This window comes from Elaeis guineensis, chromosome 5, assembly GCF_000442705.2.
Source record: "Elaeis guineensis isolate ETL-2024a chromosome 5, EG11, whole genome shotgun sequence".
NCBI lineage: Eukaryota > Viridiplantae > Streptophyta > Magnoliopsida > Arecales > Arecaceae > Elaeis > Elaeis guineensis.
Window position 1 is genome coordinate 4,774,027 of NC_025997.2, and position 143,733 is coordinate 4,917,759.

General features: G+C 37.7%; 8 protein-coding genes, 1 non-coding gene and 1 pseudogene across 28 annotated transcripts in view; 4 read left to right on the forward strand and 6 right to left on the reverse strand.

Annotated features, from left to right (window-relative positions):
* Positions 1–6,353, reverse strand: part of LOC105044684 (thylakoid membrane protein TERC, chloroplastic) — an 8,523-nt gene extending 2,170 nt beyond the window's left edge. The window contains 14 exon segments of the mRNA XM_073257220.1: positions 597–675; positions 776–832; positions 1,047–1,096; positions 2,044–2,091; positions 2,094–2,124; positions 3,628–3,665; positions 3,668–3,683; positions 3,775–3,830; positions 3,833–3,854; positions 3,953–3,980; positions 4,337–4,413; positions 4,546–4,673; positions 5,916–5,996; positions 6,098–6,353. Of these exon segments, the coding sequence (XP_073113321.1) occupies positions 597–675; positions 776–832; positions 1,047–1,096; positions 2,044–2,091; positions 2,094–2,124; positions 3,628–3,665; positions 3,668–3,683; positions 3,775–3,830; positions 3,833–3,854; positions 3,953–3,980; positions 4,337–4,413; positions 4,546–4,673; positions 5,916–5,996; positions 6,098–6,251 (865 nt within the window). The 5' untranslated portion in view covers positions 6,252–6,353.
* A 22,775-nt stretch (positions 6,354–29,128) lies between these two features.
* LOC105044683 (uncharacterized) lies at positions 29,129–35,035 on the forward strand. Of its 2 annotated transcripts, XM_010922674.4 has the most exons (6): positions 29,130–29,712; positions 33,943–34,023; positions 34,145–34,270; positions 34,389–34,446; positions 34,549–34,607; positions 34,734–35,035. In XM_010922674.4, exons 1-5 carry the CDS (start codon positions 29,267–29,269, stop codon positions 34,573–34,575), a joined length of 738 nt encoding a protein of 245 aa, XP_010920976.1. In that variant the 5' UTR covers positions 29,130–29,266; the 3' UTR covers positions 34,576–34,607; positions 34,734–35,035. The 2 variants fall into 2 exon arrangements, 1 of the variants encoding a protein (XP_010920976.1); XR_012141328.1 differs by lacking the exons at positions 34,389–34,446; positions 34,734–35,035 and having other exon boundaries at positions 29,129–29,712; positions 34,145–34,359; positions 34,466–34,601.
* Positions 35,036–36,363: 1,328 nt separating this feature from the next.
* Positions 36,364–40,411, reverse strand: LOC105044682 (probable protein phosphatase 2C 38). The gene is made up of 4 exons (XM_010922672.4): positions 39,913–40,411; positions 39,058–39,425; positions 38,082–38,318; positions 36,364–37,246 (listed from the first exon to the last, which is right to left on the reverse strand). Exons 1-4 carry the CDS (start codon positions 40,244–40,246, stop codon positions 37,031–37,033), a joined length of 1,155 nt encoding a protein of 384 aa, XP_010920974.3. The 5' UTR covers positions 40,247–40,411; the 3' UTR covers positions 36,364–37,030.
* Positions 40,412–43,176: 2,765 nt separating this feature from the next.
* On the forward strand, positions 43,177–53,521 carry LOC105044681 (deaminated glutathione amidase, chloroplastic/cytosolic). 2 transcript variants are annotated; one of them, XM_010922670.4, is made up of 9 exons: positions 43,179–43,404; positions 44,815–44,951; positions 45,296–45,424; positions 47,395–47,453; positions 48,632–48,744; positions 48,876–48,968; positions 52,660–52,762; positions 53,040–53,122; positions 53,241–53,521. In XM_010922670.4, the coding sequence occupies exons 1-9, from the start codon at positions 43,225–43,227 to the stop codon at positions 53,280–53,282; spliced, it is 939 nt and encodes a 312-aa protein (XP_010920972.2). In that variant the 5' UTR covers positions 43,179–43,224; the 3' UTR covers positions 53,283–53,521. The 2 variants fall into 2 exon arrangements, with proteins under 2 accessions (XP_010920973.2, XP_010920972.2); XM_010922671.4 differs by lacking the exon at positions 45,296–45,424 and having other exon boundaries at positions 43,177–43,404.
* A 1,024-nt stretch (positions 53,522–54,545) lies between these two features.
* LOC105044679 (uncharacterized) lies at positions 54,546–60,076 on the reverse strand. The gene is made up of 4 exons (XR_012141329.1): positions 59,340–60,076; positions 58,796–59,216; positions 57,964–57,971; positions 54,546–55,387 (listed from the first exon to the last, which is right to left on the reverse strand). It is a non-coding gene; the product is annotated as an uncharacterized protein (transcript).
* Positions 60,077–61,684: 1,608 nt separating this feature from the next.
* Positions 61,685–69,761, reverse strand: LOC105044704 (CDP-diacylglycerol--glycerol-3-phosphate 3-phosphatidyltransferase 1, chloroplastic/mitochondrial-like; annotated as a pseudogene).
* Positions 69,762–72,193: 2,432 nt separating this feature from the next.
* On the forward strand, positions 72,194–91,144 carry LOC105044678 (uncharacterized). Of its 12 annotated transcripts, XR_012141330.1 has the most exons (20): positions 72,210–72,656; positions 73,220–73,289; positions 73,378–73,941; positions 74,033–74,212; positions 74,336–74,449; positions 77,754–77,812; positions 77,932–77,998; positions 78,160–78,211; positions 78,313–78,405; positions 78,603–78,686; positions 78,814–79,238; positions 80,652–80,713; positions 83,190–83,259; positions 86,050–86,130; positions 86,241–86,342; positions 86,784–86,914; positions 87,286–87,379; positions 88,192–90,305; positions 90,393–90,593; positions 90,717–91,144. XR_012141330.1 is itself a non-coding variant. In XM_019850937.2 (19 exons), exons 2-19 carry the CDS (start codon positions 73,050–73,052, stop codon positions 90,825–90,827), a joined length of 2,376 nt encoding a protein of 791 aa, XP_019706496.1. In that variant the 5' UTR covers positions 72,211–72,656; positions 72,848–73,049; the 3' UTR covers positions 90,828–91,143. The 12 variants fall into 12 exon arrangements, 7 of the variants coding, with proteins under 7 accessions (XP_073113325.1, XP_029120272.1, XP_029120271.1 ...); XR_012141331.1 differs by having other exon boundaries at positions 72,206–72,656; positions 87,296–87,379; positions 88,192–90,593; XR_003800825.2 differs by having other exon boundaries at positions 88,192–90,593.
* A 6,352-nt stretch (positions 91,145–97,496) lies between these two features.
* Positions 97,497–101,515, reverse strand: LOC105037035 (probable serine/threonine-protein kinase PBL7). Of its 2 annotated transcripts, none has more exons than XM_073257227.1 (5): positions 101,339–101,515; positions 100,108–100,322; positions 99,481–99,670; positions 98,953–99,344; positions 97,497–98,212 (listed from the first exon to the last, which is right to left on the reverse strand). In XM_073257227.1, the coding sequence occupies exons 1-5, from the start codon at positions 101,409–101,411 to the stop codon at positions 97,889–97,891; spliced, it is 1,194 nt and encodes a 397-aa protein (XP_073113328.1). In that variant the 5' UTR covers positions 101,412–101,515; the 3' UTR covers positions 97,497–97,888. The 2 variants fall into 2 exon arrangements, with proteins under 2 accessions (XP_073113328.1, XP_073113327.1); XM_073257226.1 differs by having other exon boundaries at positions 97,571–98,212; positions 100,108–100,319.
* A 4,219-nt stretch (positions 101,516–105,734) lies between these two features.
* On the forward strand, positions 105,735–117,486 carry LOC105044677 (elongator complex protein 6). 3 transcript variants are annotated; one of them, XR_012141333.1, is made up of 7 exons: positions 105,741–106,122; positions 107,578–107,650; positions 107,828–108,039; positions 108,123–108,269; positions 116,943–117,098; positions 117,263–117,378; positions 117,461–117,486. XR_012141333.1 is itself a non-coding variant. In XM_073257228.1 (6 exons), the coding sequence occupies exons 1-5, from the start codon at positions 105,886–105,888 to the stop codon at positions 117,063–117,065; spliced, it is 792 nt and encodes a 263-aa protein (XP_073113329.1). In that variant the 5' UTR covers positions 105,735–105,885; the 3' UTR covers positions 117,066–117,098; positions 117,215–117,486. The 3 variants fall into 3 exon arrangements, 2 of the variants coding, with proteins under 2 accessions (XP_073113329.1, XP_010920964.2); XM_073257228.1 differs by having other exon boundaries at positions 105,735–106,122; positions 117,215–117,486; XM_010922662.4 differs by having other exon boundaries at positions 117,263–117,486.
* Positions 117,487–121,698: 4,212 nt separating this feature from the next.
* Positions 121,699–140,989, reverse strand: LOC105044676 (two-component response regulator-like PRR37). 4 transcript variants are annotated; one of them, XM_019850776.3, is made up of 10 exons: positions 140,735–140,989; positions 140,385–140,468; positions 139,749–140,229; positions 130,683–130,844; positions 130,404–130,537; positions 129,976–130,137; positions 124,115–124,298; positions 123,608–124,046; positions 122,729–123,518; positions 121,699–122,099 (listed from the first exon to the last, which is right to left on the reverse strand). In XM_019850776.3, exons 3-10 carry the CDS (start codon positions 140,098–140,100, stop codon positions 121,992–121,994), a joined length of 2,331 nt encoding a protein of 776 aa, XP_019706335.1. In that variant the 5' UTR covers positions 140,101–140,229; positions 140,385–140,468; positions 140,735–140,989; the 3' UTR covers positions 121,699–121,991. The 4 variants fall into 4 exon arrangements, with proteins under 4 accessions (XP_019706335.1, XP_019706334.1, XP_019706332.1 ...); XM_019850775.3 differs by having other exon boundaries at positions 140,385–140,471; XM_019850773.3 differs by having other exon boundaries at positions 139,749–140,471.
* Positions 140,990–143,733: the final 2,744 nt, after the last annotated feature.

Here is a 143,733-nt window from a genome sequence, read left to right on the forward strand (position 1 = left end):
AGGGTGGATCCAGCAAGGTTAAAAAATGATGGACATTTGATGTAAAATGTGCTAGACAGATAATGATGGGTTGAATGTATCTAGCACTGTATTGGATGCCATATCACTTTTTATCATATTTTGGAAAGGTGGTGCCTGGTAACTTTGTGGCCAAGCCGAAGAAAATGGAGTTCCGATATGGAGCTCATCATGAGGTACACCTTGCCAGTTTAAATTCTACCTCCCCAAGATCCTAAGAATGCTCATTATGATGTTAAAGCTCAAAAGAAAAAGTGAGTAATATTATTAAGGATAAGTTCTATTAAGGACATGCTAAACTCAATCCATTCTTGGATGATCACTTGGATTCTTTTTTTTTCCCTTTCCGGTATTTATAAGCCAACACAAATAGTTGGGAGAAGGCTAGATGGTTATGGTTATGCTTTTCTGGTATTCATCGTAGTTTTCACCATGAAATACCCTTAGAAGGCAATAAAAACAAACTGATACAAGCACCATATCATAAGGGTGTATATATAAGCATGAACCTATAATGTCTAGATAAGCATTAAGATCAGGGTTTTATATATAAAGCCAGCAAAACAAATACAAACTACCTGAAATAGCAAAAAGATTTGAAGAGAAAACTATGAAAGGATCCCGTGTGACACCAAAAACTGCTGGTATTGAATCAACCTGTAAACATGAAAAAAAATTAAAAAAAAAAACAGTTCTCACATAAAGCAATTAAGCAAGAAAAGCTGGGAGATATGGGAGGGCAAACAGGAGAACCTACAGCAAATGCAATATCACTGAGTTCGATGACTGCAACAGTGAGAAGTAAAGGTGTAGCCTGAGTACATATTTTGAATCACCAATCAAGCTAACAGAATATCTAAAGTAAAATGATATCTCACAACATGTGACATTCAGTAGGAAATGAATTATCCATATCAATCTAGTCCATGAATAAGAGCAAGGTTCCATATATTGCCCATAAAATCAAAATGCCAAAAAATAAGATACACTGCAGTGAGATTCTTGGCATGACCCTGACAAATACTTGCCTTCCATACACCAGCTTCAAGCGTTAAAAATCGATCACCATCATAATAAGCTGCAAAATGAAAGAATACTGATATTAATATTTGAATAAAAGCAACACCAAGTAAGAATCAGAAAATACTGAAAAGTATATTCAACCTCTTTAGTTTTTACTCAATAAAGAAAATATATTGCACTTTAATATACTCATAGAAAATGATTTTGTAGCAGATTACATTGCTATTAAAAAGGTTTCATGGTCTGAGTATTTTGGCCAAGGTTGAAATCCAGATCCTCGATTAGTAAACTAACTTCTTGTTACTAGATAATGGACAAGTTACTTCAGTTATGATGCGCACTTCTCAACTAGTTGAGTTGCTGAAATGCAAGTTGGTATACCTCTATCTGCTTCTTTTTGGTTTTTCCATGGAAAATAGTGTGAAAATGATTTTTAATTTTCAACTGCTACTGAAACTAGTTAACAGTTTATCGCAACAATTTTACATTAGAACAAATTGAATCCTTGTTGTATGCCAGGAGCATTGTTTAGAAATGATATTTAAGAGTGTAATCAACAAATCAGATGGAAAGAACTTCAGGAGATACAAATGTTGGCAAAGAACTCAAGTTGAAAGTAATAGGAAAAGCTCATCCATGATCTAGCATGGCCAACAGCTGGATTTACATAGAGATACTAACCAAGATTTTGCGTAAGCATCAGAAATGTTAAACTGGAAGTTCCTCTAACCAAATGCTAATCCATGTGATCAGTGATTAGCAATTATGAAAGGACAGGAAGATCATCACAAACATGGACCATAAAAAAATTCAAGCCCCAAGTAATAAAATTGTAGGAATAAGATAGCATTTATATATAAAATAATATGTAAACTTTTAAAATTATCAAAGATGTAATCACCGAACTTTCCCAACAACCTGTTCAATTTTAAGCAAATATGAGAAAGTTCAAACATTATGTTGAAAGGAGATTTGTCACAAATATTGGGATCAGTAAGTTACCAGTAACAGGGATAAACTTCTGGCACGTTTTCACAATAAAATTATCGCCAGGTCAGTCTCTTCCTCTTCAGCAGAAAACAACTGTTACAAATCAACAAATGGAGATTATTGTGTGCTTTGAGATATCAAGTTTCATTCTATGTATTTTCACAAGCATCAATGATAAACAAATGAGAGTATTATACAGAAGAATGAGATGAAGATCTTCTAATATTTAGAAGAACATTACATGCATTTACCCAGAACCATGGAGCTTAAAAGGATGATTGATTAGAACAGGTCATATAAGTTTAAAAAACACTGAGAAAAGATTGAAGCAGTTCAATGACCTTACAAAAGATGAATAATATCAAGATTTTGAAGTAATAACACAACACTAGCCGCATAACCCAAGATTTGTGTCATAATCTAACATGAAGCCTCGCATAAGCCTCATGTGATATAGCACCAGAAGCATAAGCAAAAAGCTTATCCTGTAGAAATTGACAGATCATACTCAGAATTGCTTCATTTGTCTCCCTTCTATGAGGAAAAAAAATACTGGAATGCCTTTGTTTGGCCTTCCCCTTACTAATTTTATCCAGCAATTCTTTTGGCTCATTTTTCTTTTAAAACCCTTCAACTTGTATGCAAACCCTGCTCAAGTATTTTATGATTATGAATCTTAAATTTTTTTTTTTTTTTTTTATATCATTTTTCTTTTAATTTTTCAATATTTGAATATAGCATACAATGCCCTTCAACATTAGATTGCACTAGATGTCCTCATCTTTCGACCATTTTGTAATATAACTACTGATTTATTTAGTTGCATCATTAGACTTGCATTCCATACATGGACTAATTTTCAAACCTTTATGTGTCATTCCATCTAACGGTAAGCCTGGGCACAATGGTCAGGTTGCTCCATTGTGACTTGGAGATCACGGATTCGAAACATGTAGACAACCTCTCTGCACACCAGGGTAAGGTTGCATACATCTAACTCTCCCTAGATGCCATAACATTTGGAGCCTCATGCACTTGGCCACCCTTTTATCTGCCATAATTTCCTGCTGCAATTCCACTGACATCCACTCCATTTACATTTTACTAACCAGCTCTTTATCATCTCTACATGGCATGCACTAAGGCAACCTCTTAATAACATATATAATCCCGAAACAGCATATAACAAGCACCTCTCAGGCGCCCCCGCACACCGCGCCCCCCCGCGCCCAGCACCCCATCTATGATCCATATGGTAGCACTTGCTCCTATGCATTTTCATGTAGTTATGATTGAGTATTAAGTCTTGTTGTGTAAAGTTATAAACTAGTAAGAAATTAAAAATTCAAAGTAATCTGAGCATGCACAGGCCAAAAAAACTCCACAGGGAAGACCTAAAATATGGTGAAACAATGAATAACAAGATATAAGAAATTAAAAATTCAAAGTCTTATAGTTCCTCCTAAATCCTAATACATAAATTAACTGACAAACTAGAAGCTCGAAGATTGTCTTGACACATTCCTTTCATCTGAAAACTGAAAGCACTCATTAGTACAAAAATTAACTGACAATTAGATGGACTAGAAATTTCACCTGGTATGATGAGAAGAGAAGAATCAAGGCCAGCAACAGTTCACCACCTCAAACCTCTATAAATGCATAGCATCAGTATGACATATAATGGCAAAAAAAATGAGAGTGAAAACTACAGTAAAATGAAAGGTGGGTCTGTAAATTAACCTGAAGCGTCGCAGCCCCAAGCAGGATCATTGTAGCACGAAATATAATTGCACCGCAATACCATATGTAAGAACCCGCCTCTAGATTCCAGTGTAATAAAGATTCCATTAATACAAAAAGGTTAGCACAAGAACAATTCACAAGGAAAAAAAAAAATAGTTGAGTTGAGCAATCATACCTCATACATCTTCGGTACTTTAAAATATCTGAAAATCAAAACAAAAACAAAAAGATTGTCCACTGATAAACTCTGTTCCAATAGATAGCTGCAACACAGTGCATCCTCATTAAAATCACAAGGATTATCTGTTATAGCTAGTATCAGTAATGCTTAGTGAAAAAAAGCACAGACGAATATCTACTCAGTTAACAGTTTATGATGCTAGTCTAACATCGCAGACCTAAATGATAAAGTAGGAGGGAAATGGTGCCGATTAGTTAAGTAACATTTGATAATCCAGCACCTAATGCAGCAATAAGCCTACTCAGAACAAGATTTTCTCTAAATTAAGATAAATTTGGATAACAAGCACACAATCTAAGAATGACTCTTGCTACATACCCTGCAAAATATTCAGATGCCTTTTCAATGCCGTCCTTTATACCCAAAGCAATTCCAAAAGTCACAGCAGCAAAAACCTGTAATAGGAGAAAGTGTAGTCTCAGCAATAATGCGTGGTTATTGATCAAGTGAATAGAAGGGATCAGGAAACCATTGGTGCTATGCTTCAGCAAAACATCAATTTGGCAACCATAATACAAGGTCCTCACCCATAATGCAACAGTTCTAGCTGAAGATGTCACTGAATCTTGTTGACCACCTGAAGAGGGATCTGAAGCAGTCTTTGCATCAATATTTAATTCATCACGTGATTGAGAACTGGTCTTCGCCATTTCTTCTGCAGATCCATTTCACCATCTTATTATTTTCAAACAGACTAAGGCAGCAGAATTCTGATGATTGCTCTGACAAATATGAGGTAGCTAACATCAGAATAAATAAATATTTAGAAAAAAGCAGAATGCATAAATTTTGGTCATTACAGTGAAAGACAGTTTGCAAGTTCAATTCACATTGCAGAAAAACAAACATCGGTTCATAGGAGATAAAAACAAGCTGGGAATTGAAACATGAGTGATCTAATAATAGCAGTTGAAGTTTTGCTTAAATAGAAGCGACCAAATCTTTGAGCACGGTCAAATTTATGAAATAGCATTATATTCTCTGCCTTTTGTCATTGCCAGATTGCTCATGGGTCTGGATTGGACAAGAAAGGATTTTGTAGTTGTGCCATTCTACATATACATATAACTTTTCTATTTCAAATACAAAAGTAAATTGATGCCACATAATATCCAGGTTGACATGTAATTAACGCTATTTTATTTCAAATACAGGACTTTTTCTTGTTCCACCTCAAGTGAACATATCAGAATGCACTTTGGAAAGGCCACAAAACAGAGGCTTTTTTTTTTTTTTTATTTTTTTTTGTTTCTTAGGTACACGTTAGAAGCAAAATGACAATGCTATGACTAGGGAAACTAAGTTTCTTGGAAGTCTGTAACCCGTAGTGTGCCTCAATCTGAGTGTCTTCCCAGCATCATTGCAGAAATTTGTAATATTGTTACCTATAAATTTTGCCAAATCGGGCAACACCGGTGCTCTCTGATCAGTGGGGGCTGACCTGGCACACCATACGCAAGTTGGCAAAAGCAGCATGTCCTCGATGAGATTAGATACTATCACAATTCTATGGCATGTTCTGGACAAACAATCAACAATGATTCAAAAATCGTTCATAAAACAATGAAAACCAACATAAATCCCAGTTAACGTCGTGCACTCCCATCCTACTATGTCATCTGATCATGAGACACTACAAATTGAAAGGGTTTGAAAAAGAAAACCAATAAATCGTAAAAAAAATTTCTTTTCTTTTCCTTTTTTTTTTTTTGGAAGCAAAGCCAACAAAAAGACACTCTTGTCATCCAGGTTCTATACAGCTTCTTCTCAACATGTAAATGCATTGAATGGGTTAAAAATAACGGGAAAAAAATAAATTCAATAAATCCTAAAAGGGATTTTTTTTTTTCCGAATTAAAACGAAAATACAATAAAGGATGGTGTCGATTTAATTTACCACTGACTGAGAAGCCCTCTTGCTCGGTCCCTTTTGCATGCCGCATCCGAAGCGTACGCGTGCCACCGCGGCGGCTGCCGACTGAAATCCCCAATCGTGCATAGAGTGAGAGACTAACTGATCTGGAGCGAAACCATACGGGAAGAAGAAACCTTTATGTGGGAAATAGGCGATATACCTACCGGAAGAGATAGAACTGGAGAAGGCTGAGGCATGGCGAAGAGAGGAAGCGAAGGAGAGCGATGGGATGGAGAGAAACCGAGCCCTAAAGAACCCGGAACCGATGTAGGGAGCTATTTGAAGGCAGGAGTGGTGGATAGTCGGAGCGAACCTCATCTCAACAAGAGACAAGGGAAAACGGGGAGAGGGAACTGAGCTCGCGTTTATCCTTCGCCTCTCCCTTGTCGCCCTCTTTCGTTCAAGAAGAGAGGGATACACCAAAAAAAGAATAGGGCGATATAACTTAATAATAACCCTCCCTCCAAAAATAACGATAATTATTATTATTATTATTTTAAAAATTATAAAAATTATTTTAAAAAAATTATTTTTATATTAAATTCCGATCTGTCACGATCAAAATCTCAAATTTTTATAATTTTATGATCTCTCCCCTAAATACTATTTTTATTTGACGACTACGATAAAAATATCACGTACTGTCATTATACATGATGATTAATATAAAATTTTAAATATTTTTTTTTATTTTTTTAAATTTTAATTAAAATTTTTATTTTTAATTTTATTATTTTTTTTCATTGTTATTTTTTTTAAAACTCCAACCTCTTCTATACCATCGTTGGCACTTCTGTCTATACCACCACAATCTCTAAACCCTTTTCATTGAGACTATAATCATCATCAAGATTGCTTCCATTATTATTTTTTTATTAAATATTTTAAAATTTAAACTTTAAAATCATAGAGATCTTGATTATTTTTTTTATTATTTATATTTATTTAAAAAATTATATGATTGTTTCATCTTTGTTTTGAATTATTAATTTATTTTATCTATAATTAATCTTATAAACTCACAAAATTCATCTCAAAGAATCTAAATTTTTAAAAAAATCAAAAAAAAATGAGAACAATCAATCCTAATCCTCCATATTTTGTTCTCCTATCTTCTTCTTCTCAAGTAGATCATGTTCTAAAAAGATGAAAAAAATAATAAAATAAAAAATAAAAATTATAACTAGAAGAAAGAAATGAAGAAAAAGAAGTTTAAGATTTCACGTTAGTTAATTTGATGCTGTATCAATTTTCACTATATTATATGATAACACGTGATATTTTTATGTGATTATCAGATGAAAATAACAGTCAGAGAAAAATTATAATATTATAAAAGTTTGAAAATACGATTGTAACGTAGGTTGGAATAAAAAAATTTAAAAAAAATTAAAATTTTAAAATAATTAAGTAAAAAGAAGAAGAAGAAGAAGAATACAGGGTGGGCGACAAATGTAGGCAGCAACGAAAAATATCTGACCGAATCTAATGAAGCTCGATCGAATCCAACGGGCCATTTTGGTGGACTTCTTGTGTGGTCTCGCGGCTCACGCTGCTAAGAGTAGGAACCCACGGAGTGGCAAGTTGGGTAGACCTGAACGGAAATTAAGGATGCAGTGAAAATATCTGTGCTTCAATTTTTTGCTCTTTGTATTGTTACTGCTAATGAGCCAAGAGCTGATAATTTTTGACATCAAGAATTGGATAATACTATGGCGAGCCACCGTAGAAAGAAAAAAACAACTATGGAGAGCCAAGTATGTGCACCCAAAGTTCATTTTGCCACGTATCAGGAGGGAATTTGCATCTGTACCAAAAGAAAAAAAAAAGGAAAAAAAAAAAAAGAGTAGAATTTGCATCACAAGCAGGAATTAGAGTGCCACACTATTGTTATTAAGTTGCAAACTAGTATCCATTGGCCCGAGCAACTTCAAGTGTACACATAATTAGAGGTGCAATCAAGTTGAACTAAACCAAGTTAAGTAGATAAAAGCTCAAGCTCAATTCAAAATATTTGGATTCGAAACTCAACTTAAAATCGATCGAATCTTAATATTTCAAGTTCCAGCTCAGCTCGATGAAAAATAGGCAAAACGTGAGATTAACTCGAATATCAATCGAGCCATATTCGAACTCGAGTTCGAATTCAAAATCGAATTTTAACTTACTAATAATATATATATTAATATATATTATAAATAAAAATTATATATATATATATATATATATATATATATATATATATATATATATATATATATATATATATATATATATATATATATATGTTCGAATAGACTCGCAAGCTTTCGAATCGAATATTTTACCATTCGAGTTTGATTTGACTATTCAAGTTCGACTTGGCTACTTAAGCCCGACTCGAGCTTGATAATAATTGAGTCAAATCAAGCTCGAGTAGTTCGTGGGCAACACATTTGTATCTCTACACATAACTCATATTTCAAATCATTTATTTTTTTTCACATAAAATATAAATTATAGTATTTTTTTTTGGATTGTTAAGTCTCTTGAGTATGATCCTTCCATCATATACTGTCTATCCGGATGGTATATTTGCTTAAGCAAAAACTTGCATGAAAATGGGAGGAAGCAGTGAGCTGTTTGAAGAGGATATGTGCGATGGAGAGGATGCACCGAGGGGATGAGATTGCTGGTCTAATTCAACCGTTCAATTTCTTATATCAAGAAGATAGGCTAGAGGTGCGGTTGAAGGTAAGAGGAAAAAGATGGGGGCATTTGAAGAGGTGAGAGAGAATAGACAAGGTTTTGGGAGAGAGTGAGGTTGAGATATTGATTAGAAATGAAGAGATTGATTTATGGAAAGAGGAATGGAGAAGTGATGTCCATGTGGCATCCATATGGCAAAATATATTGTCCATTCATTGCATTACTTGATAAAAAATGAAAAATTGAAAACTACATGCAATAGAAAATAATGACAATCATTCTTCAATTGATAGGGTTGGAAGTGGGCTCAGGCTAGTTCGAGACCCATCGGGTCGAATCGGCTTCGGATCGAACTTCGGACTTGGCTTGAAACCATCCAGGTCAAGCTCGAGCCAATAAAATAGGGTCCATTTTAATTTCGGGCCAGGCTCGGACGGACCTTTAGTCTGGTCCGAGCCCAGCTCGGGCCTGAAATTGAGCCCGATTAGAGTCCGATTAGAGGCCCGAGAACTGGGAAGATGAAAAATCCTCAGGCCTCAGCAGCCCTTCCCCTTCTCTCCATTCGACCATTCCTTCGCAAAATCGGATCGGAAACCTAAGTAGCTGTCGGTGGAGCCCTGAGTGGCTGTCGGCTGAGCCCATCACTTCGATGGTGTCGACAGTTCTCGTCGCCCTCTTCCTCTTCTCTTCTCCAATTCTCCGTCTTCAGTTCTTCCCCATCGAAGTCATTCGTCAGCGTCGCTGTCGTCGATCGAAATCATCTTCCGTCGAATTTAGGGTAAGGATCATCCATCCCTGGTCCGTGTTTTGTCCACCGACTGCCATCATCGTCGATAAATCCTCTGAATTTTGGGTAAGGATCCTTCGAATTTAGGATTTTAAAGTTTATTACCGTACTGTCGTCACCATCGCCGTGCTGCTTCAACACCGTCCTGTCGTCGCTATGCTGCCGTCGCCCAAGATGAGACTATTGGGAATAGTGTCCCAAAGCCAATCGTCAACCTGTTGATGGTTGTGCTCCTTCTGTATTAGTACATGAATTATAAATAAATAAAAGTTATTTTGATATTTTTTCATCACAAATATTTCATCTTCTAATGAACTCCTGTGTTGTGGTGAAGTCCTTAGGACTATTTAGACTCGACAAAGGAGGATTTGTCGCTTAGTCCTTAAACATGTTCGCGACCAAATGATACATTGTTATCAAGGACGACAATGTTTATCGAGCATAGATCGTTATGTGCCATATGAGTTGGTTGTCCTCATAACCAAGGAGTGTGGAGACACTGGTATGGCATACAGGTGAGATGTAATGGTACATCTGCACTGAATGTGACCGACTCCGGAGCTATTTCTGCTGTCAAGATTTACTCCGATGGGATATGGATATAAATATCCCTCCGACCTGAGACCGCCACGGTGACTTGCAAGCAACTCACTGCACTTAGGCACTGGACTACCTGAATTTCTAATTCAGTGACGGAAGGCTGCTGGGTGTAGTCAAGTACTTGACTTGTCGGTGCGTGTGTCAAGATGGGATTGACCACTCCAGTTTAGGAGCTATGTACAGTCGTGTTTCAATTTAGCAAAATCTTGGCCAGGGTAGTCCTAGTGAGGAGTCACAGGACTAATTGAGTTGAGCACGATTCGGATGATCTCATCAGGGTTGACAGTTTAACCCTGAGTCATCCTAAACACAGGGATCAAAAGGGATGAATTATACAGTAACCATATTCACGTAGGTTCTGAATGTTGTGATTACGACTATTCGATCTATCCGATCGTTGGGTACCATTGCTAGATGGTCACTTCGATTAGTACAGGAATTGGTTCCTGTGCCACCGGCTTAGGTTTGAACTTGCGGGGTCACACACATTAGAGGTTCCTTTCTGATCTAATGGCTGATTATGAGTCTTATGTGTCTAGGACTCTATGATTGAGAATTAGGATTCTCTGATCATGAGTCCCATACATTTTGGGTACCGGGATCAAGAGTCCCACTGGTTTGGGACTCTTCGATCAAGGTTTCATATTGATGGACTTTGATATCCGTTTGTCCATCAGATTTGGACTCAATAATTATGAAAAATTTTATTAGTGATTTGATCGCTAATTAACTCAATTTGATTGAGTAATTATTTTTGGATCAAGTCCACTTGAATTGGATTCAGTTGGATTTGACCCGATTAGGTTAAGAGTTGACCTAATCGTCGAGATGGTTTGGTCCCTGATTTGATCAGGGATTGGGCTAAGTCAATTTTTGATTTGATTAAGATTTTATTGAGCCTAATTAAGTCTAATTAAGTTAGATTTAATTTAGTCTAATTGTGCTTAACCTATTTTGATTAGGTTGGTTCAATTAAGATCAAACCACCATTTGAATTTGAATCCCTGCACCACCTTAAATCTCTGCGCCCATTTGAATTCACGAGAAGAAACTTCTCGTGAATTTTTTCTCATGCAAAGCCCTTCTCACGCCCACTCTTGTGCACCAATATTTGGATAAAGATAATTAGTTAACCATTCAAATTAAAAGCGTGTTTGAATTTGAATAGATAACTTATCTCTTGTGCATACATGACATTATCCACTTTAGCGCCCCACATCTCACACGAGAAAGAGTTTCTCGTGAGACCTTTCCATGCACAAAGCAGACTCGCACCTTCTCTTCTCACGCCCAAGTGGATAGGGATGAGTTGGTTTTAGTTTGAATTCAAATTTGATTTGAATTCAAATGTGTAACCACTTGTCTTTATCATCTCACGCGGATAAGACATGTTTTGAACTACTTTAAAAGAGATAGGGAGCTGGGGCGTGCGTAGAAAAATTCTGAGAAAGAGAGTGGGGCATGAAAAAGTCTTATACGTGAGGTGAAGGTCCAAAACCTTCCGAGAGAAAAAGAAAAAAAATTGGGCACAGGGTTTTCAGTGTAATCCCTAGGGTTTCAGCCAGGGCTTCGGAAAGTGAGATTGGTGTGCCACGAGTGTCGTGAGTCCACCAAATTTTAGGAAGAGATCTATCAGCCTCTCAACCAACCATGCAGATGATCTAGAGCATCCAAGGAGTCGGCACACATCGATCGAAGGAGTTTGATCAACATCAGCCATCAAAAGGGTAAAATCACGAACTAGCATTCGTGAGGAACCGATCAGACGGGAGCTTCGTGTGGACGATCCGCAGAGGTCAAACACTAGTGTGGCTACGACGTGACGATCAGAGCTCTCCGACGATGATCAGATTATGGTGATCGACTATCCGCAAAAAGATGATGTGTTCTGAACACAGTACAGTAAAAAGTTTACCGTTTCAAATTTGAATTTCAAATTTAAATGCATACTGTTGTATCATATTTAGATCATAGTGTAGGATTAATTAGTATTAGTTAATGAGATTAATTAATAATTTCACTGTAAAATAGTAATTTTGAAAAAAATTTAAAATTACTATTTTCCCCCTGCACTGAATTTTCGCTACAGAAACCTCCATCCTTTTAGTCCCATTAAACCCTTAAACCCATCTTCTTCGGCTCTTCCTCTTCTCTTCACTTTTCTGTCTTCTGACTTTCTCAGTTCCGTTCATTGACCAGCGACTGTCATCATCATGCTGGGTTGCTGGGAGCCTGGGCTTCAACACCTTATCGGAGCCAAAGTTAGATCTCCATCCTCTATTTTGATTTGGCGAAGACTTTTGAAGAACACAAACAAAATGTTTACTCCATCCTCTGTTTAGACCTTCTATTGTCGGTGGTGTAATTATTGATTTGTTGTTTAGATATGATGTATTAGAGACATTGAAAATCTGGAAACCATACACAAACCATAGTAACTCCAAAGTATCTGTCAGACATATATTTTTCATCATCGATATAAGAGTTTGAAACATAGAAATCAACAGCATAATAGTAAACTCCGAAGCCATCAAAAAGCCCTGTCCCTCAAAATATGAAGTTGGTCCGGAAAACCACAGAATTGCAGCCATTTTGGATGATAGAATATAGCACATGAAATTCCATAACTTTACCTCCAGATTGTGAGCATTTAGAACATAAAGTGCAAACACCTGAAACAAGATATAGTCCTTGTTGTAGCTGGCTAGAGTAGTTTTGGTATATATTTTTATTTCTATATTCCTGTATCTGAAACAAATACAGATGAACTGAAGTTGTAAAATTATACTAACTCCTGATCATTGTATCCTTGAGTAAAATGGCAGTATGTTGGCATCTGTGGGTAACATATGCAAAACTTGAAGTATGATGTGGTGGGAACCAAACTCTGTACAATGTGCATCCCACAGAGAAAAAGATGTTTATTTATGTGTTACCTCTTATGGTTATTAACTGTGGACTAAATAACTGGGTAGACCCACTACTCATTATGGCCTTTTATTTATTTCGAACTATTAAGATATAGATCATTGTATTCCTTCAAAAAATTTTAATTTTTTAATCATTTATATTTTTATTTCGATAGATTATTTTATTTATGTCTCATTCTAAAATGGATGAAAATGAGACTGTTCAAAATATAAGGGATGGAGATGATAAAGATGAAGATACTGTTGAAGCTATTGAAAGTGACAAAGGTTCTAAAAAAAAATTATGGGTATGAAATCATTTTATCGAGGAAAAAAATTTGATGGACCAATAGCTACATGCAAATATTGCAAAAAGGTATTAAGTGACAATACTAAAGGAGGAACAAGTCATTTAAAATGACATCTTGAAAATATTTGCTAGAAATATCAAAAAAATCTGGTGAATCAAATGTTTATAGTAGCAAGTTCAAAAGATCCATTGAAGTCTTTTAAATTCAATCAAGAAGAGAGTAAAAAATTGCTTGTAAAATTTATAATATGCACCGAACTTCTATTTTGTACTTAATCGTCGAGATGGTTTGGTCCCTGATTTGATCAGGGGTTGGGCTAAGTCAATTTCTGATTTGATTAAGATTTTATTGAGCCTAATTAAGTTAGGTTTAATTTAGTCTAATTGTGCTTAACCTATTTTGATTAGGTTGGTTCAATTAAGATCAAACCACCATTTGAATTTGAATCCCTGTACCACCTTAAATCTTTGCGCCTATTTGAATTCACGAGAAGAAACTTCTCATGAATTTTTTCTCATGCAAAGCCCTTCTCATGCCCACTCTTGTGCGCCAATATTTGGATAAAGATGATTAGTTAGCCATTCAAATTCAAAGCGTATTTGAATTTGAATGGATAACTTATCTCTTGCGCATACATGACATTATTCACTTTAGCACCCCACATCTCACACGAGAAAGAGTTTCTCATGAGACCTTTCTATGCACAAAGCAGACTCGCACCTTCTCTTCTCACGCCCAAGTAGATAGGGATGAGTTGGTTTTAGTTTGAATTCAAATTTGATTTGAATTCAAATGTGTAACCACTTGTCTTTATCCTTTTACGCGGATAAGACACGTTTTGAACTACTTTAAAAGAGATAGGGAGTTGGGGCGTGCGTAGAAAAATTCTGAGAAAGAGAGTGGGGCATGAGAAAGTCTTATACATGAGGTGAAGGTCCAAAACTTTCTGAAAAAAAAAGAAAGAAAAGAAAAAAAATTGGGCGCAGGGTTTTCAGTGTAATCCCTAGGATTTCAGCTAGGGGTTCGAGAAGTGAGATTGGTGTGTCATGAGTATCGTGAGTCCATCAAATTTCAGGAAGAGATCCATCAGCCTCTCAACCAATCGTGCAGATAATCCAGAGCATCTGAAGAGTCGGCACACATCGATCAAAGGAGTTCGATCAACATCAGTCATCAAAAGGGTGAAATCACGAACTAGCATTCGTGAGGAACCGATCAGACGGAAGCTTCGTGTGGATGATTCGCAGAAGCCAGACACTAGTGTGACTGCGACATGATGATCAGAGCCTCCCGACGATGATCAGATTGCGGTGATCGACTACCCGCAAAAAGGTGATGTGTTCTGAACACAGTACAGTAAAAAGTTTACTGTTTCAAATTTGAATTTCAAATTTAAATACATACTGTTGTATCATATTTAGATCCTAGTGTAGGGTTAATTAATATTAATTAATGAGATTAATTAATAATTTTACTATAAAATAGAAATTTTGAAAAAATTTTAAAATTACCATTTTACCCCTGCACTAAATTTTCGCTACAAATGGTATCAGAGCATGGTTCTAGAATATAATATACATATGCATGCGTAGATTATGGTGTAATCTATAAGTTTAAATTTAAAATTCAAAATTTGAAATTTGAAATTTGTTAGAAGTTTCAAATTTGAAATTCAAAATTTGAATTTTGAAATTTGAAATTTGAAATTTAAAATTTGTTAGAAGTTTCAAATTTGAAATTCAAAATTTAAATTTTGAATTTTGAAATTTAAAATTTAAATTTTGAATTTTGAAATTTAAAATTTAAAATTTGAAATTTAAAATTTGAAATTTGTTTGAAATTTCAAATATGAAATTTGAAATTCAAAATTTGAAATTTAAAATTTAAAATTTAAAAATTTAAAATTTAAAGATTGAAAATTCAAAATTTGAAATTTGGTTGAAATCTCAAATTTGAAATTTGAAATTTAAAATTTAAAATTTAAAATTTAAAATTTAAAATTGATATATTTAGATATACTTGATCCAAATAGCAAGTAATCTAATTGGGTTGGTTGCCATGGCCGTCCGGTCATAGGAGAAAAGTAGGGTTTAAAGATCCTCTCTTCTCATTCGATGGGGTCTCCTATGGTGGTAGGGGCGCCGATGTAATTATATCCCATGCCGATGAAGCAGCGAAAGGACTTAATTATAAAATTTATCATGAATGTGTTAGTTTAGATCTAAAAAAAAATTCATGATTTATTTTGAGTTATTTTCTGTTATGAAATGAGCAATAGGATTGCTGTTTATGAAATGTGCTGATCCGTTTGTGAAATGAGTCAACACATTTGGTGAACAGAAAATAAAATCTTTTAAAATTTAAAAATTATTTTCGAAATGTCAAACCCTGACCCATCCACCCAAGTACTTAATTAAAAGAATTAAGTGTTGTCTAGTAGGTCTAGAATTATGAATTAAGACCTAAGATAATTGCATAAACTTATGGGTCAATGGGTTCGATGAATTAGGTCCATAATTGGGTTAGACCTAAGGTTAGCTTAAAAAATGGACTAAATGGAGTAATTGGTCAAATCTAATCAAAAGTTGAATTAGATTAGGTCAAGGATACTCTAGACTCAACTTCAATAGTTGTAGTTGAATGGGTCCATGTCTTTAACTAGACCAAGATGGACTTAATTCATGGCTACGCGGTGGAGTCCTATTTACTAAGTTGATCAAAATTAAAACTAATGAACCGATTGGTGTCTAAGGTAAGTTCGGTAGTTTTGACCAGTGGTTCTTAAGCGGAAGCTACTCGCATTGATTCGATCATTGACGAGTTAATGGCAAATCCCCACCACTGATCTCACTTACCTAGCCAATCTGGTAAGTTAGATTTTGATTAGATCACTTGGTAATTAGAGCTCACCCATGTCATTAGGTAAATAAGTGTGACTGATTTAGGTGCTCCTAATGCCAGCTTTAATTAAATCTTTTTTTTAATCTGACTTGGTGAAGTCAGTGGGAGGATTGAAATTGGCTGGATGATTTCTTCTCTACTATCTTTTAATAAAATCTTCAAAAATTATTAGATCCCTAAAATGATTAAGTTATAATGATAACTAAGTCAATGCCTCCCATTAAGTGAGTGATAATGAGTCCATTAGTTCAATGATTGTTGGAGGCCCAAAGGCCTGGTGCTCATTGGCTAATGGAATTATCATTCATAATATAATAATTTGGTTGAGTCTTTCTGATGGTAGTTAGGTTGGCCGGCCAAAGTCGGGCCTGATCATTTATTGGTCTGATTCACCAAATTAAGTCATATTAATGGTTGGACCTAACCAGATCTTTTCAGTGGAGGCCAAAGCCTACTGATTAGGTTCTGAGGCAAAATCAATTACTAGAAGTTGTTTAGAGAAACAACTGGTTAAGAACCTATCCATAGATGCATATGGGTTGACCAACCAATGTTGGGCTCGTGTGTAGTCTGTGTGGATTCTAGTACCCATTAAGGAATTAAAATAATTTCTCGAATTGGAGGTTGAGGCTACCAGTTCGTAAAAATATTAGAAAAAACTTTAGACTAAAGTCCAAGTCTTTAGTATTAATTTATGTACTAATAGAGGTCTGGTTTTTCTTTATACAGCTATGGCCACTACCCTGTCGCTCCGGTCATTATTAGATAATGACCTAATTTCGATAGCTAATATCGAAAATTGAAAATCGTCCTTGAGCATGAGCGGATCCTTTATGTAGTAACGGATCCAGCACCTGAGGAGCCAGCTCCGAATGCTAGTAAGGCGATCCGAGACACTTACCAGAAATGGCTCAATGACCGCACCACCGTCCGATGTATTATGCTGGCAGCAATGAATGACAAGTTCAGCCGCAGGTTTGAGAACGCCCAGCCACAGGAGATGCTTCAAATGTTGAATGACTCCTTTGGCACGCCTGACGATGTTGAAAGGCACAAAACTAGTTGTGCCATTTTCAATGCTCGGATGAGAGATGGGGTCTCAGTCACTAATCATGTACTATACATGATCGAGATGATTGAGCACCTGAGCAAATTGAGTTTTTCCTCTGCACGAGCAGCTCGATAAGGATGCGATCCTTAATTTCTTGCCCAAGTCCTTCCTCCCATTTCTTACTCATTTTCAAATGACAAAGCCTGCAGTAAACTACCACGGGTTGTTGGGGTTGCTGCAGAACTTTGAGAAGGATCACCAGCTCCATAAGGAGTCGGTGAATGTAGTGGGAGGGTCTTCTTCTCGTCGTCGATCCTTTGGGAAGGGGAAGAAGAACAAGAAGAAGAACAAGAAGGTGCAGCCTCATGCTGGGACGGTTGCACAGGGTCAAACCAAGAAGCGCAAGCCCAACCAGAGCCAGGCGGAGTGCTTCTTTTGCAAGAAGCAGGGGCATTGGAAGAGGAACTGTCCTCAATACATTGCCTCCTTGGACCTGAACAGGCCGAAGAAGAAGTAAGGTAATTATATGATAACTCCTTACAACTTTTTCATTTGTGATACTACTACCTGGGTATTGGATACCGGAAGCCCTTATCATATTTGTAATTCGATGCAGAGTCTGCAGGTCAATAGGAGATTTGATGAAGGCGAGAGGTTCCTGAACGTTGGAGATGGAAGCAAAGTTTCAGTTCTAGCTTTAGGAATCATGAGTCTTGTAATCAATTCTCGTAATGTAATTCTGAGTGAATGTCACTATTGTCCAAACTTTTTATTAAATATTATTTCTGTAGGCTTTTTGATCATGTACGATTATGATTTTTTAATAAAAAAAAATATTTACAATATCATTTTGAATGGTGTTATAATGTTTGTTGGACAATTAAATAATAGAATTTACTTACTATCACAGCCTGTTAATGTGGTTCAAAACTTCGGTAAACGCCCTAGAATAGATAATGTGTCAGAAGTCTACCTTTAGCACTGTATGCTAGGTCATATCAATAAGAACAGGATAAACAAGTTGGCTCAAGAAGGAATTCTTGAACTTGGTGATTATGAATCACTTCCAACCTGTGAGTCTTGTCTTCTTGAAAAGATGACCAAGTCACCTCTTACTGGAAAAGGTGAGCGAGCCAGTGAACTCTTGGGTCTGGTACATTCTGATGTACGTGGACCTATGAGCTCAAGTGCAAGAGGTGGATATTTCTACTTCATAATCTTTACAGACGACCTATCGAGATATGGGTATGTCTACTTAATGAAGCATAAGTCGGAGTCGTTTGAAATGTTCAAACTATTCCGAAATGAGGTAGAAAAACAAACTGGAAAGTGTATTAAAATTCTTCGATCTGATCGAGGAGGTGAATATCTTTCCAATGAGTTTCTGACATATCTAGGAGAGAATGGGATTCTCTCTCAGTGGACTCCTCCTGGAACACCACAGCATAATGGTGTGTCTGAAAGGAGGAATCGGACCTTATTGGACATGGTTCGATCCATGATGGGGTTTGCTGGTCTGTCGATCTCCCTCTAAAATATGGCTCGAATCGACTTGTTACCTTCTAAATAGAGTTCTGAGTAAGTCTGTAGTCAAAATGCCATATGAGATATGGATAGGACGTAAGCCAGTACTCTCGCACCTTAGGATTTGAAGGTGTCCGACTTATGTTAAACGTTTAATTACAGACAAGCTTGGACCTAGGTCTGACAAGTGTAATTTTATAGGGTACCCAAAAGAGACCAAAGGGTATTATTTCTACCTTGCTGATGAGCAAAAGGTGTTTGTAGCCTTAAGGCAATCTTTTTAGAAAAAGAGTTTCTTAGTGAAGGAACTGTTGCCTCTAAGGTCGAACTTGACAAAGTTCGACAGGTGGAAAATCCGACACATGTTACTGAACCTGAATCGGATTTGATTAGATCAGATCCAGAGCCCATTGATTATGCACCCTTAAGGCATCTGGTAGAGTACCACATCAACTGGACAGATACTATGGTTTCTTGGTCCGGGATGGCGATACTGTCGAACTTGATAAAAACGATGAGGATCAGATCACCTACATGGATGCAATGCAGAGATTGACTCTGAAAAATGGCTAGAGGCCATGAAATCCGAAATAGAGTCCATGAAGGTCAATGATGTGTGGACATTGGTTGACTCACCCGAAGGAGTGAAACCCATAGGGTGTAAGTGGGTCTTCAAGAGGAAGAGGGGCGCAGATGGAAAGGTGGAGACCTATAAAGCCCGTCTGGTTGCCAAGGGATATCGTCAACGTTATGGTATAGACTATGACGAGACGTTTTCTCCTGTGGCAATGCTCAAATCTATTCGGATTATGCTTGCGATAGCTGCCCATCTAGACTATGAAATCTGGCAGATGGATGTGAAGACAGCTTTCCTAAATGGAGAGCTGGACGAAGAGGTGTATATGATACAACCTGGAGGGTTCACATCCACATATGAGTCTAAGCTATGCAAGCTACAAAGGTCCATTTATGGACTTAAGCATGCATCTCAGAGTTGGAACATACATTTTGATAGGACGATCAAAACGTATGGCTTCGTTAAGAATGGAGAAGAGCCCTGCATTTATAAGTGGGCAATGGTCCAGTAGTAGTATTTCTTGTATTGTATGTGGATGACATTCTCTTAATCGGGAATGATGTCCCTGCATTACAGGGAATAAAGATTTGACTGTCGTCACAGTTCTCCATGAAGGATCTGGGAGAAGTTTCCGACATCTTAGGGATGAGGATCTATAGGGATAGATCTAAAAGGTTGCTTGACTTATCCCAGTCTATGTACATTGATACTATGCTGAAAAGGTTCAGCATGGAGAATTCCAAGAAAGGCTATCTACCGATAGCCATGGAATTTTCTCTCGAAAAGAGATTGTCCGACAACACCTCAAGAGAGAGAGCGTATGGGTAGGATTCCATATGCTTCGGTAGTGGGATCTATCATGTACGCCATAACATGTACACGGCCAGATGTGGCATACTCACTAGGGATAGTGAGTAGATACCAATCTGATCCAGGGAAGAATCACTGGAAGGTTGTTAAAATAATTCTGAAGTATTTAAGAAATACTAAGGACCAGTGGCTTGTATATGATGAATCGAATTGAGACTTATAGGGTTTACAACTCTAGTTTCCAGTCTGATCGCGATGACAGCAAGAGTGTGTCAGGATTTATTTTTACCCTTAATGGTGGGGCTGTCTGCTGGAAGAGTTCCAAGCAGCACACTGTGGCTGATTCAGTATGCAAGGCAGAGTATATTGCTACATCAGATGCTGCCAAAGAAGCGATGTGGCTGAAAAATTCATCACCGAGCTCGGAGTAGCACCCTCCCTTGTTGGTCCAGTTTTGCTCTACTGTGACAGCTCTGGAGCCATTGCTCAGGCGAAGGAACCGAAGGCACACCAGCGGACGAAGCATATTCTGCGCCGCTACCATCTCATCCGGAAGATCGTGGATCGAGGTGACATCGACCTTCAGAAGATCGACGGAAAGGAGAACCTGACTGACCCATTCACTAAAGCCATTGCGGTGAAGGAGTTTAATGACTACAAGTCGAAGATGGGTATTAGATACTGCACCGATTGACTTTAGGCCAAGTGAGAGATTGTTGGGAATAGTGTCCCAAAGCCAATCGTCAGCCTGTTGACGGTTGTGCTCCTTCTGTATTAGTACATGAATTATAAATAAATAAAAATTATTTTGATATTTTTTCATCACAAATATTTCATCTTCTAATGAACTCCTGTATTGTGGTGAAGTCCTTAGGACTATTTAGACTCGACAAAAGAGGATTTATCGCTTAGTCCTTAAACCTGTTCGTGATCAAATGATACGTTGTTACCAAAGACGACAACGTTTATCGAGCATAGGTCGTTGTGTACCATATGGGTTGGTTGTCCTCATAACCAAAGAGTGTGGAGACACTGGTATTGCATACAGGTGAGATGTAATGGTACATCTGCACTGAACGTGATCGACTCCGGAGTTATTTCTGCTATCAAGATTTGCTCCGATGGGATATGGGTATAAATATCCCTCTGACCTGAGACCGCCACGGTGACTTGCAAGCAACTCACTGTACTTAGGCACTGGACTACCTGAATTTCTAATTCAGTGATGGAAGGCTGCTGGGTGTAGTCAAGTACTTGACTTATCGGTGCGTGTGTCAAGATGGGATTGACCACTCCAGTTTAGGAGCTGTGTACAGTCGTGTTTCAATTTAGCAAAACTTTGGCTAGGGTAGTCCTAGTGAGGAGTCACAGGACTAATTGAGTTGAGCATGATTCGGATGATCTCATCAGGGTTGACAGTTTAACCCTGAGTTGTCCTAAACACAGGGTCAAAAGGGATGAATTATACGGTAACCATATTCACGTAGGTTCTGAATGTTGCGATTGCGACTATTTGATCTATCCGATCGTCGGGTACCATTGCTAGATGGTCACTTCGATTAGTATAGGAATTGGTTCCTGTGCTATCGGCTTAGGTTCGAACCTGCGGGGTCACACACATTAGAGGTTCCTTTCTGATCTGATGGCTGATTATGGGTCTTATATGTCTGAAACTCTATGATTGAGAATTAGATTCTCTGATCACGAGTCCCACATATTTTGGATACCGGGGTCAAGAGTCCCACTGGTTTGGGACTCTTCGATCAAGTTCATATTGATGGACTTTGATACCCGATTGCCCATCGGATTTGGACTCAATAATTATGAGAGATTTTATTAGTGATTTGATCGCTAATTAACTCAATTTGATTGAGTAATTATTTTTGGATCAAGTCCAATTGAATTAGATTCAGTTGGTTTGACCTGATTAGGTTAAGAGTTGACCTAATCGTCGAGATGGTTTGGTCCCTGATTTGATCAGGGGTTGGGCTTAGTCAATTTTGATTTGATTAGGATTTTATTGAGCCTAATTAAGCCTAATTAAGTTGGTTTTAATTTAGTCTAATTGTGTTTAACCTATTTTGATTAGGTTGGTTCAATTAAGATCAAACCACCATTTGAATTTGAATCCCTGCACCACCTTAAATCTCGCGCCCATTTGAATTCATGAGAAGAAACTTCTCGTGAATTTTTTCTCATGCAAATCCCTTCTCATGCCCACTCTTGTGCGCCAATATTTGGATAAAGATGATTAGTTAGCCATTCAAATTCAAAGCGTGTTTGAATTTGAATGGATAACTTATCTCTTGCGCATACATGACATTATCCACTTTAGCGCCCCACATCTCACATGAGAAAGAGTTTCTCGTGAGACCTTTCTACGCACAAAGCAGACTCGCACCTTCTCTTCTCACGCCCAAGTGGATAGGGATGAGTTGGTTTTAGTTTGAATTCAAATTTGATTTGAATTCAAATGTGTAACCACTTGTCTTTATCCTCTCACGCGGATAAGACACGTTTTGAACTACTTTAAAAGAGATAGGGAGCTGGGGCGTGCGTAGAAAAATTTGAGAAAGAGAGTGGGGTGTGAGGAAGTTTATACGTGAGGTGAAGGTCCAAAACCTTCCGAGAGAAAAAGAAAGAAAAGAAAGAAAATTGGGCGCAGGGTTTTCAGTGTAATCCCTAGGGTTTCAGCCAGGGGTTCGGGAAGTGAGATTGGTGTGCCACGAGTGTCGTGAGTCCATCAAATTTCAGGAGAGATCCATCAGCTTCTCAACCAACCATACAATAATCTGGAGCATCCGAAGAGTCGCACACATCGATCGAAGGAGTTCGATCAACATCAGCCATCAAAAGGGTGAAATCACGAACTAGCATTCGTGAGGAACCGATCAGACGGAGCTTCATGTGGATGATCCGCAGAGGTCAGACACTAGTGTGGCTGCGACGTGATGATCAGAGCCTCCGACGGTGATCAGATTGCGGTGATCGACTATCCGCAAAAAGATGACGTGTTCTGAACACAGTACAGTAAAAAGTTTACTGTTTCAAATTTGAATTTAAATTTAAATGCATACTGTTGTATCATATTTAGATCCTAGTGTAGAATTAATTAGTATTAATTAATAAATTAATTAATAATTTTACTGTAAAATAGTAATTTTGAAAAAATTTAAAATTACTATTTTGCCCTGCACTGAATTTTGCTACAGAGACCTCCATCCTTTTAGTCCCATTAAACCCTTAAACCCATCTTCTTCGGCTCTTCCTCTTCTCTTCACTTTTCTGTCTTCTGACTTTCTCAGTTCGTTCATTGACCGCGACTGCCATCATCATGTGGGTTGCTGGGAGCTTGGGGTTCAACACCTTATCGGAGCCAAAGTTAGATCTCCATCCTCTGTTTTGATTTGGCGAAGACTTTTGAAGAACACAAACAAAATGTTTACTCCATCCTCTGTTTAGACCTTCTGTTGTCGGTGGTGTAATTATTGATTTGTTGTTTAGATATGATGTATTAGAGACATTGAAAATCTGGAAACCATACACAAACCATAGTAACTCCAAAATATCTGTCAGACATATATTTTTCATCATCGATATAAGAGTTTGAAACATAGAAATCAACAGCATAATAGTAAACTCCGAAGCCATCAAAAAGCCCTGTCCCTCAAAATATGAAGTTGATCCGGAAAACCACAGAATTGCAGCCATTTTGGATGATAGAATATAGCACATGAAATTCCATAACTTTACCTCCAGATTGTGAGCATTTAGAACATAAAGTGCAAACACCTGAAACAAGATATAGTCCTTGTTGTAGCTGGCTAGAGTAGTTTTGGTATATATTTTTATTTCTATATTCCTGTATCTGAAACAAATACAGATGAACTGAAGTTGTAAAATTATACTAACTCCTGATCATTGTATCCTTGAGTAAAATGGCAGTATGTTGGCATCTGTGGGTAACATATGCAAAACTTGAAGTATGATGTGGTGGGAACCAAACTCTGTACAATGTGCATCCCACAGAGAAAAAGATGTTTATTTATGTGTTACCTCTTATGGTTATTAACTGTGGACTAAATAACTGGTAGACCCACTACTCATTATGGCCTTTTATTTATTTTCGAACTATTAAGATATAGATCATTGTATTCCTTCAAAAAATTTTAATTTTTTAATCATTTATATTTTTATTTCGATAGATTATTTTATTTATGTCTCATTCTAAAATGGATGAAAATGAGACTGTTCAAAATATAAGGGATGGAGATGATAAAGATGAAGATACTGTTGAAGCTATTGAAAGTGACAAAGGTTCTAAAAAAAAATTATGGGTATGAAATCATTTTATCGAGGAAAAAAATCTGATGGACCAATAGCTACATGCAAATATTGCAAAAAGGTATTAAGTGACAATACTAAAGAGGAACAAGTCATTTAAAACGACATCTTGAAAATGTTTGCTAGAAATATCAAAAAAATCTGATGAATCAAATGTTTATAGTAGCAAGTTCAAAAGATCCGTTGAAGTCTTTTAAATTCAATCAAGAAGAGAGTAAAAAATTGCTTGTAAAATTTATAATATGCACCGAACTTCTATTTTATACTATTGAGCATCCTATTTTTTTGATTTTATGAGATCTCTTCAATCGTTGTTTAATGTTATTGGTCGTAAGATAGTAAGAAGTGATTGTATGCTTTGTATCAAGCAGAAAGAAAAAAATTGCATGATGTATTTAAGAAATAAATTTTTGAATTAGTTTTACTACTAGTATTTGGACATCAAATCAAAAAATCGGTTATCTTTTTCTCACTGCACATTATATTGAATTCTGAATTTTTCTGTATAAGAGGATAATTAGTTTCAAGAAACTAGCATACCCTCATACAAGTTTTGCAATTGAAGATGCTATTGGAAAGTGCCTTGTTGAATAAAAATTAGATTCTAAAATATGTGCTTTTATTTAGATAATTGTTCCACGAATGATGCTGTAATTAGAAGGATTCAAGATCATTTTTGTCATGGAATGTTATTTGATGGAGAGTATAGTCATATTAGATGCTGTGCACACATATTAAACATCATGGTTCAAGATGGAATGAAAATAATTTACGAAGCCATTGAATGCATAAGGGAGCTTATTAGATATGTGACTGCATCTCCATCTCGAATGCAAAATTTAATAAAATTGTACAACATATGAGACTTCCTATTAAAAAAAGACTCACTTTGGATGTTGCTACAAGATGAATTCTATTTATGAAATATTGACTGATGTAATTACTTATAAAGATATTTTTAATAGATATGCAATCGAACATTCATGTATATGCCCCATCAATGATGAATGAAAACAAGCTGATGTAATTGTTAAATTCTTAGAAGACTTTCTAGATGCCACTAAAGTATTTTTTGTTACAAGTATCCCACATCTAATTTTTATATAAAATTTTTGAAAATTAGGCCTTATTGATGCATGGGAGTATTGATACTAATGATACACTAAAGCAATTGATAAATGAGATGTAAAAGAAGTTCAACAAATATTAGTCTCAGTGCAATATTTTATTGGTCATTACTTTATTTTGGATCCTAGATCAAAGTTGATATTTATAGAGTTTTGTTATCAAATGGTATTTGATTAGAAGAGAGCAAAAAGAAGATTGATGAGATTCGTACTTATCTTTATAAATTTTATAATGAGTATGCAGATGCAACAAGAGTGCAGCTTTCTGTAAGTTCAAATGATCTAACAGCTGATTTTGATGGACAAAGTCATATAACTTCAGTTTCTCCTTTAACTTGAGCAAAATAAAATTTGGTATGGATTTTGTTCAGTTTAGAAATCAAAGTTCTTCAAAAAGGTCAAAAAATCAGAGCTAGATAGTTATTTAGATGATGATTACTTTTCTGATACGAGGACAAGCAGTTTGATATCTTAGTATGGTAGAAGAGCAACGCAACAGTCTATCCTATATTATCGAGAATGGCTAGAGATATGCTTACTATTCTAGTCTTTACTATTTTATCAGAATCGGCATTCAGCACTGGTGGTAGAGTTGTAGATCAGTATCAAATTTATTGAGCCCATCTACAGTCGAGGCTTTAGTTTGTACCCAGATTGACTTCGTGAAGAATATGATGAAGGCATATAAATAATTTAAATTTATATTATATTTTTTATTTACTCATAGTATTTATATTTTGAAGACTTACGATTGATATGTGTGTTAACAGTTACAAATAGCTCAAATTTTTTGAAGTTGAATGCGGATGATGACACCCCAGAGCGAGCCGAATAATAAAGTTGGGATGTGGATATAATAATATGTAATCATCTATATAATATTTTTTTAATCCATATAAAATTATAAATTTATTTATTTAATAATTTTTGCTGAATTAATCAGAAAAATTTATTTGAAGGCTCAGAGGAAAACTTCTTTTGATGTTAGTTAACTGATAGATCATGTCAATTATTAGAATTTTGTGAGTATATTTTTTGTTGCATATTCTTTTGCGAGTTCTTTTAAATAACATGTCAATAAGTTAATACAAATATTGTAGGTTAAGTTTTTTTTTTCTCTTTTTATAAGTTAATGACTTTATTATAACTTAATGACTTTATTCCTTATTATCGTAGGATTAATGATACCTGGATGATGAATTTGGAAATGCATTTGGAGAATCAAGATCATCAGTGTTTTGTTGGATCTATGAATGGGGACTCGAAAAAAAATAGTGTAGCACCTTTTGGATCATTTGAATTTGTACTTTGGACGCACTTGGATCATTCGAAATGCATTTTGGAGACATCTGTGACTGTGATTTAAATATGATTTTGAATTATCAATTACAGCTCTTTGTTAAGAGAAAAAAAAAATCAATTACAGCTCTTTGTCAGGAGAGCCATTTTGGATTGTTTCACATTCTCAAAATTTTCAACTCTACGTCTTTCCTGTGAGCTTCACAGCCCATTTGCTGAAGAATCTTACAGTTTTCATGCAATGTTGTTCTGTAGGCAATAGACGATGCTGGTCATGACAAGGCGAGTATATTGAAAGTCCGAGCGTTGGAAGTCGCAGACCTGGCCGTTGGTCGGCTGGCAAGACTCCTCTGGGGGACAGAAAAATCTGGGAACTTCCAGTATTACCTCTGTGTCACTGGCGATCATTCCACTCCTGTGGAGTATGGTGATTATAGCTTCAAACCTGTCCCGTTTGCATTATGCCGGTAAAACGACTTTGTTAGCATTGTAGAGGAGGCAAATGTGCTGCGAACTCCTCTTGAAACTTTCCCACTTCCTTCAGTGAAGGCTGGTGAAGATTTAATGGAAGAAATAGATATGTTGGATAACAGGAGTGAGGGGCGCCAAGCCTTTAGTGGTGATTTAGTCTCTGAGTTTGGTGAGATTGCTGGTGCAAGGCCGCAAGGGGTTGCCTTGGAAGGTTTCTTGGGAGTGAAATGATGGGCGTGATGAAGGAATTCCTCAAGCTAAAGAATGGTTAGGTATGTGACAGATGCACGGATTTGAAAATCCAGCCGATTTCGGTTTGTCTCAATATTCACAGGCTATCTTAATACAAATGGTTGGATGAATTTTGTCATTTTTTGTACACTTAATACCCGAATAATGCAATAATTTCTGACATGGGTATGGAACCACATTCTAATGCATAAAAGAGATATGAATGAATTACTTTAATATTTAAAAATTGTGTGAGAAATACCTGCTCAGGAAATATAAATTCCCTGGCAATTGTTTTACCCCCAAACGAATGGGTTCTAAGTATTCGTTTGGCTCCAAAATGTGGACATATGGCCATTTAAAAAAAAAAAATCACCAATGGTCCAATACTAATTTTTACGGCAACAGAAGTTGTCACAACGTACAGGGGCATATTTTGTTTTGGTGCTATTTAAACGGATCAGATAATCGGCTTTGGAAGTGGGTCTGATTCGAATTCGAACAATGGGCTCATTCGGGTCTGGATGTGGATTGAGTCTGATTCAAACTTAGATGTGGGCCGATCTAATTGGATTCGAATCAGGTTCGGATCAGATTTTAAAAAAAAAGTCGGATTTAAACCTGGTCCGAAGTCCGACAAAAAAATTTGGATCAAACTTAGATAGGGGTGTGGTCCGGCCCAGTCTGATCCGATTCCAGTCCTATCAATTGATATTCTGTTATTGTTATTGTTATTGTTATATCATTGAAATATAATTGTTATGCCTTATTTTTTTTTCGTAAAAGTAAAATGATTGAATGTTAACTTTATTTCACTGTTCCCACGAGAAGTGAAAGAGTCAATCTAGGTAATATACTTTTCAAGAATTAGTTAAAAAAATAAACACCATCTTAAATATTTTAAAATATTTTAAAGCTTATATTTGATTATTTAAATTGATAATCACATCTTAATTGACAATATAACCAATATCCAAACCCAAAATCAGAGAATAGAGAATTAGTTTAACATACATTACCATGCTATTCTTATTTTCTCATTCCAAGGGCTAGAACTCATGCGCTGATTTTGGGATATGACTGAAATCAGATTAGATACGAATCAAATATCAGTATATCCATATCCATTTATTTTATTCGATGGTTATAAATATAGATATAGATATTATTCGGATATAAAAATTTATATCGATATATATTTTAAACGGATGTGGATATAATTCGGATATATGGATATAATTATACATATAAATTGAATAATTAAATTTTACGATTGTAAAATTAGATATATTATTAAATAGATAATAAATTATATTAATAATATATTATATGATTATATATTTTTTTAAAAATATAATAAATATGATATAAAATTATATAAAGTTATAATTAGATTCGAACATTTTGATATGGATCGAATAATTATTTATCTATATTTATATTTATTTTTTTATAAATAAATATAAATATAAATATAGATATTAACCTGATTTTTATATTTTTATTGATATCTGAATTAATTGGGAAATGAATCCGGATCAGGTATTACCCATACCACTTTCACCCCCATTTTTGGGTCAGAAAAGCGGAGAGCTGGAAACCAGGTCTAATCGGAAAAGGAGATTCGTGTGCTCGACTTTCTAAAACCTCCGAGATCAACCGGCCACCTCCTCACCTACCTATTTGCTCTTCCTCTCCCTTCCATGGAGCCTCAGATTCCGATGGGCAAGGAATCCCAGGAAGATACCCGCAAGAAAACCCCAGATACGCCTCTGCCTTCTCTGGCTGCGGCTACGGCGGCTTTCTCCAACATGCATCCTCTTCCTTCTCCCGCGGCGCGCGTCCAAAACCCTACTCCTCCCCCCAACTCGAGCTCCGTTGCGGAGCAGACCGCCGACCAGGGGAACGCCGGGGAGCCGCGCAAGGAAGGAGGGGAAGGGGCAGAGCAAAAGGGATCCAAGCCCCCGGCCACCGGGACGACCGCTGTGGGACCCTCCTCGGCGACGGCAGTTGCTGCGGCGGCCGCGGCGGCCGGCGCTGCAGCGGCCGGCTTGGTCACCGATCTCCAGAAGAAGCTTCTCCGAGCGGAACGCTTTCGGATGCCCGTGCTGCTGACCGAGGAGGAGAAGCGCAACTCTCGAGCCGAGCGGTAGGTTCTCGATGCTGTAGAATCGAAGTCAAAACATAAAATTTTCATTTTCCCCCTCTTTTTTTATGTTTTTTGTCGGTAATGCGAGGAGTCTAGGGTTTGCGCTGCTCTTTAATATGCTCCTCCACCTTTGATCGAACGGAGATCGAAGCGTTCGAATGGTTCCTGTATTCCGTGTTGTTTATCTGATCTCTCGAGTCAGTGCATATCGAGAACTTTAGGAAAAATCAGGTGCTGTTTGGATGTTAGGTGATGTATGCGAAAGGAAGGAGCATTGATGCTGCATTTTTGCGGTAAGATGAGGAATCTTTGGGTTTGATAGCATAATGGGGTCTAAGATGAACGGATTGTCCATCAAATTTATAGGTATGGGTGGTTTAAGGGACATTGGCAATTGAAATATGGATCATGTCAAGAGAATGTTTATGAGGGCTTTTAGATTGATTATGGTCCATCTTAGTTTGCAGCCTTGATCATATTAGGATTTAAAAGCATCAGACAATATTTTGGATGGTTTGGATGAAAGATTATGATGCTGCCGAATTGGAGATGCTAACACATCAAGGAAAATTTCAGATTTGATATGGTTTTTTTTTTACCCTTGTGTCTCCTCTGGGAAATTCAACTTACAGACCATACAATTTGTCAAAAGTCAAGTTGTAGCCATCAATTATGTTGTTTTGCATAAGTTTCTGTAAACCTTCTACCTAAGAGAATGCCATCAGTGTTTTTTCAGTAGGCTAGGCGAAGATTACACACATGCAAGGAAAAATATTAATTTCTCATCTGAAAGATACATGTCAAAGAAACAAGAGGTTTCTTGTTACTAGCAGATGAAAGGTCCAGAGGATCATGTTTGACAATCAGAAACTTGGAAATTGCTTGAATAAGAAATGGGCTTAATTTTATTGGGATGTGAAGCAGTTCGGCTGGTAGTGAAAAGTGAAAACATGTCCTAGAGTGTTCAAAGAGACCAAGGAGGATAAAATTTATGAGGGAAATACCAATTGAGTTTCAATGATTCAACCAAATAGATATGATTTAAGGTAAGAAGATGGATCCCTAATTCTTTGGCTATACATCTTCAGTCAAAGTTAGCAAAACTTTTGGGTGATTATACTTGGTGCTTGGCATTTTAGAGGTCATTGATATGGTGATATCATCATGTATGATTTTGTATGCTGTTGAGTACTTAAAATTAATAGATTGAGGGCAAACGTGCCACGTAGGGTTGGTTGTTTATGAGGAGATTATAAATGACCATATGAGACATAAATGAATGAGTGGTCTGAATTGTGAATGTCAAATATATGTCTCTTTCTCTAAATGTTGGCTGTGTGTTTTGAGTTTCAGTGTCGAATATGATTGTTGAGTTCTCCATGTAAAGGCTTCTTATTGTATTTGGATTTAAGCAAAATTTCCATCACTGCCTGTGACATAAAAGAACCTAGACCCTAAAATCAGTTACATCGAGATTATTTGATGCTAGGTCATAGCGATTTGGTTTTCAGTGTCAATATTTGTAGCTGGACAGTTTTGTTTCAGTAGCAATAAGGCAACAACAATTAGAGAGAAAAAAAAAGGATGTTGTTGTGACCAAAAGAATTTCCATATAATGTTTAGGATCTTGTTGATTTTCTTTCCGAACCAGTGAATTTGTTTGTACGGCTGGAAAAAAATAATCTCATGGTAATTGAACTACATTGGCCATACTATCTTTTTGTGGTGGTTAGCTATTACACAATGACTTTACTGTAGTTGGCATATGCAGTCTCAATCTTTGTATGCTCTGGCATTTGCTTTTGTTGTGTGATATTTTAGCTGAAATCGAATCTTTCATGGTTCTGGACAATCTAAATTCAATGGTTAATTACTAAAATAGAAGCGGGTGCATGAGTGGGTTTGGGGCAGTTTTTTGTGAGATTCAGAAGTGGATGCAGCACCCTAGACAAATGTTTCCAGCTAATAAGGTTTGATATAGGTGTAAATTCTCACTATGTCATAACAATGCATCAAATCATTTATAAAGCTCTTTTAGAGGATAGTTGTAGATCACACATCAATATTGTCGACTGTATTAGCTGGAAAGAATAATGAACCAGAAAGGAAAATGAAAGGATGGTGGATAATAAATGGATGAAATATATCGCCTGCATGCAGCTACATTTTGTTCAGCTAGGCTTCGAGAACAATTCTGTTATATCAACTATAGGCTGAAATAAGGAGAGGGGAATGGAAAAAAGGAGAAAAGTATTTATTCACTGGTAATCTAGGTTTTGATTTGCGACATTGGATTTTTGCTTCAGTTCTATCCACCAGGAAAATTTTTGAATGGAAATATCGTAATCTGGATAAATATCTATTCACCAGGAAAGGTGAAAGCAGCATGCCTAGGGAAACACAGAGAGAAGAAACATGAGTACATCCCTGCGGTTCTGTCCACAGGAAGACAAGGCAATGATTAGGATTAATCAGGTTTCTTGTGTCTGTCTTAATGTAAAAAAATATTTATTTTACATCCTAGCTGGTTTAACCAACATGGTCAGGAAATTTGTAGATTGTAGCGACACAACTCGACAACGAGTATCCAGAAATTTTTAACTTTCTGGGTTATGGGCTGTTATATGCAAATTCTCTTATTCTTTTTCACAAAGATGATTTTGGTGTTATATCCAAAGTCAAAAGCTGCATGGACAATTTTCATATGGAAATGCTTCACCTTTTAAATGGAGTGACATATTGAAGCTGAGGGGAGCACATGTTAATGGTGTCAGTGGCAACTTGTGGACAAAAATGGTGATATATGGGGAAGCATCTTGAAGGGAAAGGAAGGATTCTGATGATGGAACAGTGACTTCACTTTAAGCTATTTGGAAAGGGGTATTATTTGATTGGGGTCAGCATGTCATTAAATTCTATTTCTTGGGGCTATCATGTGAATATTTGGAACAGTATAAGGTGTGGAGAAAGGTAACTGCTGAATTTTTTCATGCTTCAGTCTCCATCATAGCGGTTTGGGTCATCTGTTGGAGGAAGGACATACAAGATTAACTAAGAGGAAGTGCTTATGTCTAGACTCACACTAGTTCTGAAATGTTTCATCTAGAGTTTTCGTTTCAGATTATGAGGGTTTGAGGAGATGTTGGTTCATTGGTTGGCTTCCCCAGTTGATCCCTGCACCTCGTGACTGTAGCTGCAGCCAAATTTTCACCGGTTTAGCTAAAGTGGTTCTTCAGTGTTCTTGTTTCAGAGAACTGTCATCAGTGCTAAGATTGTTATTTCCGGAGGTTTCTTTTAGATTTTAAGCAATGTTTCGAGAATAGGATGCTTTTTTGCATAATGATATCAGTTCTTCAGTTCACTATCCATTGGTCTCTTCATCTTGTGACTGAAGATGCAGCCACTCAGATTTATTTCCTGGAGGATCTCCTTCAGTTTAAAACAACCAACTCTGTTTGCTTCTTGTTTTCTGAATGTTGGTTTTGGCAGTGAAACTTGTGATTTGCTTTGTTTCGTGTTAGTCTGATTGCTTGTGCTTCATTTGACTGCCACATGTACTTGAGATAGCGGTCAGCAAAAGCTTTTGAAGGTGGCTTTTTTTCTCTCTCTTTTTTTTTTTTGGTTTGTGTCGGGGGGGGGGGGTGTGCTTTAATCAACTCATCATGAAACCTACATTGCCTACATTCAATATGGTTGTGGTTATGATGCAAGGCCTTGACATTGCTGTGATGTGGACCTACACCTCTTTATGACAGCTAGATTTCAATTCAAGCTGTCCACATGTGGTTATCATATTGGAACAAAAGCATTTTGTCATTGTCCTGCCCAGTGAGTCAGAAACCAAATGTCTTTAGTGCTTTGGTAATTGATTTACCTTGAGTTTGGAAGAGGGAGAAGAGCTCCACTGTCTAGCGCTACATTTCTAGGTAATTCTTGGTTTTTTAACCATTATATTATTATTTTGTAGTTTTTGCTGTTTCACCTAGTGGATGACACTTAAATATTTCTTGTACATTTTATATGTTTTAGACCTTGCTGCAAAAAAATGTCTTGTATTGTGTAGTGTCTAGGGTAGGTACAGTCCTTTAGACATATATATTTTTTTGGTGCTCATGGTTCTTTTCCTTTTTTCATTAAGCTCAAAATAACTTTTTGTTCAATGTCAAAGCCTAGATCCCTTTTTTTTAACCTTGTATTTTAATTGTTTTGAGTGAACTATGTTATTGACAGGTTTGGGACTGCGTCTACCGTGCATGGAACGAAGAATTTAGGACAACTGGAAGAGCAGAAAAGAAAGGCCCGGGCAGAGAGGTACCAACTTTCACTTTCTTACTGCAGCATGCATGTTTAACTGCATACTTCTGCTTGTTCTCAGATCATTGATAACATTCTAGATTTGCTTCGCAACCTCGTTTTAATGTTAATTTCTCAGGTTTGGGCTTAAAGCACACTCCTCGGTTGATGAGGAGGCAAAGAAGAAGGCTCGGTTAGAGAGATTTGCTCAAAACTCGAAAACTGGGACCACAGAAGAAGAAAAAAGAAAGGCAAGAGCAATCAGGTGAGCGACCGGTTTGTCTTTCTGCAGCCATCTTCTAGTAGTATGGTGCTATAAAGAATTGAGCTGCCATTTTCACGCTAGCAATTCAGGTGATTCTTTGTCATTGCATTATTTTAAGGTTTTCACAAGCATCTGGCGCCTCATCTCAAGCCAATGTCAAGGCCAACTCTGAACTGGTAGGTTTTTATCATTCAGGATTATGGAGAAAATGTGACGGTACTCTTCTTCAGTTTCAACCCTTTTTTTAAACATTCTTTTCCTATTGTGACTTCAACCAGAAGACAGCATCTGTAGCTAACACCTGATGAGGAGCTCGAGGATTGAGGGCTCTTTTGTGGTAAGACAACGTGGCACCCCCATCACACCCACTCACAGGGTCACACTTGCTATACCGCTGGAGTTGTTCTATCACCTTGCTTTTCTTACCGATCCTTTTTAAACACGTAATTCTCTTCTTTGGCAGGACTCTTTATGTGTTTCGTATGCTGGTGCCTTCCTAAGCTCCTGCTTGCTGTTTTCACCCATCAAGTGCATCATATGGAGGTACCATTGTAGAAAGTGGAAAACAGGACTTGTGGCAATGGAGATGACCTTTTTTTACTTCTGTATGCCACTGCGACTGTATTGATGTGGAAATGATGACTCGTAGGATTATAAAGAGCCATCGGTTGACATGGCTGCCAGATAGTTCTTAAACTAACTCTTATTTCAGAGAAGGCCGTTTTAACATATCTTTCATTCCAATGAAGTATTAACTTATCTTGATCTGGTGGACAATGTTATGCTTATTTTTGCTTTTGGTGGGTGGTTATCTGATAGATATCTGGACATGTTTTACATGATTTCTCTACTAAACCAATGGGCACGTAACAATTGATGCTACTATGAGCTCCTGTATTCCTGACTCCCTGGAGCGCTCCTGCTTTTAGAGTGGGATTGCAAATTTGGTTACTTTCTAATCTCAAAGATTAGCAAAATTCCTCGGTTGTTGGCTTTGGGAGTTCATATCATCTATCTCATTATGAAACAGTGGTCAACAACGGATCCTTAAAGCATGTTTCTCTTGTTAAGGCCTACATTTTTTTAGGGATGTAGAGCCACCTTTGGGAAGTTCCATAATTCCATTATTCAAATTCCTCTCTAGTCACATGTTTCAGATGGACTAAAATCTCTAGTCGAAACCGACCTGACAAGGAGTCAGTCTGCAACTTTGAACAAGAACTGACAACTGATTGGTTAGAGCTGGACACCAAGTCCAGATATTCACATACAGAAACTGTATTGGTTGGGACGCCAATGTAGATGAGCAAATCCTAATTATCACAAACTTGACTCTTCTCTACCGTCCATCCAAACAGGGCCTAAATGATGGCCTTGAACTCCCATTTGTTATAACTTCACAATTTTCTGATCACGTAAACGGAGGAGAAATCCACCCGATTTAATAAAAGAAAAAGATTAGTTACAAAGAAGGATGAAACACAAAAATTAGATGAAGAAAAGGAAGAAAATTAAGAACCATCCACAGACTCGTGACCCAACAAGGGCAACCATTTTCTACGTAGTTTTGCCTTTTCAAAGCAATCGTTCCAGGTTTACAGGGTCCGCCACTGTGTTTTGTTACTTATTTCCTCTTGTACCATGTTCGACACAAATCTGTTTGTTTCTACTCTCCAGATTGTATTTTCTTTGCTTTTGTGATACATATGTATGTGGTGTATGTATATTTGTCTCTGTACCTGTTACCATTTTTTACACTTATATTTTACCCTGAAAAAATAAAAAAAAGAGCTGTCCTTCCAGGTAATAACAAAAAAGATGATGATAGAAATCAGATTGGAAACGAATCCCCTCCTCTCACTCCTCAGCACGTGCCGGGGAGGGTTTCCAGGTTCCGACCTCAGAAAGCTGAATTTTTTGACTATATTTCTCGCCGGAGGAAGAGAGAGAGAAGGGGGGATGCGTCACGCGGGTGAGGAATAGAAGGAACCGAACGACATTGAACTGTGAACAGCTAAATTTATGAATAGGTGAACAAGCTCCGGGTTCTTGTTTCTGACAGGATGTTACAAGCAGAACGATTGAGAAAATAATATGAGAAGCTGGTGTTAATTTGGTTTATCTCAAAATTGGGAATTTCTCTACAAAGTTCTTGCTGAAATTACATGGATCCAGAGAAGAGGAGGCAAAAGAAACAAAAAAAATGTGTCAATGATACTGTTGTAGTTTTTACCCTCAGAATGCTAACTCACGTGTTATAAAAAGAAACTCATCAAAACAGCTGCATCCAGAATCGTGGTGTCACCTCCAGCCTAACATTTTCCAAGCTGAACATAGAACATAGCCACAAATCAAAGAGCACCACAAGACTAGTCAATTTTCCTGCAGCTGCACTCTTAAAGTACAAGGATGGTTGCTAATAAAATGAAACGCATTTATTGACTTCTTGGATCCTCGATACCTGCATCCAGAGGTCGCTACTTTCATTGTAAGAATTGAACCCAGGCCTCCACTATATGGTCAAGCAAATTTGTGACTGCTAGGTGTACATATTTTCAGTTCAAAAATGTGAATCTTCAGGCAACTGTAGTAAATTTTCTTCTGATAATGCTTAACTTCTCCATCTTAATCACCAGTCTGGTGATAGCCTGTGGAAAGAATGTCTGCTTCCAGGCTAGTAGACATCAGAAAATATTCAGCTTCATGTATGATCATAGATTTCAGAAGAGGCACCTAGAACCTTGTAATTGGGGGATCTTCTCAGACTGGATTCCCACCTCCTCTCAGGGAAAGAACGGGGCCATGATAGAAGTTCTTACTTATCAGAGTAGGGTCTAGAAATAGAACTATAACAGTGATATCATCATGAAAATGTCTTCTGACCCCACGATCAATTTTCTTCAGGTCTGAGTACCTCATTTCTCTTTTTTTTGCTGCCTCCTGCATGGCAGCTTTTATAAGTTTCCTGGCGATTCCCTGCATGGTAATGGATCTTTCAGTGATATCCCATCAGACACTAATTTAATGGGCATGGCAGAATATCAAGCATGAAATTGTGTAACCTTGGAATGATAGATGTGAATGTCACATGAGCAATTGTCGAGAATTAATGATTTAAATTCTGTAATAGTAATGAATTAAAAATGCTACTAGTAACAAAGAATATTACTTTAATAAATATCATTGATATGAAAACAAACACAATAGATTACAACCAGAATTCAACAATAGAGTATCCTAAACAGAACGAAAAGTAGTAGTAACCATAACCACAATCATCAACCCTTGCATCTATGTAGGTGATGCCCGAGCATACAGCTGGGGGCCAAAAATGCAACATAAAGCATGCAGGACCTTAAGCTCTGTGACAGGAATTGCAAACATGATTTGTTTTGAATAAATTTTATAACAAGCAGTTTTTCTATTACAGAAACATCATCTACTCACACAAACCCTTGCTACAAAGTACTGTAAACTTAACAAGGAAATTACACCTCGCATCTATGCTGTCTTATGACAAACCATCAGTCCTATGACTAAAACAACTTTGAATCTCCGATAAATCTACCCAATTAATTAACAAATTTCATATTAACAAGAAGAAAGAAAACAAAAGCAGATAATGCCTTCTTATTATCAATAGGGTTTTAAGATCTGGCAGGCGGGTACATTTGTTAGGGTATTTTGTAAATGAGTGCTCATCCTATATGAGTAGTTCGAACAATGGTCTGATAAATGGAAATGCTTTACGTACAGAAGCATAAAGGTATCATACAAAAGAGAGAATCTAGAACACAGAAAGAAAGCTTACATTACGAGGGGAATTGTGAACCAATTCAACAGCTTGTTGATTGCTCAAGTGCTCCCATAAACCATCTGATGCAAATATTAAAAATTGATCTTCTGGACTGAGTTTATGTGTTACTATTGTTGGCTCAGCACTGAGGATTGATTTGCGGAAGGGCACAGGCAACCGGAACCTTGATAGTAGAGGCTCACGGTTGAACTCCGCATCCTTCAAATAAGCATCCCCAATAGATCTTGAAACCTACAGAAAATGATGTAGAAAGAAAACAGATAATTAACACACATTTGCAGTGCAATATTTTCTACAACCTTTTTTCTTGAATAAAGTAATTGATGGAAAATGCTGAAAATGACATGAACGATTATATGAAGAATATTTTTAGCAGCCCATACTGCACATCAGGCACAGAATACGCTCAAGATGCAGGTGCCATAATCTGCAGTACTAAAACTGCTAATGCACACCAGGATCTCTGTTTTCAACACAACTGCTAAAAACTTTTGATGAAGGTATTGGAAACAACTAAACCTATGAGATGATAATGTTCAGCATTCATCATGCGTCGTGGTGAGTCAAGACAGTGAAAGATACATGGAACAGGAAGGTTGGTAGAACAAACTATAATGTGTAACAAAAGCTAGATCTGCACGTTCATGAAAATGAAAATGCATTTGCAGGTTTCAAGCAGCATGTATGTAAGAGGCTTAGTTCTTCTCTTTCTGTTTGGTAAGTACTAGCCATGGATATCATTTACTGTTTAAATCATAACGAATATTATAAGCATGTTTAACTGACAGTGTAGTATACCAGATATGTACTCTTTCTTTGTGGGTAAAGAAACAAGAATAACAACAACAACAATAGAGTAATGGGAAGATATGAGTTACTCCAGTCTTTTGTTATTCCAGACTGGAAATAGAACTCAGAAAGATTCACTTTGACAAGTCCGATAAGCTGCACAATGAGTGAAAAGAATTACCTGGATAAGGCCCTTCACACGCCAGACATTATGCTTTAAAACCACAATGTGTGAATCGTCTGGATGCATTGAACGTAGTTCCTCTCTGATAGATTCATAGCTTGCGTTGTGCTCTATTGACAGCTGCACAGCTTTCACCTCTCTAATACCACTCTCCAATTTCCCTAAAACTGCGCGAGAATCTCCAAGATTTGCCACATAAAGCACCCCACTACATATAACACCAACAAGACAGCACGAACCTACTGATGCAAGCTGGGGATTAGTGAGCCATTGCTTTCTTACGACAGAGATAAAGCCTTCTTCTGTAGCAGAAAATGCTTTTCGTATTACATCTGTTGACACGCCTTGCTGCTCCGAAGCATATTCTGCATAACATATGGCCTATAGTTATGACAAGCACTTGCTACACAGAAAATATAATTTAGAACAAAGTATACAAATAACCAAAAGAATCTGAAAAGGAAATTAAAGTTGAATGCAACATGTGCAATTATCCACATCTAAAATATAATCGATGCCCACGCAAGAATGTGATCATAGTTGTTTACATAAGAGATAAAGGTTCCATCACGAATAAATGCAAAGACAACAATTTTAAATAAAAATCACATTTTCCAGAGAATTCTGCGAATTTGTGATAGATACCTAAACTCTGACCAATCCGACAAGCCAAATCATGAATAAAAAGATTCAATTCCTTATTTTACTGGTAAAAAAGAGCCGATTCCTTCATAGATTTTAGCAATTCATATATCCTCGTAGAAGAAACTTGTCGAAACAAAATCCAAAGCAAAACACATGACAGCCGCAGAAGAGATTCATCGAATTATAGCAAAAATCAAAAAGACATACTCTTTAGGTTCCAAAATAGATTGTTAGTGATGTATTTCGAGGTTTCAGGGCCGCCATGCCCGTCATATACCCCGACGAACGTCCCGTGAGGCGGACTCGATTGGTGCAAGCTCAGTGGCCCCGACTCAATCTGGCTGCCATCCTCCAGCAAGTTATTGGCCTGCACCACCGCCATGGAGAACTCCCCGCCGGCATGGCGGCCGAGGTCCTTGTACCAGAGGAGCCCATCGGCGCGGCCGCCACCGAAGCGGCCGGAGCTGTCGTCGCCTCGGCTCTCCTGCGACGACTTCCAACAAGGGCTAACCATCTTCATCAGCGTAAAGGATCTGACCATCCCCTCATCCGAAACACCCGGCGATCGTAGCGGCCGCCACCAGGCCGGATCTCGCTTCCAGCTCTCTCCTGATCCCCGACGGATCGACGAAATCTATCGGATCTGGGAGGCCGACGAGGCGTTCAAAAGGCATAAAACAAGGGTTTTCTCCTGGCTTCAGCGAAGGGTTGAGGGGGTTTCCGCGAGCGCTCGTTGGATGCGGCCGTGGGAATTCGGCAAGCCCATGTGGAGAGTAAAAGAGGGGGGGAGAGAGAGAGAGAGAGAAAGGGGGGGAGAAATGGGTTCGACGAGGAAAGGATGGCTTTTTTATTTTTCCCCCTCCCTTTTTCACTTTTTATTAATTTTAACCAACTCTTCTGGTTACTTTCCTCCTGGTTTCCTTTTTCCTTTAATTATTTTAAAAATAAACGAGATGGTTTAATGGGCTGGTGGGTTTGGTCCGAACGGAAGGCTGGAGGTTTGACCGGGGATGGCGGGGTGAGCAACTAATCACCTACTTTTCAGCCTACTTTCGCTCCCCTCTCCTTGTTCCTCTCTATGAAGAGGGTGATAAGTGGACTCGGTTATAGATAAGACCAGAGGTCCTTGATTAAGAGGATTTGTTGCATTATATGGCCCAGTCAAATTTGAACTTGTATTGTCAGGATGCAGGCCACGTCATAGGATTTGGTCAAGAAGGAGGAGAAGAAGAAGTTTGATAAGTCTATGGAAGGAATTGATTTTGGCATAACGATTATGATCTAAGATTTGCTCCATTAGCTTAATTTCAGTGGATTTGATTGACTATTGCATGTTCGAAAGATACCTCCTGATTTTTTTTAATCATGTTATTTAATGTCAAGATGGAAGTTATTGGTTATTATATGTACAATAGAATTTATGTTGATGATAGAGAGAGAAAAGATTGTCCTTTCTATAGCTATCTAGAGCGATTTCAGTAGTTGATATTGTCTGCTAGATCATCTGAGGAGGACACATGTGCTTATTTAGACAATGCTTTGGAATAATGTCTGCTAAGATAATTTATGAGGTTTTGATGGTAATATTTGCATATTCATGTATGTGATAAAAATCCCGATAATAAATATTATATTGTTATGTTCCATATTATGATAGTTGTATTCTGTGATTTTCAATAGCAATTTTTGAGCAGCTCCTTTCGATCAGATATGCGCAATATATGAAACTTTACATCGAGTAAATTGTATTGGGATAGTTGGTTTGATTTTTCAAGTTCTGTGCATGTCAGCACAAATATGGGCAGGATAATTTCTTAAAGAAGAGGTTTTTTTAATATTCAAGATCTCGATAACTTTAATATACATCATGTTCTGATGGATAACAGTAGTACAGTTATGACCTTCTTCGAAGAAGAAATGAAGGATGTTTGCCCAGCTATGCAAGGAGTAGAACACTTTTACATTGACATGCATTAACTTTTTTTTAAAGAAAAACAACATAATCAGTATCTTATCTAAAACCTGGACACATCATAAATAGTTCAATTTAGTATCTAATGTAACTTAAAATATTACATGATAAAATCAAATGCCGAAACATCACAGGTACCAATTATTCTATAGCAAATAAAAAGAATAAAAATTTTACTATGATGATCTTCTATAATATTTTATTATAAAAATATAAAAATATTATATATTTATTTTTTAATATATTTTATTATTTTTTTTAAAAAATAATATTTTATTTTATTTTCTTCCTTCTTTTCTGTCGTAGCTTTACTGCATCTAATGTCCCTATCTCCCCAGCCCTTGACGCCACCCATGGCGCTATCGTGCTCCACCTCGTGCCTCTTCCATGCCACCACCTAACCCCGCATCCCTCCTCCACTCCTCTGGATGCGCCTGCGCCTCCTCTGTGCCACTAACCTCTTAGTGGTGCGTGTCTCTTTTGCTCTCCATTTCGTGCATGCCCCTCCTCCGTTGTCTGTCGCCGCTCTGAGCCCCCCAACCCCCCTCTCCCCATCACGATGCTCGTAGCTGCTCTGCACCTCCCCTCCAACACCGCGTGCCCCCTCCCCAGCGCGGCTTCTTTGTGCTACCATAGCCACCCCCTCTCTCCCGTCGTGGCCCGCGGCTTCTCCATGCCACCACACCCCCCTCCCCATCTTTCGGCATCCTCCACATCTGCAGCCTGTGATTTCTCCACACCTCCGTTGTCATTGCCGACCCCCATCCCTCTTCGGCCTGCAGTTTCTTCATGCTGCTGCTGCCGTCGTCACCCCCAACTCCCAGTACCTGCATGACTCTCCACGTTTACACCCTCCTCTTTCGATGGATCAGAGAAGAATAAATTTTTTGAAAAAAAATAATTTTAATTTTAAAAATATTTACTACATCAATTTAAATTTGAATCTTCCATAGTTAATCCAAAGATTCAAAATAAATAAAAAAATAAAAATATTCGTTTTGGAGCGCCGTGGCAAAACACGGGAAAATAAACGTACAAACGGAAGCATTTCCGGTCAAAAAGGGCGCATGCACTTGCCTTTTTTTGACCCTGGACAAATTTTGCTCAGAAGCACCCGCGGCTAGCGAAACGTGTTTGGATTTCTATTTCATAAAACAGTCGGACTAAAAAGATGGACTCAAGAATATAAAGCTAAAGATGGTAACTAAAGTGCCGAAGCCTGAAGGCGACCTGGTGGTGGAAGACAAAAGATGGTGACAAGAGGACGCTCAATTTCAAAGCACGCCGTGCACGGAAAGCTACTTCCGCTAAATCATAGACTATTGGAGTTCGGCGCACCGTCTGCCGAGTGTAGTTGAACAGCACTCTTGCATATTCTCTGTTTCTCGCTATGTAATGTAATGTAATGTCGGTGCTCACTGCCGACTTTAGTTTCGTGTCACGAATGGATTGGTTCTCGTTAAGAAAAGCGCACCACCGGAGCACGAGAACCGAACCCCGACCAAACCCTATCTCACATGTAGGAGACCTCTCCACTCCGACAGGCCATGTCGCTCTGCCTCGGCCCAAGAAATCTCGTCAGAGCTCCTTTCCTCCGCTACGCCTCGCGCCATCGTGCCGCCTTCTCCTGCTCCATGGCCACCACAACGGCGAGAGTCGGCGTCGTCCAGATGACGTCCACGAATGATCTCGATGCCAACTACAGCACCTGCTCTCGTCTCGTCAAGGCAGGCCCCCCTTTCTCTTTCTTGAACTCATTCTTTTACTCGATTTCTTTGTTCTATTACGATATCTCGAATTCCAGCGATCTTGAGTGATTTGATGCCTGGATGAGTGTACTGACGTTTTCTTGGAATAAATTTAGGCAAGAACAAATCACTGATCATGGAACTGTTAGCCATCGCTAGAAATCCAGAACAATAGTTTAATTTCACATTACAAACTTGTAGTGTATGAAGAGGGTTCGAGTTCTAGTTCCAAGAAAGGTTTTTTGTTGGTTGATATTGGGATTCTTCTTGACTGAATTTGGGTGAGCTGTTAACTGTCCATGGAATAGTAATCCATCTCTAGATCCCTAGAACTCGAGTTTTGTTTCATATTTAAGTGGTAGCGCATGAAGAATGTTTAAATTGTATTTCCAAGAAAATTGTTTGTTTGGCTAATATTGTATATCTTGTTCTCTTGTTTTATAATGAGCTGGCACAATGGAATTCTTTTTTTGGTTGCTCAATGAAGGAATTCAGGTTAGAAGTCTGTAAAAGATAGAGTTGCCTTCTCCTCTTGTGATGTTGTTTCGCATGCTAACAGATGGAGAGGATACTATCTGGAATGAGTTTTAATGTTTATCAGGAGTAAATTCTTGTATAAGGTTTACATACATTTTAGCACTAGTTGCTTTATGTGATATGGCATTACATTGCAGGCAATCAGATAAGTTGTAAGTTGTTATGGTGTCCTCTTGGATCCTGGATATTCCGATATAACTTAACATAAACTTGACAAGTGAAATGAAGTTAATCAATCAATACAGCTGTCTTGGCTTTTTATGTGTTATCAATTAATTTTGTTTGTTTTTTTGCACTCATATGTAGCCTTGCAATCTCTTGTGTAAGTCTACACATTTAATTTATTATTTATTTATTACCTTTTATTTTTCCTTTTGGGATCTACATAAGAATAATCTGCTTTTTTTTTTTTTTTTGCTTTTTGACATAAAGCTACATAAGCATAATCTATTTGAATGAACTGTTGTTATCTTAGAAATTGATTATTCTTTGATCGAACCTTGCTCTTAGGCATCAATGTGTTGTGGATTGTTCTGATCCATTATTGCATTCTGACTGGTTTTGAGCCGTAGGGAGCTAATAAACTGAATGGAAAGCGATGCTGGGCATATTCGAGTCTTGCTACCATGCAATATCTTTTAAATTGTTTTTCTTCAAAATAATTTATAAAATACAATAATTTCAATATATTTCATTCCTGGGTTTCTATCAGTTTGTTGCTATGCTTAAATCGCTTTGTGTATCCTGAAGTTAATACTTTCTTCCATTTTTTTTCATACTCCATTGGGAAAGATTGTTTGCATGATCCCTTTTAATGCTAACCCATGAATTTTTCACAATATGGTTTTCCAGGAGGCAGCTGCTGCTGGTGTGAAATTGCTTTGTTTTCCGGAGAACTTCTCCTTTGTAAGTGCCAAAGATGGAGATTCTCTTAAAATAGCTGAACCTTTGGATGGGCCAATAATGCAAAGATATTGTTCACTTGCAAGGTAAAGGAAATGCCAGTGCTCTGTCGTATTTGTTTCTTTACCATCATTTACTACCTTATGTGGCCATCCCATTTCTTATAAATATAATGATCAGAGCAGACAGCCACACTACAGTTTCTACAGATCTTTGCTACCACATTTTGTATCTCCTTTAATGTTGTTTCTGGTGCTTGTCAACTCTCTTATTGATGATTATATATCTCAGCACATATTTTGTTAATCTTGTTTTTGACTAGATACAGATCCTTTTTGGATCATGCTATATTTTCCTGTTTTCTTGAATTTTAGTGCGTGACAATAGCTTATGCTAGTCCCACTGAATTTTCTCCAGTTATGAATGACAGAGAATCAAATATGTGGTTGTCACTTGGAGGGTTTCAAGAGAAAGGACCTGATGATGTGCACTTGTGTAATACACATGTTTTGGTTGATGATTCTGGCAAGATCAGAAATAAATACCAAAAGATTCATTTGTAAGACATCCAGATTTTACATTTTACTTTGAGCAGTTTTAATCCATGTTGAAACTAGCATCAAAACTTGACTCTATTTTCAATTAATAGTACAAAATTATGAGCATGCTTGCAAGGTCTCAAAGTTTTTGTCGTTCTACATTGCAGTGCATTTTACCAAAAATCTACAGTTTGTTATTGTTATTATTTGGATGTGGGATGGTTCACCTAGCAGAGTACAATTCTGGAAATATCATCATACACCTTTTTGAGATTGCCTCCATGGATCAAAATATGATCCATCAATGCTGGAGAATATTCTTGATTACATTTATGAACTTGGTGTTGAGTATCAACCTTTTCGGGGGCAGTTTATTATAAACTTTTGGTGGATACATGTAAAAGTGTGCCTGCTTTTGGTTATAGGGCCTTGCTTGGTACGAAACTCTTGTAAGTTTGAAAATATGCAGAATAAATTTTGGGCAATGCATGATTGCCCGAGTAACTTTCTGTCCTTATATAGTCTGTACTGCATAATTTTCTTATTTGGCAGGCTCCTTTTTTATGTTAGATATGCTTGGATCAGTGTCGATCAAATAAAATCAGCATAGAGTAATCAATAAGCTGTTGCTGTAAGGAAATACTTTCTTATGGAATATATGTTTTTCTTTAATTTTTATAGCATGAATGAATCTAAAAGTTTGGAAAAATATACAATCAGTAAAGATGACCTACTGATCTCTTTATTAAGGGGTATTTCACCTTTGATGCTGCAATGAAGAGTGATTATTTTATTTCTTCTTTTTAAGAAATAAATGATTCCTCGTAACTCAAAGAAAGACCAAGTCCCCCATATCTCAATCAGAATGCTCTCTGACAAAATATTGAGAGTGACAGAACTGGAGGCTTGTTGACAAGTACATTTAATCTTTCTCGATTAATAGAGATAAATGTTGTCTATAAAGTTCTTTAAAGAACTGAATTTTGTTGCATCATGCAAGATCCACAGTAAGTGCTGCATTGGCTCGTTAAAATATACTGTTTTGGTAGCAGGCCTTCAGATTTCAGAGAAAAATTGTCCTCTAAACAAATTTTCTTTCCATTGCTCCTTTTGTTTTTAATTTACTGGAAGCCAAGGGTTGGAAGGAATTCTTACAATCCGGTGATATGCAACCACTATTTCTTTTGAATGAGAGTAAGCATCTATTGGATGTCACGTACCAGCAGTCCTATGTCCTGCAAAAGCTTCAAGTGTTGCTCTAAAAGAGAGCATTCTACATTCTTTTCTGCTGCAAAAGTATCTAGAATTCTAGATTCTTTAGTATTCCTACATGCTTGATGTGCATGTGCTCATGAGCGATGCTTTCTAATGCTCAACTTACCAGGATAAAGTCAGTCTGGCAATTCAATGACCTGCTGCACCTGCACTTTCCATATACATATATAAAACATGAAACTCAAGTTCTGTGAGATCTTCCATGCATGGATCTAAGGAATGACTTTTAGAGGCCCAAGTCAGTTCACAGATTACTAGATTGATCCAGGGCATTCTGGAAATCTAGGTTCCATGATCTGACAGATAACAAAATATAATTAGTGCGAGGACTTGGAGAATGTAGGATATCTAAAAAGAGTTGTGACTATAGGTGCCATCAACTATATGCTAAGGCAGCTATGTGACAAATCTTGTCTATTCATGTAATAAACAAGTTTATAAATGGGAAAGAACTTCTGGTTTACAATAGAGTTATGGTCTAATCCTTTCTCTTTTATATCCTTAAAATATTCTTTGTGGCTTGTGTGATTGTTAGCACGAAATATACATGCAAAGCACCAATGAAGGCCATTTTGAATAAATCCATTTAATGTTGTTTAGCATGAATATCTTTATGTCCAATTATTACATCTAGGCACCTTCACAGTGAGTTCTTATGTTTTCATATTTCAAGTATTTAGAGTCTAAATGGTGACTTGCTTTCTACTGCCTGAAGGTTTGATGTAGATGTTCCTGGGAACATGGTATACAAGGAAAGCAATTTTACAGCTGCAGGTATGGATACCTCATGTGTCTCTTATAATACTTATGCACCTTTAATGGACTTTGAACTATGAAATTGTAGCTTAATTGCTTTTCTTAGCCTTGATTCAGAAGACATTGGTTTATGCATGTAATTTTTCAGATTGCGTGTGTGTGTGTTGGGGGTGGGGGGTGGGTTTGTGTGGGTATGTGCACATTCAGATTGTGTTATCTCTTTGCATGACATGCAGCTTAATACATTTACTAAAACCAAAAATTTTTGAAGAAACTGCACAGGTTTCTCTCTCTTTTTTGCATTTATTGCTTAAGTTGCTTGCTCATGGGACTTTCCTTTCCATTATATATATTTTTTCCTCTGGGATTCATTTTGTTCCAGAACTTATTGGATCAGGATTCTTACTAAAATAATGGCTGATATGTAATTACCCACCAACCAAAGGTTTATTTTGCATTTTTCTTGTTTGAGCTTCAGTTAGACATTGACAGTGGTAAATGTGTTCCACTTTGTGTCATAAAATGTGTACACTTGTTCTTTTGAGTAAAGCTATTGAAGGGAAGTCATGAAGGGGGATGTGTTCTTAGAAGTCATGGAAGTTTTCAGGTCTTCTATGACTTTGCTATCAAGTTTCTATTGCAATGATTTAGAATTTCAAAGTATGAAAACATCTGTTGAAATACTGAAATGAATAAGTGATATTGGATCAATGTAATTCATCAACTAAACTAACATTTTGCTGCTACCTAAGAAAGCAAACAAGTATTTTTAACATTTTTTGTTGGTACTACACTAGTCTACATTTTTTGTCTCTCACTAATTTGTGTGGTTTAATCTTGATACCTCTTGAAAAACTTGGTGCTAGGCCTAGGATGCTCGTTTGCAGAACACTGTTTTTGACTGAGGGCAAGCACATCATGAGATAAGATTCAGATGAAAAATATATTGCCCAGTACTATGCAACTTGCAGTTATCATGCGAGAATCAGACAATGAAAACTTGCAGGATATTGGTCTAAACTCGTTATGTGCAATATATAGGACAGTTCAAATCAGCAAATCGTTTGAGATTTTTTCTATGAATCTTTTCTTATTGAAGTGCCTCAGCACAAAATAGGCAACTCTAAGCTTGATCTACCCGAGGGCGGTGTAATTTCAATTCTAGTGACAATACTAGAAGATGTTGTGATTTTCAGGTGATAAAATTGCTGTGGAGGACAGCCCTGTCGGAAGATTGGGTCTTACAGTCTGTTATGATTTGAGATTTCCAGAGCTTTATCAGCTGTTGCGGTTTCAACACCAAGCACAGGTGTTTATCAACATGCTATACTTGGATATAGATTCAGTTTTCTCTTTGTTTACAGATTTCTTTTTATGTCCATTTACCTGAAATTACCTATAATATCTTTCACTCTTATATTTGGAAATGTGTATGTGCAGGTTTTGCTGGTACCATCAGCTTTTACAAAAGTTACAGGGGAAGCACATTGGGAAATTCTTCTCCGTGCTCGCGCGATTGAGACTCAATGCTATGTATATGAATTTCACCCCTCTATTTCCTGGTGCAATTTTAATTATTTCTCTGTCTTATGGGGTCGACTTTTAAATGGAGACCCTTTACACTCAGTCTCATACAACAATTTGAAAATAGAAACATATTCGCAATAATTGGCTAGAACAAAGAACAGGATGATAATGATCCTATTTCATTTACTAACTAATATTTCCATTAAAAAAAAATCATATAGATACCTGGGTTGTATATTTTTTTGTTATAATTCTGGCTTACTCAAATTGAATCTGAATTCTTGTCATTATTTGGACTTTAGTTCAAACGATCAGCACTCATTCACTTGTCCAGTCTGATTTAAGATTGGCGTCTCTGCTGTTTTAGATTTGACTCAGAAGCTTCAGTAAGTTAACAGCCTAGAATAGGGTGAATACCGCATTAAATTAATACGAGTAATAAAATCAAATATGCTTCGAAGCCTCACAGAAAGCTAAGTATTCCTGTATGATAAGTAGGTTCCAATCTTACCAAATATGAATTTCCGGTATCAATGATGCAAAAGATAATATCATATAGAAGCTAACTTTCATGGATATGTATTAATGGTATTGGACAAAGAGTCATGATAATTTTTAGCTTATTTGATGCTATAGAGGGTTCGGGACCTCGGGTTAACATTTTCTGATGCTTGTGGGCATGCTTGGTCTTGCTTCTGCTTTTTACAAAATTCATTCTCAAGAATCATATGCATGTAAATTCTTAAATAGAGTGTACTTTTTGTTGTATTTGGTGTTTGGTAATAACATATTTACGTCTTTTTGTGGATGAGCTTGCATATTTGAAAGACAAGGAGCAATCTAACAAAAGAATCTAGAAGCTAGTTTTTCTAGCTCCTCCTAAAAGCACTTCTTTGCCTTCCTCTTGTAGAAGTACTTTACAAGTGATATTACCAAACACTTGATCTTCTTCGTAACTACTTTGTTTACTTTAAAAGTTAGAAAAGGATATTTTCTGAGAAACACCAGACATGCCTTTTTGTTTGCTAAACATTTTTCATCTGTAAAGTATCCTGTTCTTATAAGAAGCTTTTCACCACCCTTTCAATTCTCTTTAATTTTCACTTATTATCTTATGTTACTGATTATAGTGCAGCACCTTTTTCTTTTCTAGAAACGAATTAACATTATACAGTTGAAAGGATGTCATCAAAAATGACTTTTCCTAGTGCTGGATGGCTCAGGGCTTACACATCGACATATGCTTACATCATGTTTGCTGAATATGTGACTAGGTAGATAGATCGAAGTATTTATGACAGTTGATGAAAGGTTGAAGGTGTGGTAGTAGTGTATTAGAGGTGAGAATTCTAGTAGGTGGTGGGACTGAATTAACAAGGCATGAAATTTATACATGTAAGTAAACTTTATTGAGGTGTTGAAGCAGTTGTGAATTTTGTAGAATGATAGGAAGGTGATTTTAGTTAGGAGATAGCAAAGATGACTTTTGGTAGGAAACAGTAATGAATTGAGTGTCTGAAAAGAAGAGGGTCAGATAAGAAGCATTAGATAGATTGTAAGATGATTGAATTAGATCACATGTGAAATTGGATGGTAATTTGTAAAATTTATTGAAATTGCTATAAAGATAATAAGATAAATCAGTTAATCTGACAGAGTTTTCACTTAATCATTTAATTTCAAACATTTTTAGATCAGTTTTTAGTTGAGCTGTAACATTGATACCCATGTCTATATTATTGTAAAAGTCATATGCTGATAGTGATGTGACAGTCATAGATACCTTAAATTTTATAAGCTATATCTGACGTCTTTTTCCTTTGCATGGAACTAATATTGCTTGCAATGAACTTAGTAACCTTGGATGGCACATGCCATGCTGTGCCCTAAACTAAAAAGACTCTAGATTCCTTTTTTAATTAATAAACTTAGAAAAGTTTAAGAAATGCCATCCAACCGAATGCCGGGTTCCAGGTATGTCCTGGCATAATACAGCAGATGAGACCATTGTTCAGATCAGGTCTAAGTATTTTTTTTATTTATCTGTTAGATTTTTTTTGTTGTTGCTATAAAAACTGCTGTTTAGTTATTGATCTCTATGACTTTCAAGGAAAACATGCTGTCCTTTAGTCACTACAGTGATTTCTGTTTGGGGCACCACGCTAGCACAGCATCCCTATTCATGACACCCTATTGCCGAGCTTACCACGTACCTTCTTTTGAAACTGTTCTAGCTACTAGTCTTTTTGTGCTAGCTTCCAAGACATGACAATTGATAGATTGATATTTAAGAATTTTTGACATTGAATGTCAATCTAGCCAAAATTTACTCATTTTCAAAGATTTTGCCTGTTATTAGTGCCTTGATTAATCAAAATTCACAATTATGCAAACTTATAGAAGTCAACATTTACACCTCTATCGTCACACGGTAAGTAGATAGTGGAGGTCAACAATAATCTATGTTGCATGTGTGGCAATAACCCAAGGTTCCAAGCACTATTATATTCTTACGACGTTCCTCCATCATTATAGTGGGATAATGAGGTCAATTAATACTCTACCAGAAGTAGTACATGAGCTGAGCCATGTCATCAGTTATGTAAAGCATGCCTATGAATGGGAACAGTGTCAACACCACAAAATTCAACTTGGATAGACCATGAGATTGTATCCTAGATAGCTATTATTGTACTGTTGACCTAATAGTGCATGGTCTTAATGCAACCCAGGGTTGATATTGCATGACATTCAATTTTGGAGAGCATACAAGGAACAGAGAGGGGCAATGCAACAAAGTTTGGTCAAACAAATAAAAAGGAAAACAGAAAACTGGCCTAAATATGAAGTAATGCACTAGCAACAATTTGGACATTTAAAAAATTCATGCTGAGGAACAAAGAAAAAGACAAAGACAGAATAAAAAAAAACATCCATGAAATCTAACCTTGGAAGGCTCAACTGATAGTACGGAAGGAGGCATGTTCTGATATGGGCATGAGATGTCAGAGGCTGCTGGATGGAATCAAAGGAATAAAACCATAGAACAGCAAGGCTAAAAGTTTGTTAGGGAAAGAAAGTTGGTCGAGGTTTGGGCTGATAAGAAGACTGAAGAAAAGATTTTAAGGTAAAACAAGGGGATGAATGTGGGAAAGAAAGAGATTCGAAAGTAAACATGCAGATGAGAGAAATGAGAACAGTAGGCAAATCACTTACAATATGGAGAAAACAGGAAAGCTGTCACACTTTCTAGGAATCTTTTTTTATGCACCACTCAGTATGATATGGAGGGGGGATCGAATTAACATCATAGGCAAGAAAAAAAGAAAAAGCTGGAAAAATGAGAAGCAGCTGGCTCTGATGGGTGCTTTGTAATGTTGTAATCTTTAAGTTGATTTGGAGTGGTGGGGGCTGGTAAGAAAGGATACACTGATGGGGACCCTCATTTATGTGACAGTCATCCAACAATTAAGCAAATTTACCTCTCCAAAATTCCAATTAATTCTTGATTTGCAGGCTAATGAAATTAGCTACTAGATGCTGACAACACATTTTGTTTTTTATTTTTCTTATCTTTAATATAGTCTGATGATTTAAATACATCACATGCAAATTACTAGTGTCTAAATAGTTTTATAGTTTTAAAGTTAATGTGGATGTCAGCATAAGCGTTTGCATGTCTTTCATATCTTTTCAGGTTATAGCTGCAGCTCAAGCTGGAAGGCACAATGAGAAAAGAGAGAGCTATGGCGATTCTCTGATTATTGATCCATGGGGAACAATAATAGCTCGACTTCCACGTAAGTGCATCCACACACCCCACCCCACCTCCCCCCTCCCCCCACCGGTGCCCTCTCTCTCTCTCTCTCGCTCTCGCTCTCTCTCTCTCTCGCTCTCTCTCTATTGAGTTGTACAGATTTCATAGTTCAAAGCTTTTTGGGATTTTAATAAAGAAGTTCATTGCGAAAATGGCTATTGCCAAGAGCTTTGTAAAATAGAATATTTCTGGTCTATTTGTGCCCACCTACATGTAAAAGATTGTGTAGTTGTTGACACTAATTTGATTCCATGTTACAGATCGTTTATCAACTGGAATTGCTGTAGCTGACATTGATCTCTCGAGGATTGATTCTGTGAGAACTAGAATGCCGATCTCTGAGGTAATTTACACTTTAGGCTGTACAATTTGTTTGGATTATCTTCAAAGAATTCAAATGACACAAAGTTCAAACCATCTTTCTGAGCCTTAAATATGTCTATATACTTTTCCTTTTTCAGCACCGGAGGTTCAGCAGTTGCTGGAAATCCTCATGCATTTAAAATTTTGAGACCGTTGCTGCTTGGACTGATCCATTGTGAAATTCTATGGAATATGTGGAAAATATTGTTTGTTTTCATTGTTGAAGTAAAAGAAAGATGCTTATTTCAAGGTACAGATGCTACTCACAACATGAAACAGGTGAGACATCATAGCTTGTGGTTACTCTTACAAGGGGTCGTACATTATGGCACATTGTGAATATGATAAAACAAAGAAAAAGGATCATGCTGGTTTGCAATTCTCATGCTTCACTAAGCTGTAGCTGTAGCAAATTGCGGGGGAAATGACAGATTTCTTATGGCAGCTTGTTCGTGGTCGGTGGAGCCAACGCACCTTGGGGTGCATCGTGGTTTTGTTTCCCTATTGCTCATACTCTATATATCTATTAGTATTAATTAAATTTTCCAAGGTTTTAGAAAATAGAAAAGCTGAATTAATCTTGACAATATATCCACTCAATCCAAACCTGTTTGACTTCAGAGCTGTCGAGATGGTTCGTGTTCAAAGTCTGCAGACGCATTTGACTCTGATTTGTTGTGTACGTGGTTGCAAGTTCAGTGTTTGGTAATAATTTAGTTGGATGTAATGACTCGGAATTGGGGAAATCTAAAAAAATTATCAGTAGTTTAGAAAGAGTTCGGTTTTGGATAATAAAGAATTAGAAAAAAATAAAATTAAAAAATGTTGGTTATCTAAAATATTGAAAAATTTATTTGGTTAAGAATAAATATAGGAGATAAAAATGACAAATAATAGCAAAAAACATCACTGCTACGACATATGGCATCATTAACTTGTAATATATAAAAATATTTAGCCATGAAGAATTTGTGAATAATTCAAGAATAATCGAATGGTTCTAGGTCGATTAATTATTAGTGAATAATTTGGAGAATCATGTGGCCAAGGAAGATAGTTTAAGAATTTTGTCCAATGATTCAGAAAATATTTCATAACGAAGTTATCAATCTGCAATTCTGGTAATTAGACTTCATCTAGTTCGGTTGCTGGCTGGAGGCTTTGTTGACTCCTGACCCTACAACAATGATATTAATCTAGAAATTATGTAAATCCTAATCTAACTTGAACTCCCTTTCTCGGAAGTTTCTGTTTAGATTACTTGGCCTCTGGCAAGAATCAATGGCATGGAAATATTCATGGAGGAAACCAAGATAGATAAACAAAGGGAGCATCCAATCTGAGTATGGTTTGAAGGCGCATTTAACTTGAATTCACTTAATGAAGGGGGGCCAGTGATTATTGGGACCTAGATAGGTATAGGGCAGCAGGTCTCTCTATAGAAACTTGAATTCACACAAGAATTTAAGAAAAGATGGAATTGCAAATATACGTGAATGAACTATCCTGCTATGCTACTTAAGAGCAGATTGAGAACTACCAAAAGAGCAGCAAGTTTTGTTAGTAAAATGTCTTGATCTTGCCTCATTTTCCCTGCAAGGAAGGAATTGGCAACAATAACATAAAATGAACGGGGTACCATCTAACTTCTGATTGATGTGAAGACCAGACCACTTATAAAGCATGACAAATTGACAACTCGCCTGCCAATTGGTTCAGAAACCCTTTCTCCTTGTCTCTCCAATCCCCCCTCCCCTGCATAAAAAAGCATGATATCTGTAGAGCAATTGCAGAAGATAATGCTTTTGATCAAATCTTCTGTCATTTTTACGCATTGGAAAAACCACCAGCTGCACTTTACATGAAGGGTGAGTCTTGCAATTGATGCATTATTAGTAATATATGATATCATCTAGCCAAAACAAAAACCCAAAAAGAAGCTACTTCAGCTGACCTTCCATCTATTTTACCACAATATCTACCGGAAATATAATAGATCTGTGGGATGGAAAAGGCCCTCAAGACAATCTCCCTCACCGGCCATACAGCTCTTTGGGAGAGCAACCACCAGTTCTTCTCCCCATGGAATATTGCAACTGCTCTTTGACATGTCTTAGGGCAATAAGAACACTTTGCACGTTGTTGTTGACCTCTGGGTTGCAGCCCCCCAAATTGGGATGCAAGATTACTGGAACTAGAGCCAATGCATTGTCTATATCTTCAGTTTGATTCTCAACATCGTCCACTTGTAATCACTGACAGAAGTTTTCTGGTCCAAGATGTAAAAATGTAAGCTTATTGAATTTATGATAAGCAGCATGATAGAGAGAGAGAGAGAGAGAGAGAGAGTTTAACACCAGCTGGGAGAAAAAAGGGCACAATAAATCCTATATTTCAAGTTTGTCACTCCAACATCTTGGTCATGTTCATGAATCATTCTCAATTCTTGTGAATCTATAAAGATAAACTACTATGCTTTTTTAACAAAGAAAAAGGAGGTTTCCTGCACTCATTCCAACTTGCTTTCATTTATTTCATTTTGCTACTCTGCAAAGAGCGGATTTACATTGCTTAACAGTTTGACCCATAGTGCCGCTATACATTCACTGACAATTGGTTTTGCCACTTAACTAATATATCAGGATTTTTTTAATTGTTATGGAATATAGATCTAGACATAGACATGAAAGGTACACCTGACTGTGACATCAGTTTGGGTTGGCTATTGCACAGCAAATACTTATTCTTGAAAAGTGAACTCAGTGTCTTTGTCTACACAAGACAAACACAAATATTCATGACACACATGTGCATTGTGTTATAGATGTTTATGATTGAATGGACTTGGTTTATGGGAAGAGATTGTATATGTGAAGTGTAGGTTCTTCACCATGTTATGTGCATGACATAGATGTCATGTATAGTAAGAAATCCTATGGTAGCAATTTCCTGTTGATTCATAACCACTGCCATCGAAATCTGATTCTTTTGGGCATTGCTTATTGTGATAGTTAGGGTCTTCAGTTATATCTGCTTTTTCTCAATATATCAGTCATAGATATGCATTAACATGTCATCTGGATCACCTTAATGAGAGCAAAGGATGATAAACCCTGTGAGGGTTTGACAAGGCAAACATATTTTGAAGACAAAATAGTCATAAATTTTTCTAGGTTCTTTTCCATAGCAGAATGGTGTGGCTGAGAAGAGAAAAAAGAGGACCACGTACAAACAAGCAAAATGTGCAAGAGGAATAAAAGTAGACTTCTCTGGAGGTTGTTCTTGAACTAATGCGTAGCATGAGAAATCCTAATACATTTGGGACTAAGGCTGTATTTACTGCTTTTATTTTATAAAATGTCATTGCACATCAGTTTCAGTCTTAATTTATCAAATGCCATTGCCCCATTCCTAAAAAGTTATGAGATTCTGTCTGCTTTGTTCAAATTCTGGATCCAACAGGTTAATATTAGATTCCTTAGTTATGAAATGTGCTTTTCTTAGATACCCCTGATCAAAGAGAAGATACAGGATTTTGATTCTATGCTTGTAAATAGCTATTATCCATGGATGCTAAATATTTTCAGTCAGTTCTTTCTTTCAATATTGTTGGTCATATCTCTTTTGATCATCCAGTTCTAGGACAATGATCAAGAACATGGATGCAGATTTTTTTTCTCTTGATTGGTGCCCTTTTCCCTACAGCTAATCATATATTTCTCAGGAAAATTCATGAAGAAGAAAGTTCTAGTGTCTCTCCTATACACGTGAGTTTAATGATACTGTCCGAGATTTTCAAGGTTATGAATGAACGGAATTCGACTTTACATAATAAAGAAAAATACTACCAGCTAAATGTATATGATACATGATATGTTAGCATATTTAGATTCATTTAACTATTGTTTACATAGCAATGCATAGCAAAACCATGTATCATCTCCAAGTTGTGAGTGAGAGGCAAAGGACACTCATCTAATTAGTAGCCAGGAGATTCCGATGGCTGCATGGTTAGTAGGTAAATGCAGAATCAAATGGGTGACCCAAAGCCCTATTTTGAATTTTTATCCTTTTGGGAAACAAAGCTTCACTTGTAACACAGGCAACCACATAAATGCCAAGGCAGTCCCACCTGCATACCTGGCAACCATTGCATTGCATCCACCCCATGGTTGGATACGAGGTAATGTAACAGCACCTAAAGGCCCAATGATCATGTAGTGCTCTGGCTAGTGGCTTAACATAGATACCTATATCCTGTAGCTTGATTTGTAAGTAGTATTATAACTATGACTTCACTCTAAGTCATGCCATTATATGCTGTAATATTATTATATTCTTCTAATAAATCAAAAGAAACTATAGAAACTCTTCTACTCCAATGGATGGGCTCCCTATAGTTCTATTGCTTAAAAGATTCCATAACATATGGTATATGCTAATAGTTAAAAGTACTGAAAGTTTTTACCTTGATGTTTCTTTTTTCTTGATGGGAATAGTAGGAAGCAAATAGCTTTTCCCAACCTTCGTGTTTCTATCACAAGGTTTCTATAAACCACATCAGTATTTGTGTGTGTCAGATATAAGTTACAATATCTAAATAGAAAGGTAATGAAATAGTTAGGTCATCTCAATTCTAGATGCCTGCTAACCACCTGGGTGTCTCACTGAAGCTTTTATAACTATCACTGCCTCAGACTGCCCAAGGCAGTTTGCCGAAGTTCTGTACTATTAATAGACAAACATTTTAATTTGACCATGCATATAAGCTTTTACCAAATGATAAAACACTCCTAAATAATCATATGTAACTTTCAAAACATTTATTACTATATCCATGAGTTTGGTTTATCACAATTCTGGCATCAAAAATCACCAACCACAGAGCACAATCCTGGATGAGCATCTAGTTGTTCAAGGCATTTCCTTTCTTAGGTTTATAATATATAAATGTCCATTTTCTCAAAAATCACCAACTTGCCCTTTTCGGATTACAAAATGCTGCACTTATATTAATAAAGAAATTTGCCATTTTGCTGCTGCAAGGGAGGGTGGCTTGGCATAAACAACTTATCAACAAAAAGGGTAGAGAGAACAAGACTTATATGATAAAATCAAAGTCATCAAATGCAATCAAGTGAATATAGATGAAGGTTAACCCTGTCAACTCAAAAATAAATGCAGGAAAAAATACGGCAAGTGTAATACAAGACATAAAATTGTAGTTTTGGCAATAGTCGGACTAAGTTTTCAGAATCAGAGGAGCACTCGGGCAATTTTTATTTTTGCTCAAAAATAAAAGTAGAAGCACAATTGCTTCTACTAAGTGACTTTCAGCCTTTTGTTGCCTTTTCTCATCCTTTATATGGCAGACTTCAGCACCTTATAGACATTGATATGTTGAATACTCTTGCTTTTTTTCCTCCCTGAATACTCCTGCTTACAGTGATATACTTAAAACTCCCGGTTCCCCATCATTTCTAATGTAATCAACCAGTAGAGAGTTCTCAAAATTCTGTAATCTTGGCAAAGGCAATCTAAGTCGACTCCATGACCAAGCATTATACCATTAACATGTTCTTTTTAAACCTCCCCAATTATGTCCAATTTTAGAATCATGTCATCCTTGATAAAAACACTTGTAAAGAATTACAACCACGCATCAACATACCTTGCAGCATCAGCAATCGACACTTGGGAGCTGCCACCTCTGCTGCTCTCATCCCATGAGACTCTACTTTGTTAAGAGATGGTGAAGTCCCGACCGAACTCCAGCTGCCCTCCCGATCATGAGCCGAATCGACCAGCGAACTACCTGAGACATCATCACCAACAACACTCGGCGCCTCCTCCTCCGAACCACATTGTCCCGAATCCACGGTCGGTGAACAAGATCCCCAGCATTCCAGCTTCTGACGGCCCGAGAAGCAATGCGAGGACGAGGAACTCGCCGAACTTCGGGGGACATCCAAAATCTTCAAAGATTCCAGCTTTCTCAAAGCATGCTCCAGCCTCCTTTCAGCCCTGTTCCTGCACTCGATCTCTTCAGCCAGCTTCCTTTCCAGCTCTTCCAACTATAAAAAAAAACAAACATAAAAAAGAATTAAAAGAAAGAAACGATAAAATCCAAAAAAAGGAAACTGGACTAATAGAAGAGGAATATGAATGAAATTCCTGTTAAGAATGATGATGGGTACCCTTTTGGCCATGCTGTCTGCTTGCTCCCGGGCAGCCTTGGAGGCCACTCTCTCTGCTTGCAGCCTTCCCCTCAGGCGCTCCACAGTCCTCAGCCCATCATCCCCTCCTTTTCCCATCATACCTCCTCCTCCTCCTCTATTACCAACACGCCACCCTCATTTGAATCTTCTTTCGAAACGTATCACCCTCATTGGAATCACAACAATGACCGATAATAAAACACTGAAACTTTGAGGAAGGACCTCAATCTTAGACCCCATTCTCTACCCTCCTTGAGCTTGCATCTCAGACATTTGAACTGGTGGGAATCTCGCGAAATGCGTCTGTTTCGATACGTGCGAAGAGGGAGGCCAAAGGCCGGTGGAGCTCAGAATAAGTGGGTCCCCCCTCCGCTTCCCTTAGACCGGAAGCAGAGAAGGAACGGACCCGGCTCGTGGGCCTGAAAGGACGGGAAAGGATTATTCGTTGTGCCGGAGGAGCACCGGAACTTGATGGAACCGAATGGCTGGATCCTGGATTCGGGGATTTAAACGATATCTTCGAGCGGTTTGTGGTCGAGGGCGGTCATGGGGTGAATGCGGTGCGGTTGTTTGGTCTTTGGTGTCTCAATATGCATTCATGGCGTAATATGCATTCTAGTACATGGTATTAATGAATGCTTGGGACCAAAATCACACGTGCTGTACTTTCCTAGATGCGTGCGGTTGGTTTTTTTCGGTAAGGAAGCGTGCGATTGGTCTAAGCGACGCTGCTGTCATGCGATCATCTCGGCATCCATCTCAGCACCTGATGCATGGAATGTGAGAACTTTTAGCTTAATACGACGTGCCAGCGAGGTTCCGTGTATCAAATCAAGAGAGGTAAAAATACAATTTAGTCAATTAGGTTTCAATTGGCATCTTTTAAACTTCGGTTTGAGTTAGAGAAAGCCAGCTGCCATTCACCAGCTATCCATGACTTTTATGAAGGGTATTAAATGAGAGAAATATATACAGCAATTAAATTTTAAATATTCCATTAATTTGCATGATCAGTGGGATTTTTTGTGAGTTGGCTTCTAAAGGGATATAATTCCGACAAAATTTTTGATGTGATTTACAAAAAAAAAAAAAAAAAATCAGACAAAGCACGTTGCTCTTGTTCAGTCTCAGGTAATTCGACCGAGGAGAAGCTTATTGATATCAATGCAAAATAATAATAAAAAAAAAAAAATAAATGATGGATTTATATTTTAACGATTATTATTTTTTTTTTTTTTTTTTTTTTTTTTTTTTTTAGAGTTTTTTTTTTTTTTTTCGGTGCTCTTGTTTCACTAACGAGGATAATTTACCATCATTACCGGATTTTGAGATGGCCTTGAGGTCATATGAAGGCTCCATTTATCTTTTAGATTCCAGAGCATCCGTTTGCATCCTTGTATGGCTTGTTCACTTAGACATCCCTAGGGAAGATCTAAAAAGCTGATGTAGTTTGATTAGCCCTAGCAATTCAAAATAATCTGACATGATTCTCACTCAACAAAAATAAAGACGATCACTCTCATTCTTTTCTTCCCTTTACCATCCACGCTAAATGCCGCTCTTTTGCCTCATAGCCTGGATGGCTGACACGAGCAATGGATCATGACGAGAGAAATGTTGGATGAGGCGTTGATCTGGCTTGCACTCGAAGCCTAAGGCCACAATCGGAGAGTGATGTAAATATTCACTCATTATATACCCTCAGATCCTCGTTAAGATAAGATCTTTAAGTTGATGGTGGTCACCACAGAATTATAACATCAGTTGAGCCAAGCGATCATGTGAACTGAAATTGTGAGACAAGGAGGACGGATAGGACAAAGGAGTTTGGAATGACAGCAAGAAGTGGCCATTTAAGGCGTGGTTCTTCCCTTTTGTTCACGGACTAAGGAACGACGTAGGAGGAGCATGTGAACCTAGCCAAATATATTTACTGCACATTCATCAAAATTGTGGCAGGGGAGAAGTGGTACCAAGCTAGCCATATAAAACAAGTTAACCCGTGACTGTGAGTGTTGGTTGGTTCTTCCATATCCTAGACTGTCGCCTTGTGTTTCCTATGTGGCTGTTCAGTGCAGTTTTGCAGAGGCTTTTGGCTTTTTTTCAGATCAAATGTAGAAGTAGGAGGGCTTTTCACCTTACTCTCCTTCATGATGCCATCATAATCATGATTATTATTGGACACAGGAAATACCTTGCCCAACCTGTAGGTGCCAGATCTTACAAATGACCAAGCTCGGGCGCACAAGACTTTATATTAAACAGTGATCTATATTTAGTCCGACCAGAAAATCAATCCCAAATTGCAGGAATTATACCTACCGTACTCAGTTCTGTAGGATGTATTTAGTATTAAGATTATGCTCGGTACTTACACTTTGCGTATTTGGGGGAAGAAACAAAAGCATAAGAAAAAAGAACAACCATACTTGACAATATTAGCAGATAAAGATATCAACATGGAACAATACACTTCAATTATAATGGTATAAACCTTTCTGAGAAAAATGCTGCGTTGGTGCCTACTCACTGACCTGTTTGATTCATGTAAGAAACATCCCATTATCGAAATCTTTTATTTTCCAACACAACCACAAAATGATGCTAGCCATTCTATCATATAATCCAGCAACGTTTTTGCCCAATGAGACAAAACAGCTGTCCTTGTGGCAAAAGGTGAAGCATCCCCAGATTCTGATGAGAAAATTGCCAACTGGAACCTGCGACGTGCAGTATATAATGAATGATATGTTTCAGTTCCAGCCTCCACATTGTAGAATGATCATATCACATCCACCAACCAGTTTCCTCGCTTTAATTAATGAGAAAAGGTCTCCATTTGGCCTGGAGAAAGCTGCTAAATTAGGAGCCCCCTGACCGATAAGTTGATGCCAAAAGGACATCCCCGATGGTTGCGAATGTAGTCTCACAGCATTTAAGTTTTGTATCCATCTTGCAGTATTGTGTAACTACTTAAGCAAAACTCTCCATATCTTCCTCATGTCTAATGACCGTATGGCAAGCCCAGCAGATACGTAAAGCAAAACTACACCAGAAGCAACCAGAACACCGGCCCTGTCAGACTGTACAGTTACTGAAATTATGTCTGGTGAAGTATTCCAAGACAAATATTAATTAGACAAGGAAAAGATCTTAAAATATAGGTGATGTTTTCTAGGAATAGGGTGGCAACCGGGAGTCTCTGAATGCAAGGAGAATGGCAAGTGCAGTCATTTTTGTTGCCATTTTCCATTTCCAAAGATTGTTTACTGCTACAGCCTGCCATTAGGCAAAAGAGGTCAATACCAAAAGTTCACATATGACATAATGATGAGTTAAAATGGAGAGGCAGTTGAAGCGAGAGAAGAACAACCTTGAGAACTCTACTATTCTGAGATGCAGCCCACTTTCTAACAGCTGACATTGTTATCTACAGAAAAGGATGATAAATGCTTGAGTTAGTGCAAAATAATACTTCTGCTAATCTGAAGATAACAAAATTCTTTTTCTCAACATCATAAGCACATAACAATCCAGCTAGCATTGCTTCGTTTTTTTCATAGAAAACCATTGTGCAAGTTAAAGCTCTGATGATTTGGTTTGGCATTAGTCTTTAATATAAAATGTTAACCCTACCAAAAAAATCCAACTTCTAGTTTTATATTCCAAAAAAGAGGAAAATATCTTATGACTCTTCCAAATATCAGCCTGAACTTCCTCTCTGACTAGTCATCTCCAGTTTAGCTATGACCTAAATATAGTTAACGAGCTCCTTGCAATCCTAGGCATGGTACTAATCCAATTTCTATAATCTGAAAAGAGAATAAAACAGGTCATCCCTAGATTTTTATATATGTTAACTTTATTATAATCAAGATAAGAGATAAAGTGATAAACTTCTTTTAACCATCAAACATTTGATGACATCAGCAATAACTTACCACTAGTTAGATGTTCAGCAACACACAAGATGTCCAAGAGATTAAACATCGTTTACCATCTCGGTCTCCATGTATGCACATGCATGTGATTTCTATACATTTATCTCAGTCCATAAAAGGGTTCAGTAATCAGCACAGAGCTTGGGAAACTGACCAAAGGCCATTGAGGCTGAGAAGGGAGTGAAGAAATTCAGTTGCTACTCACGGGCTGTATAATGAAGGTAGAAGCTATGACCACACGTAAATGCATGAACAAGGGGAGGTAAGGGAGGTAATCTGTTTACTTCTTTATGAAATTATCAAGAATAATTAAGTGTGACTAACTATTGTAAGCTTCGGCGATATAGGGATTTGGGCAGGAAGATAGGAGATAAGACCACAAGCCCAAATGATATAATTTATTGACCAGGAGAGTTGTGAAGGTATTGGTTCAATGTGGTCAAGTCATCTCAATGAAATCCTAGATAAACTATAGTCCTACACAAATGGAAGAATGTGACGACAGTAAGACTCCGCAAGTGGAGAAAATATGCATGTTGTCGCACAGATGTAAATTAAAACTAGAAATATACTAAAGCTCTGGAATTTTAAAAGGTGAAGAATGGTTAAAGCTGCCACCAAAGTTTTTTTTTCCGTGCTCAGGCAGTAGTTGAAATCATCTAGAGCCAAAAAGAGGAGACTCTGCATATCATCCACTGATATGCAATAGGCAGGAGGCACAATACCACAGATTTAAATATGGTGCATATTTGGGAGAAATATTCATTGCATGTGTGTACAAAATGGTATAAGCATAAGTTGGAGTAATGTCAGGTACTCAATAAAATATTTTAGTTTTCAAAGAGCAAGCTGCCTGTCTTAGTGGGAACTCTAACAACAACATTATTGCTTTTTGAAGCAAAAATTTCGTTAAACTGAAACAAGGATATGTAGCTTCATTCTGATCCTCGAGTATATATTGATAGAATTCATGATTTGTTGCTGTTATTTCTCTTTTTGGTGATGATTGTCACGGGATCAAAAAGTAGTTCTTGTTACATGTAGCTCATCTGTGCTCAATCCAGTAAGAAAACATTTGCCTTAGCAGAGCTACATTATGTGTAGAAAGATCCATTTTCAAAATGCAGTATTTTGCTAAAAGAGTTTATTTCCCCAACAAAACTTGTACTACAATGCCAAAATTTTGCATGCATATGGGGGTAGGGTGTCGAGTGGGATGATACCAATAAACTTATATGAGCGCAGGCCTATGAACATCTTATTATAGATTTTCTTTTTGGTGTGAATGATAAGATAAACAATTTAGCAGAAACCTAACACACTCTTTTATGGAACTTTTAGATCCTATATTCGTTATGACATGTGTTGGTTGAATAGAACTTGCATTCAAAACTTACTGCTTAATATTCACCACTGTATAATTACACTTCTTTCAATGAATGTTCTTAAGCCATCAGATTCCATATGTCGGCTACAATTTGGCAGGAAAACATACAAAAAATCATTAACAGCAAGCATTTTAAAACCAGAAATCCATATCAACCCCATCTTAAATAAAAGTATTGTGCCATTTGAATATCACATAACCATATCAGTCCCACTATGAAAAACAGTATGATGAATTTGGCAGAATAGCATAGATGATTTACAGATAGCGCAACACCAAGGTGAAGAAATTAAGTTACCAATGAACCTGGAATTTGGAAAAGAGGAAACTAACAGTTCATAAGTACAAGAATGAAGTTATAAAGTGGCAATCACCTCTCTACCGATAATGGCAATTGAAGGTACCGTCAGAAGCCAAGGTACTGCTCAAATGCTGCAACTTCCAAAAGTCTGGTACATAATAATAGTAGTGTGGTAGCAACCATAAGCTGCACTCAACGAACAAGAATAAAAAACAATAGGACTCCTAAACTGTCACTGAAATTTTTTTTTTTTTTTAAAAGAAATATAATGTCATCTGCCTAATTGACCTGTGAAATGCAAACCATCAAAGATTCAATTATGACAGTATGAGCAAAAGAAGGCACAGAAGAAAAGGTAGAACCTTATCAGCTACGGGAACAAAAAATGCACCAAAAGCCGATCCTAGCCGCATCTGATGAACAGAAAAATTGTTATAGAAGCCCAAGCATAAGGCAGATAAACTGGGCTAACAACATGTGAGATCCTTCAAGTGATACAGGAAACAAACCTTTTGAACAATATAACCATCTAGCCAGTCTATGACAGCTGCAGCAATAAATATGCTTGTTGTCACAGTTGTTGTCCACCAACCATTCATGTACAAGGCTAGTGAGAGATAATGAAGACGTTAGTCTCTTCAAATGCAATATCTGCATGCATTGGAAAGAAAATCTCCCATGCATCATTGCAGTAGAAAGAACGGGACATGCATATATGCAACTGATACTTAGAAAAAACAGAACTAGATATTCTGGAATGTATATGTCACGCCCCCGATCCGAGATTGTGAATCGATGGTCATGGCAACCGCCGCATACTCATAGAAAACTCTTCCCATAAGCATGCAAGACATCTTATCATACTATCCTAAAACAACAGCGGAAAAATTAGTCAATAATTTAAATCCAAAATATAACGATCTAAATTTTTTCTTTAATATCTTAATAAATTCAACAATAATTCAAAGGCTTTGCATCAAATTCAATAAGCCTTCCAACCTAAAATAAAAGTACGAAGATTCTGCTTCTGATCACTCTTCTATTCATATCTTGTATCATCTTAATTCCTCAACATCTGTAAAAACAGTAAAATAAGAGGTAATGAGCTAGACAGCCCAGTAAGCAACGATCACTTCTCAACAGATTTCATCAGGCATATAAGTAAATAATCATTTATAGAAAATAAGCATATAGAGTTCATCAATTCGAAATCAATTTCAATTATGCAATATAATTCATGTCAAATTCATTTCTTTTTCGAAATTTCAAGTTTCTTTCGGAATTTCAATTTCTTTTGTTCTTCAATTTCTTTTCGTCAACCATGAGCTATGACCACATTATCCCTGTGGCAGGGTCATAATACCGCGTATCTGCTTGCGGTGGGCTGCGAATCATCTGGCAGCCAAGTCCTTTGGAACCGCTGGTCTAACTGGCGGTTTTGTCGCTGGTCTATCTGGCGACATGTCGCTGGTCTTACTGGCGACATAAAATCCTCAGGACAGTCAATTGCCAACGTATATGCCCCCGTTGGCGGGGTCCTCAACATAGTCAGGTTGTCAATTCTTATTGTTTCTTATATCATAATTCTTCATAAATCATGTTTCATATTCTAATTTCGATAATAAAACATATAATCATGTAGTATCGAAATCAATCAATATAATGCATCATGAAATCAATATATTCAATCATGCTTCATCATAACATTTCAAATAAGATATTTTCATAACAAAAATACCATTCATCCAATTCATGCATCGTTTCACAAATCATATCAGAAGAATACACTATAATTTGCCGATGAATCTAGAAAAGGTGAAACATTACTTACCTCGAACGCATTCCAATAAATCCATAAAATTCTATAAATTTTCTTCCAAAAATTCTGTTCGTAGATCATATCGCGATATCCCATGATCAAACATCCACAATCCTATACAGAATCAATTTGAATAATTAAAAAGAATACGAATTCTATATTTCAACGGTTTAGATTGGGTCCGATCATCTAATTTCATCTAATCAAAATCTAATTAGGACCTAAACGATCCAAAGTTTGACTATCAGATCAAATCGGATTCGAAGTGATAGGACCAAGGTTTCTTCATCGATTTCATAAAATCAAGTGGAGAGAGAAAATCAGAGGAGAGAGAATTCATGAGGTACAATTCGAATTGATCAGGTGACACAATCCAACATTACGATGGGTCCAATATCTCGATTGGTGAAATCAATGTGATCAAATCAAGTTATGGCTAGATCGGAATCATGGATGATCAAATCTAAAGATTCATGGTCTGATTAGAGTGGGTGCCAGTACGTTGTCTGACAATCATGGATCAAGGTTCTTCATTAGAATCAGATCAGACTTATTAAAAGAAATTTCTTCATTCACTAACCTTTTTTAGAGAGAGAATCAATCAAGAGAGAGAATATTTTAGAGAGAGAAAATTCTAGAGAGAGAAAATTCTAGAGAGAGAAAATCCATCTTGAATTCTTCAGACAATATGATTCAACAAATTCTGATTGATCATATCAAATCATGTTAAAATTATCATGTGGATAATTAAATAAGATCATGAGAAATAAAATCTAAAAATACTTGATCTGATCAAAGTGGATGTCGGTGTACCGTCCGACGATCACAGATCAAAAATCCATCACGAGGATCATTTAAATTCATCATCATTCTTCTCAAAATTCTAGAAATCTTAGGAGAGATAATCTAGAGAGAGAATTCTAGAGAGAAAAAGTAGAGAGAGAAAATCTAATTCTAGAGAGAGAAAAATACTAATTCAAGCTGAAGAGAGAGAGGGAAGAGAGAGAAACTCTCTTTCTCATATTTTATTATTTATCTCATTATTTATTAATTAATTTTATTTTTCTCTTTCTTCTTTTCTTTCTTTCTCTCTTTTTTTTTTTTTCTTTTTCTTCATGGAAGAGAGAGAAGAGAAAATCCTATTTATTATTATTATTATATTATTATTTTATTTTTTTTTCTTTCTTTTTTTTTTTCTTTTTCCTTTTCTTTTTTTTCTTTTCTTTTTCTTCTTTTTCTTTTCTTTTTTTTTCTTTTCTTTTTCTTTTCTTTTCTTTTTCTTTTTCTTTTCCTTCTTCTTCTTCTTCTTTTCTTCCCGGGCTTTCATTGGGCCGAAACAGGGGACCTAGAGGTCCCCGTGCCTTGATCGGCCGATCACGACCATCTTATGACCGGAGGTGGCCGACGGCAACGGCCGACTCTCCCGGGTTCGGAGAGACCAGGGCCGGCGGTCGGCGTGACCGTCGGCGCCGGAAAATCAGAGGAAAGAGGCGGCTTACAGGGGGGTTTCTTTCTCCAACTAAATCCGGCGACATCCGTCGCGGCCATCGTGCACACAGGCACGGGAAAGAAGGGAGAGAAGAGAGAGAGAGGAGGGAGACCTTACCACAACCTCCGGTGACCACCACCGGCGAGAAATCGCGGCGAACACGGGTCGAGGAGTCACGGCTTCAAACGGGAAAATCGGAGAAAAATCTCCGGCAATCGACGGCGACGGAAGGGTCTACCCATAGAGGAGAGGGGAAGGGTTCTTATAGAGCTCGTCCTAGGGTCTTTCAATGGCCCTAGGACTCCGATTCTTGATCGGAGAAGAGGAAGACTCCGATCGGGAGTCTTCCTGCTCTGTTTTCTTTTTTTTTTTTTTTTGTTTAATGGGCTTTGTGGGCTGAAACGAGTTTGGGCTATAACAGTATATCTCATATCTGGTCCATGAATAATAATAAAGGTATACTCCTAGAAATCGACATGTCAGGTTCCGATCAGATTTTACATGGGAGCATCACTTTCACCCTCCCATAAATGGACTACAACCAATAAGCGTAACCTTTGAGGCTCACATGTCAAGTTTCAACCAGATTTTATATGTGCAGACTTTAAATGCCATAGAACTGTACAACCATCCAAACCGGAAAAGGATGGAAAAAAAAACTACATGGTGATAAGGATTGGAGGATTCAAATTCAACTATACTCACAGTCAGGTTTGAAACCAGATTTCAGTCTTGCATCTAGGCATATCTGGGATCTTAGTTATACTTGTACATCTCTTCTTCTTTAAAGAAGCAAACAGAAACTCTCGTAAGCCAAATTTCTTTCCTGTCTCATCCAAGCCCAAATTTCTAATCTCCTGCTCATATGAACTCTTCTAATGTAAATCCTACATGTCATGGCAATGGCACTACCATGAATGTTTGTACTGTGCTTGTCACATTATCTATACAGAGGTTTTTTTTTTGATGAATTCGGAGGCTGGAAAAGCAGCCACCTACCACATTATCCATACAGAGGTTGAGATGCAAAAACTTGTTAAATAAAATGGTTGTGCGTAATTTTAGCTGAGTTAATATCTTCAAACCCCAGGACTAGATTTCTTTTTCACTCTGGAATACAATGACCAATTGCAGTGAAAAGCTATCTTTCCCCACTCACCTAAAGAAATGACCGGGGGCGAGGGCCTCTTCTGCTGCCACTTTCCATGAATAAAGGAAGCAGGGTGATGGCGAGAGGAGGGGAAGAGGGCGACGGCTTTAAGGAGGCTCGCGGGGAGCGATGGAGGCATGGATTTGGTTAAGGAGGGGGTGAGATTTGGATTTTGTTCGAGGCTGGTGGCGATGTTTGGGGATTTGAGGGGGGTTAGAATGGCGATCCTTTGCCTTGCTTGGGCTTTCTTTTCATCCTACGCTGGCGGGAGAGCGAGCGAGGGGTGGAGGTTCTGTTCTGGAGCCGGGAGGAGGAGATGAGGCGAGACGCGGACGAAGTTGTATTTTTCGCGCGAAAGAAGGATTCACATTCCTTAGCCCGAATCCACCGTTGGATCACCCACCGGTCGCAAGCGGATGAATGATGGCATTTTGAATGTCTTCAGAATTGTGTTGGGTGATCCGACGGCGGATCCGCGCTAAGGAAGGCGAATCTTTCCATCGGGCCCTAGATACAATCTTATCTTACAAGATGAACCAGTGTGATGATCCGCTTCAAGACAAGAACACCGTGAGTCCATGCAGTGGCGCTTAGGGTACCACCAATCAAGGAGGCGGAATTTTACCGCCACGTGTTAAGATGCACATTTGGCCGATTGAAACTACAAAAATGAGCAACCATGGTTGATGACATATACGATGCAAATAATTTTTATCATGATTAGCTATTTATGTTTCCCTCAAATTCATTTGTTATTTTAGCATTGCCTATGGATGATGTGGGATAAAGATTTTGTTATTAATACATGATTTATAGGTGATGGACCTTGCAATGGTGTTTGATAAAGATGAAATTTAGTTAAGAAAATAGGATTTTGTAACATACTTTCATCATGATAAGGTATGCACCCCTAATGATGGATTTTGCCAGGTGATTCCTCCTATGATTGGTTCAACTTTTTTCATTATTTGTTAGACAACAATGGTATTGGTTGATATGAAACATACGAAATTATATGATTTGATTGGTACAATGATGATGAAATAGACATATCATCTTATTTAATTGACTCATGCTACATTTGTTGCCTCAAAATACAATGATCGTAATATCAAGAACACCACCATTTCAATGATTCGATAGTGCAATGGTGATACATTTACTTGATGCAATGGTGATGAAGACACAGAAATTGTAAAATGATAAATGTATGGTCAATATTATTCAGAATACAACTATTTCAACCATTTAGATGATTCTAAAAAATATTTTTCTGATATAATATTTTTAAAAATTTAATTGTTTATTCTTTACCATGCACTTTTGCATGTTTTTTTGCACCCCTTTATTTATTCTACTATAATTGGTATAATTTATAATTTTTTAGCTAATTGGCTATGATCTCCTCCAAGCAATGGTTATTTTGCTATCTTTTAAAGTCTCCCTTTGATCCTGGGCATTACTTTCATGTGCAATGATATATATATATATATATATATATAAACATCTTGACTCTTGCTTTTGTATACTTATCTAAAATCTCCTTTTCCACTCCATATTTATGTACTAAATATGTAAGGTATCTCATTTAAGAAAGTCACTCTTGCCAATACTACTTCAATTTATTCTAGAGATTTTTTCATATTATGACATCATTTTCAAATTATACAAACACATAACTTGTATGATATGCAGAATATATTTTTTCTCTTTTCCAAATTTTTTTAAAGAAACAACATAGAAATATAATATATTAAATAATAAAAAACTTCAATAGTCAAATTTCTATTGCGTATATTTTCTAATGAATTTTAAATATGATATAACAAAAAATTTTATTGTTAATATTGATGTTATTATTATGGTATGTGCATGGTGAATGAAAAATTTTGCATAAACTGGACTTGGTTGGAAAGTTCCATCATTAATAACAGCATTAATCCAGGCTCTACACAATATATGAAGATATAGATTTTTTTTTCTTATTTTTAAAATACAATATGACAAATATATCAAATTTTGATAAATAAAATATTTTAATAGTTAAATTTTTGTTGTGCATTAAATAATGAACATTAGCAATTCCCTGGTATACTAATACTGATACAATTAATATGTATTACATATTAAATAAAAATTTTAATGATGAGTGGAAACTTTAATACTGTGTCTGTATGATGAAGGCAAAATTTTGCACAAAAGCAAACATATATATATATATATATATATATATATATATATATATATATATATATATATATATATATATATATAAAAGGATTCCTCGAAACTAAAATGGTTGATTTGAATCCCAGTGCATGGGAATTCATTGAATGTCTCATTCAATTTTTATGGTAAAAAAAATGCAGCAACCTGCCTCACTGTATCTCAAGGATAAAAAAAAATTCGCATCGCTCGAACGAGGCCATGATAAGCCTGCTATTTGGTTGAGCAAGCCTCGACCGTCTGATAGATAATGTACGTCGGTGATTGCAAACCAGCATATATCCGAGTGCTTCCATTTAAGAGGAAATTATTGCTAACATCCTGTGCAACCATATGGCCTCCCGCTGATTTCCGTTGGCTCCATTCATCGAGCACGCATCGTATGCGCTTTGAATTGGCTGCATGCACCGTCACGCACGCGGTGTGGGCAATAAGTTCGTATTGCGTGATGTGCGCCTTGCCAGCAGCCGACCCGCCACCATCGCAGTCACCACTATTACGCATTCGTCTTCACCCAAAACACCGAACCGTTAAAGAATCTACAACAGCATCAAACGGGGAAGGAGCTCCACTGATGCGCCCGCTCTCTCTGAAGGGAGTTGCCTGCCCCCTAAAAGCCTTGAAACCCGGCTTCAGTCACTCAACTTGTACCCCCAAGCTCCCGCTGGTTCACGTTGGGCAATTCGCACACAATTTTCCAAACAAAAAAACCACCACCGTTACTCTAGCATTCCAAAAATCCTCGACCCCCTCCTCTAAAAACCGTCCATCCCAAGAGTCCTCCCTCACCTCCTCTCCAACTCACTATCACGCGGAAGCTGACGGTTCTTGAATCAGAGTAATATAACAATCTAAAAGCGAGACGCGGCCGCGGCCAGCGGCAGGAGCAGCGCCATCGCAAGATCGTCACGGCTCCGCCGGCAATATCGCGAGCGCGCGATGAGGGAGAAGAGCCTCCCCGTTATCTCTTCAGAACAGAAGCGGTGAGTGATCGGCCTCTTCTTTCCACGTGTCGTCTCTTTCCCCGCCGAGATGTCAGCGGATTTCTTTTTCTCATACCTTATATCTCTTTCCTTATTCTTTCCTTCTTAGGTTTTTTTTTTTCCATTTTTTCCTTGCATGATCCTAATTCGGCAAATGTGGTCTGTGATCTGGATTTCTTTATCATATATAGCGTCAATAACCCCGGCATTTGGTAGTGTACGCGTTCGAGGAGATAGGTTTCAGTTCTACTGTCGCGGCAGTAGGTTAAATTAGGGATCTTTACGGATTCTAGGGTGGTTTTACCTGCGATGGCAAATGCGTCCTTCGAGAGCTAGTGCGATGGACGATCTAAGCGGAGTTCTGCTATGGTGTTTTGATTGATTTGTCTTTCTATGGACGTTGAGTCTCGGTAAAGATTAGATTTGATTTTCTTTTTATTGATTTGTCGTTTTTTTTTTTTTTTGTTACTTCATGGATTCTTGATTCTCGATTCTCAAGTAACACCGATAGCTTCAGTTTCAAGGGACCGATTTCTATGTAATTTTCCATGATATCTGAGCAGGGACGCCTATGGGTTTGCCGTGCGGCCTCAACACTTGCAGAGATACCGGGAATATGCAAAAATCTACAAGGCAATCCATTTAATATCATTTATTTTTTACTCCGTAAGAAGTATCTTTCAAGGTATTGCTTAGATTCTTGAACTCGTAATGGTTCCAGGAGGAAGAAGAAGAGCGATCGGAACAATGGAAGAACTTCTTCCAGAGGCTGGCCGAGTCTGCGCTAGTGTCGTCCAACGAGTCGTGGGCAGAAGATATTGATGCGGACACGCCAAACGACGCAGGAAATGACTGTGATCGGAATGGACTTGACAGATGTGATGGATCCGAGGAAGTTGGTGCAGAAAAGGAGCCGGTTGAGAAGGAAAAGGCGAAAATCCATAGAACCAATACATGGAGTCAGATAAGACCATCCCTCGCTGCCATCGTGCAGTTGATGAGTCATCGGGTGAAAAAGAGGAAGAGCCCATCCTGCAACGAACAGGAATCTGGGAGAACTGGGAATCGCCTCGCACCAATTGAAGAGGTGGCAAGACATTCTAAAGAAGAAGAGTCTGAGGAAGAGTTCTATGATATGGACAGATCGGATGTGGTCCAGGAGGACGCAGCTTCAGGGGACGGTGGGAATGCTGATTCGGCAGCAAAGCAGGAGCCTTTCTTTCCTTGGAAAGAAGAGCTGGAGTGCCTTGTTCGTGGAGGGGTGCCAATGGCTCTCAGAGGAGAGGTGCAGTCATTACCGTACTATTGCACTCATGATTAGTCCTCAGTATTCTGCCGCTTGTCTTAGCTGAATCTGTCTTCCACACTAATCGCAGCTATGGCAAGCTTTTGTGGGTGTAACGGCGCGGAGGGTGGAGGGATATTATGATGACTTGCTAGCTCCGGACACTGACACTGATGAATCTGATGCCTCACTTCCAAATGACACTGTTGGCATGCCAAAAAGACCTCGGGGAGGATGTGTGCCTGAGAAATGGAAGACTCAGATTGAGAAGGTTATTAATTAAAGGGTCACGAAGTCCAAAGTCCATCCTTTGTTATCTCATAGAAGCGTGGGTTGTTGAGATTACGATGCAATGAATGATTCTCATCCGCATGACTTGTATCTCTCTGTACAGGATTTGCCTCGAACATTTCCAGGGCATCCCGCTTTAGATGATGACGGGAGAAATGCACTGAGGCGTTTGCTTACAGCATATGCTCGCCATAATCCATCAGTTGGGTACTGCCAGGTACTCAAGACTGGACTCTATAGTAGTTATTTTTGTCTTCTATATGTATGTAGTGACCTTTTATCTCTGGTGAATTTATGAAGTTTTTTCATTCGATGGAATCTGATATTCCATATTCATGCATTCTATGATGTTAATTACCATCTGTCGAAGAAGATCACAAATGACCTGCCCAACAAAGGACATATATCTCCTCAAAATTTTACCCGACAGTTGGACAGGTTAAAATTGAGGAAGCAATTCTCACACTTCTTTGTGTGCATTGGCTCTCATGAACAATCCATTTTTTTACAGTGAGTTGTTGTCAAAAGCTTGCAGCATTCAAGAAAGATATGGTGTTATTCTGCAAAATAGTTATCCTACAAGTTTGCATATGAAGATGCCAAGCTTTTATTAATTATAAGAGAAAAAGAAGAACTAGTCTTTGTAAGGCATCTAGATTGTTTTATATTAATGAACATAGGCTATAGTACTTTTCAAATCAATATATTGATTAATACATAGAAATTACCTGGTATAGATAGTGGAACTCTAAACCCATTGCTTTAACAGAAAAAAATAAAAAGAAGGAAAATAAAAAGATGATCAGTACAAGATCTTTGGAAGCTACAAATCCCAAAAAACCCCCTCACGTTTTGAGGTTAACCACTTTACATGTTTGAGGAAAGGGAAGTAGTTCAGGGTTGGACCATGGTTAGGGTTAGGTTGGCCTTATGTGGATGAGATTGAAAAAAATAAAAAAAGAAAAAGAAAGATAGAAGAGGATGCAGATTGCAAAAGAAAGAGAAATGAGAGCACAAGAAAGATGGTGATGGGCTCACCTGCATGCAAGTGTGGAATAGTGGCATCTCATAATGTGTGGTCCAGTGTGGCTGGAGCCCCCATATGTCATGGAATATTTGGACATCTAACTCTAATATGAAAATTTACATGAGTCACATTTAATCAAACACCCATTTGTGACTACACTATAATTCTGCTTCTAACGGTATAACTATACATAACCATAAAACTTCTAAATGTATCTTCAAGTGTGGTGCCTCTGCAAAAGTTTTGCATGTAAGTAGCCTGCTTGAACTTTTACTAAATTTGAGGTCATAACATTGTACCCATAAAGCATCAATTTGGCAGGTATGATGTCTGTCTTAATGGTACACGCCCTCACATTCAACCTTGTTTGTGCACTCACTCTCGCTTCTGCTCATGGTTTTAAGGGCCATGGCTAGCAGTAGAGGCTGAAATGACTAATCCAAAAAGAATAAACATGGGTTACTTTGTTTCGATGGCTAAACTCAGGCCAGCTTCCATTGTTCTGAGTCCATTCTTAGACAGCTCACTTCTATTAGGGTTTTTGGCCTACTTTTTTTATTAGCTTTTCGTATAACTTTTTATTTACATTGTAGCCAAGTTTTGCCTGCAATAGTTTTAATGATATGGGAGGTTGGACCTCCCGCTTTCTCTAAAAGAAAAAAGAAAATAAATGTTGACATGGCTGGTTCACAGGACATAGGTGTGTTAGAAATGTGAGGAGGACAGCATGGTTCAGTTTGTTCGTTCCTTGACTACGTTATGTGTGATAGCGTCTGTGGATTGGGAACTGCATCATTCATTATCCGATGCAAAACAATTATTATGTGGTATTTTGCTTCTTGCTTTGAAATTAACCTAGTAGACTTGATAGTGCTAAGATGCAATGAGATGATTATATTATTCCTGGCACATAATTCTCCTTCACTTTGTATGCTTTCTATGTGGTAGTGAATCAACAAGAGACCTCTTCTTTGCTCATCTCTTTCTCCTTTTCCAACCATCGGCCTTTAATAAAGCACAATAAGAATGGCGATTTGATCTCTCAATTGATCTGAAAAGATAATTACCCTATTATTATGAAGACTTGAGGAAGTAAGTTCCTTTAGGATGGGTCGAATATCTTGTTTTCTTTCCTCCAATTGTCCTGTTACTAAACACAAGCTAGCTTCCTTATTTTTCTCCTCTTATGATCAAGATGGGCAGTCAATTTCTCACTCTTCTGTTTAATCACTACAAAGATGATGCTTCTGATCTATACACATGGAATTTTTAAATTTTTAACTCGTGACTTTATGTATGTGAGAAATTGCTTACAAAAGCTGAGCAGAAGCTTGAAGGCGAGACATGTGAAGTGGAAATATCTAATTATAAATCAGAGCTTGGGGTGATGCATGTGGCATAATTGGTGGTGAGCCCTGGCTACTTAAATGATGTCCAGCTTTGTTATTTCTTTAGGTGTTACATTGCTTGGCTGTTCTGTAATGTGAGCCTTTATATTTTGGCTGGTCTAAAGCTTACTTTAAGCAGAAGCCATCCAGTAAAGTTGTATTTTAAGTATCTGTATTATCAGACAGTGCGTATTAACATGCCCTTGTATTACTACTAATTTTGGGAGATAGTTTTCAGAATTTAATTATTGCACTAATATTTATCTTACTTTATTTTCACATATTTTATGGACTCCTGAACAACGGTTCAAGTCTTTGTGGGATTTTGGGACATGGAACTGTCTCAAGCATTGGGATGGGGCCTTCTTTTTCTTTTTGAGAGAGAGAAGGATGGGACCATCCCATCGTCATCCCAGCATCCTGTTCAGCACATCCCATGTCCCAAGTTTCTGGAGAGCAAGGGACAGCAGCATGTCCTTTTCCATGAAAAAGACCAGGATGGCCCTAACCCACAGAATTTGAGTCATTACTCAGATCTTCATGTGAGTTGGTACATGGATTATGGACTGCATCAATGACCTTCAGCCAGAGAAAGGGCTTGAAAATATGATGTTTAACCACTCTACCTAAAAATTTGACTTTGAGGCTTTGGCTAATTTTAGAATAGCATTTTTTATGTGATTGTGGTGTACCGGTCAAAATCCTTATGAGTTTCCATAAAATTCGATGAACATGTACTTTTCCCCTTTGTTCTTTTCTCCAAAATACACAGACAGTCCCACTTTGCTTGCTAGATTTCTGGTAAATTATATGTGCAATGATGGTACTTGGATTATGCTGGGAGGTATAAGGGGACTGTCTTTACCAAAGAAAATTTATGATTTGTTTTTACCTATGATTTATTATATGTTTCTCCTCAGAGTTAAAGCTTTATTTATCTTATTGCATGCGAATCGACATATCAATTTTCCAGTTAGTATTCCATATTTTTTTATTTGTTTTTGAGTGAAGAATTTTTATTCTTTATTAGTAGTTCCTAGATTGAATTTCCAGTTATATGCCCTATTCTCCATATGATGGAATTGTGCTAAAAATTGTCTGTGTAGGCTATGAATTTCTTTGGGGGCTTGTTACTATTGTTGATGCCTGAGGAAAATGCATTTTGGTAGGTTTGCATAATTAATTCCAAGTCTGAGTTGGCAAAAGAAAAAGTTTCATGATTGCTTTATTCTGGTATATATTGGCAGTTGCATTGCTTTTCTAAGTCATTGCAAAATTCAACAGGACATTATTGGGTATCATCGATGACTACTTTGATGGCTACTATTCTGAGGAAATGATTGAATCTCAGGTAATCCTTTTAATTTCAGGATCTTCGTAGCATCCACTTTTACTCTTTCTTGTGCATATCTATGTGAAATTAAGGAAGCCTTGTAATAGAAGCAATCAATGGATAAATATTGCTGATGACTAATGTTTCACATCTTAATTTCATTTTTTTTTTGGCATCAGGTGGACCAGCTTGTTCTTGAGGAGCTAGTGCATGAGAAATTTCCAAAATTGGGTTTGTATTTCATTGTGTGCATACATGTATTGTATATTCATGCACCCCCAGTCTTCGGCAAACCTATTTAATTCCACATTTTGTCTGCTTCTGTTTTGCAGTTCATCATTTGGATTATTTGGGCGTGCAGGTGGCATGGGTCACCGGACCTTGGTTCCTTTCCATTTTCACGAATATGCTTCCATGGGAAAGTGGTCAGGTTTTATTTATGTCTTTTTACCACATCCATTAAGACATTGTTTACATATTATTAAACTAAAATTGGTACCATATGTTCTTTTTCTTTTGGGAACTCATCAATTGATACTTGCATCTTGACACATTCCAGAACTTAATGCTATAGTAACCATAGATAAAGATCTCTTATATGTGATGGTGTTTATAATTTCAGTTCTTCGTATATGGGATGTGCTTCTCTTTGATGGAAATCGTGTAATGTTATTCCGAGCAGCACTTGCTTTGATGGAATTATATGGTACTGGGTCAACCTATTTCCGTTTATGATCTCATTTGATAACATTCCTTTTAATTTCTGTATTTTGTTCGTTCTTTAGTACTGTAGCATAATAATTTTCTTTAAAAAATTGCATGTCAATGTGTAGGTCCTGCAGTTGTGACTACAAAAGATGCTGGAGATGCAGTTACATTACTGCAGTCCCTTGCTGGCTCTACCTTTGACAGTAGCCAGCTTGTCTTGACAGCTTGCATGGGTTATCAAGCTGTAGATGAAACAATATTGAAAGAGCTGAGAAAAAAACATAGGCCTGCAGTTATAGCTGCCATGGAGGAAAGATCCAGAGGACTTAATTCATGGAAGGACTCCAAGGGCCTAGCATCTAAGTTATATAGTTTCAAACATGATCCAGGATCGATACTTACAGAAACCAACTCGGCAGATGTGTCAGATGACATGCAAACCAATGGGGAGTTGCATTCCTTGAAGTCTGGATCAACAGATATAGAAGGATATTTGAATAGTCTAACAGTTGATACAGAGACAGATTCCTTACCTGATCTTAAAGAACAGGTAACTTTTATTTCTTAAGCCAAAGATATTTCTATAGTTTCTTTCAGAAAAGAATATGAGATGACTGGTGTGCTATAAATATATCACTTATGACACTGCCCAACATGCTTCCTTCAATTGCCTGATGCATCGTTGGTGGGATGAAACTCAATTAGGTTAAATGCATTAAAACATAGGAAACGAGAACTTTTCAAAGCTAAAATTGATTGTGGTCTAATTTTTCTCAACTACAATCGGTATGATTTGATTGAGGAGCAATTCTATACTTACAATCTTAATTGTTCGGTATACTGAAGTGCCTTGATGCTGAATAACGTATGGAAAGAGCTGATCATCATTCCTGTTTCTTGCCATGATAACTTGTTGGTTTGAATATATCAGCAAAACAACTGGATAAATAGTATCTAACAGAAAACGAGCTATAAGAGTTATAGCTGGAAAATCTTAGTGCACAAATTGTTGTACCACTCTATCACTATTGAGTTGCATTCAACCTATTTGGATGCAGAAATATTGTACTCTTTATGCCTCACTTCTTTTCATCAATATCCAGAATTTGGACTCTGAGTCTGGTAAGAATCAACTATTTCTTTCAATTAGCAACTATACTCTCAAAATTTATGTAAGGAACCACCTAAAGGTGGCATGCACGTGCCCCATTGTTTCAAATATGACAAATGCTTCTACCATTTAACAGAATATTGCTCATCTGATACTCAAGTACTCCTCTTCAGCAAAATGGATGGAAACACTTAGAGAGATAGATTGTTATGTGTTGTGTCTTCAAATTAAGATGGTAGGCCCAAAAACAAGTGAAGAAGCAGAGAGGTTTACTGTGTAGGAAGTGGTATCAGGGATAATAAGTCTGCTGGCACTAGGATGTAGTAGTTGAAAATACGGCCTTGGATTTCAAATAAGGAAAGAGTTATGCTTGTCTTTTGGAACATTGGTGGCTTCATATTCTTACAAACAGTTCAACAGCTGAATCTATACGCTGTAAACATTAATCAACAAGCCTTCTCCCAGTTATTTGGCATTGACAATGTGGACCACAAATTTTAGATGGTCATGTAGATATTTTTCTTGATAGGTGCTAGCCAGTAATGAACTTGTTTGCGGTTGGTTCAATGTTCTGTGACTCTAAAGAATGATGGTGCATCTTTCCTATTGGAAAAGTGATCTGTCAGCATCAATGTGAATTACTGATCTACTGCTTTATTTAATGCTGAGATATAATATAGGTATATCTGTTTTCTTCGAATATCATGTAAACATAGTTTTCTGATGAGGAAATATGAAACACATCTATTGGTTTATCATACTTGACAAGGTATAAATGCTTGAACAGTTTTCGTTTTCATTGTTTTCATTATACTTGTGTTGAAATTTAAATGATATGCAATTTTTATCTAGGTGACATGGTTGAAGGTTGAGCTGTGTAATTTGCTGGAGGAGAAAAGATCAGCTGTTCTCAGGTTGGTGTCCTTGTAATATCCTGGTTGGCCATGTGAGTGTTATGTTGTGAATTGTCTTGGTAAAAGAAAAGTGAGTCTTAGACCTTTCCTTATTTTTACTCCAAATTAATTCATTTTTTTTTAAGTTCGAAACATAATTATTCTTTTGATGCCTCTTGTCTATGTCAAGAAAAATTTGTTTATTATGCCTGATATGGTATCTTCATGTAAGATGTTGAAGAGGGGGCATAGGAGTTGCCTTTAGGCAGGGCCTGTCGGTCTGCTCCATAGTTTAGCTGCCATCATGTAAAGCTTGTCTCTGAATTTGGCATGTACATATTTTATATTTTTGGATTGGTAAAAGAAGATTTTAAGAACAAAAGATATTATATTAGATGATTTGCTAAATAGCAGTGTAATTTTGATGCTTGCCACCATGATCTGCCATACCATCTGGTACGAGGCATATCGTACGCTCAGTACCGGACATACAATACTGTACCAGGAGGAAACCAATGCAAAACTCCTGTTTGAGTCGGTACAAGCCCCGTATCACCCGTACCGAGATGTACCACCCCATATCAAGGTGTGTAACGATTCGTATCAAAGCATACCAATTTGTACCAAGGTATATGAAGATAAAAGTTGAGAAAATTAGTTTGCGAGCTATTTCGGCATAGGATGCATACTATACTGCACCAACCATACCATACGGAATTGGTAAGGTAATGACATGGTGCCCGATACTGAGATAGCAGACCTTGCTTGCCACTACAAATTTGATGAGAAGAAAACAAGAAATTTACATGACCTTGCTGTAGTGCAACCAACTAATCCAACATTACTAAATCTTGTGTGGCCTCAGCAAATTTTTTTTTCATGTAATCCTTATATCACTATGATATTTTTTTTGGTAAGTACTATGATATATTTTTCATTCACCTACTTTATATGCTATTCCTTGCCTTTGCATCAACTTCTTCATGGTAGGAGGTTGTCTTTTGGTGTAACTTTGTGGTTTAACAAAATCTCTAGGAAAGTTCTGCACTAACTTGCTGAGCTTGGTAGACTTAGCAAGCCAATCTATTAACTTGCAGCCCTCTTTTTAAATATGTTAGATGTACTTGTAATCAAGGTTTTAAATCCCATGGGATGGGGCTGTCTTGATTTTTCTATCAAATGGGATGCGCCACTATCGTGCCCCGTCCTGATATTTGGGACAGGAGATGTCTTAAGATGTCCCGATTGGGATATTAGGACGTTAGCAGGACAGTCCTGTCCCGACACATGGGATGATACCCCATCCCGGTGTCCCGCTAGGATTTGAATTCTTGTCACTACTTTGGCCAAATAATTCCTAGTTCCTACTGCTAACCACTAGGTTCTTATCTTGTTCTTGAGAATTTTCTTTAATCTAAGAAATGATTACTAGAGGCCACCTCCATGCAAATGTTTGTCATGTTGCTTAGCCCGTGAGTGGTCACTAGGACTCTCTCATAAGGCTCTTAACTCAGCCATCTGCTTGAATTTGTTTTGGGGTATAACATTCCTGTCACCTTCACTGCCCCTGTGTGACTCTTGACCATGCTCCCTTCTTGATTTATAACCAACTTTCTAGGCTTCTAGCTATTGCATTATTGATTCTTTTACTTAGTTGTCCCTTAGGTCTGTTCACTTAAATGAATGCAAATCTGCTGGGTCCTGGATTCGATACTCCAGATGATCCCTTTCCAAACTTGATTACCCCAATATGATTTCCTTTGATTTGAAATACTCGACTGCAAATGCAACCACAATCTTAGTCGATCATTTTGGAGTATCTTTCTGCTTGTTGAAGATCTGTTGTTCCTGTTCTTCCAATTGACTCGAGTGACCCAAGTTGAAGTTGTAAAGCCAACCACATAACAGTGGAACAAAAAATGGTTCTTATTTACATTCCTATATATTAGATAATACTAAAATCTCATTGGGACTTATACTCAAAAAAACAAAAAAAAGAAAAAACAGAAATCTCATTAGGACTTGGTTGATATTTATGCTCTCATTGAATGCTCAGTTCACCCAATTTAATGTGCTAGCTTAAACATCTTCTTTAAAATGTTGGGATGACACTGAAAATTGTGGGCGACATCATGTTTCAGCTAATGTTCTCCATTTTGCTGAGAGGGAAAAGGAGAGGTTCTTTGTGCTACCTGTTTTGCTTGCATGGAACATGTAATTTGTGGAATTTTACCTTGATTTTTTTAAAACTGATATGCATTGCCAATGATTTTTTTAACTTCTATGCATTGCCAAATGCATGGACAGTTAACTCTTTTTTTGCCCATTCTGAGTTGTTGTTTGTTCTGATATCCAATTGTGCGGTCATTTATCTCTTGTTTCTGCGATTCTAAAGCATACACTATTGCAACTATAATGGTTTATCTTCCCACAAGCGAATTTCAAATAATCTCATAGTAAAATTTAAATTTTATTTGCTGTTCCTATTATATGCCAGAGCTGAGGAGTTGGAAACAGCATTCATGGAGATGGTCAAGCAGGACAATAGACGTCTTTTAAGTGCCAAGGTAGATTATTTGATGCTTATAGGACAGATTCTGTTGCTAAGTAGCAATTGTTCAAGTTCTTAGCTATCTATTAATAAGAATTCTGTTCTCTGCATGACTCTGTCTATTATCTACTTTTGATCTGTAATAGATTGCATTTTTTACTCCAATGGAAATGTCACTTGCCTAGTTCAGAAGTCTTCTCTGTGTTTATGTACGTCATCTATGTTGGGCTCATGGGCTGTGTTGGAATTCATGTCTACAATTAACCATGCTGAATCAAACTATTAGTAGTTTGGTAGAAGAAAATAGTGTTAGAAACAACAGAGTTCTAATTATAATCTACAAAGGATTCAATGTGTTTTAGCTATGACATTAAAGTTCTGCTTGTTTGCTGAGAAAGTGAGAGAATTTTTTTTTCTTTTTTTTTTTTTGTTTTTTTTTGGGGGGGGGGGGAGGGGCGTGGGGGCGGTGGTATTGTTTTCCAATGTTGGTAATGAAAGATAAATTTAGGGGGAGAAATGTAAGGAGAAAATTAAAATTAGGGAGACATGCAAGCAGAAAATTAAGAAATGAGGTTTTCTCTAAGATACTTCAAAATTTTTCTTCCAATTTGCATAGTGGTATTAAAGAAGATAACAAGAGGCAAGTAGATCAGGATAACAACATATCCTAACCACATTCTCAACAGCTTTCTTTTCTTTCCTTTTAGTTTCTTCTCATTAACTATTCTTCCTTCGTGTCATTTTATCATCAAAACACAAAAGCCTGCAGGCCTCTGTGATTGACGATCTAATTGAATAATGCATGCAAAGATTTTACTCCATCTAAAATTCATGTAGTAATTGTATTGTTCTTTTTCTGAGTTCATCTATTCATGTCCTTTGCTTTATTTGGATATCTTATTAGTTGCTTCTGCTAAACTTATAACGTACCAGCAGAACTTAAATTCTTGGCTTAAACCCTTTCAGAAATCTCTCTCTCTCCCTCCCTCCCTCTATCGATCTATTTATCTATATCTCTATCTCTCTCTCCCTCCGCCCTCTTTCGATCTATTTATCTATATCTCTATACATATCTCTCTCTCTCTATGTGCACTTAAGAGCTATCAACTTGACCTTGTGGATAATTATGTGGCCAGAGAAAGAGTATAAGATATTTGAGTTTCTGTTTTTTCTTTTTTTTCCTCAATTGCATGTACAATTGTTCATGCAAAAGAGCATCCAGGAGGATGGGGGATGGTAGAAGGAGAGAGGAATGGATGGTACATAGAAAGAATGAATATGAGATTGTAAGAGAAGGTACAAAAGAGGGAAAAAAACAGAGTTAACATAGAAGAACCCTGGGCCGGGAGAGATCGCAAGCTTTTTCTTAGGCTTGATTGCATCGTTGAACTTTGTTTTCTCTAAGATAATCATCCAATTATATCTATATTAAGAGAGAGGATGCTACACAGAGAAGAGGGAGCTTGAACTCTATCATATGTTGAGGGATGGGAACAAAGTCCCACCCACCGAAGTGGGTTATTTGGCATTTTGCTTATGCTCTTTGCGTCATTTCCCTCTAATTTTGATTATGGGCTCATAGTTTGACTCTACATCCATCCCAGCCTATGGTAATCTCATCCACTGATGACGTGTTAGTGTGGTGGTTTTTGTTGCACATACATCTTCTTAGCCTCATTATTGCAGAAGCTTCATGTTAGCTTATGTAGTTTATTTTCATCTATTTTATCTCATCTTGATACTGCTTTGCACAACATCTCCTCTACATGCCATTTCTTCAGCCAAGACATTCTCCCTGCTGCTTTGGTTACAACATTTGTCCTTTTCTTGGTGGCATCACATGTTTTGTTATTGACAAAAGTAAAACTGGGATATAAAATATAGGTCAACTACTGCTAGTTTCCTTTTTAGTCCATCATCCTTACACAGTTACACCAAAGATTATTGATGAATCTCTTTTGTTTGACAACCAGCAGCACATATCATAAAGATTCACCTTTCGCTATACTCACATTTTTTTTAGTTTTCTCTGTCTATAGTTTTTCATTTGATTTGCATTTATCAACTTGATGATGGGTGTTGTGGTGTAGAGAGAAGGGCATCATTAGTCTCACATTGGTTGGAGTCAAGGGGGACTCTGGCTTATATAGGAGGGACCATCCTTCTCACGTGAGGCGTCTTTTAAGGGGCAAAACCGTGAGGCCCAAAATGGTCCATACAGTCCTCGAGCTATAGGCTGTAGACCAAAGCGGATAATACCTCACGTGCCGAGCCATGAGCCTTTGATTGTAACAATGGGTATGCTTACTCCTGATGGAAAAAAAACTCTCTAAAATTTATTGCCCCTTCCCCCATCCTTGAATGAGATCCATTGCAGAGATGCATCTGGGAACATATTCTAGTAGACATGAGGGAGTGGATTGAGTATGAAATGTTACTTTGGTGTACTCCTTTATTTTCCTTTCCTGTGCAATTACCTCAGAACCTATCCTATAAGTGCCTCAAAGTTGCAAAGCAGAAGACAAGGGCCTCATGTTGTAACCATTTCAGAAACAAGGGAGGCCAATTGTTGAACCATAACTTGTGAGAATAACATCGTAATTTTGTTTCACATAGAAAGGCTTCAAATTTTTGTAGTCTTGCCTCCTTTTCATGTGTTAGTGGTGACTTTACCAAAAAAACTGGGGAATGGTGTTGCTGGTATTTGGATTGTATCTAAATTTCTACTTATTTTATAAATATCATTTTGCATTTTTTCTCTGCCATGCTTTATATTCCTATTTTGACATAAGGATTCATCTGACAGGTTGAGCAGTTGGAGAAAGAGGTATCTGAACTTCGGCAGGTTCTTGCAGATAAGCAAGAGCAAGAGCGTGCCATTATTCAGGTGTTGCTTTCTTCTTATATCTTTTCCACTCCTCTGGTCTGGTCATTTGCCCTCATGTGCAGTACCATTGTCTTAATACATTAATTGAAGCTCTTTTGTATATAGTATAGGTCTTGATGAGGATGGAACAAGAACAGAAGTTGACAGAAGATGCTCGCATATCTGCCGAGCAAGATGCTGCTGCTCAGAAATATGCTGCTCATGTGCTGCAGGTGCTTTCCCACTGTTGAATTTGTGGTGCATTTTAGTGATTTTGGATTTTCTACATTTGCCTTGAGAAATAAGTTTTCCCCCACTGAACTTGGAGTCCTGGATGGAGAAGGTCCATTCTAGTTAAATCATGTGATTAAATGTACTTGTTCTTCAGCTTAGGGTTTGAAGTGTTACAATCTCTTCAAAATTAAGTTTGCTGTACACAGGAGTTGTAATGGTTTTAAGATTGTTTCATAATGCTGGGGCTGCTTTGGAAGAGAATGTTATACAAGCATGCTGTTCATTTTTTCTATTTTTTCTTTTGATCTTTAGTGAAGCCTCATTGCACCCTCTATATTTTTAACTTAGGCATGTTCTGGATCAAAATATATGTCTGTACTCCTTTTATGTTATTCTTCACGCGCTGTATGTCTTTACCTGCTCTTTCCTGACACATGCAGGAAAAATATGAAGAAGCTACATCTGCACTTGCACAAATGGAGAAAAGGACTGTGATGGCAGAAACAATGCTGGAGGCTACATTGCAGTACCAGTCTGGTCAGGTTAAAGCTCAACAACCTCATTCTCCAAGGTATCTTCATCTTTTTCTTATTAGATGCTATTAGATCTAATCTTGCAGATGGTTAGGTTATTGTCAAATAACAGCTATAAAATGAACTGTACTCTTGAATTGAATCATTGTTAGCAAGCAATCTTCTTCTCCTTGCTATTTCAATTTCCACTTCCAAATGTTTCATTAAATTGCAGAGTTCTTTTATCCCAGTAACTTTCTAAAATTTCAATAAATAGAAACTCATATTGGCACTCAGCTCATGATAGTATGTGCTGGTTCGCTCTTTCACTGCACGAAATCCTTGTTTTCAGTATATGGATATAGGCATAGCATGCATGCTCTTTGCTCAAAGTGAATGTCAGAACTTGTGTTGAGTGACTTATTTGCAGAACTCCACAGACCATTCAAGAGTTGTCTCAGCATGCACCCACCAGGAAAATAGGCCTGCTCTCCAGACCTTTTGGCTGGCTTGACAAAAACAAGGTAGTTATTTCAAAGTCAGCATTAAATTTCAATGTCTGCAATCCTGAATTGCCTCCTATGCTTATCCACATCAGTCGTATGTTTGTCCAGCAAGTGGTGTTTCTCTTGTCAAGTAGTTAATAGCGGTTTTCGACATTTAATTAGTGCTGAGTTGTTTGTTCTGAAGGATCACGCATGCTCGGTGTATCTCAGTGGAATAGGCACAATCTCTTCTGGTCCAACAAAAGCATTCCAGGAACTATGAATGCATAACAACCGATCACAGACTTGTTTTAACCATGAAGCTTCCAAACTTCAACATAGTATTTTAGTTATATAGGAAATTTTATTGCTTTAGTATTTATATGATTGAAAAAAAGGAGAAGTTTTGGTGCACATGCACATGCGCATAATCACATGAACATATTTAAAAAGTATCTGATTATCCTTAGGTCTCATTTTTAGCTCTTCCGCTTTTTTATGACTAGAGTACTTGCTATGAGATCTTGATCTTGACCGGCATGATGACCAAACCAAATTCTATAAAATTTGGGTCACAGTGGAAACATCCTAAGGCAGTTGTAATAATGTTGAATGTGACAACCAATACGTAGTTTTGAGATCTTAACATGATGTATCTAGAAGTGTTTTTAAGTAAACGATAGTTTCATTGCTTGATTCATGAGGATTTCTTGATTTTCTTTTTATTTTTTATGAAAGATAAATGACATGTGACTAAGGAAGTAAAGCAGTGTGCTTCTAGCATCATATTTGCCAAGAGATGTTGTTAAGTAAAATAATGCATGCCATATAACACAAGGCGTTTGTTGCAGATGAAATCCTTCGGAGGCGCTGGAGTGAGGCGACGTCCGGTGGGCCGACGATAGCCGGATCTGCAAAGAAAAGTCTTCACTAGAGTTGGCTCCGGCGGGGACCTTCCGACGCTCAAGTTAGTTTTCTTCGTAATAGATGGAAAAGAGCGAGCAATTTTGTGAAGGAGAGGAGGCGTACTTCGGGATCCTTTGTTTACCGGAAGCCGGAGTCACAGGAGAATATGAGATTGTCAAGAATCCTATCTCCCATTAATATTTTTGGGAATTATGCCTAACAATATCATTTCATAGCACGTGGGGAACCGCCTATATTCATGGCATAGGCTGACAGGGGGGCTGTTGGAGGGTGTGGAAAACTCATCCTTCTTATGACTACTGTTATTAATTAATGGGGGGATGTGATGGGCCATAAAAGATGGATCGGCAAATAAGAGGGCTTCGGACGGAGAAGCATGAGGACTTCGGCATGGCCGAAGTAAGTTTCGGTTCTGACGGGGCAAGTGAGAGCATATTCTCTTTCCTCTCCCTATGGCCACCACCTTTGCTCTCTCCTCCATCTTTTCTTTTTGTCTTGTTGTGTGGCCCTTAGCCCATGGGAGGATGAGACATGAGGAAAGGAGGCATTAATGCCTTTATTATTTTTATATGACCATCTCTTCTCCATTGCTGTCTTCTTATATTATTATTTTTTTTGTCCTATTGTGATGTCTCATGGGAGAAGAGAATGAGTGGGAAAAAAGCAGTTAATGCTTCTTGTCAGATCCATGTAACCCAAGGGCAGATACTCGAGCATGTGCACGATGGATAGCACGATCGAAGGCCTTTCGCCTCATGTCTTCGGCTGATACAAGTATATCCCCCAACAATAACCCCCCTACTCCCGAATCCGAGTCATAATTGGGTCGGACGAAGGGAGTACTACTAATTTGCCGAAAACGTATCGAGATCATCCCTTCACTTTGGCTTTTAAGGGCTTGGCTGTGCTCGCTAAAGAGCGAGAGGCCTTAGGCCTTCGACGGTGCCACTCGCTGATGAGCGAGGGGCCTTGGGGCCATTAATCTAGTTTTGTTGATTGGGACAGCCTATCTAGAGGCTCGGACGTTTGATCCCCCCTAATAGGTAGCTTCAGCCCACTCATGAATAAACATGAGAACGTGTATGCAGAGAGAGTTTGTGAGCAATCACAACTCAACAAATACGTAAACATTGTGAAGTGCGGATTGGTGTCTAATGTTTGGGAGGCATGCCAGTTTTTAATTTTTATACTCCCACAGTATATTTGTCACATGGTTCTGGGTAGAGTTTTTAAGTGATGGTCTAATGTTTTGAGAATGCCATGTTGTTTAGTAGAGTTAGCTCCATAAGGTCCTCTCCACTTTGAGAGAGGCGTGACTTAAGCCTTTGTTCGGATCATATATCTTAATGGGTAAGCCAGCTTTATGCTCCAGGCATACACCAGGCTAATAGGTGGCACCCCGGACTCGGGACTCGAGTAGGGGGGCTATTGTTGGGACGTATACCTGTATCGGCCGAAGACATGAGGTGGAGGGCCTTCGGATTGTGCTATCCATCGTGCACATCCCGAGTATCTACCCCTGGGTCACATAGATCTGAGAACAGCTATGGAGAAGAGGTGGTCATATAAAAATAATAAAGGCATTAATGCTTCTTTTGTCACATCTCATCCTCTCATGGGCCAAGGGCCACACAACAAGACAAAAAGAAAAGGTGGAGGAGAGAGTAAAGTGGTGACCGTAGGGAGAGGAAAAAGAATATGCTCTCACTTGCCCCTGTCAGAATCGAACCTCATTTCGGCCATGCCGAAGTTCTCATGCTCCATAGTTCGAATTCCTCTCATTTGTCGATCCATCTTTTATGGTCCGTCATATCCCTCCATTAATTAATAACAGCAATCATAGAAGGGTGAGTTTTCCACATCCTTCAGCAGCTTTCCTGTTAGCCTATATCATGAATATAGACGGCTCCCCACGTGCTATGAAATGGTATTGCTAGGCATAATTTTCAAAGACATTAATGGGAGACGGGATTCTTGACAATCTCATACTCTCCGTGGCTCCGGTTTTCCATATAAAGAGATAAATAAGGAATCCAAGGTACGCCTCCTCTCCTTCACAAAATTACTTGCTTTTTCCCACTTGTTACGGGGAAAGTTGACTTGAGCGTCGGAGGGTCTTTGTCAGAGCCACCTCTGGCGGAGATTTTTTTTGCAGATCCGGCCACCGTCGACCCACCGGACGTCGCCTCACTCTAATGCCTCCGACCTAGGATGGATTTCATCCGCAATAGCGTTATTTCGCCTGTCATTTCTGTGATTGGAAATGCATTCTTTGTAATCCTTCACTTTTACTTTATGTTAAATAATGCCTTCTGTAACTGCAAAGGTAATATTGAGGTCAGAAAGAAATAATTAATCCCATCCTTGAACTTGGGTTTATTGTTGCTTTATAAGCTGTGTTACTATGTATTGATTCTACTGATTCTTATTTCGATTCATTAAATTTCAGGGTCAGCCAAGCAATACTGAAGAGTCCTTTGAAGGCAAAACTTCCAGCATGGGACAGAGCCCCAAAACACCAAACAAAGATCTGAATGGACACCAAGATTTGGATAAGTAGAATGTCTGATGGAAGGGACTAGCATATCAGCATGCCTCAGAAATTTCTGGTTGTGTTGTCATACCCTGTGATTGTATCGCTATTAGAGAAGATCGATGAAATTATAAGAATAGCATTCGATATGATCAGTTCCTTTCCCCTTTGTGTAAAATTATCCCATTCAGAGTGCCAGTAAATTTGGCAATTTTCCCTGTAATCTTTTAGATGATGGCTTCAAGTTGGTCGGCCATTGTTTCATTAGTGTAATTAGTTGTCATGGACACACGAAACAGACAATAGATTATTGTTTATTATCGGAGCAACTTCATTTTTTCATAATCCGCATGGTTTGATCTTAGAATGTTTTATGTTTCACGAGATCATGAATGCTACCAGGTCAGATGTTGTGAGATCTTAGTATGATATTAATTTTAAATGGCATAATGAAACAAAAAAGTCAGCAAGAAAACGGATCTGAAGTTTCTTCGTTTATCCTGGCCATGTGCAGGAAGGTTGGTTTTGGTTATTCCTGTAGTTCGGGCGTGTCATCTGTAATGTTGCTTCGTACGTGGCTTTCTTGGCCTCCAGAGTGCTATGCCAACTTATAGTGAAAGATGATGACATGGCGACTTGTGAGAGTAACCCAGAGAGAGGGACGTGTGGTGTTGAGGACTGGCCGGTGGTCGCGCGGCGTCTTGTAAACCAAGGATCCAGGCGTAAGGGGATACACCGCGTTTGCCGGGTTCGAGAAGCCTGAGACTGCAAAGTGGGAAAAGGTGTAACGCAGCGTGGGTGGGCTGACATCCTGGGGGTTGGTGTCGGAGCAGGACGTGTTCTGGGTTTGGTCCGAAGACCATGGTTGGTCGCCGATCGAGTGCTGGCACTCGAGGCTTGGCGACCGTAGATGCCATAAGACTGCTGTCGTCTGGATGCGCCTGCTGCCCGGAAGAAATTATATCCTACACTTGGCCCTTCTTTCCCCCCCCCCCTCCGACTGGAGTACGTGCATGTGCTCTATTCGCTCGTCGGTGCATGAATACGGCTGGGTTATCTAGTTTCTGGGTGTTTTCTAGGCTTACGTGGACCCCTGTATCTAGGATCCTTATAGGTCATGGTATATTAACGTTTATTCTTCTGTCGAGTGCTTTACTATAGTTTCTTACGAAAGTTTTGTGCACCGCTGGCAGCATAAAAAATTCGAGATGGAGTACACTGTCTCGTCCGATTGATTCACGTAGTCATCATTTTCTAATATATATTTAATATTTATATATCAATTTTTTATTTAAAAATTTTATAATAAAAATATCTTTATTTTTTAAAAAAATTATGACATTCTATGTTCATATTATGACATCCTGTGTCCATAATATTTCAGGATGTTATAATTTTTTTTTGAAAAATATGGATATTTTCGTCATTCAAAATTTTCAAATAAAAAAACTGACTTACAGACATTAAATGCGCATTGAAAATTGATTGAACAAAAATGCCCCTCTCATATTATAATATTCGAGGCCATATTATGACATTCTGGACTATATTACGCCACAGGATATCATAATTTTTTTTAAAAGACAGACATATTTTTATCATACAAAATTTTTAAATAAAAAAATCAACCTGCAGGCATTAGATACGTATTAAAAAAATGATGATTATGTGGATCAATCAGACGAGACGATACACTCTACGTCAGATTTTCTACACCGCCCGTGGTGCACAAAGAATTTCTCATAGCTTCTTAATTTAGTAGCTAATTCATGGTCCCATGCATGTAAGCTTAAGTAATAAAACTACCTTTTCTACCCAAAAAAAAAAAAGGTCCAGGGCCGAGCTCGATCCCGCGTTAACAGTGGATCTTTAGTCCGACTGGCCAGTTGACCTGAGTGGCCTGGCCAAACCATTTTCATACAAAGTATATGTTGAATATATATAGTTTTCTTTGGTAAATAAACAGATATAAGTTTGATAATTTAACTGCTAGGAAAAATAATTAAAGTGGATGCTGGAATAGCACAGAATTTTCCCTTGCAGTTCTGAACTCTTACAGCAAGAATCCTGCCTTTCCGGGAATCTGCAAGGCGTTTGATCTTTCCAGATGAGGACTGGGACAAGTTTGGTTTTATCACACGGATCATCAAATTTTGTTTTGTCATGCAAACTATTCTTGCTTTGCTTTGCTGTCACTGTAAGACAAATAAAAATTCAATCATATTATCAAGTGATACATTTAACTATCAAGTAGTGATAGTAATATTATATAAAATATTATAAATAATCTTATATATTAGTATATAATAATTAGTTTACAATTTGATTCAATATTTTTATTCACAACTCCTTACAAAAACATATAATAATAGTAGAAATAAAAATAATATTTATTATTATTATTATTATTTTAGATATTTATTTTAATTAGACTATTAAAATGATATGACGATAGTATTATATATAATCGAGTTTGGCTAAGCTTAACTAATTTTGATCATTAATATCAGAGTTATCTATTAAAAATGATTTAATCTATCAACATAATGAGGAAAAAAAATGAAGGATTTAGCATGATCCATCCATGCCAATTAACCATATCTGTCTATAAAAATAAAATAGGCATCCAATAAATAAATAGAAGGCATCCATACTATTTAACTAAACCTATCAATAAAAATAAAATAAGCATCTAATAGATAGATGTTTTTATCTCAAAATAACTTCAGCACGACACTAATACTCAATGATATGCTATCACCTTGATGTATATAGTGATAGTATCACTGTACAATCATCGAGTTTATCACTGGATCTTTCATTTTTTACAATATCAAATAAGATGATCACATCATTTAACTCATATGATTGAGTTTGTACGAAATATTATTTTCTACCAAATAGCATCCTAGTTATTGGACACCGCAGATAAAATTTTTAAAGCATTTAAAGTCCGTAAACTATTGCTTTCAAAAAAAAAATTGAAAATAAAGGCAAGGAGTAGCGAAAGTTTTGGATAAAAATACCAATTTTTGTGAGATATTCCGGTAATACGTAGAAAAGCAAATATAAAAGTACAATCATGCCAAATATGCGGACTTCTCAGGGTGGAAATCTTCGAGTACTGCCCAAGCCTGATCAGAGAGGCCGATTCAATGAAACCCACCAGGCGGTTCACATGTACGCACGCGTAAAAGATGATATCGAAGGACATTCAAAGATCTACTCGACCATGGGGAGCCTACCACTTAATTTCTTGTTGGGCTGACGACAAGACCGGTGCAACTCTGAGCACCTTCCCTCGTAGCTAGAATGGCAGGATGCTTCTCTGCGACCACCAAATGACTTTCCACAAGGCACCTTGGAGAGACCCACCTTTCCAACAACACAAACTCACAGAGGGCTTTTAGCCAAAAAAAAAAAAAAACACAAAGGACAAATATAAATCACTGCTTCATCATTAATTGAATCATTCTTTCACGCTTCTCCTTCCTTTTTTTTCCACCGGTCTGCTGAAACGAATACTATATAACTTTTCCAAAAATCATGATATATATCAATATATATCATTCGTATTTTGACCGAATCTGATCAAATCAACGTTCTGTCATCCACTGATGGAGTGTCCCCTCTTTTATGGGCCTCTGATTCCTGGACACCTTGAGGTCAGAGACATGGAAGCCATCGTTTTGCGATGCTTCCGTGCTCTCTCTCTCTCTATGATCTGTTCCATCTCCGTAGCTTGACCACATTGCCACGGGCCGCGTGTCGTGCGGCCACGCGACCATAAGGCTACGGGATTCCAGAAGGGCTGTTATCGTGTTACCCAGCCACTTTGGCCTGCCGACAATCTTTTTGGCCAGCGTTGAATCGGACCTTCTTGGCCAGAAGAACAATTATTAAAGTATACAGAAGCCCAGCTACGACTCTATAATTTGCCTACCCAGAGTTAGGGGTCCAGCGCTCTCGCCGCGATTGCTTGCCTCCACAAACACATCAACCTACAGTACCTACTACTACTACTGGTTTTACAGGCGATGAATTCCGTACTTCTATTATGACCATAAAAACACGCAGGAGCGATCACCAACTCCAAAACTTGGAACATATCCACCCATAAATGACGGTGGGTGCTATTTTGTCGGGTCACTGCCTCCCCATCCAGAAATCCAACACTTGTTGGCCGTACCAGCTACAACGTAGTTCGTCGACAGCTAATAAATAATTACCAAAAATATCCAACCTTCTTCCCACCTAATGAATGATTTGCTTATTGAACGGCGAGTTGGTGACTCGCTCATAGCGGTTATTTAACTCCAGCCAGTTGAATCGTTCCATTTTGAAAAGAACAATGATTCGGTAGCTTATGGTCTTGCAAATCCCTGTCGTGAAACGGCAGTATTTCCAATTTCAAATCAAGTGTCAAATGCCCCGACGGCGACCCCTCCATGGATGGAGGTTTTTTTTTGTTTTTTTTTTTTGAGGTTCAAAGATTAGTTCGGGGAACCTGCACATAAGATATATCAAGAAATAGGTAGGAATCAAATGCTTCTGAAGTCCATGACATCAAGCAAGTGGCATCCATATCCTGTTTCCTGCTTTCAGGCAAATATTTATATAAAGAAGAAAAGGTTAAATTGATACAAAGATTTTGATGTTGTAGATGTAGATGTAGTCCATGAGCTGCTTGTTTCTGCATGTGAGTTTATTTTATCCTTTCTGTTGTATTATCCAGCAACATGATTCGTAATTACAGAAACAGTTCACTGAAAGTAAAATTTCAAATACAGTGAAGATTAAAGAACAATCATGGTGTACTCAATGCTTATAATCTGATTAGCTAATCTCTCGAGCAAATCGCCATCTGATCTCCATAGATGTCTGCAATTACAATTTTTGTGTAAAAACTCTTCACCTGTCTCATCTTGTGTTTGGTTTTGGGATAAGGAAAATGGGGATAGTAAAAATTATGCTTGTTGGCATAATTATTCTGCAGGTTTTGTTTTGTTTTTTGTTTTTTTTTTCCTTGCTACATATTCTTATACCTATTAGCCTGGTAAAAGTTATGCTTCTTGTGATGTTTCGTTGTAATTTCTAGGATAAGGTTATTTTCACATAAAATGGATAAATAACATGTTTACCCTCTCATTAATCGCTGGCCTATTTATTTTTGTAGGCATTTTTGTTCAAAGAAATGATGATCTCCTTACTATATAAAAATAAAATGAGTGATTTGTTCCTCAAATGGGATGGATAACTTTGTTATAAGGAAAAGTACCACTGCTTATAGTCCAACTAGGAATCACAATTATCTTCTACAATCCCAATAACTAACAGGGGTCCAACGAAACCAAAGCTTCCATGCAACAACTCGAAACAAAACAAGATGATGACATTACAACTATAATAGACCACCTATCTTGCCAAAAAAAAGGTGATTCTGTGTATGAGGAAAAAAAAAAAAAAGATCTGGCATGAATTGGCCCATTTATGGTAGGAAGGTATAGACGGGTTCCTTGGAATAGTTATACCTGTCATAAAGACCTTTGAATGGTACAGCTACTCCTCATGTCAAATTTCTTATAGTTGTTTGGCAGCCTGCTTTATGCCCCAACCAAATGCAGCCTTGGGAGTTTTGGTATGGCTCAAGATCCTGGACACTTTGCACAACAAGATGCTGTCCAATGTTTGATCCAGAAGATGACTATCAACAATGATATATCATGTATGGCACGTCCGATTGTCTTATTTGATAACTATTCATCTTTTGATACCAACCATCCATATCTATACAGTACCATGTGATATAAACCTCACTGCAAAAGATCCATGATCTTTTTGTATTGCTACCAAGCTTTTCACAATTTGCGGGTCTAAAGAATAATGGAGGCTCGTAACTGATTCAGATGATGATGATGAATGTGTATCCACAAGGCATACGACATGGATTCATCAGATCAACTAACAAGGAATCCAGTGCAGAATCCACATGGCATCAGTAAAGGGATATCATGGTGTCAGACGGCTATTCATATTCAACACCATTCTTCGAAAGGAATATCAAATGATGGTAAACCTACCACCATTTATCATGCCCACTGCTTGCTAGCCTGGCAAGACCTCGCTAGTTGTCGTGGGCGAGTTCACCCCGAGTCACCGTTCCCTCAGCATTCTCATTTCGAAATAAACCCTACAACCGAAGCTTTGTCCCTTTCCCGCTGTCATGACGTGCGCACCAATGGAATGTACGATTCACACGCGTGTTGGTTTCAACTTTAAGGCACCCACACCATCACGTCACGTAGCGACAGCAGCACGGAGGAAAAAATGGCCACCAGAATTGAACCTTTTTGCAGTTAGCATTCTTCTTCCAATACCGCGAGGATCTCTAATCACGGTCCAAATGTCAGGTACATCACATTACGGGTCCCAAATTGAAGGAAAATGCTCATGGCCCCTCAAAATGGTATTTTAGAAAAATCTAGTGGCCGGAGCAATAATACCTAATATATCAAAGCAAATATTGGTTGCCACAATTTGAATCAGATATGCCAGGAACCCACCTTTTTTTCCTACTTAATAGCTGAAATTTGAGCAGGTTCATCGATAGCAACACTGATTAAAAGCTAATGAGGAATCCAGTGCAGCAGATAATGAAAATGCCAATGCATATACAAATGCGAAGTCTCTAGCAGATGCAGTATAAACATACTCTTTTATATCTAAAACCAGATATTAGAAAAAATAATAACATCAATAGAAGAGCGAGGTGTCCAAACAGATGCGTTTAAATACAAGGACCCGTGATCACATGTACAACAACAAAGAGAAGAAGTGGAATGGGAAAGCTACTTTCTAGAAGAATTTAGGCATGAATCGAACAGGTGCACCTGTTTTCTGAAAATGATACAAAATTTGATTATCAGACACCAAATAGCCAGCCAAACGAGTAAAAGATGAGATCTGCACCAGAAACCTCAAGGCAAAATTTTTCGTTGTTCTGGCACCAGGTGATGGTAGCAAGGCAGGTGGAATCGAAGCGTTTATGAAGAATTCATTATTTTCTCTACCTAAAGCAATGGATGATTTCATTTTAGTCCCCTCAACTGGTCCCTTTCAGATCCGCCGCTAGGTCTCTTTTCACTGTCCCTTCTCGTTCGAGGTGGAGTACCTGGTGCTGTCAAACGAGAAGCATTTTGATTTGATTGGGCTTCAGGGTCGTAAGTTTGGGAAGCGAGGTAAGTGAGAGCAGTAACTACATCAGCTATTAAAGGTCTCATGGTAGGCTGCTCCTGAACACACATAGCAGCAACAGCAAGTGCCTGGTATAAGCCTCTCACAGGGTACTGACCCTGAAGCATTGGGTCAGCCATCTGTGAGAATTTCCTTCTGTCCTTGAAAAGGGGTCGCGCCTGCAAACAAACATATAACGCATTCACAAGGATCCATGTGTATGAACATTCTACCAAAGAGCCAAAGAACAAAGTCTTCACAGTAGGAATATTATTTGAAGTCCAAAGAATGAAGAATTCTTTTTCAGAAAGAACCATGAAAGCATCAGAGCCAAAAAGTTCTTTCCTTCACTAATAAGGTCTACAGAAGTGATTCCCCACATAACGAACCACTTGCCAAGGGAAGAACCAACCTCCAAACAGGAGTGCCACTTGCACCCATGACTCTCCTGTCTGGAGCTTAGCCACAGGCAATGCCTACTCAGGATTCAAAATGATTCTGGTACAGCCAGTCCAAGTCTTATACCCAAAGTTAATGTCAACAAGTACATCAGGTTTCATAGCTTAGAATCCACTTGTAACCTAGAGTAGGAAAGTTCAATTTAATGGGATTACACCAAACAGCAACAAAGTTACTTCATGGAAGTTTAAAGTAAAAAATAATAAAGAACAGAAGGAACTGAACCTCCCAAACTGTTTTTTGTTCATAGGCACATCGAGATTCATGCACATATACATTTCTCATTAAACTTCAGAGCTAGAGCTTGGAGGTCAAGTCATTTTCTAGAACACAAGTTAATAATTAATATTCTTGGAAAGAGATATTTGAATGCCTAAGAAATATGGGGTAGGAAATGCTTGTGCATGCTTGCATCTGCATAGAAACAAGGATAAATGGGAAGAAAGGTGGAGTCTCGTACCCATGCAACAAGATTGTGCTCCCCTGCAGCTCTAGAATTATCAATAGCCCTTCTTCCAGTGATAAGCTCCAGAAGAACAACCCCAAAGCTATAAACATCTGATTTTAGTGTCAATTGTCCAGTCATTGCATATTCAGGTGCACAATATCCGTAAGTACCCATTACCCTAGTGGAAACATGAGTTTTATCACCAACAGGACCAAGCTTTGCCAAGCCAAAATCAGATAACTTGGGATGATATCCCTCTCCGAGCAAAATGTTGGAGCACTTCAGATCACGGTATATAACAGGAGGATTGGCCTTATCATGCAAATACTCTAATCCTTTAGCTGCACCAGCAGCTATTTTCATTCTTGTGTTCCAGTCAAGCCGCTTCTTGTCTGGAGAAGGGTCTGTTGCAAGCATGGACATCAAATAAACAGGAATACTTCAGTGCAGAAAAGATAGCATATTTAGTATATGAGAAATGCAATCTGCTCAACAAAACAAATACACAGCATGATGACAGTGCATTTTACACTAGCTTACCATGAAGATGATCTTCCAAGGATCCTAATGGCATGTACTCATAAACTAAAAGCCTTTGATCTCCATCAGCACAATAGCCAATTAGGTTAACAAGGTTAGGGTGGTGGAGTAGACTCAACATCAGAACTTCCACAAGGAATTCTCTGTTTCCTTGCAAGCCATTACGGTCAAGCTGCTTTATAGCCACAACCTATGCAGAACACAAGAAAATTCCATATTATCAATTTAATAATGCTTTCTTTAATTAAAAAAAAAAAGCCCTTTTGCACTCCTCTTATTCAAGCAAAGCAGCAATGTCAAACCACCGCATCATTTTTTAGATTCAGAATGCAAGGGGTAAAAGAATAGCGGGGATGTAAGATTAAAACGATTTGAGCAAAGATTACCAAATATTTCAACAAAGTGGAAATATTGATGGAAAACAAAATATTATCTGACAAAATTCACTTTTGGGAGCTTAGAACCGTGTAAAAGCTAACTTCCAGTTTCAAAACTCTCTCTCTCTCTCTCTCTCATAGAGAGAGAGAGAGAGAGAGAGTAGTTTGCAAGTTTGCAAGCATAGCGAAATACGGTAAAAAAAAAAATGAAAAACCAAAGATTAACAGAGCAAAGATAGCAAAGGCTGACCTGGTTAATACTATCCAATTTGCCCTTATAAACTCGGCCAAACCCTCCTTCTCCTAAAAGACAATCAGCTCTGAAATTCTTAGTTGCTGCAGCCAGTTCACGAAATGTAAATGTCTGAGCAGCAATACGTTCAGATCCATTATTTGAGGCCTCTTTTGCATCCTGTGAGCTCTGTTTCTTTATATCTGACGAGGTATTGGATTTTGACTTCTCTGCTGCAGAAAAAACAGAAACGAATTACTAAAAATATATACTTTGAGAACACGAGAACAAAATGAATGGTCAAATAACAGGAAACAATTAAAATTTCGTATCATTGATTTAAAAGGCAAATATCACAGTCCCAACTGTTTATTGTCATTAGTCCACGAGGAAGACTCTAAAGAAAGTTCCACTGCCTAATTAAAAGTCACAGATCGCTAAATGCATATCAGTGGTCAAGAAATACTAAATATGAAGATTTTCCCGTTTAGAAGCCTCAGGTATTTCCATGCCACAGAATGACCGGATTAAAATCAGCATTGTGCACTCAATTCACAACAACAGGATAGCGACTTCGGCTGGAAGCCGTGAGGCAATATGCCACTCAATATTTAAACCTGAACTTAAATACAGATTAATAGGAAACCTAACTAGAATTGAATCAAAAGTTACAATTTTTATTTATTTAATAGGAAATTTGACTAGAAAAAGCATCAATCAGCGCATCAAGTTGAACATATATGCAGATATGAAAACACTAACACACCCCAGTTTAAACGAGCTAATCATCGACCAACAGAAAAAGAAAAGCTCATCCTATAGAAGCAACAGGAAATCTATTTCCAAGCGAATGGTTATAAGAAAAACCAAATATTTATATAGACAATTGGAGCAATCGTCTCCGCTCAAGCCTTATCAAAGTCATCACCTTTACGCTCATCGAGTCAATCAAAACCATCACATAGATGAAGGAGTTCCCTCGAAACGCCAAACCCCAACTCAACATCCAATCTTCAGAGAAAAAATTCATGAAGTCCTAAAAAAAGAACACCTACAGATCGAGTGACACCCCTCGGCAAACCCTAACTTTCAACTGGAATCCGGAGCCATCCGACCCAAAATCCATATCCGAGAACACAAAAATTGGAAGAAGCTGCCATGCCAAGCCGACTCGACCGATATAAAAACAACCAATGAAGCAAATGAAACGAAAAAAATAAAAGACAAATTTGCTATGGATTCCAAGCACCTGAAGCCGGTGGGATCTGATCCTTCTCCTTGCCCTTCTTGTTCGGCTCTCCGGCGCACAGAAAGCACCCCATCTCCCCTTCCCACCGATCGTTCTCGAGCTCTTCTTCCCTCCCCTCTTCCAGCTCTCTCAAGAAGTAGTGAGAAAACGCGAGTGACGGAGGAAATAAAGAGGAAGGACTCCGATCGGTTAAAAAACTTAAAATTTGGGGAAGAAAAACTTCACTTATAATTTAATCCCTGATCACTTCGTGTGCCGAGAGCAGCCGTTTCTTCGAATCCCACCAAAATGGAAAGACGGAGCGATCTGGACCGTTGGATCGAAGATCCACTCGACCGTGGGGCCCTACTCTTGACCAAAAAAACGCGGTTCTGGTATTCCTTTTTATTTAAATTCTTTTCGTATATCGATTTTGTTTTTACCTAGCAATACGGTTAAATTTTTTACCTTTAAATTACATCGAATACGTTGGGCCCTCTTTAAATTATTTCTTGTTTGATTTTTCTAACCGGCGGTCTTAAACCGGGCGACGCACGGGCAATCCTGGCCTCTTTCTTTATGCTTTTGTTCTAGAAAAGTTGTGCAACGCCAAAAGCTGGTGTGGTTCTGGCGAGGGCGAGGCAGGTTAACTGGACCAGCGTGACTCGATAGCCACTATTTTGGACCCCATCGCCAGCTAAAATGAAGCAAGAGAATATTTGATTGAAAAGAGCGAGTGTGTGAAATTAAAATTAAAATGGATGTCTTTTATTCTAATTATTTGATTGAAAAAAATTTCATTCTGATTCTGATTTTAGGATGGAATGAAAATGACTCAATCTATATAAAACTCAATCATTTCTCTTTTCTATGGATTCAAATTTTTATTTCGATTTCGATTTTGATTTCGGTCACGAACCAAATACTTCGGATGATTTGATCATTCCGATTCCGATTCCAAGCTATTTCAATTTTCATTCTAATTTCAATTTAGATTACAAATCAAACATCTCTTAAATCTCTTGATCTTTGACTCAAGTCTAACAGAGCGCTTATCATTTGTAGACCTCTAACCTTGTGGTTCAGATTGAAATGATGGTTGAAATTAGAAGTTTAGAATGATGGGCGTGAGTTAAGTAGAGGAGGGATGCTGGAATGATGGTTGAAATTAGAAGTATAGAATGATCAGCATGAGTTAAAAATACGATGGATAGTGATGTTGAGAAAAATCTTTGCATCGTTGGGGGAGAAAGGTGAATATGCCGAATTCTTTTAAAAAAAGAATGAACGTGGAGCTAAAAAAGCACTTCAATTTCTCTAACACAAGCAATGTAGTCCATGGTGATTTGGAAAGTCAAGCAATGCCAAAGCCCAAAGGCTTGGGATTGGTTTGGATTATAAGAGAACCTGTAAAAAAATAATATTCTTGAATATATATGATTGGTGGGCTATTAGCTAGATTGAAGTTGTTGGTACAGTTAACCAATCTCTGGCTACATAGCAAAATCAGAAAGAATCATCTGAAAATCACATCGATCAAGTTAACTTCTGAGTCAAGTCGATAAAAATACCGATCAATTGGTTTAGCTCTTAGATCGATTTTGTGCCGATCTGAATTAATCTATTTTAACCCTTAATTAAATACTATGATCGACTCAATTTTTGTTTGATCTTCCATAAAGAACATCGGTCTAGAATTGATCTGATCCGGAACAAAGACAGTTATTTTATAGCTCTATTATAGCTATTGTCCAATTCTACAACAACTGTCTTCCAGCTATACTACAGCTAATCACCATATGGACAAACAGTCCACAATCTTCATACAACTGGCCATTCTATTATAACAAACTAATAATCTAATAGATTCCTAACGACCTAAGCAAATTCTCTCTATATGAAAAAAATAGGGTACTCTCCACAAGATAAGTCATAATTCAAAGAGTTAAGACTCTATTGAATTCATTTCAGCTCCTCCATCGAGGGAACCAAAAGTTCTCACTCTCCTCACTCAAAACCTCTCTTATTGTCTTCCATTTTTTCTATTTCCATAATTTATTCTCAAGATCCCAGCTGACTTAAGTATCGAAAAATCTTAAATCAGAGGATACCCCATCAGTCTAGAACTTCTTTTGCAGTTCTATTCGTGGTCTATATCGATTTGACTCTTAGCAATTCTTCAGCTTGGTTCAATATCGACTTTATTTTTTTTCTTCCGAAGTCTTGTGGTAATAGAAGTGGTAGCATAATATGATTCCTCCAACAAATCTTAGATTTATTAAATTTATTTACAATCATCTATTGCTTGTAACAACGAGCTTTCTTTTTTTTTTTGAATCAGCACAAATATTTCTAAATCTTATTAATTTCGTTCCAACGGCAATTAACCTAGACATGGTTGAAAATAGTGATGTAACAGCTTTTTGAATTTGCAAGTTTGACAAGCTTTAGTATTGCCACCCATGATCTTGTGTATGGCCAAGAAGTATCATTTAACAATGCAAAAATGTTATAGCTCTATGCGTTTAGCATAGAATTATTGTTCTTTTTTTAGGTGAAACAATATTGATCTTTCATTCTTTTTTTCCACTTTTTGCCATATATATTTTCTCTCTTGCAACGCTGAAATTGGAGCTACCACTCCTCGTCAAGAGGTAGCTGGCTGGGAGCGGTCCATTTTCTATTTTTCAAAAGGATCTATGTATCTTATGTAATAAAAAATATTATATTAAGTATGTATATATATATATATATATATATATATATATATATATATATATATATATATATATATATATATATATATATATATATATGTGTATCCAATAAATACTGATCAAATTTTTATTTTAAAGGTCTTGATCATGCAATAGACACTTGCATTGCAAGCGAAGGCATGCATGGGAATTTCTTTTCCGTATTTTGATATAAACGTACTTTTGTTTCTTGTTTAGCCTTGTCTGGTAGGAAGTGAGTGTGAGAAGTTTATTTTTGAAAAAAAAAAAAGAGAGAGTTCAAGCACACAATGACAATGTCTGCGATCATAAACATTTATAGTGTGTATTTTGCACTACAAAATGTTATATAATCTTGGATGACTGTCATATCAACCATGTTGAAAATATGCAGCTCTCCTTCATCTTATAAAGTATCATGTATTATAATAAATCCAATTGATCTATATTTATGAGATGAAAAAAGCCCCCCATCTGCAAAATGAATGGTATAGTAATAATCCAAGAGTATACATCTCTTTGCGTTGTAAAGTATACACCACAGAAGATCTAAACTCCATGCATGATATTTGTGACAAAATGCAGAGGCTTTTGCATTTAATGTACAACTAGTATTTAAAAATTTTTAAGGGGCAACAAAGAATTGTATTAGTGTACTAATCAATTTCACTACCAACTCCAAGCATAGAAGACAAAGAATGGTATTCCATCGTAGCACTATGAAGATAAATCTGATCTTACTATATAAAGAAAAGGATAAAGATCTATTTGGATGATTGGACCTAAAATTTCATAGAATTTATGGGTTCAGCCACTGTAATCAAAAGCATGGATTATGGATTAGACTAAGTCTATATTTATAGATATTCACGACTATCTTTCCAGTGGATTGGCTCGAATTCCATAAGAAGAAAAAAAAACTTTCTGAGATCATTTTCTTCTCCTCGTGGGATTCGAGTCAACCAACTCGAAAGATGATTTTGAATGCTTGCAAATATAGTTCTAGCTTGGCCTATAATTTAATACTTTTAATGATTGGACCATGAGTTCATTCTATAGAATTTTAGGCCTAATTATCCAAATAAATTTTAAATCTAAACTTTTTCCAAAGAAGATTGTATCAAAAAATATTGCCCATACAACTTGCACATAGAAATTTTTTTTTTTTTTCTCTATAGGATTCGAAACGATTCATTCAAAAAATAATTTTAAATATTTATAAATATAATTTTATTCTAACATATAATTTAATATTTTTTTAATGATTGAACAACAAATATTATTGAATTTTGAGCTCAATCATTCAAACAAATTCTAAATATCAAAATTTTCAAGATAGGTCCTATTGAAAAATTTTGTCCATGCAACTCCCACGTAAAAAATCTTTCAAGTTAGCATCAACGTATTATTACAACACACCTTAAATTCCATCCGCCCACATGTACATTGCACAAGGCCCATGGAGGCATCCACATGGCTGTAAATATAATCGACACCGGAAAAGGCATTAGAATAGTCAACTACCACCCACTGCTGGAGTTTTTCCGATCCTCACTTCTTGAAATTTTGCGGTAGAATTTCGAGAAGACATGGAAATAGGCCAGATGATGCAGTTGTTCACCCACTTATGCACCCACAATTCTCATCCCCTTGAGAAAGTCCATTTCAGACACCCACCAGTTCGCACAGGAGACGGGTCCATTTTATTCAACTTTACCAGCACGAGCGCGGATCCTAGCTCACCCACTTATAAATATGGCAGCTTAGCGCCTCCTCCTTTTCTTCCGGTGCCGTGGGGTTCCGCTCGACGATAGAAAGAGTGAGAGAGGAGCGATGAACCCTCCTTCCAATCTTCTTGATGAGGCCCTGGGCCTCGGCCACGGAGGAGCCATGGCTCCGCTCCCCGCGGGCCGGGTCGTCCTCGTCGAGGACTGCGTCGAGACGAGCGGCGCGTTCGTTCTCCACCACCTCCTGAAGCGCGCCCTCTCCGCTGGCGAGGGCGATGGGGCCGTGCTCTTTCTCGCCCTTGCCCAGCCCTTCTCCCACTACGACCGCATTCTGAGGAAGCTAGTAAGCAATGATCCCAAATCCTAACCCTAATCTTTGGTATTGTTGTCCTCGTCGTTTTCTCAAACACCTGATGCTCTTGTTCCCTTGTTTCCTCCTTTTTCCTTGCTTCTCTACATTGCTGTTCTTGGTTTCACTCGGCATCCGAATGATGGTAGAATGGAAGTCATCGAATCGGAATGGTAGGCCTTTTCCACGACCTGAATGGAAAAGTCCATTCGGGATTCCACCTTGTTCTCGGGATAAAACTATATGATAAATTCGAAGACTGATTGCGATCAAGATCCATAGTTATATGCGGAGAAAGTAATCAACGGAGTTATGGTGAGATCATGCACGGATTTGTATCGAGATTAATCTCTAGATTGCTTAATGAAGTTGTTAGGATCAATGGGATGGGTGATTTTTTTTTTGCCTTTACCCGATAGAAAAAGCGCTCAAGATTCAGTTCTTTTATTGTCAAAGCCATAGGGCTAGGCATTTTGTAGAAAGCACTTCTCGGACTGTACTGGGTAGATGTGAAATCTTTGTTGAAATATTGAAGTGTCTCAGAGGCAGCATTCTATTATTTGAGGGTGTGACTGGGCGTGACTGATAGTTGTGGTGATGAATTTAGGGTTAGATTGATCAAGAAGGGAAAATAACAAGGAAAAGGATTGAAGTTAGAGCTTTCTGTATCTATTGAATTATTTTGGGTATGTTAAACTAGCAAATTACGTACATCTATATTGTCTATTCTTCTTCCTGGGTTTGTATGGCTTGGATAATTGATCCTTGTAAGATTTTTAACTGTACATGTTCCGAAAGGTCACATTGCAATTTAACAAGGTTCATTTAGAACTGCAAACTTGTGATGCCTTTAGTATCAATCGGGAGCTAAGGATTTGACACCTTGAAATAATATGGTCTAAATAAAACTTGATTAAATTACCTAATTATTCTGGCCTCTGATTTTCTTTCAAAATGAATTCTCTTTCATTATTACTTGATAGTTAAGGAATATATTTCACTTTTATTGAAGATTTTATTTTTATTGATGTTGAGAATGAGCAACATGATGGAAGTTTTGAAATTCACATGATAAACAAGTCATTTCAACTTTTTCAAAACCCTTATGATGTTATTGTCTTGTTTTCTATTCTTAAGCACATTCCACCCTACAGGCATGTTTTAACATTATAGATGATTTACATTTCCCTGAGCATTGATAGCTTCCCATTTTCTCTTTCACACGGAGATGGTGCCCATGCCAATTGAATTATATGTGTGTTTACAATTTTCATGCATAATAATTTTCTGATATTAAACAGTTTGGTACTTAATTTTACTTTTTAAGTTGATTTTTTTTTAAAAGGTATTTGTTTAACATCTGCTTGTTTGGTGTTTCTTCCACTTCAGAGATGTTTCAGAACATGATGACTGTAGTATGGTAAATCTAGTACATTCTATTTGATTCAGGGTTGCAATCTATCAGTACAAAGGAGCAACAATAAACTGCACTTTTTTGACATGCTTAAGCTAGAATTTCCAGGTGAGTATGAAGCTAAAGAGAATTGCTTCCAGCCATCCATTACTTGGTCTTTCCTATACGGCCCTTGATCTGTACTGCTGATTTTTCTACTCTAAGGACATCATGGTGATAACATCTTAGTGTGATGTGATTTAGTTAATTCATCTTGCAGAATAGCTGATGATTCTTGACTTACAGGTCTGACTGAAGGAAATGACATTGAAGGTGGATTTGTTGAATTGTATAGTAAGATTCAAAGGGCTATAGAAGCTAGCAGGTCAAAGGAATACAGCAGAGGCTGCATTACCATCATGATAGATGACCTCTCCCTTTTAGAGATAGCTGCCTGTGGTTCTATAGATTGTGTCTTGGACTTTCTGTACTACTGTATTAGCCTCACCTCTGAACTGGTTAGAAAGATGACTTCAAGCCTGTCTTTCCTTTTGCTAATTCTTACTCCTTTGATTGAATTCCTTTTCATTTTTTTCAACAGGATTGCTCTCTAGTGATTCTGAACCATGAAGATATCTATTCAAGTGAGGAGGCCCCAAGGCTCCTTTCACATCTGGAGTACCTTGCAGATATTGTGATAAAAACAGAACCATTAAGTACTGGTTTAGCTGCTGATGTGCACGGACAAGTATGTTTATTGTTACTTAGTAACATGAGTTAGTATTTTCTTCAATTTGTGACATCATTTAAAGTCAAGCTATTGAAAAGCTTTCCACCATTTTTCACTGTGTGATATCTTTGTTTTTGTCCACGATAAGAGTTGTAGAATCCTTAGCGCTTTTTGGACCAGAACTTTAAAAACCATTTGAACTCCAAATGATCCAACAAGGACATCCACACTGTTTTTAAGAGACAATAAAGATCACCAATAAGCTTGAGAAATAAGGTCAAGCACTAGCTGTTATACAATGAAGAGTGATGATTCACTGATGACCATCTTTGCAACATGAAGCAGATAGGGTCAAGGAGCTCATGATGCATCGTCAATGATGGTCACGTGCCAAATATTCGAGACTTTGCTTACCACAAAACTAATTCCACTCTTTCTAGAGCTGGCAGCAAGAAGCACATGCTATAACATTCTGTGGTCTTGATCGACATTAAACTACCTTAAAAGGGTGTGAACTTAGATGATGGATTGAACATATCTTCAAACATGCATATTTTCTTAGGAATGTGGGCATCTGTAAGGTTGATAAGAAGATCAGTATAATTGTCTTATTTTCACCTCTGTAAAAAATCTTTGAAAGCTTTGTCTCCACGTAATGTTTTTGCTAGGGCTTGCAATGGGTTGGGTTAGGTTAGGTTCAGGTTGGGTCAAATTTAGGTCGGTAAAAACCCTTGACCCTTACCTGACTGATTGATAGTGATGTCAAAAGGACCCATATCAAATCCATTTATTTTGTCGAGACTCATACCCACTTGCCAACACAATTATGGCTCTGCTTATTGGCTATGTACCTTAAAACAAGTGAAAGAAAAATAGAGCCAAGAAGAAGGAATTGGGTGTCAGGATAAAGTGAGAAGAAAATAAAGTGGATAAAAAAGCATTGTAAGTCTTAAACATGATGTTTTCTCCACTTTTGTATTAGTATATTTATGTTCTTCTAACTATTGATTGCACAGTGCTCCTAAACTATTCAATGATCCATCACAATCCATTATCCTATGGACATAGGGGCTTAGGTTTAAGGGTTTGTTTAATGCATTATGATCCATTGCTTCTTTATTTTATTTTATTTTATTTTTTTTTGTGGGTGGGGGTTGGGGGGGTCAAACCCAAAGCTGACCATTTATTATTGGGTTAGTCTTAGTAACCCGAGCCTAATCCGTTTTTTAAAAACCCTCACCCGATACCCAATTTTTCTGGTTGGGTTGGCAAGTCAAGGCAAGAACTTGCCACTCTTTCCAACACATTTTTATAATCCTTGAGAGGTACCTCTTTTGTGAGCAGCGTAACTTAAAAGATTTGGTGATAGGGTTTTATGGGCTTGTCCCTAGCTGAAGGTCATTATACTGCCCTTTCATGGTTTACTCGTAAAGGTGCTCTCCATTTTACAAATCTGCCTGGAAAATGGTGTAAATTACATGTTAAAACTGGCCCTTTCTCCAGATTCCAATATTTATCATGTAGTAATTCAGTTAGTCTTGCTGGGGGATATATTGAAATGCATTGATATTTGATAAAATTAATTTATCAGCTTAGCATGCAAGATCACCCTTTTAGTCATACTTAATTATCTGTTGCTCTTTTGTGTACAATTTGTATGAAATCATTTTTCTTGTTTTGTTTAAATTATGCTAATGCATGGCCGAACAGGTATATAGCCTTATGGTTTCCCATCATAGTTTGGCAGCTTGAAACTAAGATGTTTCAGGCAATATGCATATTGTGTGTGGGTGTGTGTGCGTGCGCGTGCGCGACAGATACTTAGATGTGTGTGCGCGTGTGTGTCACTTGCAGGTCTTTGAAATAGTTTCCAGCTTACTGAGTTATAGTTAACAGTTTGATCCCTCCCGAAATAATCTCTTTCTGGATTTTCTCTGCTTTGTCAATGCTCACTCGAGGCATTGTAGACAAAGACATACTATGATCGGGAAGCAGGGAAGTATGCATTTATCTGATATATCTTTTTGTTCAAATAGGAATTTTTTTCTATGTCCTCTTATTCATGGAATCCATAATGGAACATGAGAATAGCAAGGTCCTGAGCAAGAGACTATGTTATAAAATTAGGTATGATGTGCAGCTCATTAATCTTTCAAGTTCTCGAGTATTTCAATTCCGAGCCCCTTTTTGTTGACCGCTACTATAGCAAGGTTTAATTTAAGCCCTGAAGTAACTTTGAAGCAACAGGAAAAAAAATTAGGTGCACATTCTGAAGAAATTTTTTCTCGTAATGGCTACAAGATTAGGATGTAATATGTGAACCAGCAATGAGGGTTGTTGTACGACAAACTTTTAATCAAGACCTCTTCAATTTAACATGGGACTTTAGCCCTCATCATGAGTTTACTATATTCCTCCCCTGCATAATTAAAAGATAGAGTGAGAGCAGGTAACCTACTAAATTTTCTTGAAATTGTCGATGAAGTTTTGGACATACAATCAAGAAGCATGCAAAACTGAAAAATTACCAGTGCAAGAAATAATCCAACTCCACAACCTTCTCAGTGATGCTTTGTTTTGGGGAGCATGCATTCATAAAAAAACAATATGCTCCATGAATGTCTTGTCTCAATTTTGCTGATCAAAATTTTGGTTGCTTATTGTATTGATGATCTGCACCCATCGGCAATTTTCTTTTACTCAGGGAGTCTCTTGTATCTGGTTAGATTATGAAATGGAGCAAGTAATACCATCGAAATATACATTCTAGTTGCATCATGAAATTCCCCATTTGTATTTTATTATACAGCATGAGAGAACAAAGCAATGGTGAATCCATGGATCTTGATGCTATTCACTTTTATGGAAAGATCATTACTTTTACACTCTTTAAGATTGAACTAGAAAAGCCCAGAGCACCCTCGAGCCACCACTGAACATGACAGTTTCTTGCCATTAAGAAAGACCTCATCATCCTTTGTAAGGCACATGTCTCAATGGAAACTTCTTTTTGGCCTCATCTTTTACTGCCATCATATTCTGCCCACTTGTAATTAGTAAAGAAATATACTTTACCTCATACACATGTTAATTTTTTATTTAGTTAACACTTATTTGTTGCCAATGTATCTCTTCATTCCCTCAAGTTTTGGCACATCTCAGCATGATGCACTCTATTTAGCTCCTGTAGTCTATCTAATATCTAGTGTATCATCCAAGGATTCAGATCCTAGCGGAACGTCGGGACAAAGTATCATTCCATGTGTTGGGATAGGATCATCCCGCTAGCATCCCAACATCCCAATCGGGACATCTTGGGACATCCTCTATCCCAAGTATCAGGACGGGGTGGGTTGGCGGCACGTTTCATTTCATCTTGTTCCATGAAAAAACTGGGACAGTCCTATCCCATGGGATTTAAAACCTTGGTTTTATCTCTTCAAGATGTTTCATTCCTTGAGTGGCTTAATTTCTAAAAATATCTATGTTTCTGAGTTTTTATCTTCTTCACCTTTGTTTCATCTAACCTTTTCATGGACTCTGTTTGACCTCCACCTTGTCCTGTTTGAGGATCACTGTAAGGGACAGGAACCTTATATTCTTTGCGAGATAACCACCTATGTACAAATCTAATAGGTATACAACCCCATTTTCAATTCAAAAACTCTGATAATGGAATTATCATCTGAAGCAAGTATAAGATTGTTTACTGCAACCTCATGATTGCATAAACTCCCCTGAACTCCTATCCTTATGAAGATTAACTATCCATGCATATTGTGCTGCATCTACATAAGGTACTGCACCAATGTTATCAATATGGTAAAATGTACACCTTTGTCCCATTTGTGATGGGTTGTCACCATGCAGTGGCCTCTATTGAGTATTGATGCTATGTGCTGGTAAGTAGATATTGATACATAGCAATTAGGCATCCATGCTACCTTTTTGTTATAATTCCATGCTGTCACACCAAAATATATATATATTTTTTGGTTCAACGATCCAGAACTTCCCCCTCTTTTTGTTTTTTTTATAAATGAAATTTGAGGGCCTGGTCTTTAGTTTGGGCATGCTCATAAGAAAATCATAATTTTGCATTGGACTAAAAGTTAAAAATCAACGTAACTCATAAACTTTATTTGATCTTCCTAGGATGCTGGTAATGTGTACCAACACCTACAATATCTGGTTCATGTTGAAACATAGTTGTACATCCCTTTGTGATTTTTATCATAATTTTGAATCTTATTGTGTGGTATGTGTGCATGCAAAGTTGTCTTGTGTCAGTTCATATGACAAATTACTTAAAACTATGCAATATACTTGTTAAATGCAATCAGCACCCTATCTAGGATACTACGTGATTCCATATATATCTAAAGATTAGTGAAACATTATATTTCTTTTCTTTTTTTCTGGTTTAGAACATATTTATAGGATAAAAAGAAAATAAAAAGTTTTTGCTTGGAAGACATTGTAGCTATCATTGCTTGCAAGTTACAAACTCCCTGGAGATGAGCATTTTTCTTTTTCATGCCTATACATGCTATGTGTCTGCATGATGCAACATCATAGGTGGTGTGTCAGTCCCTAATAGTCACATACACAGTACACAAAATTTTTCCTCTTAAATCTCAAAATTTTGGGTTGAGACATGACAGGACCATCATGCTAGATTACCATCCCCTTCATCATCTGCCTCTCAAGTAGATGATAGCTATATAAGATTATTTTTCTTCTACAAAATGTGGGGATGTGGAGTGTATTCTAATCATGAAGTGCATGTGCCTTATCTAAAAGTCTCAGCATGTCTGCAACAAGTGACATGCATCCTTAAATACAGTATTCAAATTTTATCTTATTGTTGAAATTTTTCAATCCTTTTCTTTATTAGTCTTTACTAGCCCATGGGTATTACATGAGAGGATCTTCTCCAGTTTTGCTCTTCTAGCTTCCTTTCATGTGTTATCACACTTTCTGGTTGTTTTGTTTTGACTTCATCTCAGTTATTTTCATATTTTGCTGGTTGATGCATCTCATCTTTAACCTCCAACTGCAGTGAAATATTCTTGGTGTTAATTTCCCCATCTTCAGTATTTACTTCAAATGACTGCATTCAAAGACTATGTTTCTGAACCAACCCAACATATCGGATTGAGGAAAAACACTGACTTTGTAGTGATTCCAGATGTCTGTACAAGCACCTAGGAGGCTAGGACTATGTTTACTTAAGTATTTACTCACGTGACTGCATTAGCAGACGATGTTTCTGAACCAACCCAACATATCAGATTGAGGACAAACACTGGGCTTGCTACTGATTCCAGATGTCTGATATGGACAGGAAATGCTACAATATTTTATTGTATTTGAGATGAATTTGACCCTGATAGGAAGAAGTTCTAGATTCCTTTATGTCCTAAGTGTACTATGTAAGCAATAATTAAAATTCTTCACTGTTAATCTTTGATATTGAAGGTTTTAGCAACTTCACTCCAAGCTTTTCAGAATCCTTTATCTTCCATCCATGTTAGCTTTAGGTTTCACCCTCCGTTTTCCTGACTTTTCGAGACATATCCAAGCATCTTGCCTTGTCATGACCTTTTGTCTTTATTGCACATCCTTAATCAAATAATCTATGTCATGCAATTTATTTGAAATTTATTTTTATCTATACTAGTTTCTTCTATAATAATGTGGACCAGTAACTTTATGATACCATACGTAAAAGCTTAAAAATGGTCATAATGGATAGCAGGAAGGTGGGTTTGAAAAGAGCTGCACTCCACTTAGAGGAAGACTGAATTGTAGGTGGTTTACCCTATAGTTACCGTAATTGTTTAAACTTTGGAGGAACCTTGCTAGAATCTGCATGATCTGGTTAAGCTTTGTGAAACAGTGAGATGTCTCCTTGTACCTGAGAGGCAAATACATAAGCATATAAATATCAAACTATAATGAGTTCGTAGCTGCACTAAGGGGCATTATCTGTACCCTACATAAAAAGCGAGAGGTCAAAAGGTGTTTGGTTCTCGTATTGCTGAGCAGTGGTGGGGCTTCTGTACACATTTTATGATGTCTTTGGAGCATGGAGTGGGGCCAACAAACTGGATCTCACATTAGGGATCAATTGTTGAAACTTGATCAAAGCTGCTGCTACTTCCGTTGGTGTCCCACCTAGGAGTGCAAGTGGGGAATGTGATACATTTTCTGGTGGATACCAGAACTCTTTGGATTAATCCTGCCTCCTTTCTCCTTTCTCCTATACTGCACCACCTTGTGCTGACTGCACTGCTGTTGCACCACTGGAGTGCCGCCTCTCTGACTTTCCTCCAGCTCAGCTGACAACCACCATTACCCACCTGGTTGGTTTGTTGATCTGCCAGCACAGTGCCACTATTACCTTTTTGATTCTCCTTGCTGCTTTGTCAGTCACTCTACCCTCATTGTTGATCAGCTCTGCATCAATCACTGAATTTGACTATAAAAATATGAAGAGTGCCTGACCTATAAATTTTCCAGACATAGGAACATGTTAACATATGTTCGTGTCAAATTCAGGAATCTTGAAGATTTTACCTTTACTAGTATAACTTGTACTTTAAGCAATAGTTGCGATGCTTACTTTGGAGAGACTCTGAATAGAATTATTGAGGTCTGTATACCATCCATGCCTTCCGTATGGTTGCGTAAATGCCATTTGTGTTGTTGATTTTATCACTAATTATATATATGGAATGTATAAAAGCCCAATCATGACAAAAGAAAAGTAGTTTGGTCTACAGCATTTTATATGTTTGTTTAAATTTTTTGGGCATTACTGTTGCTATAAGACTTTGTTAATTGTTATTAGATTCTACATATAGTTTAATTGACTAATTGAAATTGGTTATCTGCATCTTTTTCATTGTTGATGATCCATGAAACATTCTTTATATACATTAATTGAATGAACCTTCAGACTCGCTTTATGGATCTATAATCATCTTCAGTTGAGAACATTTTACAGCAATTTTCAAGTTGACATTAATTGTGTAAATAATGTCGAGTGAACCTGGGTTGCTCCTACTAACAACATTTTTACTGCATTTTATAACCCATTGTAGAGATAATACATATTATGGCATTATTTCCAAGTTATTTTTACTTCAATCATTTGCTTCCTAAGCAAGCCTTAGGTAATTATGTTAAAGAAGTTTATCACACCCCTGTTTCTGTGGAATTGCATTTTCGAATGCCTTTCGAGACAGAAGAGTTTCATATGTATCCGGTCAAGTCTTTTTGTTGATACCTCTTTCCAAAACCCATTCCAAAAATAGGGTGAGTTTAAATCTCTTTATCTAATTTCAATTCTTTGTTTATTCATGTATCTTTCCTTAAAGTCTTTTAGTGTAGGGATATGCTACAATCAACATAGGGATATGGAACGTCACCCCTGTGAATCTGCCAATTATAGGACTGCCAATGGGCAGATGCTAGGTCCCTGGGTGATGTCACCTGTATGATGCTCTATGTTACTAAAACATCCTTATGTAGGAGCTGCTTTCGGGCATCCAAGTTATTATAATTTGTTAATAGAGTAGTTTAAATGAGTGATAAATTGAAATACTGTGAAATGTGAATTATGTAAATAGGGTTAGCTAATAATGGCTCATCATCAGTTTTAAATTCAGTTATGTTTCATGTTAACTGAGCTTTCAGGAATCTTTACATTTTTATTACCTTGAAACTGATGCCCATGCTCATCAACTAGTGTCCTCAGGTTTTTATGATGTCTTGAATTAAAGAGGAGGTTTTTTATTTAGTTTACTCAAGTTCACAGGCAATGCTATAATTTTTCTTAGTTTCTTAAGTTATTCATAGATTTTGTTCATTCTGACAATTCCTGAATATCAACATAATTGCTGGAGAATTTGAACCTGTGTACTTCTAGGCACAATTAAACCTTCAGTTCACAATTAATGAAACACTTGTAAATCAAAATGTTCTTCTTCTTCCTACCAAAAAGATGATCTTTTTTGAAAGGTTTCTATGGAAAATTGCTCATCTCCGGAGTGGAAATGACCTCTCCTCTTATAGCATTACAAGAAACCTTAAACCCTTGATTTTAACAAAATTCTCTTGACTTTAACCAAACAATTAACCCAACAAACATTCCGACAAGTAACAGAAATTTACAAGCTCTTACAGATGCATCTGGGATTCAGTGTAGCTTTGATATTTAGTCCTTTAAGATTTACCTAGAAAGTCTAGAAGGGCTTGTTTGGTTGACTAGTTTTACTGAAACAGAGTTGGGGAACAAAAAAAAAATCAAAATCAACGAATTTTTTTGAAAAGTAGTTCTTTTTTTCCCTAAGAAACCTGTCTGCTATATCTGACCAGTCACTAAACCAGGAAAAATGAGTTTTATGAGAAATATATCTCCCTTAGTCTTTGATAAAACTGTTTTTGAGAATCATGTTTTATGATTACCTGGTTAAGAAAATTTCACATGCCTTCAAATAGCCATAAGCAAGTACTGGATCCATGTTATCCGCTGCATTAAATTGCAATACTTGATAAAGACTATAATTATTATATGCAAATAATTTACGAATATCTGAGTGTGGGCCTAAAAGAAGTTTCTACTTTAACAATGAAAGTGTAAGACTTGAGGTGGCTCATAGTTCCATTGCAAATTTTTGACAGTTGACTATTTTCAACAAAGGGACTTGCAACAGACATGGGCATTCAATGAACAAAATTCATAACTTCCACTTCAAGGTGAAGGAAAATGGCGTTGAATATTTTTACCCAGGAAGTCAATATTGAGGTGGCTCATAGTTAATGATCCACATGGAATTTGTAAGTGCATGTAATTTTGATGATATGTGCAATATCATATTATTTCACATTCATTCTTTTATCTTTTAAATAATGAAAGTCACGGGCTGACCCTTGCATATATTCTTGCGTAATAGGTTTCTTCTATATTAGTACTGAACAATCAAGTAAACAATTTATTCCAGGTGTTACTGTTGATCTTTTTGTTCTTTACTGATTGGAAGAAGCGGCCATGAAGCTAAATCACCAAAACATATTGGTGCTACTTGGCAGGAGGAAGCTTTCATGATATCCTCTTCAGGCAGGTGTTCTAAGTACCGCCAGTGTTATGTACTTGTTCGTCTGTTGAAAAGATGTAATTGGAACTTTTGCTGATCATGCAGTGTATGGTTGGTATATAATTTTGGTAGATCTCGGGTTTTGTGTTGGTCTCTTCTAGCTTCCGGAAGGATAAAGCTTGCTGGTCGCGGTCGCGGTCTCGAACTGAGAAGGCAACGTATGGATACACCTATAACTCTTCTCTTCTTTGCATGTCGAGATGTATGGCTAGTGAAATTAATCCCATTTATCTAGGATAGCTCGATCAAGTTGAAAAAACGTTGGCTGGACGCATAAACCAGAAGAAGAGGCCTGTTTAGGTTGGTTGGAACAGGTTCTTGGGGGATCATGAGGGACAGAATCTGCTACCCATCAAAGAAAGTGGAGTAATGGTGCTTTTGAAATCTTATTTGATCGGTCAAAAATGAGATCTTATTCAAGCAAAAATTATGAGAAATTAAAAAAAAAAAAGAAAAAAGAGAAGAATGATGTTATTTGTCCTATAAGTCTCTGTGGTCCACTTTCAATTAATGATGCTTGTTGGAACGTGCCACCTGCTTGTTCCTATGGTGATTAAGAGACGATAGTTTTGCCCGAAGGATCAGTCCAACAAATCCAATGGCCGCTTATTCAGGGTAAACAACCAATATCAAAGAAAGTTTGTTGAAGAAGTGATCGGTTCTGTTTGAATAGTGATCATTGTGGATTCGTTCTATTTATGCTTTAAGATTTGTGCCAATTCTTTTTCCATCTTGATCGTCGGTGGTCGGCATTCGTTCAAAGGTTGTTGGCGCTGGTGTGGATGGCGAGCCTCTCGGGGATTTGTCTTGAGATCTCATCGGCATGGATAAGCTAGAAGGTAGCTAGAAGCGGACGGTACAAAAGTGCATTGCATGGGTGTCATTGGAACCATCGCTGGTGGAGGTGAAGCTTGTTAGTCAGTTGTCGAAGATGATCTAGCTTTCGGAGGAGCTTGTAAGGAGGGAATTGAAGGGTTGGGCGGCTTCGACAATCGTGGTGAGAAACCTTGGTCGGAGAGTGACGCTAGAGATGGTGACTTAGGATTTTTGATCTCGTGTAGGGGTGAAAGGGGAAGTGAAGACCTATGGTTTGGAGTTGGACCATCTCCTTTTCCGTTTTGAGGAGATTGGGGAGAAAGAGTTGGTTTTTAGCAGATCGTGGGTTGTTGCAGGCTAGGTGTTGGTTGTGGAGCCATGGTGGCTTGATTTTTTTCCTAGTGGAGGGAGCCATCCAGTCGGCCTGGTATGGGTTTGTTTGTTGCGCTCTTGATAGAGTTTTGAGGGATAGAGATGCTGCAGGGGATCCTAAGCTTGGTCGGAGAGATGGCGACGATGGATGAGTGGATGGTGGAGTGGCATCGACTAGGGTTCACGCGTGCTAGCATCAAGATCGATCTATCTCGGCCACTGCGATCGGGGGTGATGATCGAGGGGTCGGAGGGCCTTTTCTGGCAGATATTCGTTTACGAGAACCTTAATGAGATGTGCCTTCATTGTGGGTGACTCCATGCTTCGACATGTCCGACGATAGGAAAAGGTGGTGTGTTGGGCCCAGAGAATGTAACCCGAGATGGAGGGGAGAGAGGGGAGCAGTGGATGGTGGTTCAGGTTGGGGCCCTGGCTTGTGGCCGTCCATCAGTGGCTACCCGGGTCGATGGCATTGATCGAGCAGGGGAAGAAGACGGTTGAGCCGATTCGACATGCTGAGTCGGTCCTCGAGTCAAGTCCATGTGGGAAGGCACCCACTTAATCGGTCCAGATCGAGTTGACTCATCGGAGAAACCAATGACTGGATCAAGCCAGTCAAGATTGCATGGCGACGATCGCCCCCCCATTCCACGCTCGGATCAATGGCGGGATAATGGGTGGCTGCATGGAGCTTGGTGCTGTAGAGGAGTCGGGCCTGGGCCTTGGTGCTAACTGGCCTGCCAATAGGTTTAGTCTGCTGGTGGTGGGCCAGAGAGTGCACTCAACTCATTTGCAGGCAAGGAGGCGGGAGGGCCATCCAGGCCTGGCTTGGGTCCAGCAGGGCATTCGGGGCCGAGCGCTTGAAAGGCCTAGTTTGTGGGAAGTTGGTCCTAGTGGATCCAAAAAGGCCCAAGAAGAAGAATAGGGTCAAAGGGAAGGCTTCGGCCCCATCGAAAATTCTAACGAAGGTGACTGCCAACTCTAGAGGCTTCAGGGTGTTCTTTTTCTCAGCGAGGCCCTTAGGGGAGAGGAGACGGCTCCACCTAAGCCCGAGGAGCCATGGAATGACTTCGATGCCCCAGCCTTTGTGGGGCACTCTGAGTAGGGGCTAATGCCTCAGATGGAGCAGGACCCCAAGGGTGTGAGTCTGTCGGATATGGAGGATTTGGCGGGTGGTTAGATTCGAAACTATGATGAGGCGGTAGCATAGCTGAGGCAGGCCATCCAAGGAGTAAGGGAGGGTCCATCAACCATAGACTTGTCGACTGTAGGGACGGGACAGACCTTCAGACTGAAGGGGGTTCTAGTGCAGATCTCCTTCCCTGTCAGCCATCACCATGAGATGCTGATTTGGAACACCCGAGGGGTGGGGAAGCTCTCGTTTCGGTCAATGTTGGGCAGGATTGTCCAGCAGCACTGTCATGACATCTATGTCCTTCTTGGGACTTGACTTTCGAGGGTGAGTCTTGTCCATGCTAGGCGGTGGATCTCGATAGATGGAGTTTCTATGCAATGAAGTTTAGATGCCTGTTAGGAGGGATCCTGATGATGTGGAGATGTGGCTCGATTAAAATAGACGCTTTCCATAGATGTGAACAGCAGGTTGCCTTAGTTATTTCAGAGAAGACTGGAGGCCCATGGCTTCTATCTAGCATGTATATGAGCATTGAGTATAAGAGCGGATGGTACTCTAGTCCGAGATTTTCAAGATGATGTCACAGGGGCTGCCATCTCTTATTGCTAGGGACTTCAACTGTATTATGGAGCCCCACGAGAAGATGGATGGTAGATAGCATGTGGATAGTGCTGATTTCAGAAAATTTAGGTAGTTCATTGGTGATGTGGGTTTGATTGACCTGGATTACTCTAGATCCAAATTTATCTGATGCAACAACCGTCAGAGGGCGGCTAGAGTTTCGGAGATGATTGATCATACTTTTTGAGCATCAGGTTCAGCATTTACTGAAGATTGCCTCTGACCATTATCAGCTTTCGGTCACCACGATGGCCCACATATGCCTAAGACTTCTTTCAGATTTGAGAGGTTCGGAACCTTCTATCCTAAGGCGTGGGAGTTGATTAGTGAGATGTGGAGGTTGTCGATCCGTAAGGATGTGAGATATCATATGACTCAGAGGCTAAAACTGGCTAGGCACAAACTCCTCCGACGGAATCATTTCGAGGTCGATGATCTTTCTAGATAGATTGAGGGGATGGAGGTAGATATTGCGGACCTGCAGATAAGAGAGGATCAGAAGAGAGGCTTCAGGAGTTGAGGAAGCTTCATTACAAGCCCTCGATGCACCATTCCTTGTTGCACCAACAGAAGATGATGTAGAGATACAAATTCAAGATTCAGTAAATCAAAGAGGAGGATCGAAACTAGATTCTTCCATTAGTCGACAACGGTCCGAAGGTCTACCAACTACATCAAACAGCTGTTGAGGAGCGATGGTGCTATGGTTAGCATTAACAGGGACCAACACTTCTATGGCCCTTATGTTTGAAACTGAATAGATTGTTATATCATCATGAAAGTACACCTTACCTCTTCTGATTGGAGGTGATAAACAAATGAAAGCTAACAAATGGATGGCCATAAAATCATGACAGCACACCTCGTGCTCTGATCAGAGGAGATCACCGAACATGGAAGCTAAAGATGTCAAGACGATAGGGCATTTAAGGGTTTAGCAATGGATTGGACTTACTTCAGCGCTTCAAACATCATTTGTCAAGCTCATGCTAACCTTCAATAAGGTTTGTGTTCTATAGGCTTGTGAGTCTTTTCTCCCGCTCTTTTAGTAGAGAACTTGGAGTCCCAAACGGACAAAAATCTTGAAATCAAGCACATTCAGCTTAGAGTTTGCCCTGCATGACCACCGAGTACTTGCTCGGATGATATCACCTATTATCACTCGGGCAAGGGGTAAAGATTATATTCATGCTGGAGTTAGCACCTGAGGATAAGATGGGCATGAGATAGAAATACGTAGGGATCAGCCTCTCTTAATCTCAAAAGAAGAAGGCAGGTAAAAAAAAAAAGGGAGAAAAAAGCAAAACGAGCTTAGCCTGCATGCCGGACTGAAACAGGATAACAATAACATGCAGACTTGAACAACGCAAACCATAAAAACAGTACCGCCAACATGCCCGTACGAGTACAGCTGATAGCTACCCCCTTTTCTTCAGTACAACGGTAGCCACCCTTTCAAGGGTGACAAACATCCATGTAGCAGTCATCGAAGTTATGGGACACATCAAATCCTATTATTATGTTCCCACAACCTGGATCCTACGCGCCACCCATCAATGAGCTGCTCTAAATCAAGAAATTTCAATTGTCTAATTGCCAACATTTTGTACCCAAATGACAGCGTCAATGATGTCATCTGTTTTCTTCCTGGCCTCCCTGTTCTTCAAAAGACTGCCGCACAAATTGTCCATGCACGCGTGGCCGCTGCTCTGCAAGTCTCTTCCTGCTTTGGTAACGGACCTGAAAAACCAAAATCAACAAGAAGCCGAATTCCCTCCAAATATTCCACAAAGGAAAACAAAGAAGACTGAAAATGATACAACCAAACATAAGAACATCAAACATAATCTTTAAGATTCGCAATTTTAGTACCAGACCTTATATCAATACCATACTGGACAACATCAATTTGCCCGGTATGGGGTCAATTTGACATACTGATGCTCAATACGCCCTCATACCGAGCATCAGTTCTGTACTAGTATAATATGGTATGCTTGGTGTAAGCTGGTACATATTGGTATTGCGAACCTTGAAAATCTTCATATGCAGAAAGTTCTATCCCTAGATTTTACAAAACTATAACTATTTGGCCACCAAGAGTAGTGTGTATTGCCTGCAAACTTATAGTGGTTGAAGACAATGTTTATACGACCATTCTATAAAATTTTGGGACATCTTGACATTTTGTAGATAGGATCCGCATAGTAAATGGCAAGAAGGCCATGCTATTTAATATTACGATCAACCATGATCTACCTTGGGGAAATTAAGTTAGCTTATATTTGGTGAATACGCTTCAATAATGCAATAGACATGCCTCTTGAAATGAAATGTTGAATATGGACGTGCAACCAAAAGTTGTATACCTTCTTTCCAAAGTTTCTTTCTTTCCTTTTCTGCCTAAATTTCTTCAGGGCAGCTTCTCTCCATGCAAAACGGTTCTGATCTACCCCGCTACCACTACCTCCAGCTGTGCTCTTGTCTGCAATACCATTAGCAATCTCCATATTCATTCCTACAGCATTGACAGCTGTACTACTTCCATTCTGCACATTGCTCCCATGATTGCTTCCTGAATTGCTCCCATTTACGCTAAAATTTGCAGCATTACCTTCCACTGGTCCTGTGAACATAGTAGATGATCCACATTGTGGAGCAGCTGTTGCCATATCCTTGAGAGATATGTCATCATGGTCTGGTGGCTGCAGCAGCTGCTGCTGCTGCATGCTGTGGATATGATGATGGTGATGATAGTGGTGATGGTGATGGTGCACTTGGACTTGACGTTGGATCTCTCTTGGCTGTCCAATTGATGCAGCTGTCAAATCGTCAACTTTCTGTTGCATACCTTGCTGGGTAGATGCTCGAAACTGCACAGGATGAAAGGCTGAAGAGGGTTGGATACACTTGACTGCTGATGTGGATGCTGCTTTTTCCTTGCAAGCAACTGCTTTGGTGAAGACATTATTGGTGGTGGAGCCCATATCGTTGTTGTTACTACTGCCATCAGAGCCCCGTTTTAGAGGAGCAGCATTTGAATTAGATATCATATTGTTTGTAGACTCCGTCTTCACTGCCTCTGAGCTGTTGTCAAGTGGAGAACAGCTACCTCCATGTCCGGTAGGGGCTTGATTAGAAGTAGCAGAAGTATGGTACCTTGCACGAAAACAAAACCAGTTAGAACACTATTCTTTCTGAAATAATGGTACCAAAAATAATGTTCTCATATATTTTATTTTTTGCACCTTGAGAACGCTGACAGATCTGAACGTCTTAGAACATTGCGGTCATCATGAGTGGCAGTTCCATCCTGTCCTGTTGATCTCAGCCTCTTCAAACTCAACTCAAGAGATGGTAACTCCATGGAGCCATCAGAAGTTATATCTTTGCCTTCAGTGATCTTGGAGAAGCCATTAGGTGCCTTCATAGCTATGGTTACCAGTTGAGGATCAATGCTATTGGTGGTTGCACCAATCGGATCAGCAGCTTGAGTGCTTGGTTCATCAGACATGTTGTTGTTATCAAGTCCCAATATACCCTCATTTTTTGGGTCACTTTCAGGCAATTTGTCCATACTTGTGCCTGTTAACTTGGTAGAAACCTGCCCAGTTGGATATGATTCATATTGTGTATCTGGCTTCCTGGGTACTACAATCTCCAAGTCTTTGCCCATGAAATCATCTGCTATACAGATCATAAATTAATCATAATGCTAGAATCTTGAATACGTAGTTGAGACAAAGTTGTTATACCAGCAAACTCCTTTTGTCCTTTGCACTCTCTATCGGCAGTCATAGGCACCCAATCATCACAGAATGTTTCAGGTTTTGGGTGAATGACCTGAGCACAGGTACTATCAGGTGGATCAGATAACTCATCTGATGGAGACATAGATTGGGGGCTGTCCACATCCACTGCACATTTTGTCCAGGAACTCTGCAAGCAATCAGAATTCTTTTTAGACATGCAGGAGCAGTTTTTGGGAAAACTCATTATGAAACAGATGTACCAAAATAAATATTTTCTTCTATCAATTTGAATCATCAATATGGTGACAAATTAGGTCTTATATGCATAGTGACAAAAACTTCACTTTTCATCAGCAATGACAATCCTCGGGAGATTTCTGTGAGTATCAAAACTTATATAGTTTATAGTTGAAATATCAATAGAAATTTCCATGCCTATATTTGGACATACTATTACATAACTTAGGCCAAAGTATTACATTGACACTATAATGGTCACATAATTACCTTAACTAATAATGACTGTATAAGCATCATTTCAGTCTACTTAGCTCCTTGTTCAATATCAATTTCTCACCCAACCTCCTTGCACAGATTTTACTGCCTGATTGGAACTGCGTTCCCAAACAACCTGACTTTCTAACAGCCATCATTTCTGTTTACTTGATATGATCCTCTTATGGTTATGGATGACATGTGAGATGCAGTTATCGTGAGTACCCATATGAAAATAAGGTTGTGGTGAAAAGTGACATTATCTTTGAAATATTATAGATGAGTATGACATAATAGAGACAAAGCAAGACAGTGGTGTAGATTTATCTGCATGTCATAAGCCAGTTAGTCTTAAAGGGAACTTTGACGGGCTACATGATAATGGATAATTTTATTACAAATGATATTCATAAAACCTGATATTATCTTAATCTTTCCAAATCTGGTTTTATGAAACAGAATCAAACAAGCAATCTCAACTACCATTTTTTTAGGTTTTGCATGTAATGGTTTTATAAATCTAGTGACCAAACAGCCCTCAAGGGTAATGATGAAGTCGATAATGTTGTAAAAGTCCCAAGGATGCATCAAGTCATCAAGATGATGTGCTTTGCATGTATGATGACTAATACAGCTATGAAGGATGAAACTAGAGATGAGAATAAAGGAGGCCTGGAAGTTCAATGGATGGGATGGTATGAACACAGGCAAAGACTTGGGAAGACCCTGGTATTAAAGGGGCTTGATCATGTTTGGGGAAACATGACTTGTCAAATGGACAATTTTCAATTGGTAGATGTACAGTGCTTATCCTGGCCCTTGGCTTATGACTAAACATGTAATGTAACAACCTACAATTATCTAGTCCTAGCCAATAGTACAGGGATCCAATGGTTGGCATCCCTATCTAAGGGCTTGCTCTTGAGACAGTTTTAGGGTTTAAAACCTAGTGGTGGCATAATAACATTGTATTTCCAAAAAAAAATGTCTGGCCTTAAGTACAAGGGCAAAGTTGTTATTGGGTGATAAGCAATCAATGTAGGACTAGCAAATAATGACCCGACTTGTCAACCATCCGTATTTGACCTGCAACAACTAGGTTTGGGTTTTGGCTAAATGGGTTTAGATCATAAACAGGTCGACCCATTTTAACCTGTTTATTAAATGGGGGGTTTAGGTTTCAGCCTTCAGAAGCATTATCTGTTTAACATATTTAATAATCAAGATAGGTCAGGTTAAACCTGTTTAACCGAGCCCATTTACCCTTTGTAACAGCCCTTTTCTTTTTTATCCAAACCGCTTACCATAGCAGTCCCATTTGTTCTAGAGAGTTCTTGAGAGTAGAGATTAGAATCAGGATCTAGGGTTTCACTGATTTGGGAAGAAGTGAAAAGGAAGAGCACCACCACTGACCTGCCAGACCTTGATTGCCCTTTCCTTTTCTCCTATGACACCTCCAATCTCCTCAATTCACTTTGAAGATCTATCAAGAAATAGCAAAGCAGGAGGACAGCGAAGGTGGTGGCCAGCACCGGTGGTAGTCACGAAAGATGGTCTGACTTCAAGTCTGTCTTCCTTCTTTCCTTCTTTCCTTCTTCTCTTTAGGCTTCTTCTCTATTTGGAGTCCTTCCTTGGTACTTGGACTTCTACCTCAGGAGATTTACTGTTCCTGATCTCAGTATCTCCTTTTGATTTGAGATATTTTCCTTTTTTTTTTGGGTAAATTATGAGATAAGATTTCCATAGTAAGTGTTAAAATAGAAAACATCTCTATGTTGATTTTATTTTTAACATTAAGCATTTTTTATGTTTTTGGGAGTTGATCTTATTTGCTATTTGATTCATCAAGTCGCCTTCTTTGCTCCTGTATTACATTTTTTTCTCTCTCTTTTGTTTGCTTGAAATGATTTTATTTCATGCTCGAGGAAGTGCATTATTTAGAGTTATACTAAATAATTGTTTGTGCGGTTTTTTTTTGAAGAAAGAATTTTCAAGGAATTTGGTATGATCTAATTGAAGTTCCCATCTCCATGAAGTGGAAAGCTCTGATCATGGATGAGAAAAAACTTGGTAGAGGGTTATGCTAACCAGCAAACAAGAGATTGGTCTTGCATTATCACAAATGTTGATGGATTGCTTTGATCCCTTTCAGAATGTATCGATTTGGCATGATGGTGCTCCTGAAATGTACATCTACTGTTTGGTGAAGAGATGCCTGATCGTCACTATCATGAACTATCGGGTTTTGTTTTTTGGGCTGAACTACATCAAAAAGTTGAAGGCATGCATTTTTTGCAAATAGATCCAGTACTTGGGTCAGCAAGTTGCCTGATCATGTGTGTGTTAAACAGGTTAAGTGACTAACTGTTAACCATGTTTTAGTTGGGTAAATAACTTGTCTAACAGTTAACCTAACTTGATATGACCTATTTATTAAACACGCCGAGCAAGTAAGGTTGGATTACATGCTTATTAAACATGATAGGTTTAGGTTTCAAATCCTGACCTGTTTAGGAAATTGGTTGGGTTCAGGTTTGGGATTTTTTGACCCAACTTATGTCTGGCCGGACCCATAAACGACCCGACCCAACTTGATTATCACTTTTAGGCTAGGCTAGTTGAATAAATTGTACCCCTAGTCATTCCCTTTACTCATTCATAGCCTTCCTCTCCCTCAATCTTTTCATTAATTTCTTTATACTTTCCCTAATCATGTATATAACCTATTCACCTCCATTTTCAAATTTTAAGTGTTTATTCCCCTTTAGTGTGACCTCACCATACTTTGTCTACTAGCAAGCAATTTTGGATAATTTCCCATAAATGTACCATATAGTTGATTTTGACAAAATTGTATGAGACCTTGATTAAGACATGTCTCATGGTTTTATGATGATCAAATTTCTTCCTTTACAATTCTTGTTGTTATTAAAAAACTAGTAAGATGAGAGAAATGTGGGAGCTAAGGGCTTGTGAAGGCATTCATATGAAAAAAATGAGGGAGCTAAGGGCTTGAGAGGTATTTAAATCATATATCTAATTTTTTCAGTTCATTTTGATTGGAAAATTCCATAACCCTTATTGGTATATAATCTCTTCAACTTTGGGGACAACATCTTTCAATAGGGAATGCCGAATCATCCCAAACCGCTTGGTTCATGCTATATTAAACCATACCAGTTGGTTATAGGGTCGGTTCAAACGGTTGGACTGGTACATGCCCTGACTCAACCCAAAGCAAGCAGAACCTGTAAATAAGTCTACTAAGAGGCCCATTTGCCTTTATTATATCCTTGCTTAGTGTTACATATAGCCCACCTAGCAACTGACCTTACTAATTGACCAACCAAAAAGGGGAACTGACTTATTGGGCTCCACCTACTTGAACCACCCTTCCTTGCCTATAACTAGGGGCAAGCAAGGGCAACTTGGGAAAGAAAAGGAAGGGGATACATGGCCTCTAGGAGGAGGAGGAGGAGGAGGAGATGATGATGATGAAGCTTGAATAGGACTTGTGTTTCATTTTCTACATCAGCCAAGTAACTTTCTCCATGTCTTTGTAAGTTAAGTTTTTATTAGATTAGTGTTTCTTTTGAATCTCTTAGTCACTATTAGCTCATGCATGGTCATGAAATTCTAGGCTGCATGGCCCTTTCCCAAATACATGCATTTCCTCATAATTTTCTTCATGCTTTTATTTAAGTCGCAATTGGATCAGTGTTTTTGAATCCCATAATTAGTTTTAAGCTTACACCTGGTTTTGAAATCCTTTAGTCTTTTCAGATCAAGTATTATTTTGATATCTTGAACCCCTAACCATTTTTCAAACCTAGAGTTTTCTTGAATATTGGACTTCATGATTGATTTGGCTCCTAAAGTTGTTTCATACTTCCACGATTTTGACTTGTTTTGCAGTCCTATGCTACCATGTTTTAGTTTTTATTAAACTTGCATGAATCCTCTAACTGATATTTTGAACTCATGTTTGATTTCAGATTCTCTTCTCACTTGAACTTTTTTTACATGCATTTATTTTTGAAACTTTCTAATAAATGGTCCATCTAATATTTGTAAGAGCATTTTCAAATTAGTAGACCCTGGCAGTTGTTATACGAGTGTTCCCACTTGAAATTCGATGAGGAACCTCTATCTAGATGAATTAGTAGCCTTATTTGGATTATCAATGAGGATGTAGGTGGACCCTCAGTGAGGTGGTACATGAGTGGCTTCACTTGAAGTTTGATGAGGAAACATTTGGCTGGGGGTATATGTGGACTCTTGGCCAGGCCTCATTTGCACTAGCAATGAGTATGATAAGTGGTCTCATTCAAATTATTGATGAGGATACGAGTTGCCTCACTTGCATTTACAATGAGGATATGTGGCCTCAAGGATATAAGTAAAACCTTATAAGATAATTTAAAAATATGAAATATTGGGACTTAATGCACAAAAAATTTGGATCCAAGTTTTGCCATACCATAATGAATTGGACGGTATGAGACGTATCATACCGTACCAGTTCGGTACTGATATGTAGTTCCTAAGACATATTGATACTTGGTACACCAAACCAGCCCCATGTGGACACAGTAATAGTGTGGCACCAGTATGGGGCTCGGTACCGAGATGGCATATCTTGTTTGGACCACTTTCTTCTCCATTAAAGGATTTTGATTTCTGAATTTTCATTGTTGAAGTGATTCAATGAACCTTCACTTGAACTTTTGAAGAATAGTTTACTTGTGATATAGAGTTAGTTATCTAAACTCTTTTTGATAATCATGTGTTTTGAATTTTCCACTGTGATTGTTGTTTCTTTTGAAACTTCTGATTTTGCTTTATTTCAGTGAATTGCCGGGTGAATCTTCAGTTACAATTTAAATTGCCTTATGATTTTGATTCATGTATTTTTTTTTTATGAAAGCTTAAATTCTCGACCATGATAGAAGTTTATTTGCCAAGCTTTGTATCTCATCTCATCTTTTAAATAAATTTTTCAAAGTTATTAGTTACAACCTTAGTGGACTTATTTGAGGACTTGGACTTGATATTCTGATGGTATTAATCCATTAATTTGTGAACAATATATCAAGGGCCAAATGTTTTAACCTATCTTAGTTTACACTATGATTGTAATACTAAAAAATTAGGAGAATTTGAGAAATGTATAGAAATTAGAAAGCAATGAAATAAAAAATTAGGAAATAAATCTCTTCTTGACATACTGAAGCTATAGATAAGGGACAACTCCAACAATGCTGCCCTTGATTAGATTGGAGATTATAAATAATAGTTATCCTTACAGAAACATAAAATGGGAAACCTGACCAATAAATAAAGGGAAAGAGGAATGGTAAGTGGTTTACCTGAGTTCCGCTACCATTATCACTTCCGTCTCTAATATTCAAGCCAATGCTCCCATTGTCTTCATCATCGTTGCTGCCACTATTATTGTCTGAGTCATCAGTACTCTTTGACTTAACAGATTTTTGGGTTTGGATGCCACTTTCACTGCCACTGCCGCTAGACTGAGATATAGCAATAAAGCCATGCAATTAGAGGAAAATAAATTTAAATTCTATTTGGAAAACAAATAATCAAAAACAAAAAGATGAGACAATTGAAAAAAAGAAGACCAACAGCTGAGAGATTTGATGGATAAAAAATTTGACCATGTCATGGTTTAATCAATAGCATTTCCTGAAGACACTACCTAAACACATGAGTTGACTTAGCTTATGCAATGGCACAGAAGACACTGAAAAAATCTGTACAGCACATAATAGAAACTTACACTTTGACATCTCCTCCAGACATGCTGCCAAAGGTTTTTTAACTCATTCTTGCGAATAGGCTTCACCAAAAAGTCAACTGCACCTTTTGACAAACATTTAAAGACTATACCCATGGAATCATTTGATGACATCACTGCACACAAAGCTCATCAGGTGTAGCAGTTAAAAGCATCAAAGTTAAATAATTTTAAAGAACCATAATTTAAAATATCATATTCTCATTTCAAAAAAACATTTTAAAATCTGATGTAGACAAGTAATATGGAAAGAATACTCACTAATAACGGGAATATTCTTGCAAGTTTTGTGGCTCATGATCTTGCTTAGAAGACCAATGCCAGATAAACAAGGCATGACTACCTCAGTCAAGACAAGGTCAATATGATTTGTAAGATCTTCCAAGATTTTCCATGCTTGAAGCCCATTTGCAACAGCAGTAACTGCCAAAGGATGGAGAACAGTCAGGAGTGAATGCAGTTGCATAGAACACATGATGCAAGAAATCTATATAAGATAGTTGTTTTTTTAATTGTCGATAATTATTATAGTCCAATCTACAAGTCAAAACTCTTGAAATTCATATTATTGAAAATCATGCATCAATTGAACTGATACAACATATGATAATGATTTAGTTGTTTGAATGTGTTTCTTGAAACCATGCAGTGATTATATCCTAGGACCCCCCTTTTTTTCTGAGAACAGAGGGAGTCCCACCCATTATATAATTACCATGGCTGCAACACCTGTACTACATATTATTTGAGGCGAGATCATCAGGAAACACTTCTCAAGTCTCAAAATTACGACCTTCCTTTTATAAGCAGAACGGTATGATGACAGAGCTAATGCTTGGAGATTCATTCATGCAGTTATCATCAATAATGTTTGTCAACCATCATAATCAGGCATTAGATTGATTTGATTACACTATTGTTATATATGGTGTTGTTTTGTTTGCTAGCGTAAGAGAGGATCATCTCATGGGTTCATAGTACTGAAGCTACACCAAAAACTACATCAGAAATATATCAGACTGTCTTTGAGGGACCATCTCCATTTTCAATATCACATATTTGGCTCTTTCTACTTGTACAATGCTATCATGTTTACTTGCATATAGAAACAATACTTCAATCGAATCACCTTAGATTATGCCATGACAATTTTTCCGATTGTTTCTCATACATAAATGAACAACAACAGTAGTCCTAACAGGTATAACATGAAGAATAATAGTCTTAAACAAACATTGAGTCACGGAACAGAAAAAAATAATTTTTCAAGAAATTCTTAACAGGCACCTTTATGTTGATTAGGCATATTTCACACCGTTTATATCAGATAGAAAGGTACTCCATTACAGAGTTTGTATATGATGGATTCTGATGTTGGGAAGGTAACGTCTTGAATGAGATATAAGATACTCAACTATGTATTGATGACACGTGCAGCATGACCTTGAGATTGTGCTATATGATGGATAAATCTTAATTATTCCATCCTCAGAAACAATGGCACCTGAGAGAATAAATCACTGCTTCTATATAGCTGAAATGCTACCCATCAGATTCAGTATTCAAAAATACAGCATTGCAAATTTTGTCAGGTAATTTGTTTATACCCCAAGGGGCTTGTTAGTGATGATGACAACAGGAGCTGAAACAAGACATTTACATCAAGGCAGTTGTCTAGGCAATGATCTGCATATTAAAAAGGAAAAGGGCACGAGAATTCCAAAACAAAAATGGAAACTTGAGGAACAATAATCATGAGTTATGGCCCTGTCTTATAACAGATAAGACAGCATGCAAATAATAAAGCCATCCCAAACTTGTGAAATATCTTGTCAACAAGACTTTGCTTAGTACACACTAATTTCATTGAAAGCATGAATCCTGTATATGAAATGCTTGGCAGGTTGGATGTAAGAAATTGTTGGCATAGTACTTGTGACATGCGTGACTGAAAAAAGGCAATGTAGCCAATTGAATATGGCATTAAGCCAATAACAAAATCTATCACTCCGTAATCAGCCTTAAAGCTGGAGTAGATTTTTTTTTTTGTTTTTATTTTTTATTTTTTGAGGTGGGTGAGGAATTTGGAGGAATCACTAGGGAAAGCATCAATGGAGGAAAGTGACAAAAGACTTAGGTTGATGCCTGGTATTCTACATCCATTCTTGTGTGAGTAGATTCTATTCAGAGAGCAAAAAGAATAGCTTTAAGTTGATTTTTACTACACAATTGGCATAAACGTCACTCGATTTGCTTCTCAGTTCTCACGTTCGTTAGAGTGTGTAAATCCCAACCGTGCTTGCAGCAATATGGTATTGGCAGAATGTGCATATTAACATGAATTAGAGGCAAGATTTTTGGAATGTTCATCACTGTATTCTGTTATTTGGAAATAGTCCTTGCCCACCTTTCGTTCTTTTTCATCATGCAGATGTATTTCTCTAAAGATGTTCTTATCATGTTTTTTGAAAAACAAACTAATGTACTAAACCTTGAAAAGGACCCCCAATTGACAGTAGAACAATCAACTTCAGATGAACTAGGTTTTTCTGGCACTTTTTTCAGCAGAGAACATAAAATTCTATTTGAATATAGTTAGCAATTGGCATTTTACAAGGTTTGATCAAGGTCCTGATAGCATAGCATCTCACCATCAACTAGAGGTTTGAGTAGTTCACCAAAAGATAAAGATATTCCAAAATCTCACCAACATAATATTCTTCTTCAACATGAGAAGAGGCCAGCAATTGCCGTTAGATTCAGGGAAAAAAAGGTTATAAGAAAAAAAGGACATGTTTTTATTAAATCAAAAACATATTAAAAGAAGGACCATTAAAGTTAGTCTGTTATTTAGTAGAACAATAAAAAAAATCCAAATAATTGTTTAACTCACCAAAGAATCTCAAGTAGGATATTACCACAAGAAAAATAAAAGATAGAACCAGTCTACCCATGGGCTAAAAACAACCTATGTAGGAAACATCTAGGAACTCCAAATATTGCTTCGTATCATTTACTTCCCCTGCACATGAGATTGATTAGAATTCATCAAGGTCAAACCTGAGAATCTCATGGTAAATTATTTCTTGATAGGACTTTGATGATCAACATCCACTGGAGTCAGTTGGAAGTTGCAACAAAATCAAGTCTTCTGTGAACTTTATTGCTTCAAACTCATTAGTCATAAAGGAAAATTGCATTTAACAACTGGAAAATAGTTCTAAAATTGACATCAGAATCATTTTTGAGGCTACACAATAGTTGATGAACTTCTAGTCAATGAAATGCCTCCCTCTTCGCATTAGATTGATACAATCCCTGTTGTTATAAGCTGGACAGCCCTTGCGCCCCAACTCTTCCTTTATGCAACTTCACAGTAGTTTGAGACTTTTGTGAGTGCAGCAAGTAGTGGCAATAGTGTACAACAACGACAAGTCAACATGAGTAGGATAACTGACTCTTGCCTCAAGCATGGGGTTTCTAAGGATGAAACAAAAGTTTACCAACATGCTATGAACCAACACTCAAACTCCACTCAAAGACCTAGAATCCAATGATTAACCTCTTTGGTTTAGGGGTGAAAGTGGGATGAATATTATTCGTCCGGATCCATTTTCATATCCGAATCAATTTGGATATGGACAGAAATTTGAGGATTCGGCTAATATCCATATCCATATCCGTATCCGTCAAAGAAAAATGGATATGGATATGGATATGGATAGACAACTATCCGATCCATATCCGGATGTCCGGAATCGACATATAACCCTGTATAATTTTATATAGTATTTATTAATTTTTAAAAAAAATATACAACTATATAAACATGTTATTAACTTGATTATGATCTATTTAGTAATATCTTTGATTCTATAGTCATAAAGTTTAATTATCTAAATTATATCCATAATTATATCCATACTTCTAGTATCTGAATTGTATCCATATCCGTTTAAAATAAATATGGATATGAATTTTTATATTCAAATAATATCCATATCAAGATTTTAAATCCGTGGGATGGGGTTGTCCTGATTTTTTCATGAATGAGACACACTGTTGTCCCGCCCAGTCCCAACATTTGGGATAGAGAATGTCCCAAGACATTCCAATCGGGACACTGGGATGCTAGCGGGACGGCCTTATTCCGACATATGGGATGGTACCTCATCCTGATATCCCGCTGGACGTCTCGTTGAGATCTGAATCGTTGATCCAGTAGCTGACTTATGTAGGAAGTTGAGTCAACATCATTCCAATACAAGCCAACACTATTCATGACCAATTTAGTTAGGAAAATAGTGCAAGGTATAAATGCCAAGCTTAAGGCCTAAGCAAGAATATAGTGGTCTATTGTACAAGAGAACCATGCTTGATGAGAAGAAAGGGTTATCTTCAAGTTGGAAGTTCCTTATATCCCCTCCAATTAATCCCAAAGCATTTGCATCTACACGCTCTAGCTGAAACAAAGAAGCCAATTCATCAAAGAGTTTTGAGAGAGTTTCATGAGCGTATACTCCGAAGTCCAAAGTCAATTTCATGAAACCCTGATTCACCAAGTCAGGAGATCTTGATGAAGAAGACTCTACTAGGAGATTTAGTTTGAAATGATAGTTGCCTAATCAGAGTTCCTCGAGGTCTATTAACTATTAAAATGGTTGAGGAAGGGATGGAGAATATAGTTCATAGGTCAATTTCCGAAGGAGGTCAATCTCCAATACTAGTAGTTTACCACTAAGCTGCTAGTTAGACTCTCAACAAGTAAGGATGCTCAAGGTCTAATTTTAGAAAGAGAGTGTCCCACACCAAGAAACGCACCAAAATCTGCTCTTCAATGCTAAAATTGCGAATGATATGGACACATAACCCACTAATGCCCAGGCAGATTTAAAGCTATTGACAACAAGATTTGGAACAACAGTCAAAGATGCCTAACAATAGAATGTTCACTAAAAGATATTAAAACAGAAAACAGGGATGAGACAATTGCAAATGACAAGGAATGGCTTGACTATTGCTCTAATGTCCATCAAATCCTTGATGTTGCTTGGGAGGAAAATGTGGACTGGAGGCTAAATAATATTTTTACATTATGATTTATCACATTGTTTGATAAGATTGTTACATCATGATGACTATTGATAATGACAGCTGCAAGAGCATCACCCTCAGGGAGCCTATGGATAAACTTGGCTCAAGTTGCTACACCTTCAAAGCCTAATAAGTAACTTCAGTTGATAACCAAACTATCCTTGTCAACCACAAATTCTCAGTATCTTCTAGATGGAACAAGGGTCAAGATGGTGCAATATGATTTGTATAGAGGGTGGCCAGACCCTAATATCACCAAGGCTTTAAGATGAAGATGTTGCATATTGCAGTTGAGATAATACTAATGACCTTATTTGTGGTTGCAAAAGATTATATTTAGTGCCTAAGCCACATGAAGAGTTAGAGAAACCTATAGATCCCTAAGACCTCAATGTATAAGAATCTGAAAGAGAAAGGAATTGGATCTGATATGCCTATGTTTTGGTCGGCCAAAAACCAAGACTTGAAGCCAAGAGAGAGCAGCCACCAGAAATCCAAAGCTCTTGACCGGCTTCGAGAATATGTTGTTCTTGAGTGACTTCAGGAAGAGCTTTATCCTATAAGAATGTGTAGTGTGACAATAATTTAGTCTTTTAAACCCGGTGCTCAATTTAAACTTCATGAATAGAGTACCGAGGATCTACCCAATTCATAGCCAATATGGGACTGCACACATGCTGCACGGGAACTCAAAGTGACACTCGTCCGCACCTTTGCACTCCCTAGTACCTCAAACTCCTCTATCCTTTCTTACTCCAGCACTCCTTAGCACCCCCTCTCCATTCCATCCCAATATCCTTTTCCTCTTGCTTGACCTCTCCCCTCTACTTCTTCCCATCTACTCTCTCCCTCCTAGAGCCTCCTCTCTCTTGATCTCCCCCCCACTCTCTTGATCTCTTGTCTCCTGATCTCTCCATCTCTCTCCTAGTTTTCCTTTCTCGATCTATTCTCTCTTTGACCTCTCTAAGTCTTTTCTCTCTCTCAGTCTCTCCTCTCTATCAATCTCTCTCTCCTCCCCTGCTCTTTGCTCTCTCTTGGGCAGCCTAATTAGGCTTTAAGCCCAATGCAAGTTTGAGCTAGAATCATGTTTGGCCCTCTAGTCTATAAATTAAAAAAAAAAAAAAAAAATCAGAACTAAGCCTAGCTTGCAGCCCGAAAAAATTTTTCATGCTAAAACCTAAGCCATAAGGAAGCATGACCCAAACTAGTTTCAACACTATTTGGGATATATGTCAATATCTCACCTTACATGCCTACTCTACGTATTGGTATGGATTAGAGACACTTGAGTCTTTTGGCAAGCACGTCAAAGATATTGATGCAAAAGTACTACAAAAAAGAATTAAGAAAGTTGAGATTTATCAATAATAAGCCAACCTAACTTGTTGAGAGTTCCATTTTATATATTAGGATCATGTCGTGCTTAACATCAAGCAAAAATTATTTGCACATAATACCTCCCATAAGGTTTTTTTCTTTTTCTTTTTTTGTAAAAAAAAGGGAAACAATCAAGATTCTAATGAGGTTAAAAGATATTGCTTACATGGTTAAGCTACCTGGCTATAGAAAGATCAATCCTATTTTAACATCTCTATGTTCACTTCTTACTTTAGGCACCAAAACACCAATGAATACTAAGACTTCAACTTCTTCCACTTAATAAACAAAATCAACAACAGTTGAAGAATTGGCCAATGATCGAACCATTGTTAAAAATTCTTCTTTCGTACCAAAAGTTTCTATTTGGATATCATTGAATAACGATATCACAGATGACTTAAATAATTGACGAAGAATAGAAAGAATTACATTAAGAGTTATTCAAGAAATACCAAGCAAAACACTCACCAATCAACGATATCACAGATGACTTAAATAATTGACAAACAATAGAAAGAATTACATTAAGAGTTATGCAAGAAATACCAAGCAAAACACTCACCAATCCTAAATTCTTCCAAATCAAAAGGAACTAAAGTAGAACAGAGATGCATTAAGTCCAAGCCAGTAAAGCCGATGCAAGAAAGAGACCATTGTATGGACACAAATACAAGAATTGGATTTAGATACGCATCTACTATGTCATTCAGCAAAAAGAGAGGAAAAAAAAAAAGAGATTCAAGGACACATGATAAAAATCTAAAATAAATAACATCTACCTTCAAATATTGATTATTTAGACATTAAAAATGTATTGGATGTTTTTCTCATCCAAATTCCTAGTTATCTTTAAGGATAGAAGACAATAGGGAAGAAAGAAACCTGCCACTACTTAATCTCAATTAAATTGCATTTCCACATTCTATTTTTCAGCAGTTTACATAGCCCTTTAATAGCCACAGCCAGCCAACTGTCCTAACCCTATTTAAACTCTTTTAGGGCTTGTCTAGGAAAATTCTGCCAGATCTAGTGGATAGGGCAGGAGGAGGGTGGTCACAAGGCCCGAAGTCTGTAGGATGAAGAGAAAAGAAAAGAGTTTTTTTTTTTTTTCTAAATTATCCCACCAGGGTCAGGCTGTGAAATCATCCTGCCCTACACACACATGCAACACACAGTCACACACTCTGCCTCTCCCTTCTCCCACTCCCTCACTTCCCCTCCTCCATCCCCACACCCCACCCCCCTCCCCCATCTCCCCCCCTCCCCCATGCTATCCTTCTCTGCCTATCCCGCCAGATTCAAAGGATGGCGTCAACGTAGTAGATAGTGTAAAGATCTGTTGTAAACAAGTCAGCAATTATTCTCCATATGAAGTTGTAGGATTTTTACTATAAACGGTTGCTATCTCTATACATTAGCAATTTTGTTGAAAATCTATATTCACATTATCATCTTAAGAAGAATCATGAAGCTTGTTTAGTCAAGCTCACAAATTGAAGAAAGCAAATTAGCATGATACCTGATTGCATTTGACTTAACAGGGATACAGAAAATTTTATGATAATGAAACTAGAAAAATAAGGTGCTAAAGAGTAAAAACTAGTGTTGGGCAAATGTTGAAACAGAACTGTAATAAAAACAGGCTGCATAAAAGGAATAGCAGTCATCTTTGAAGTCAAGATTTACAACAGACCTATTGGTTCCTGTTCAATAAAGAAAAAGACAATCACTTAATGCTGGGTAAAAATAGAGACAAGGTTATAATAACAAAGAACCCCACAGAAAGAAAGAATCATTTGCAAACACAAAGTTTGCTATAAACACAATAGCTCTTAAAAGATAAGAGAGAAGACAACAATTTCATGAATACTAAGATCAGATTGGGAGACAAGGAAGGTGACAAACTGAAAGCCTAGAAAATGCTCGGATGAACACTTTAAACAGACAAGGATTAAGGCACTCAGATATGGACTCTATCTTTCTACATATGGGGCAAATTTTATAACAAGTTTACAAGAATTCAAACAAGCTTAAGATTAATGTTCCCTAGTACATTTGGCGGGCCAGCTTTTATACATCTTATTTCATATACTTATTGCAAGCTCTTGTTTGTCCAATACTGAACAAGCCTTTCATTAATGAATTATTTATCCACAACAAGAGTGATATTTGCTGGCAGTGCAATATTTAATCAAGTATGATTTGATTCCTTTTTTTACCCACTAATTACAGGATTTGGTGAACTTTTCTCTGAATACCCTATATATACAGTAGAATAGAGGAAGATAATAAGAGGAAAAGGATGTTAAAAATAAAAACGCACATGATATAGTAATAGTAATTCCTAAAAAAAGGATGTTGTTAAATATCAGGAGTCCTTTTTTTTTCCAGATATGGTGGTGTATTTGAGTAACAATAATATATTTTATCATCAATAATACATGGCGAGCAATAAAACAACCAAATACCTCAGTTGTTATGTGCAACTCTAGCTAATCTTCCTTCAATAAGGCTACTTTAAAGGCCATTTCGGGTCTTCAAACCAAAGATTTATACAAACAGTTTGTAAGTATATGCAAAAATAACACAAATTAACAATGAAATACAAAAAAACAGCACAAAATTGGATAGATAACATCTTATGCGCAGCTGCACAATGAAAGAAAAGATATAGATCCCCTAACACCAGTTAGTCCTTTTGAAATAGAGAACATAACGTATAGCATAAACAGAACAACAGTTAATGCTTCAGAAGAAGGTCAAAGGTCTAGCATTTAAGCAAAAGCATTCTTTGAAAGGAAAATAAAATCCTACACAGATCTATATTGTGACAATAAAAGTTAAGCTACTTACCTTCGTAATTACAGTTACGGAGCAAGGCACTGACAACTTGACGGGTGGAATCATCATTCTCCACAAGCAGGACCTTCAGTGATCTGACGGGGAGAAACCTCTCCCACCGAATGATTGGCCCTGGTATCTGTTGCTGTTTCTGTGCTGCTGGGACTGCCCCATAGCCTTCTTGGTCATTGTTCAAATCTTCTGCTGCCTCGTTGATCCTCGACTCATCTTCTCCTGAGAGCCCCTGACCCTCCCTCACGATGCCATGGCCAACTTCCTTGTGTTCATCCAGGACGTGATAGTTTAGCTCCGCCATCCCTTTGTTCCCAGCCCCATCGGGGCTTTCTTGATCAACCCTTCCCATCAACCAGACTCAAAATGACCGACAATGGTGCTAGAACAGAGCAGCAGAAAACGCTTCCTTATACAAGAAGAGAAGGCACACATTCCGTTGCCTTCAAGAACACCACACCTCTTGTCTAACTACTCGCACCTATGAACCAGATCACACAAGGGGGGAATCGAGTCTAATAAAATAAAGACGAGATCGGAGAAAAAACCTACTCTGACGAACCCAAGCCCTAGAAATCACTATCTCCTAGATTTAACAGACACAGCATCCATTAAACAGCTAAAGCTTCGACTCACCTTCCAAATCTAAAGATTCCACCAACAGAGGCAAGGTGTTCAAAGAAAGAACCGCCTCAGACGCACACAGGAAACTACTCTTTCCTACTGATCAAAAAAACAGGGCACCGATGTAAAATTAAACCGCTAGTAAGCCTCCGAAGCATATGAATCCGTAGATCAAAAAGAAAAAACAAAAAAAGAAAGCGCAAATTGATCAGCAACCCAAAATCACAGAGACAAGAGAACGAAATAAAACAAGGGTTTCCAAAAAAAAAAAAGAAACAAGAATCCACAAGAAATGGGTTCAAGAACGAAACAATCTCCAGTTCCTGAAACAAATCAAGAGAGGGAAAACAAGATCTGAATACCTTCTTGCTCGGTCTAAGTACACGCTTCCGCGAAGGGAGTAGAGCAAGAAGTTGGCAAGAACTCGCCGGAGATCCAAGGAGCTCGGACCTCCTTTCGAGATCAAAAAGAAGATAGGAGAGGAGAAAGAAAAAGATCGGGAGAGGAGTCTTGGTGGGAAGGAGTTCTAAGTTCTACGGCCGCGGCATGGTGGGGGAAGGGGGGCTTGCGCTGATTAGGGGCGCCATGGCTGAGATAAAGTGAAAAATATAGCCGGGGAGAGATATTAGGATCGGTCCGAGCCCGGGGTGGTGACTTGGAGCTAATGGCGGTGGGCAGCGCCCGGTGGGGTGCCAGCTGGAATGGGATTCGTCCGATGTGGCCGGGCCCACCGGACGAAATCAAAAGCCGGAAGCTAACGAGCCCGTTCCGCATCGCGGAAGATCCTCTAGATCGGGTCGCGCTTGTACATGGCCCGCTAAGGCCTTCCACAGCCCACAGGCGTACGCTTGATCGTGAGGAGGTCATGCAAGCCATCACCAGATAGGCATGGCGCGCAGGTGAATTCAAGCCTACGCATTGCATTGCAGTCAAAACACAATACCTCGAGCTGGAGGGACCACTTGGACAATCCGGTCGGACCAGGCCTATTTTCATAATGCCTATTCTACCTATCTTAACTAGGGGATATATGTGTACGTCCGGAATTTTCGACAAAATTCAAACTAAGCCCTTCTCCAGCACAAATAAATAAAATGGAGCCCCCCTTAAATAAGTGCATTCATAATTGTAATCAAGGATTTTACATGTTATTAGGTGCATCATACAAATGACTATCTTTTCATATAGCTTGAAGTCCTAGAAGATGATGATCAGTTCCTAGTATACTCTTTTATTAGCTTTATCTATGTGATTGATGATGTTAACAAAAAATAATCTAACAATGAAACCAAATTAGCAGCTAATAATCCGCATTGGTAATGAGAGTGGAGAGACCACATCCATGGAAAACAAACCCCATATGAGGAAAATTTTCATTGAGGGACCATGCATCATTGATGAAAAAATCTGAAGTTATTTGTGATCGAATATCAGTCTCAGCACATGTAAGACTGATAGGATGTGTGGTTGTGAAATAAGTGAGACCAAACACAAAAAGGACCAAAGAACATGTGCTTGTTCCATAGTGAGGTATAAGTGGGCCCACATGTATAATTTTACTCCTCCAATAATGAAATAAATTATATCATGGAATAAGTTTGCTTCTATTTCCCATCAATGCCAACATCCTTCCCTATAAATTTGGTAGCTCAATGGTTTAGGAAAAGAGTTACACCAACCGAATTTACCAATCTTGGATGACTACACTAAAGTGGAAATTATATAGTTAGCCTGAAAAAACAAATCCAACTGCATGTCAAATCGTAGGCTTCAATGAGGCTATTTGTGGCGTGAAAGCATGGGGGCTATGTATGGGATGCCTCACATAGTCACATGTTTGTGGAAAAGCTAATAATGGCACAAAGGATAGAAGAATGGCTAAGGATAACGGCAGGCTGAGAGGGGACATGGCCATGTCACTGGGTTCCATTGCCTGGACATTTCTCTTCATTTTTCATCCTTCCTCTATTGTGGGTGCTTCAGTGCCTTATCTTGTATCTTCATCTTTTCCTCCGTGTGGCCTTCATTGGCTCCCTTTCCATCTTCCATCTTTATTTTTCTGGTCTTCAATCCACGAGCTGGTGCAGTTCCAAGATGAGAGAAACAGGTCTTCTTCCTTCTTTCATGCCATTTGCCTCTTTGGACTTGTTTGATTTATATGAAGAATTTTATCTTACTAGAATGTGTTTTCTATGGAACCGATGTCTCGATATATAATACTTACAAAATAATTTTGCATGTTCGGTTAATTATGAAAAAAATAGTATAGGAAGCACATTTTCTAAAATGACTTATATTTGATGGACCGTGATATTTTTTATAAAAAAAATAGATGCTTGGCCAAACATAAGTCGATATGTTGACTATTGTATGGTTGACTATAATTATGACACATTGCTTAATTAAAAGACATCTTAGTATCATGATTTATTAATACATTTTCTTATAAAATTTTTCGTATTCCTAACAAAACAGTTAAACAAGCTCTTCAATATGATCATACATTTCAAATGTATGAAATATTTAGAATTGAAAAAAAGGAAGTGACTAGCCCCTTTTTTCTAAAATGTTTAATAGATTATAATTTTTTTACCTTGATGATGTTGGTGGATTATTTTCTTTGAGAAAAATTAGCACCTAACATCATCTACAACATCATATACCTTTTTATGGTTGTACCATAAATTTCTGTTTAATTAATCTGTGAAGAATGGTTGTTAAAATTCAATAGTACAATCTTTGGTAAATATAAGTAAGCACTAATAGGTAACAATCAATGAACTATTAGTTCTATTTACTTTAGGCATACCGTCGATGTTGCAAATTATATTGAAGAAATTACATACAAAATTAGTACTCTCATGGTTCTTCACAGATAACATAGCACCTCACTTGAAATTTCCAAGAACACCAACCTCTTCTTCTAGCTACAACAACCAAGTTTCAAACTTCAAACGTTTCCAATTTATACCTATAACACTTCAACTATTTTCATTATAAGAATAAATGAATAATTGAGGACAAAATAGAAAAACTATTCAACTTAGGCCATTGATCTACTGAAATCCTCATTAATCATAGAAAATAATGTAATATTAATTCTCTTAATCACTTCGATAACCATGACACCGGCTAGCACGTCAAATACATAAAGAAATAGAAGCAAGAATATTTTTAGCCTCCTACTCGCTTCGGTCATCGGGAATCAACTTACATTTGAGCATGTCAAATGTAGAAAGAAATAGGGCTAAGATTTTTTTTTTTTTAGAATTTTTTCATATGCCTTTTCTAATAGAATGTTGCAGATTTTTTTAATGGAATGTGACATTTTCTTTTTGCATTTTTTTTTTCACATTCTTCT

Bases quoted from the DNA above. Each gene is read 5' to 3' on its own strand.
- LOC105044678 (XM_010922663.3), top strand. From the start codon at position 72,613: ATGAGGGAGAAGAGCCTCCCCGTTATCTCTTCAGAACAGAAGCG. The intron at 73,942-74,032 runs GTGCAGTCATTA...CACTAATCGCAG, and splicing joins CAATGGCTCTCAGAGGAGAG to CTATGGCAAGCTTTTGTGGG. The intron at 86,915-87,285 runs GTATCTTCATCT...ACTTATTTGCAG, and splicing joins CAACAACCTCATTCTCCAAG to AACTCCACAGACCATTCAAG.
- LOC105044676 (XM_019850776.3), bottom strand. From the start codon at position 140,100: ATGGGAAGGGTTGATCAAGAAAGCCCCGATGGGGCTGGGAACAAAGGG. The intron at 130,845-139,748 runs GTAAGTAGCTTA...ATCCTTTGGCAG, and splicing joins CCGTAACTGTAATTACGAAG to TTACTGCTGTTGCAAATGGG. The intron at 124,299-129,975 runs GTAAACCACTTA...GATTGCTTGCAG, and splicing joins ATAATGGTAGCGGAACTCAG to AGTTCCTGGACAAAATGTGC.
- LOC105044683 (XM_010922674.4), top strand. From the start codon at position 29,267: ATGGAGCCTCAGATTCCGATGGGCAAGGAATCCCAGGAAGATACCCGC. The intron at 34,271-34,388 runs GTGAGCGACCGG...CATTATTTTAAG, and splicing joins AGAAAGGCAAGAGCAATCAG to GTTTTCACAAGCATCTGGCG. The intron at 34,447-34,548 runs GTAGGTTTTTAT...GACTTCAACCAG, and splicing joins TCAAGGCCAACTCTGAACTG to AAGACAGCATCTGTAGCTAA.
- LOC105044682 (XM_010922672.4), bottom strand. From the start codon at position 40,246: ATGGTCAGATCCTTTACGCTGATGAAGATGGTTAGCCCTTGTTGGAAG. The intron at 39,426-39,912 runs GTATGTCTTTTT...TATGTTATGCAG, and splicing joins TCTATTTTGGAACCTAAAGA to AATATGCTTCGGAGCAGCAA. The intron at 37,247-38,081 runs GTAAGCTTTCTT...ATTACCATGCAG, and splicing joins TTCACAATTCCCCTCGTAAT to GGAATCGCCAGGAAACTTAT.
- LOC105044681 (XM_010922670.4), top strand. From the start codon at position 43,225: ATGTCGCTCTGCCTCGGCCCAAGAAATCTCGTCAGAGCTCCTTTCCTC. The intron at 44,952-45,295 runs GTAAAGGAAATG...TATGAATGACAG, and splicing joins AGATATTGTTCACTTGCAAG to AGAATCAAATATGTGGTTGT. The intron at 48,969-52,659 runs GTATATGAATTT...ATATCTTTTCAG, and splicing joins CGATTGAGACTCAATGCTAT to GTTATAGCTGCAGCTCAAGC.
- LOC105037035 (XM_073257227.1), bottom strand. From the start codon at position 101,411: ATGGGGTGCTTTCTGTGCGCCGGAGAGCCGAACAAGAAGGGCAAGGAG. The intron at 99,671-100,107 runs GTCAGCCTTTGC...TGTTCTGCATAG, and splicing joins AATTGGATAGTATTAACCAG to GTTGTGGCTATAAAGCAGCT. The intron at 99,345-99,480 runs GTAAGCTAGTGT...TGCTTGCAACAG, and splicing joins CTTGGAAGATCATCTTCATG to ACCCTTCTCCAGACAAGAAG.
- LOC105044677 (XM_073257228.1), top strand. From the start codon at position 105,886: ATGAACCCTCCTTCCAATCTTCTTGATGAGGCCCTGGGCCTCGGCCAC. The intron at 106,123-107,577 runs GTAAGCAATGAT...TATTTGATTCAG, and splicing joins ACCGCATTCTGAGGAAGCTA to GGTTGCAATCTATCAGTACA. The intron at 108,270-116,942 runs GTATGTTTATTG...AATTTTTGACAG, and splicing joins CTGCTGATGTGCACGGACAA to TTGACTATTTTCAACAAAGG.